Source organism: Nycticebus coucang, chromosome 6 (genome assembly GCF_027406575.1).
Source record: "Nycticebus coucang isolate mNycCou1 chromosome 6, mNycCou1.pri, whole genome shotgun sequence".
NCBI classification, from domain to species: domain Eukaryota; kingdom Metazoa; phylum Chordata; class Mammalia; order Primates; family Lorisidae; genus Nycticebus; species Nycticebus coucang.
Window position 1 is genome coordinate 71,572,237 of NC_069785.1, and position 144,179 is coordinate 71,716,415.

General features: G+C 41.6%; 1 protein-coding gene and 1 long non-coding RNA gene across 4 annotated transcripts; one reads left to right on the plus strand and one right to left on the minus strand.

Annotated features, from left to right (window-relative positions):
• Window positions 1–4,062: 4,062 nt before the first annotated feature.
• ANP32A (acidic nuclear phosphoprotein 32 family member A) lies at window positions 4,063–41,293 on the minus strand. 3 transcript variants are annotated; one of them, XM_053593776.1, is made up of 7 exons: window positions 41,072–41,293; window positions 12,717–12,866; window positions 12,380–12,502; window positions 9,686–9,887; window positions 7,997–8,094; window positions 5,578–5,641; window positions 4,063–5,315 (listed from the first exon to the last, which is right to left on the minus strand). In XM_053593776.1, exons 1-7 carry the CDS (start codon window positions 41,123–41,125, stop codon window positions 5,254–5,256), a joined length of 753 nt encoding a protein of 250 aa, XP_053449751.1. In that variant the 5' UTR covers window positions 41,126–41,293; the 3' UTR covers window positions 4,063–5,253. The 3 variants fall into 3 exon arrangements, with proteins under 3 accessions (XP_053449751.1, XP_053449753.1, XP_053449752.1); XM_053593778.1 differs by lacking the exon at window positions 41,072–41,293 and adding an exon at window positions 39,710–39,816; XM_053593777.1 differs by lacking the exon at window positions 41,072–41,293 and adding an exon at window positions 37,704–37,928.
• On the plus strand, window positions 38,119–61,926 carry LOC128587527 (uncharacterized). Its single transcript, XR_008380609.1, has 3 exons — window positions 38,119–38,627; window positions 55,790–55,889; window positions 61,501–61,926. It is a non-coding gene; the product is annotated as an uncharacterized LOC128587527 (long non-coding RNA).
• Window positions 61,927–144,179: the final 82,253 nt, after the last annotated feature.

A 144,179-nucleotide genomic window follows, 5' to 3' on the forward strand; every position in this document is an offset into this window, starting at 1 on the left:
CATGCCTATAATACTTTCCTCACTAGGCTGTTGTGGTATTGAGTTTAATGTGACATTTCCCAAATCTCCCTTATGATAAGACTCCTTTGGGTATTGTTAAAAACACAGATTCCCAGGGCCTCAGCCCAGAGCTACTAAACCAGCTTTCCCAGGGGTAAGGCCTGGCAGTCTGACAAGGCCCAGGGATCCTTATCAGGGAAATTTGGGAAACACTGGATTGATTTCTTTCTTTTTTTTTTTTTGAGACAGAGTCTCACTTTGTGGGCCTCAGTATAGTGCCATGGCATCATAGCTCACAGCAGCCTCAAACTCTTGGGCTCAAGTGATTCTCTTGCCTTAACCTCTAATTAGTTAGGACTACAGGCACCCACCATACCTCCTCGCTATTTTTACAGATGAGGTCTCACTCTTGTTCAAACTGGTCTTAAACTCCTGAGCTCAAGCAATCCACCTGCCTTGGCCTCCCAGAGTTCTAAGATTATCACAGGTGTGAGCCACCACGCTCAGCTTTATGAGGTTGATTTTTAAGCATTTATGATTGTGTCTGGCACTGTGCATCTGATACTGAGTACCTACATAATCTTTGAAATGACAGTTTAATCTTTGAAATGACAGTAATATGATCACTACATAGAGTTATGATGAAAAACAAGAAAAATAATGTATAGTGTCCAGCAAGTGTGTAAGTCGGGATTCTTTCAGGATGAAATGGCATCACCAGGAAGTGAGCTGGCTCTCCCTGGCTTCACTCTTAGGCTGGTCCTTTCCAAGGCGTGTGCCTCCACAACCTCAGGCCTCATCCTTCTAGCCCAACAGTATCCCAAGGAAGATTCTCATTCTCCAACGTCCAGGGACCAAAGTTCATTGACCAACTTGGGTTCTAGGTCCTTCCTTGTACCCGTCACTGCAGTCAGGGTTTGGAATATGCTGATTGGCCAGGACTAAGTCACTTGTTTACCCTGAGAACCAGAGGGGTAGGGGTCAGCCCATCTGAACTTTAAAGAGTCCCTTAGTGTGGTTGCCAGACCAAGAGAAACTGATGCTTGGCAGGTGGCCACACAGATGTTCTCGGCACCGGCTCCCTTGTGCAGTCAGCGGGCAGTCTCCCGGTGCCCTGCCAGGAGAAGGCATCTCTCCCCTATGGGCAGCCTCAGACCTGGCTGCATCTGTTGAACCTTTCCAGCCCTCTCCTTGGCCTGTTCATCCCTGGGTCCAGCCTGCTACAGGGGCCTGTCCAGGGACTTATAGCTGCTGTTGTCCAAAGCTGCTTATTAGGGACCCACTTTGGGAATCCTTCCAACCACGAACAATGAGTTCTGACCCAGGATAAAAACAGCCTTTGCAAGTCAGCAAATGAGACAAACTGAATTGCTCAACCACCCCCTTCCCTCATCAGCCTGGCACTTTCAACACAGGGGATAAGAACAAGGTCTCTGGTGTCACAGAGACGTAGGTTTGAGGCCTGCCACTTCCTAGCTGGGCTAGTTGCCTCACTTCTCAGAGCCTTGGTTTCCTCTGTGAAATCCATGGGGATGAAAGGAGGCCATGGATATGAAGCATGTGACAGGAGCTCATCATCCAGGCATCCTCCAGCCTGTCCTTTTTCCAGGTCCTGGTCTGCACCAGGTGATCCTTGTCAGTACCTGGGAGCCACTTTTAAGAACCTGTGATACATTCTGAAGCCACATAAAACACCCAGATGGGCCACAACACTCACTATATCCTGTCCACTCAAGGTGTGGCTGTGTTCTTCCTGGAAGTCACCACATCGGGCCACCCCCATCCACACAGTGCAGACGCTGAGGAATCAAAGTCCTGGGTTTCTCAGGCTCGGCTGTTACTCCTTTGCAGTGTGACCTTGGGCATGACTGGCCCTCCCTGGGCTTTGGTTTCCTCTTTTCTTAAGAGAGTTGCACTGGTGATTTTGAAGGGCTTGTCCCTCTCAAGGCCCCGTCCTTATGGCGCTTGCTAGCACATGGAGTGGTGAAACCTCCCTCACCAGAGCTGTGATGGTCAAGGGCGAGGAGCTGTTTCAACACAGCTGACTCATACAGGCAGTCTCGGATCAAGAGAGCAGGCTGCAGGAGGCTGGGGCCACTTAGTCTAAGGGCGAGAGGGCTGGCTCTGGAAACAGACACATCTGGTTAATTCCTGTTGATCTTCTCCCTGGCTGTATGACCTTAGGCAAGTTACCCTCCGAGCCACTTGTATTAACAAGGGTTACCTACACAAGGTGCCTATGGTGATTTTCAGGCAGGTTCAAGAGGTGCAGCCTTTGAAGCACAGGGCCTGGCACACAGCAGGAGCCCAGTAAAGGTCAGCTCTTCCTCTCTGCTGCTGCTTTGATTGAGCTTCCTCTTCCTCCACACCATCTCTAAGTGCAGTGGGATGATAATAGCCCCAGACAGGCCTGGGTTTCCTGCTGGTTCCATCTCTTCTAAGTTACTCAACTTGTTTTTCTCATCTGTAAAAAATGGGCCTATGCTCTTTCTCAAGGGTTGATATGAATGTTTGGCATGAGTGATACAGAAAGGATTCTCTTCTCTGAGGCTCATCATTATTTCCTTTATCTTACATTTTATAGGATTTATTTCCACATCTACATGAGTCCACTAATCCTTAAAGCTCCCTACCATGGAGGGTAGCGGGGCCAGAAAACATGAGGCCAGATCAGACGTCTGTCACTTTCACTCCACTCCATGTTCTTTTTAGCTCAGGCCTGCCTCCTTCATTCCCATAGCACAGTACCAGGCCTGGAGGAGGTCACCTCCCCATGCTACCACCTGGAACCAGAGGCAGCTTGCCCCAAAGAGCAGTAGATACTAGGGAATGGCTCAGAGAGTGGGGTGGGTCACAGGCTCCCCTGAAAGCACTCCACACTGCTGCAGTCACACACTGTAAGATGTCGTAAGGAACTTGGTCTTGCTGTGGGGTTCAAGGCTGTAAAGCTAAGACAGTATACACTATAAACATAGTAAGTTGGTTTAATCCTTTCAGCAAACCTAATGGAACCTCATACAAGATGCTTATAAATAACTATGGGTCTGACTCTACTTCTACGACCTTTTTTTTTGCAGTTTTTGGCCGGGGCTGGGTTTGAACCCGCCACCTTTGGCATATGGGGCCGGTGCCCTACTCCTTTGAGCCACACGTGCCGCCCTACTTCTAAGACCTTTTAAGAGTTTGTATTAAGAAATCCATAATAAGTATGAATAAGTATTCATATAACAATATCCACTACAGTGCTAAATCCATCATCTGGTTAGAATTAAACAAATTGGAAATATAGTTCATGGACTACTATGTAGCCCTTTAAGATACATGCTTTGGAAAACTAGAAGCAGAAATGATTATGTTAAGTTAAAAAGTAACAAAATAAAACACCATATGTAAACCTCTAGGTTTGTGAAATAATCTTTTATACATTCCTGAGTTTTCAAGCATACATTCTTTTGACAATATGATAAACAAAACAATGAAAGATATTCAAAACAAGGTTCCAAGTTTCATCCAACTTTTTGGTGATTGGGTGTTTAGTAACTCTTTTTTCATTTTTAAAAATTATTATTGAGAGTCTTGCTCTGTTACCTGGACTAGAGTGCTATGGCCTCAGCCTAGCTCACAGTAACCTCAAACTCTTGTGGGCTCAAGTGATCCTCCTGTCTCAGCCTCCACGTAGCTGGGACTACAGGTAAGTGCCACCATGCCTGGTTTATTTTTTCTATTTTAGTGGAGATGGGGGTTTGCTCAGGCTGGTCTGGGGAACTCCTGAGCTCAAGTGATCCTTATTCTCAGCTTCCCAGTGCTAAGATTCCAGGCAGGAGCCACAATGCCCAGCCTTCTTATCTTTATCACTTTTTCTCCTTTTTAAATTAAGATACTCTTCTGAGTCTTGCTTTTGAGATCAAAATGGTCCACACTTAGTATCATGTTATATATCCTACAAGAAAAGCTATTTTATCCATTAACACAAATGAAGCTTCCCCCTCACTAGCAGTTTATTGGGAATGCACCTTAGAAAGATCAATAGCCTATTGGACTCAAAGAAGCCATCCCCCAAAAAATTGTATAAAAAGATTTATTGAAATTTATCAATGACAGACAGACATAAAACTCAAAGTTTGGCTCTTCTGAGGGGCAGGAGAAAAACTGGTGCAGATGTTCTTTTATACAGATGAAACATGGGTTAGGAAATAACACATCACTTCTAAAGCAATCCAGAAGAGGGACATGAAAGCAAACCTGTACATTCACTAGGAATTTGCAGTCATTTCAGATTTCCACTAGGTAAGAAAATACAATTTTGCGTTAGTTTTTCCGTGCTTGGGTATATGAAAAGAAAAAAAAAAAAGAAAAGAAAACAAAAAAACAACCCAGCCGACATGCAGCAATGTCTCCAGCGCTTAGGTTTGTAAAAATGTTCTAAGCACAGAAGTACATGTGGAAGAATTCTCTCATCATTTTTGTAAAACAAAGTGTTCTAATATTTTACAGAACAAGATAGGACAGTTTTTTTTTCTTTTAAAGAGGTTGACGTTTGAGGGTTTGTTTCTTCTAATTATAATTACCAAATCCACTCTACTTGTAACTCATCAGCCTGCTGTTTTCAGCTCTCTGGCTCATAAGCTCTCAAAAGTAACATCAGAGTCCTCTTTGTAGAGAGAAGCCCACCACCATCTGTGAAGGGGGAACAGGGATGAGAGATGGGGAATGTCCCCAAACCAGTGCCAAAATACGCCTTTAGGTTGCTATTTACAAACCTGGGCGTTGGATGCCTCTAGCAGGCCCAAGAAAAGCAGAAATCACGTGAACTAGAGCAAGAGTTAAAGATACGGCTGGTCCTCAGCCCCTCCTGGGCTTGAGTGACCACACTGAGGCCTGCCACGGCCTTCCAAGCAACTCAGAGACCTGGGCAATACCCGGAAATGTAGGCAAACTACAAACCATCCTCTGTGAGAGTAAGGAACAAATGCTCACTTGGTGTGTACTCAGCTATCGCATTTACAGGGACAAAAACCAGACACAAATAAAAAGGAGGGGAAAAAATAAAGAGTGGCAGTAAAAATAGTATTTTATTCCTCCCCCTCCCGCCCCCCCGACAACCCCCAGTACACTTTTCCCCTCTCGTTCCCACAGCAACGTTACAATCAGAAAAAAAATAAGTTTCGGGGGGCAGGATTTGGAAGGAGGGAGGGGATGTGGGTAAAAACAGTCAAATCACAATAGGAATTTTTTCAAAATAGGTTATTCCACTTAGTCATCATCTTCTCCCTCATCTTCAGGTTCTCGTTTTCGCTTCTGACCCCTTTCTTCTTCTGGAAGAGCAAGAAAAGAGCATCCAGATTACATACTGATCCCACCTCCAACTCAGCCCACTTGCTGGGAGACCAGGAGGCCACATATCTAGGAAGCTTTGCCATTCCTGGGAACTGAGGCTGGGTCTCTGCAAAGCCAGAGGGGTACTGGGGCCTAGATTGGAATGTTTTGCCCATTGCCGGGGTGCCCAGGGCCTAAGCAACTAATGCCAAACTGAGGGGGCCAAGCTGCTCCCAGCTGAGTATAAAAAGGGTGCCATACCACCAGGATCTTCTTCATCTTCCTCATCATCTACTTCCCCATCATTATAACCTTCTTCATCCTCCTAGGAGATAAAGAAAAGACACCGCAACATCAGAAATGCCCCTGGCTTCGGGGTGTGCCAAGGGAGCTTTTTTCCTTGACTCTGAGCACAGAAAGGTGGAGGCCATCCCCAACCTCTCAAAGCCTCCCTCCCCCCCATTGCAGGGTGAATGGAAAGCAGAGGTTCTTAATATTGGATCAAGGACTCATTTGAGAATCAGCAGAAAGCTTTGAACTCCTTCCCCTTAGAAAATAGCCATATCGCATTCAGTATTTACAAACAACTCAGGGGGCTGACGATTCTATCTCAGGTTAAGAACGAGCTCCTGATCTGAAGCCCCTGCATGGGGGGTGGCCTTCCGGTGTGCATGTTCTCTGAGCACAGTCCCAAGGCAGACTCCCTGCCCTGTGAAGCAGGCCATCCCATCTTGCACCTGTCCTCAATCTGGTTTTGGCTTCAAGGGAAGACCCCCTGTTTCAGCAAATCCAGATTCCGTGAGCTAAGTCCAACTTCACCCTACCCAGCCTCCCTCACCATCTTGTGAACATGGATCACCTGGAGGGGAGGGCAGGGAAGATAAATGCAAGGTCCCTGAAAGACATCATGCCAAACTTCATTGAGGTTCGGCAAGGAGTACAACTTCATTCTTAGCACAGGGCCCTTGCTTTGCACTGCTCCTGCAAGTGCACGCCAGTCGTATCTCTGCACTGAACCCCATTCCTAAGGCGTCAGGCAGCCTACTGTTTAACTTGGTGACAAGCTTCTTTTTTGTCAAGGGAAATAATCTTTTGTAATGTCACCAAGTAGTTCCCTCATCAGTCCCCCTGCTAAGACTCTGCTTTCTGTGTGTTATAAGCTCTCGTTTACTGGAAGCTGGAAACATGCGACAGTCGATGAGATTATAAAACACTCAAAAAACAAAAACTTAAACCCCATATGCCCTGGATCTTATGACAGAAAGGGCAAAATGAAAACCTATTAGTCAACATGACTTACTGCCCCTGACCTGGGTGGACAGGTTTTTCTAAGTCTTAATTTTTAAAATATTTACAATATTCTTTCTTTCTTTTTTTTGAGGTAGAGTCTTATTGTGTCACCCTCGGTAGTGTGCCATAGTGTCAGAGCTCACAGCAACCTCAAACTCTTGGGTTTAAGTGATTCTCTTGCCTTAGCCTCCCAAGTAGCTGGGACTACAGGTATCCGCCACAACACCCAGGTATTTTTTTGGTTGTAGTTGTCATTGTTGTTTTGCAGGCCCAGGCTGAGTTCGAACCAGCCAGGTCCGGAATATGTGGCTGGTGCTCTAGCTGCTGAGCTACAGGCACCGAGCCACTTACAATATTCTTTAGAGGTGAACCTAGCAGCCCAGAGCCAGGGAGAAGAGCAATTCAGCAGCAAAACTAGACAGAAACCCAGCTCATGTTGATGGCTGTTCTATTTGCCTGTGCCTGCTTCTCCCAAGCCTGGGCCCTATACCCTGCCTGCAGGAGGTGCCTGCGATCTCCATTGAGGGAGACAGGAAACCGGGTGGGGTGTGGACATGGGCACCTCATCTGTGCTGTTGTCACTTATTTCAACCTCTCTAGGTCTAACTTTCAGATTTAGAATTCTGAACAAGTCATGGAAAATGACTCCGCTACAGAAAGACTGAGAACAATCAAACACGCAATCCAGCACACAGTGCCAGGAGCTTAGAGAAGGGTATGAATGCCTACAGTAAGTGGTCAGACACTTACCCTGGCCGGATATAGTCCTTACACGCTTTACGTATATTTCACCCTTTCTCATAGATGAGGAAATAGGCTCAGAAAGGACAAGCGAGTTGTCCAGAGACCCGGACATCAAGTGGTGGCTCTGGGATTCACCCACACAGACACTTCACAGACCTTGTTTACAAACACTGGAAACCAGCCCATCTGCTAGGGTAATGGCCACCTCCTCGTGCACTATTTCCAGTGTGCAGAGAGCCCCTCTGTCACTCTCTGATTTGGGACCAGCAGTCTTACTCAGCTATGCATCAGTTCAAGGCACTCTTTGAATTTTTTCCTAGCACAGTGAATATCTTAATTAACATATGAATGCAAAAAGGGCCCAAAATGGGGATGTTGATTCTGTACTTCTTCATAGTCCCTGCCTCCAGAATCCTCTCCCCCATTCCTAAGCCAACCACCCCAGAGCTCCCAGCAAGTCCTACCTTTCCCAAACGAGCCCAGTGAAAAGCCCTGAAACACACTCACTTCCCTGGCCGTGGCGGGGCAACGTCCCCAATCATGGCCCTGGTTGCCAGGCTCATAGAGCAGTTGGTGGGACTGCCTCGGAGGCAGCAGGTGAGGACAGCTCAGGGAGAGGGTTTCTCTGCCAGCCCAGACTCCTCACCTCCTCCTCTCCACTGACATCCTCCTCTTCACCTTCTTCCTCCTCATCCTCGTCCTCCTCATCTTCCACTACCTGAGCATCTTCATCATACTCCTCCTCTGTGTAAGGGAAGCAGAGAACAAGAGCGGAGCTGGTGGTGAGCTGGCTCCTCCCTCACATGGCACAGGCCCTGGGCTGAGGGGCCTGGGTGGGGGGACCTTCAAGCATGGGGACTGTGACCCTGCCATGCCCAAGTTAGCTCAAAGACTAGAGGCTTCAATGCTCGTAGAAAGTGCCAATACAAGTAAACACATCCTAACGTGATTCAAAAGATAGGTCCTCCTTACAAGTTTTATGAAAGTGAAAGATCCCTTGTGGAGACTGAGACTACTTAGAAATTGCCAGATCAGAGGAAAAAAGTCCCCAGGTTCAGGAAAGCTGGAAAGTTGATTCATTTAGAAAGAGCATTTAGGCCAAACTCCTCACTTTGTTTTATTTTATCAGAGACAGGGTCTCGGTTACCCAGGCTGGAGTACAGTGTGGCATGACCATAGCTCACTGCAGCTTCCAACTCCTGGCTCAAGTGATCCTCCCACCTCAACTTCCCAAGTAGCTAGAATTACAGGTGCATACCACCACACCTGGCTAATTTTTTTTTAAAAGATGAGATTTCACTATGTTGCCCAGGTTGGTATAAAACTCTTGGGCTCTAAAGCAATCCTCTTGCATCAGCCTCCCAAAGTGCTAGGATTATAGGTGTGAGCCACCCTGCCTGGTCTAAGTTCCTCACTCTTAAGGCGAGAAACTTGAGGAGCAGAGAGAACTGACTTGTTCAAGGTCACATGTAGAATCAGCAGTAGAGCTGGGCCAAAGAACCTGGTCTCAGGACTACCACTTTTACATCTGTTTTGCTGCATCACAAGATCCTTGCCAAGGCAAACAGGATCTTGCAAAATACTCCTAATCTAACAAGGAAAAACAGAATCTTGTGCCTGAGTTCATCAGGCAAGTGTCTCAATTCTTGAGTTTACCCTGGTCATGAAGACTTGCAGGGAAACTGCGCACTGTGCTGGCAGTAAGGGAAGGTGGGACGGCACCAGGATGAGGTCCTGCTGCTCACTGCATTGCCAGGGAGCCCCAGGTGCAGCCTGCAGCTCTTCACTTCTCTGCCCTTGGGGTTCCTCAGCCCCTGAGCCCACACCCCCATGGCTGGTCTGTGGTCCTGTGGGCTGCAGCCACCAGAGGGCCCCACAGCCTCTCCAGCTCTGGCCTCATCTCCACTACTGGACACCCAGATGGGAAAAGGGGTCCTTAGGCCACACTCCGCCTTCCAATATGCTCTCTCCCACTCCATGGGAGATCATCTATGCCAGGTCACATTATAGAGATACTGCAGAATCTCCTTCCCTGGGGGTCTTTGGAAAAGGGACAAAAATTAAAGTGAGGACTCAGTTAGATGGTTTTAAAGCAGTTACTATGCAGCTGGAGAGTCTCAGGATGTTTCTCTGGGGCTCATGCCTGTTTCCTTAGGGAAGTCAACCCATGAGACAGATAAAGGACGATGGCATATACAACACAGACAGCCCCACTCCCTTCCACAGCTTTGGTAAGAGGCAGCTTCCAGCCAGCCCCCAGCAGCTGGGTGGAGCCTCCCAGCCCCCAGCCTCTGCAAAGGGGCCCTGCAGCCCCAGCCCTCCAGGGGCCACCCACCATCCTCGTCTTCCTCCTCGTCGTCATCCAGGCCCTCCACGTAGCCCTCAGCGTCTGAGTCAGGGGCCTCCTTGTCGTCTCTGTCATAGCCATCGAGATATGTGAGTTGCGGGAGGAGCTTGAACACGTTTTCTCGGTAGTCGTTCAGGTTGGTTACCTCGCAATTGAAAAGGTCTAAGCTCTTGAGGTTTTCTAACTTTTTCTGCAAGCGGAAAAATGAAGTCAATGGTAAGAGATTTGCAGGAGGTAGGGTGGGAAGGGGAACAACCCCAAGAAACACTCAGGGATGACATGAAATGGTGTGGGCAGCCCAAGACTTAGCAGGTAACAAGGAAATTGGGTTAGGCTTTGCTCAGCCACGGTGCCTGCCCGGGCATATCACTCCCAGTTTGTGGGCCTCAGTGTCTACATCTGGAAAATGGAGGGGAGGATCTTTAAAGCTTCACCCAATGTTAACACATTGTTATTGTGGGCTTGAAACGGACCTGGGGCTTTCTTGGTGCAGAAGCCAAGAGGTCTGCTGCCTGCCCCTGAGACGGAGGAGCCAGAGGGTAACAAAAAGGTGATAGGAACCAACAAACTAACTCCTACATCTGGTAGTGTGGTGGTGACAGTAGCTAACATAGCACTTCACTTATTCAGTTGGTTTATCCTCATTTCCTCATCTGCAAAACAAACTAATACCTAAGGTATTAGGTATTACCTATGGCACACCACAGATGGCCCCACTCCTCTTCATGGTTTTGAGAAGAGGCAGCTTCCAGCCAGCCCCCAGCCTCTGTAAAGGGGCCCTAAGGTATTAGTTTGTTTTACAGATGAGGCAATGGAGAACACAGAATTGCATTTAATCAAGCAGCCTAACTTCAGACCTGTGCTCTCACTTTCTGAAACAGCACCTGTCAAACAGGACAAGGGGAGAACCCACGGATCCAGATTCTGTCCACAGCGCTTAACACCATGCGCTCTGTCAAAGCTTTACACCATACGGCTTCCAGTCTATGACTGCTTGATGGGTAAAAAAACTGGAGAGCAGGAAGTGAAGGGTCACAATGCTCATAAGTGACAGAGATGCAACTTAACTCTCCAACTCACCCACCTTCAGGGTGCCAAATGTAAAAACTACCATCCCAGGCTGAGTCTCTGTTCTGCTGGGCCAGCTCTATTTGGGGAGTGAAGCCACTGCCCCTTGGGGTTAGTATCTGGAGCTATGTTGCTCTCTCCAAGACCCTCTGGTTAAGACCCAGGTCATTTTCAGCTGAGGGCCAAAGGCAGGGAGGAAATCTGGGCAAGCTCAGGCACCCCTGACCAAAAGCAGCTTCCCACCCCAGGGAGGTGATTGTTAATGCATCACACTGGTAACCAGGGATGGGGAAGCTACTGAAATAAGTGATCTGGGTAGAGGAAGGCTGGGAGTGTGTGTGCACGTGTATAGCTCTGTGTGTGATCTAATGGTGATGGAATCACAGCATTTTACAGAATTTTTAACACTGTCTCAATCCTCACCCTTGCATACACATATGGAACTACACACATTTTTCCTTTGATAATGAATTATGAAGTCAAGACTTTTAGGCAGATCAAAATAGTTCTGCTTTCTCCTAGGAGACCAGTGAAGACATGAAACAAAGCTCTGTAAAAAGCATGTTGTATTAGTTGGCCCCATGTCACAGATGGAGAGGTAAAGTTTGAGCTTGGAAAAGAAATGCCAGCTTCCTGCTCTGTGCCCCTGGCCCACCAACAAGCCCCTTGAGCCATCTGTGGAGAGCAAGGAGTGCCTTTCCGGACAAGAACCCTGCAGACCCAAACCCAACTTCCGTCCTGTCTACCCCTGATTCTAAGATGCCTGGTTTATTAGATAATTTTCATGTGTGTATTTACAATAGGTATATTTACTTAATGTAACAGTATTCCCCTCTATTTCAAAAGAGCTGTTATTTAATCAATGACACATCTTGTGGTTCATTTCCTCATATCCAAAGTAATATAGTCATTCAGATCCCTGGTAATGTAGAAATTATTATCCTAACCATGACCTGCCCTTTTTCTATCTAGTAAATCTATCAGTGAAGCTTGGGGTGTGTTCAGCAACATGTGGATGAACAGAGGAGCCAGAAATGCTCCCCAGGTCTCCCAAGACCCTGGTCACTGTCACACCAAGGAGTGGTGGCCAGGAAGCAGTCTTCTCCAGGCCATGCTGAGAAAGGCCTGCCTGCCTGAGGCCTTGGCACCACATAGTTCTGTCATCCAGGGCTCTATGTCAGGCTGCATCCATCTCCCACTGCTCAGAGGACAGTGGCTCAAGAAGAAAACAGGAGTCCACCTCCAAGGTCAGCTTAATTCTTGCATCGCTTGCTCCTCCCTCTGAAAGAGGGATGGTCAGCCATTCTCTGAGCCTGAAGACTACAGCTATAGCTCAGGTTTCCAACACTGAGCGGAAACCATGCACAGAAAAGCACAAGACCAGAAACTGAGATCAGGGTCCTACCCTCACCCTCACAGCCACTGCCCATTCTGTCTGTGTGACCTTGGTCAAGCTATTTAAACTTCTCTGGGCCTCAGTTTCTCTATAGACTAAGCAGAAACGGCTCAATTCTATCTCATAGCACATAATGAACGTCAAAGAAATTAAGTGGAGAAAATACAAATCCCTCCCGCTACCCACCCCATGGAGAGGGGAGGATCCAGATGACTTACCAGTGGCTCTATTGTGCTGAGGTCTTTAATTTTGTTGCCACTTAAATTTAGATGCGTGAGGTTCGGACACTTTTCTGCCAATACTTCCAGGCCCCCTGAGATTCTGTTATCGCTTAGTTCAAGCTAAATGAGGAAGAGAAAAAGCAGAAACTACTTTTAAAATGAAGGCCCTCCCCAGACAGGCAAGGAGAGAAAGTAGCCTCAGGGAAGTGCCTGGCATGTTGGTGCAAGCGCCTGGCTATCCCACCTGCCATTACGCTCCCTATATATAAGTAACAACGCCCTCCTCCTCCCCGCCGCCATTCCCAGCACACACAGGTCACCACACTCTATTTACCTTCTTAAGTTTGTTTAACGTTGGTAAGTTTGCGACTGAGGAGAGGCCTACGTTGATTGTACTTAAGAATTCCAGTTCTTCAAATTCATCTGTGAGGCCTTCAATTTTGCCTTCATTTGACCGACAGTTGTCCAGGACAAGTTCTTTCACCTGGAAAGGGAAGGACCTTGTGAATGGAAGAGGGAAAGGGACCTTGTGAATGGAGAAGGGCGTTAGCGAGGCCTCCTTGGAGGACAGGAGACAGACCTCCAAAGCAGTACCCCCATTACGCTAAAACCGTCACTTCTCTCAGCTCTTCTGGATCACTGTATTGCCAACAAAGCATGGATTTGCCCAACCTGGGTTTTCTGCTTTTAGCAATACTGGGGTGAGGGGAATCCTGGGGGACACCTGCAGAAGATAGACCTAGCAAGCCCTGCTCCCCTTAGCGAGGTTGGTGTCTCATTTCAACCCTATTCACCCAAAACCCTCTAATAAAATAAAACAGCACAGTCCCCAGCTACAATGCTGTTAGGGGACCTCTGGGCCTGGCTCCCCTCCACTCCGATGCCTCATCCTGACCCCTTCCAGAGGCCAGAGACCCACTCCCTGTCCTCAGCCCCACCTTCCTCTCACCTCCACCTGCCTGCACCCCTCTTCTTGCTGAGGGACCCCAAGACGCACACATCCGCTGGCTCTCATCCACACCTGTCAACACAGTCAGAGCCTGCCTACCTGCCTGGCACGTGTCACTGCTATATGGCCTGGCCTGCCTCACAGCAGAGGCAGTAGACCTCCAAATACCCTATCTCTAGATCAGAAAGGTCTGACGGAACTTTCTGGGAGGATGGAGATGTTCCAGAGAGGGCCACTAGCCTAGTGTGGCCATGTAACACTCTCAGTGTGGCTGGTTAGGTTGAGGAACTGCACTTTTCATTTTAAAATTGAAGTGTAAAGAGACACAAGTGGCGATCATTTTGGACAGCAGGCCGATAGGCTTTGCTCTTCAGGTTCCTGGGCACAGATCTGAAAGGCAGATGGAGACCCACACACCTAGACTGGGTCCATATAAAGACGGTAAAAAGCCACAAGCTCCTGAGATGTTAGAAGGCAGACTTAGATGAAGGTGATAGGGCAGGCTGCAGTGAAGAAGGCAGGAAGACAGGAGAAGGAAAAGTAATAAAGTCTCAGGCAGGAAATGAGCCAGGAGCCGGGCATCTGGCCCTTTAGGCAGTTGTCTCAGAGTTCTCTCTCCAGCTAAGAGTGGTCACCTGCTTGGGAAACCTGCCCTCAGGGCCTGCCTGCTCACTGCAGCTGCCAGTGGACACACACCGATGCCTGGACACGCTGTCTCCCTTCCTGTGGCTTCTGGTCACTCACTCACAGATCCTCCTTTCTCACCAGTGTGTCACACAGTACAAGCCAGTCCTCTTCCACGTTACCCAAAAGGACACCCCTACCCCTCAGAACCCTTTTTGCTCCTGGATAAGAAGAGGGTACTCAAACCAGTCCTGTCTAGGCCTGCTCCCATAACTCTGAGCAGGCCTGCTCGCCCAGCCTTTCATAGCCCTCCAAGTGCCCATCCCACTCCAGCACTTCTGGGCCAGGTGGAATCTGGAAGGAGATGGGAACAAAGTCTAGACTAGGCCTACTCTGCTCCTTCTCAGTTCGCCCCTGCCAGTGGCCAGAGCAGGGGAGCTCCGAGGTAGAGTCTACATCTCATGGCCCTGCAGGGCCCTGTAGCTGTCTTACCTGGAACAGTCAGCAACATGTGGCAGAGGCTGCACAGGGGGATAGCAGGGAGCAGTAGCCTTCCTCAGGCGCTAACAAGCTCTTGGCCTAGGCCTTGGCTACCAAGGTCCACTGTCCCACTGGACCTGGGAAAGGGGAGTTCAGTCCTTTCCCACCCACCCCCAGTTCCCCAGGAGGCTAGAAGTCCAGGTCAAACCACCTTCTCAAGGTCACACTGGCCAGAGTTTCTGGGAATAAATCCTGTGAGGCCCTCTGCCCTAGGGCAGGGAGGCAGTGTAGCGCCAGGAAGCCAGGCCTTCAGGGACCAGCCCAAATGGGGGAGAGGAACCGTACTGGAGGAGGGGAGCCACCCCCCTGCAGTAAACATGGGAGAAAAAGTCTTCTCTGGTAACTGATTTCCTTGGAAGGGCTTGGGAATTCTTGAAGATCTACCAAAGAAAGACAAATACGAGAAGAGATTCCAGTCTACCCTCAAAGACTACAGACCTGCTTTTTCTAGATGGGTCAAGGGCTTCTCTTCCTACTGCCATTAGTCAAGGAGAGGAGGGCCTCCACAAGGGGGTAGGTGGTGCTGGAGTCAAGGGAATTCCTCTGGAAGTCTGCAGGGTGCAATCCTGCTAGCCCCAGCACCTGCCACCACACTCAGACTGGTTGCCACTCCCCTCAGGGACAATATGCAAGCCACCACTTCCAATTTTATTTTATTAAAAATACATAACCACCAAATCTTTCTTGAACATTCACTAGGCACTCTCCAAGGGTTCTGCACACACTGTCTCATTTAATTCCACAACCACCCCATTGGATATTCTCTCCACTCTATAACCACATCAGAATCACCTACCTAAAATCCCAGGTCTTAAGAGGCTGTCTCCTGAACCAAGGTGGCTGGTGTTGGCCAGAAGACCAGGAGGGACCCCTGATGGCTCCATGACATCCCCACATGTAGGGCATTTCCTGGCTGTGTTGGGGCTCAGAAAAAGAGTACCTCCAAGTACAGCGCTATGGCATGCCAAGTGTTTTGAACCCAAGGAGACTGGAGGGCCTCAGGAGCAGCTAGCTCAGAAAGAAACTCTCTCTGACCTTCTGTTCCCCTGTCCCTTGCCCTCTCTTCAGGGAAGTGCGTCATTAAAGCTAGAATTCCTCCTCCCCAAGGAGGGTCAGAAAAATGAAAACTCCTTGTCTCCCAAAGCAAGACAGAAAGCCTAGAAAGGCCACTCTTCCCAAAGAATGCCGGCTCACACACAGAGAGGCCTTGTGCCCCTGCCCCCCTATTACCATGAGGTCACACCCTTTCGCCCAATCACACTTTTATATAGTACCATACATTTTCCTTCAAACCTAAGCATAAAAAGACAGTTTTTCCTGGGTCTTTGGGTCATTTCTGAAGGGCTCCTGTGTTATGAAAAGCTTTGAATAAATAAATTTGTTATGCTTTTCTTTTGTTAACCTGTCTTTTTGTGTCAGCAGTGACCCTGATGATGGGTGAGGAAAAGGATCCCATCTCCATTCCCCGACCCCATGTTTCTAAGGGGGTGGGGAGGCAACTCTCAAATCCCCACTGTTTCTGCATTTCCTTCCGGGCTGGTTTCAGCACTGGGTAGGGTGAGATCAAAGAGAGGGAGGGCCAGCTGGGGTTAGGATCCTGGGGTTGCTGATATCACCCAAAACCCAAACCAGAGGGGGCTGAGTGAAAGCCATGGTGGGGGTGATGTGTCACAATGAGGATAACAGGTGAGCTGCCGGGGAAATGTCTGAAATGGTCAGGGCAGGGCAAAACAAGAACACCAGCCCAACAGCTGGCCGGTGGAAGCCACTCATTTAGCCCCTGCCTGCCTCCCCAGGGTCACACTGTCTTAGTGCTCCAGTTTCACAGCCTGAGACCAACCCTGAACTCTTGCTTGGATGCCAATCTACTTCCCCTGCACTTGGCTCTAACCCTTCCATGTGAAGAGAACATCCTTTTTGCATCCAGGGTGTGTTCTGCTTGAAAAAGAAAAAAAAAAAATAAGGCCCATTTCCCCTGCCAAGTCCTGGGTGTGAGCGAAGTGCCAAGTTAAAATTAAACTGAAAATTTGTACTTTAGGTTTAGACTCTCTCCCAATTCCACCGGCCATTTAAAAATATCCGAAAATGTGCTTACCCTCTCCAGCCCAACGACTGGAATTGCCCTGCTCACATCAGCAGCCTTTCTGACACCCACAGGCCAACCTACACAGGACTCAGTGCCTCAGTCCTCATAGCTTAGTGCCCCAGAGGGGCCCCTGCGGCAGTAAGAGACGTCAGTGGACAGGAGCTGAAGGCTCCCCACAAGTCAGACTGCCAGGGCTTCTGCATTTCTGGAGACACATGTCCCCAAAGTAAGGATTTGTCAGTCATTTCTCACCGGTGGGAATGAAACATCCATGATAAACGGACAGGTGCAGTATTCCTGTAAGGAATAACTTGTCTGTTTAAAAACTGAAATCTTGTCTTTACAAGTCTCCCAAATTTGACCTTTCCTTTCCATTTCCCAGCGCTGTACCTCTGGTCACTATCACCTCAAGTCACCCTAAATCTGCTTTGTTTAACCCCCAAACTGGGCTTCTGTGACCGTGCCCAAAGTGGTTAGAGGGCAGACAGGACTGCAGGGAAGCAACAGGCCTCCACAGGGAAGCCCAGTGCTCCCAGCTCTATCCCCAGGCCTCAGACGCTTGCCTCTGTAGAAAGGAGATGATGGTTATCTGTTTAACCTGGAAAGTGTAAGCCAGCCCAGAAAACATTCCTGGATTCGTAGTGCCATGCGAAAAATTCAAGTTCCTAAACGTGACCTCCTCCAACGCTATCCATTCCTAGAACTTCTCCTCCCTTCCTCCAGCCCCAGCACCCTCTGCCTTGCTCTCACACTAGAAATCTAGTTCAGGCCCTCTCCCCAGGAAGGCGCCCAGCCCAGCCCAGCCCAGCCCAGCCCTGTGCATCCTGGGGCACCAAGGGCAGCTGCTGCATGAATCATTTAATCGTGTATTAAGCATCCGATCCTCCTAGAGGTCAGGGACTGTCCTTCCCCATAATCAGCCTAGCGGGGAGCAGACACCAGAGCAACTGCTTAACAAATGTTCTGTTTATTGCGCCAGGCACAACTCCAGGTGCTGGATATAAAGAAGTCAGTCGTACTATCGTGAAACTTAGCATTTCACAAATAAATGATGAAAAAACCCTACCTTTTGTAAACAACAACGTTTTTTGGAGGGCACCTTGTGCCCCCCTAGAGGCAGGTCATCTCTGCACACTCTCCCTACCCTGACCCAGTGCTTTGCACAGGGGTCTCCAGCCACCTCCACAGGCACTGTCAGCTGAGGGGATACAGAAGAGATGGTGAGCCAAGGTCAGGGTCCTTGCCAATAAGCAATGTGGTGGCCAGAGGGGAGGAGACAGTAGCCAGTAAACAACTCCAGTCCAGTGTGCCAGGTAGCAGGACGGAGGTTGGGACAGAGTGCATTCTTCAAATGACTCCAGATGGAACAGGCAGACAAGAGGGACCCAGAAAGACCAAGAAAGGGGATGCACTCATCAAAGCCAGGAGTGGCTATCAGACTTACAGGGCCCAGGATACAGAAAAAAATGTGGGCCCCCTTGCTCAAAATTCACTAAGAATTCCAAGACAGTGACAATAGCGTATCAAACCAAGTGCATGCTCCATGAGTCACATGTCTGTGAAGCTGGCCCTGATTAAAAGGGACAGCTTGGGCCTAAAACAGAACCCTCTGAAGGACAAGACCAGAGAGAAGGAAGCTCAGAGTAAGCAGCACTCTTTACTTGTCTAATCTGATACCCTGTGAAAAGATGGACAGAAAGCACGCTCTGGAGTCAGACAGACCAGGCTTAAGTTCAGTTTTTCTTCTTAACAGCCCATCTCACCTCTCTGAGCTTCTGTTTCCTCTAGTGACTCTATAACGCCCATCACTCAGGGTTGGGTTACATAAGAATGTCCTCAGAGTATCCTCACCTTGGAAAAAGCCTCTTGTCTTCCCCTTTATCTGTGGCTATCTTTATTATTGTGCCCAGTCAAGGTACAAGAATGGGAACGAAATGCAGGGTAGCAGATCTGAGTCACCTAAGCTGTCTGCATGGTTCCTGGGGGAAAATGCAGGGCCTCTTAACTTACTGGAGAACCCAGAATGGCATCCTCAAAATGCACCCCTCTGGATGGTACATCTACCCCTTGTTTTGTTTTTTACACCAACCTTGAGCCTTGATCGTCTTTTTCTTCACTGAGCAAGAATTCAGTAAGTATTTGTAGCTTTGGTTTCAATTTTGTCAGTCCCTGACCAATTTAGTTTTCAGGTTCCAGTCTTTGCACAGAAGAGAAGACTCAAATCAAATTGAACCCATGTTTCTTGGTGCTCCTGGGTTTTAAATAGGTCAGCTTTTAAATGGGCCACCCCCTGTCACAAATCCCATTTCAGCTAACAGGCCAAACTGTTTGAGACACCGACGTTTTACACAGGAGTGATAAATGCTTGTGATTTTGTTGTTTTAATCATAAAATCTATAGTTTGCTTAACGGCCAATGTGGCCAAATCTGCAAAAAAAAAAAAAAAAAAAAAAACCAGTCAAGTTTCATAAAGGGAAAAGCCAAAGCTCTAGGAGAAAAGTTGGATATAGGAAGGGCCTTAAGGGTCTTCTAAGCCAGTGGCTTTCGACATTTTACACTTTGGCTCCATGCACCCGCTTTTGTGAGTGTCTAGGCACACACAAATGAAAGAAACCTTACCCTTATAATTATTTTAATCTATTACTTAAAAAAATTGCCAATTTTACATAAGTATTCTATTACTTAAAAATTGCCAGAACAGAAATCATAATCCCCAGTGGAAGATCATGGAATTAACCGACCATCCACTTAGCTTTCAAGTTTCAACTAATAGGAGGCTACTTTGCGTCCTCAATGGTAGCTAAGACTCAGGTCTACATGCCTCTCAAAGGTCTTTTAAATTCTTAATTAGGGGCAGGGTCCCATATTGCTTTAAAAAAAAAATCTCCCCAAGAAAAAAAATCATCTGTGTCTCTGATTTTTTTGTTGTTTCCTACAATAGAGCTCTGAAGGCAAGCACAGAGCACATGGCCCAGGGAAGTCGGTGACGCCATCCTTATTATTTTAGGGAGCCAAGGAACACAAGCTGAGGCAGGCTGCAGTGGTAATTAAGCTGTCCGCGGGGCCCAGCAGCTCATAGGCTAAGCCACCGTGGTGGGGAGGGAGCCCGCATTAACAAACCCTGTGACTTGCTCCCGTTCTGCCTGGAACCAGCTCCCTCTCTTCTCCTGCAGGTGTGAGACTTGGTTTCTGCCTCACCAAGAAGAGCGGGTTCTACGGAGCATGCTTCCCCTCAGAAAGACTCAAGGCAGGACCCTAAGGGCTTGGGTCAGGGTAGGAACCAGATTCAGGTTTATCAAATGGGCCTAATTAGCAGGTGAGTCCTAGCTAGGCCCTTCCCTGATACTGTGCCTTTGCTTTCCTCCCCATAAATGTCACTCCTAACTTCCAGCCAGTGCAGATTCTACTCCAAGGGTCTGTCAGTTCTACCTCCTGCAGGAAGCCCTCCCTGTTTGCCCAGCCCCTAGCCTAGTCCTGATTTAAGAGCATGTGTAGGAAAGTGTTTGCAGGGCAACAGAAAGTTGTCTTGGGGCCTGAAGAAGGAAGATCTTGGATCCAACTTGGCTGGGGGGCGGGGAATGCTGAAAGGAGAGATGAGGGTTTTGGAATTAGCAAGTGACATGATTAAGTGATGATGTCACAAGCTCCATCTTCCCAGTGGTTGTTCCCTTCCTACCTTCAGTAGGTGCTGGAAGACCTGAAGAGGCAGGAATTGAAGTGGACCTCAATGGACATACTCATCCACACAGGTGGTATCTGAATGTTGACCAGGAAAGAGAAGGAAGGGGGGGGGGACAAGACGCACTGCTGCAGGCAAAGGATGCTGTCAGGCACTGATGGCCTGGGCTCTCTCTCATCAACTTGCTGTGTGCCCTGGGGGAAGTCACTACCACTCTCTGGGCTTCTGACAGTCCTCTAATCTCCACATTGAACAGTGGAGCCCGAGTACAGAAATAAGGTCTGAAGGTCTTATCTCCAAAGTTTTGTGAGCCTATGAGTGTCCACTCCACATCCAAACTGGTCACTGTTCCCCAAAGGAGGTGGGCAATTTCATGGGCCCAGGGGCCAGCATTGAGCGATGCAAGGAAAGCTGGGATACAGGGCAATTATCCTGAGAAATGAGTGAAATGGGAAAATCAATCTTCAAGTGTCTTAAAATGTATCAATGCCCCCACAAAGATGTACAACTATATCAATAATAAATAAATGAGTATCTTAAGAAAACCACACACTAAGATCGCAAAAACATTCCCCAGAGGCCCTGGGTGCTGGGTTGCAAATGTGGGAGTCTGACATCATCTCATTTGATGTCTGTCATCTCACAGGTCATCAGGTGGCCTCCAGGCTCCTCTGGAGGGTGGGACAAGGACCAGGGGTGCCATACCCAGCTCATCAGTTCTGTGTTTCATAATAAAAACCACAACCATTCTCGATGAGCTTATTAAAGAGCCACAGCACTGCACCCATGCCACAGAGAAGCTGAGTAAGAAGGCCTAGAGTGCAAAGGGGGTAAATCCTGATCTGTGTCCTTAAAAAGCTGCCTTGACCACATCACGTCATGTCTCATTGCTCCCCTGCCCCAAACCCCTTAATGTCTTTGGGGATTGAGTGCAAATTGAGAGGAAGATCCCTAGACCCCACCCTTCAGTGGTCCCTGGTGAACACCCCACAACTCCTCCAAGGCAGTCTATCCCCACCTGGTTCCTCTACCGGCCTCCCTGATCTGCTGCAAAAACAGACACTACCTGGGGCTGCATGTCACAGTTTCCAAAGCATTTCCCTTCCTAGACAATAAGAATCCTACCCCCTTTACCCTTTCAGGGAACCTGCTTCTGTCCACCAGGGCCCTCTGTCTCCCCAGGCATGCTGCCGAGAGGGGCTGGCTTTCAGTAAATGCTTGCTGAGAGGTCAAACTCAGGCTAGAGGAGGGGTCAGAGTATAGGTAGGCAATAGCTCTGGAGACTAATCTAGATTCTATTCACTTTCTGAGGTAATGCACCCCGCTGAAGCCACTCAGGTAAATCAACTGTCCTAGGTAACTGATACAGTTGATGATGGTTCCTGAAATCAGACTGGGAGATTTAAGCCCAACTGGGCTGAGATCACTCATAGACCGCAGACTCTGTCCACTGATGAAATCCCATCAGAGTTCCTGGGGGCATGGCCCAGAGTCTCTGCCTTGGGGTCTAGTGTGGACCTTGACTGCTGCCTACTCCCTGTAGACCAAGAGTGGAAGAACTGTCTACAAAACAAAAGTTAATTCATTTCCCCAGTATTACTACTTGGATCCATGGGTTGAAAACTGAAAGCATCTGTCTGTTCCAGTTCCCAGTATAACCCATCTAAGGCAACATCAGGCCACCCATGCCCTGGTGTGAGAATTTGTCCATTTCCAGTTGGTTTTTAAAAGATGCTTCAGAGAACTAAAGGATCCCATCAATGCCACCCTTGGGGAAGTATTATATTCACAATCCAACTTCCTGAGCTAGGAGGCTGGGTAGACACCAACCCAGTCACTCATTGAAGGTCGAGAGTTTAGTGTATTGTAGAATCGACGCACAGGATATTCTCAAGACTCCTAATTTAGGACCCAAACCCCAAAGTCGCAGACCTGCCTATGGTGAATACCTTGAAGCAAGTGGAAACAAAGGTAGAAAATAAAAATAGGCCAGGCCTGAACCCAGCCCCTCCTCTCTGCCCAGCCTCCACACACGCCAGTAGACTAGAGGTTCAGAAGAGGCAGGGACAGCTAAATGGCCTCAGAAACAAAACCTTGACCTCGGCCTCCTTCCCTGCCACCTCTACCCAAATGACAGAGCATCAGCAACAACAGCAGCACAGCAAATGCCACCTCGGCACTGAAGACTGGGGTCCAACCACCAATGGGAAACCACTGATTTGGGCAGAACCAGGACCAATCACGCACAAGAACCTAAGGCTGGGCCTGAAGTTTTTTTCTACCCAAGGCCACAAAACAAATTAAGGGTTACACATAAGAAGCAATTTAATCTCAGTTCTTTCTTCCTTAGAAAAGTGTGAAATGTGCAACTTGCCTAAGTCTGTAAATTATGTGTGTATAGTAAAAATATTGGTAATGAAAGTACAAGAAATGGGAGAAGTAAATGTTAGCTCCATATTTCTACTAACTGGAAGGGGGACAAATAAAAGCAAGGGAATGAGGGAGAGCACAGAAACAGTCTGGAACGAAGGGGAGAGACACACATGGAGAGAAACAAAAAAGGGGAAGAAAAGAGAAAGTTACAGGCTTTGCAGGTTTCGCTTAACTGCCAGTGTTCTATCCTCTTCACCTGGGTTATGGTGGTAGAACTTCACCATAACTAGATAGAACTAGTAATAGAACTAGTGATGTTTAGGCTGGAGGGTGAGGGAGCCCACGATTGCTAGCTTTTTCCATCGATTTGAAGGAGTGTTATTTTCATCTATTGGGTATTGCTCCAGTCGTTCAGGAACTAAGATCAGTGTTCACGTTATAAAGAGGCAGTGTGCAGCTCAATGTAAAACGTAAGAGGGTCTTTAGATCCCATGGCTGTCCCATGAAAGAATGGGATGTTCTGAAACTTGGGAGCTCCCTATCCCTATAAGCCTGTGAGTCGGCAGCTGCTAAGTGACCATCTACAAAGAGTTTCCTACATGCACAAGTGCCGGATGACTATGAAACAAATTATTAACATTATATGAGGAAGCCCTGCTAAGACAGCCCTGAGTCTTTCCACCTCTTAAAATGCACCGATTTGATTCTTTCCCCTTAAAGCATTACTTGTCCAGGTTACAGGACTGGTTTACTCACTTACAATCTTCAGGGACTATTATACCACACCAGGCACCGTGCTAGGTGTTAAGAGAGACAGCGGTAAACAAAACTAGGTGCCGGCAGTCATGGGCTTACAATTTAGTTGGGGAGCCAGATAATAAACCGGTAAATGTGTTATAGTGTATATTAACACTACAAAGGAAAAAGGGAGAGAAAAGCAGTAGGGACAAGGGACAGTACTTTAGAAAGTGCTTTTAGTAGAAACCTGAAGCTGAGTGAACTGGCAAGAGCCTTCCAGGCAGGAGGGCCAGGGCGAAAGCCCTGAGTGAGAAGCACAGGTGGAAACGGGCCTGACCTATACCCCTGGGAAACAGCCTAGGGGAGAATGTTTGCAAACATGAGAAATGACCAGAAAATCTAACTCCAGGCTTTATCACTTAGGAGCTGTGTGGCTATGGGCAAAAACTTCACTGAGACTTAGTTTCTCTATCTGTAAAATGGCAAGAATACCTACCAATCCCATGTCTCCATGGGACCAAAGGAGACGATGGGCATGAAAGCCCTTGGTAAGTCACGCTGCCCTAGAGGTCTCTGTGATTAACTTTATGAGCACATTTCTTACCCAAGACTTCGCACCCCAGAGAGCAGACGAGGTGTTATGCAACTCTGATTCCCCCACACTGCCTTGCACTTAGCTCTCAATAAATGTTTGCTGAACTGAAAAGCATTAAAAATAACCTGGGAAAATGTTCTGCCATTTTTTCTTCCTATTAAACTGTAGCAACTTTGCCAGAAGGCTCCAGAACAATTTCTCTTCACTGTAATCCTTCATATTAGGGGAAGAACCAACTGAGTCACATCAGGGCAGTGCGTTCAGGGGATAAATTCCCAGAAATGGAGAAAGGAATAAGGTTCGACTTCTCTGGGGAGGGCTCCTTGCTCTCCGTGCCACCTCGACCCGATCTTTCTCAAACATCTTAAGAGGGCCAGGCCAGGCCACCAACAGAAAGGACGGCAGACTACCCTACCACAAGGTCAGGGCCTCCTGGAAAAGCCCATGAAAGCCAGAGCTATACACAATAAACAACATTCCACTTCAGTTTAAGAAGCCTCAATCTAGTTCAACTGCCTCACTATAGAGATGTGGAGAATGAAGCCCAGATAAGTGGAATAGCTGGTCCAAGATCATTTATTTTTCTTTTCAGTTTTAAGGTGAACACATCCATTTTCATAGTTTCAAAACCAAAAAGCGTACGAAGAAGACACAGTTAATTCTTCCTCCCATCTTATGCTGTTTGCTTAGTTAACTCCCCTGCCTGCTCAGTATCCCTCCAGAGTATTTATACACACACAAATTCAGAATCTTATTTTTCTCTTTTACTAAAAACTAGCATATTATACTAATCTTTGCTTTAACTTTTTTTTCATGGAGTCTGTGTAACAGAGTACATTAAATAAAACCTTCCTTGTTTCTTATTTACAACAACATAGTGTTCCATTGCGTGAATGTGCCATCATTTTTCTTAACAGTCCTTTATTGATGACTATTTGGGCTGCTTCCCATCTTTTGCTATAATAAATAATTTTGCAATATAGATAAGCCTACTCATGTCACTTTGCATTCACCCAGCTTATTGATAAAAAAGTGGCAATCTGATTTTGCTTCTGACCTATATACTGCGGCGGTCAGAGCTATGGAGTCCTACAATCTAATGAGCTATGTGGACATGTTACTTAAAACCTCCTTTCACTCAATAAATGCTACTTAAAATCTACTAAATGCCAGGTACTATACCAGGTGCTGGGGATACAAAGCTAAAGGTATCCTTGCCTTCTGCCCCCAGAGTATCCAGTCTGGGATGAATAAGCAAAAGGGACTACCATAACACACAGGGTCAATACAGGGTGGCTTAAAAGCCACCTGACCTTACCGTGTCAGTATCGCTGTCTGGAAAAACGTGGCCATACCTATAATCTCAGGGGTGTTTTAACGGATCAAAAGATAATGCTTGCCAAGTGAGTAGCAAGCAAATTCCATGCAAGGCTCCTCGCAGGTGCTCAATAAGGGGTAAGGCTTCTCTTGTCCCAGGAGAGTCTTCCTGGTGGCAAGGGCAGAGAGGCATTTCCGGCAAAAGGCCACTGTCGTGCCCACCCCACAATGAGCAACTCTGTTTCATTACAGGAGTGTGAAATACACTGCCACTTATTTTTTGAAGCAGCCCCTAGGCAAGCTCCTAATTATGTCTTAGCCTGCTTTATTAGGGAACCATTTGCCCTTCTCCCACTTCCAGACCCTCCTTCAGTATGTCTGAGGCATCCTGGGTGTTTTCATCCATGTGCACAAGCCCTCGTGTCTGGCATATGTCAGAGGCACACGGGAAAACTCAGATGCAATTTCTTTTTAAATGATAATTTTATTTATTTATTTTTTATCTTTACATAAAGACGCAATTCTTAAAACCGTGGCACAGAGAGGCATGGGCAAGGCACATGGGAAGTTGATTTTTCTGAGTTATCACTGAAAATGTAAAATAATCATTGAAATGGGAAAAGAAATGAGAAAAATCATTGAAACTCACATCTATTTTGTTCTTTGTGCTCTATTTCTTTTTCTTTTTTTTTGGCCGGGGCTGGGTTTGAACCTGCCACCTCCGGCATATGGGACCGGTGCCCTACTCCTTGAGCCACAGGTGCCGCCCTCTTTGTGCTCTATTTCACAATAAAACTTTTTTTTTTTTAGTCAGAAACTTTATCTTTTTTTGGCTTCCCCAGGTAAACAAATAGAGTCAATTTTATGATAGAGAAGAGAAAGAAATGGAAGTCAGGAGTCTTGAGTATTATCTCAAAGTAGCTGGGGAGTGGCGAAGGAGAAGGTCAAAGCTAAGATCCAGGTTGGTTAGATGCACTGGCTTTGCACCCTCCTCAGCACTGAATGACCCAGAATGATGCAACCTGATCCTCAGTTTTCTCATCTGTTTAGAGTGAGAATAAGCCTCATCACCCAGCAGCACTTCTGTACAGATTAAAGAAGAATAAATACAGAGTCTGGCATGTAAGTACTCAACAAACAATTAAAAACAAACAAAACGCATAAAAAAGATGTAGCTTTTCCTCACTGTTTAGTATCTCCCTTCAGATTTACGCAGGACGCTTGCTTCTACATGAAAACTATCAGCCAATTATGGCTCATCCTGGTCCTTGGAAGAGGTGAGTCAGGTGTTGTATTTGTGACCTCTTATGTAACTGGGGGCTTCTGTCTAAAATAAGCCCTGGTGGCCCTCTGAGCCCTACCTCATTATCTGAGGCATCAGTAAGTAGGGTCTTTCCAGCCCTCCCCAAAAGCATGTGAATCCTCAAACTAGGGTAAGAGAGCTGGAGAGGTCCAGATGGAATCTAAAACATAGCAACGAGGTTCCTTCAACAAACACTGCTGTTTCAATGGCACTCCTATTCTGACAGTCAGGGAGAGCCTGTGGTTACCAAAATCAGGCAACATCTCTGTCCCGGCAGGAAAAAGAACAGCTTCAGGCAGTCAGCGCTTGCCTTGCCCAGAGAACTGACCAATAGTTACAGACGTATTTAAAATTTCTACCCCCTCCCACACCAAGCCATAAATGAGAAAATAAATCTATTATTGTTAATAAATGCAATTTATTAAGTCCAAATCTTTCAAAGTATGAGTCTTAAGAATAGCCAGGTGCCGTGGCTCACGCCTGTAATCCCAGCACTCTGGGAAGCGGAGGTGCATGGATTCGAGACTAGCTTCAGCAAGAGCGAGACCCCCGTCTCTAAAAAAAATAGGTGTTGTGGTGGGCACCTGTAGTCCCAGCTACTCAGAAGGCTAAGGCAAGATAATCTCTTGAGCCCAAGAATTTGAGGTTGCTGTGAGCTATGACACCACAGCACTCTACCAAGGGTGACCAAGTGAGACTCTGTCTCCAAAAAAAAAAGAAAGAAAAAGAAAAGAATAAAAGACATTCTGGGATGAGAAGGCAGTAGGCCAGTGCCTGATGTTGACCTGAGCAGAGCAGCACTGGCCAGCTGTTATGCTCTGTCTCTCTTTTGTGTCACTTCATCTTTCCAACTCATTACTTCATGAATTTGCACCTTAACTGTAGTTGGGCCGTAGCCTGCCTGCTTGGGCCTTAGCTTGCTTACCAGGAAGACAACTTGTAAGGTACTTTCTAGATCAGGCAATCTACGGTTCCAGCTTATAGGGTTAGAAGTCCTGTGAGTGTCTGCTCAACTGTCACCTCAAGAGGCCTTTCTAGGTCACCCATCCCCTTTACCACAGCTTATGTGTCTTCGTGGCACTTACCTCATCGGCTGCCATGCCTTTGTGTGATGGCTTACTACTGTCTGTCTCCCCCAGTGGGTCTGGAAGCCCCATGTGGGCAGCAAAGGTGACATGCTTATCTAGTTCACTGCTGTAGCCAGAATGCCTAGAACAGAGCCCAGTGCACAGCAGGCATTCATCTATGTGTGTGGAGTGAATAAAGGAAGGAATGAGCTAGTCAGGCCTAGGTAGGGGTCAACAAGAAAGACAGGGATTCCAATCCTGTACCACCATTTACCATCTGGGCAACTCTGGGTAAGCCATGTATTTCGTATTTGCAGAAACTATCCCCATTTCCCCTAACATCAGACAGTAGCCAGTCAGGTCAAGTACTGCTTACCATCAGGGACATCTGTGAGGCTTTTATAAAAAAAGGCTCCTGGGGCTAACAAGTCATTTGCTTGATACAAGTCCGGTTTCCAGAACAGTGGGCCCCTCTCAGACCAAGATCCACACCTTGCTCTAGTCTATAGCCACTGATCAAACTCTGAGTCACATTCTCACTTCCTCATCTGACCTTGCCCTGCAGTTACTCCTGACAATGACCACACTGGCCACTGGAACTGACAGAAGGCTCCCAAGTGCCTACAGAGGCCAATTGCCTGGCCTGAACCAAGTACCCTTTTGGCTTTAAGAGGACACCCAGCCTTGCATTTCAGCACCTGGCGTCACCACCCCCAACAGCAGCCCTGAAGGGCTCTCCTGTAGGAGAAGCGTCCCCAGATTCATGGACCACACCTCCATGTACGGACACACCAGCACTCTGAACCAAGACACACAGAGGCATGTCTGCAACAGAGCTGCAAACTAGACGGGGGCTAAAAGGAGCAGAACCACTCTTCATAGCTGCAGGCCAACCTTTGCAGACAGGCTTCATCAGGCCCACCAGAGCAGCTGGGGCCCTGTACAGAGTACATGCCTGCCCAGTCTTTCAATTCCACATCCAGGGTACACCTCAATCTCCACAGGGAAGGGGAGACATGAAGAAGCGGAAGGAACGCCCAGGCGCCTGTGATGGCCAGTTCCTGGCCCTCCATATGGAACAGGCCTCTGAGCCAGAACACACAGACCATTCCTACAGGCAGCCGGGGGGAGGCTGCAGGGCCCACTCTGGCTCCACACACCCTCAATGCTGCCCTCTGGCAGGGGACCAACAAAGAGGGGAGTCACAAATGCACACCCAAGACAGTGTGACTGGAATTAGCTGAGGGAGAATGCTGCTACAGGAGGATGCTGCTATGTGACTCGGAAGGAGGACTTTTACCTCTGTATCACCTGGGTGGACACTGAGTAAAGGACTTTCTGGAGAAAGGGACCTCTCAGGAGCTGTCTGAATGAAAGATAACAGAATAGGAGAACCTGACCCAGAGCTCTGCTGCCAGGAAGGGAGCCCAAAGGCAAGAGGGGCAGATGTCACAGAAGGACACAGCCTTGGGGCACAGGATGCCTGCAGCTTGGCTCACACCCCTCCAGCCCCACCTCCACTAAAAACTGGAGAGCAGGGAGTTCTATCCTTCACCTGGGCCCCCTCTGCCCCTTCCCCAGGTCCAAAAATTGCTCCTACCACTCACTATCTCAGACACTGAGCAAGAGCCTCCTGCAAAGGGGCTGGCTCCATTTCCCCTGCCCCCATCCAAATAGCTCCTTCAAGCCTGGGCAGTTGGAATCTAACCTTCAGGGTCTGTCTACAACACACACGCCTGCACAAACCGTATTTCTCTCAGTGCTGACAATCACCCCTGGGAAGCAGGTATTATTGCTATTCACCATTTAATAGATGTGACAACCCAGGCTCAGAGGGAAGCTGCCAACCTCCTCAACTTGCAGTCTTCAGGCACTACACGGGGCACCTGATTGCCTGGGCTGGGGGCATCCTCCACTGGTTTCTCAGTCACCTGGAGATGAAGGATGGGCCAAGTCCAGTCTTGATCAATAAGTCTCACTCCAATAAGATACAGGTAAACAAACAATTACAAGTACGATGAGCAGTCTGTGGGTGTGTGGGAATCCCCACAGTGGAGGGGACATAGGGGGGATAGGTCATGGAGTGGATCCCTGCACCCCAGCAAGGTTAAAGCCTTCTTTCCTATTTCCTGTTTTCTTTGCTTTGTTTTCCTCTAGTTTCCATTAAGTTATTTCTTCCTGCCTGCTATGAAGCTCTGCACCCTACCACAATGGGGCGGTCCCCAACTGTGCTTCAGAGCCCCCGAATAGAACCTTCTAAATACATGGACAGGGCACCACCCTGTGATTCAGTAGCTGGGGTAGAGCCTGGGAATTTCTTCAGAGGTGGTTTTGACCTACAGTTGGGAATGAAATCTGCTTTCCTCATCTCCTTCCCTCCCATGCTATGCTCTACCACCCCAACTTCAACACAGGAACTAGGCAGCACCACTCTCCGTAACCATGCCCTAACTCCTCCCTAGCCTAGGACACAGGGACTGAATTCAGTAAACAAAGTTTGCCACACAAACACTTAAGTGCCATTCATACAACTCCCTTCCTCATTCTGGATTCTGGGCACAAAGGCCATGTCAGGACAGTGGGCTCCCCTCACCCTTCACAGTCACAACACTTGGGCTTGCTGGCAAGGCCATGGCTATGGGGAAAATTGGTTACATATAGTGGAGATGAGCCTGTCTCCTGGATCCATGGTTCCTAATGAAATCTGAAAGCAATCCCTCTAAATTTACAACTAGAGGCCATTGCCTCTAAATGCCACCACCCCCTACACATGCACACATACACTGCTCTCATGACTCCTGCAGGGGCAGCAGAATCCAGAAACCTGTACCTGGGCACTGCTGGCTGCAAAGGCCACCACAACTTTGCTGAACTCTCACTCATGTCTCTGAGGCTTTTCTAAGCTTCAATGTGCTCCCAACCTCTCTGCTGGTTCTTCCAGGCTGAAGATAAGGAGAAAGCCACCTATGCACCCAGCAGCCCTGAGTCTATCGCCAATGGAATCCTCCCCCCATAGACCCTTCTTGATGTTTTCTTGATTTCTCAGGATATTTGTAGCGAGAACCCCAGGATGACTGGAGTGGACTTTGGTAGATCTGTATACACAGCCTAACCAACAGCAACAAGCTGGCACCTGGCAAGGGAGCCTTGATTTGCTGCGGATCCATCTCAGGCAAGCCTGTATATCCAAGAGGGGCTGTGAATGTCCCCCACCCCTACCCATCAACCCCCAGGGCTGGGAAGATCTGAATAAGGAAACAGTGTTTGGCAAAGTATGGGCATTTCTTTTATAGAATGAACTTTCATAACTGAATTCAAAATAAAACAAGCAACTAATTAGAAGACTGCCCAAGACAATCCACTGGGATCTGGAGGCGGGGGACGGGACATTAAGAGTCAGTGGTTCTTGATTTATCCCTTTTAATTTATATGTTTGGCATTACCTTTTACAACATACATATTTATATGCAGTACATGTGAATAATCCACAACAACATGGTAGAAATACTGCGGAGCTCAGGTTCAAATTTTTTACTGACAAGGGATGCAAAAGTCAGAAAAACTGGAAGACCATTGAACTGAGAAAATGTGCATCACCCTCCTAGAGGCAATTCAGAGACTCACACAGACCTGGGGCAGAGAGGTGGGGGGAAGCTGTGTGCTGTGATTCAATGGCATGCTTGGTTAACCAGACAGTAGGTGATGAAAGTGACAAAAAGGTGTATGTACTGCATTCCTTCAATCTACCAATACTTCTAGAATCGTTACCATGTGCCAAGTGTAGTGCTGAGCTGTAGGGATACACATGGTGAGCAAAAGCAGGTCCTTTAAAATATGCAGCGCACCCACTATGCAGAGGGACAGATATCAAATACACGTTCATAATCCAGAATGCATAATTACAAACTGAGGCAGTTGGAAGTAGTTCTTTAAGAGTTTTACAATGAAAGAACCAGACCTAGACCTGAGGAAGGAGGATGAAGGAAATGATGACAGTGGCAGTCACAGCATGGAGCAGGTTTGAGGGAAGGAGAGGCAGTGAGTGGGGCCAAGGGAAAGAGGAGAGGAAGAGGCCAGCAGTGGCCAGACCATGCAGGACCTTGTTGGTCTGATTCTTAATAGTGAATTGCAGTGACACGATTACATCTGTGTTTTGGTAAGATCCTTCTGGCTGAAGCTTGAAGCATGGTATCAAGAGGACCAGACTATGATGCAGGGAGGATGTTTTAAACTGACAAGACTAATCACGGATGGAAACAGGATAACAGTGTGTGTGGGAGGTGGGCAGAGCAGGCTACACACCTCATGGGCTCCCTCTGGACTTGCGAGTAGGGTGGAGACGTCAGGTAGGTCTCATGCTTAGCCAGGGGATAAAAACTAAATCCCAGGTGCACAATGTGCTGCAGCTGTCAGCTAGGGTGAGCTTTCACAGGGAGGGAACACGGAATACGAGCACCCAGGGCCCAGGCTTAACTGAGTCAATGTTTCATGGCTGCACATAGAAGAAAAGGGCAAGAGAAACTGAGGAGTGTCCAGAGCCAGGGGTGATACGCTAGAGCAAGGAAGAGCCAAGGGGGGGACACATTTCACGCAGGTCGAGGATGCTGGACACAGCTGTTCAGGTGACATGAAGGAAAAGAAGTGAAGGCTTTCGGGATTGTCCAGGCTGAGTAAGAGCAGTGAGGGAACACAAGATAGTCATAGACAATTTGGGATGTTTGAGAGTAAAGGACAGAGAGATGGGCAGCAGGACAGTACAGTGCAACACAGAATCCACCAAGGGAGCCTTTCTGTTTGCTTTAAGACAGGAAAAGCACCCAAAATCTAAGAACAAGACCCAAATGACCAGAGCTGGGAAGGGATTTAGGCGAGTTTGGTTTAGGAATTGCTTAGGAAACCAGGAGGTTTCAGTTTCCTCAGTGAGGAGGACGTGCTGGCTGGGCAGGAAGAGGTGGATGGGTGGGCAGCAGTTTGAGGAGTGGAGATCTGAATCAGCAGCTGAAGGCAGTGAGAAAAGGAGGTGCCCGGGAGAGGGGCGAGTCCTGACAGTTATCCTCAGTAGAAAGTACCTAGTGCCGGAGCTGCTCCTTAATGCGGAGATGCTACAGCTATTCCCGTATCTAGAAACACCACACTTACTACTGAATTGCTTATGGGAAAAAAATAACTTCCAACGAGCATGCCTCTCTAGCTTCTAAACCTCTTTTCCCATGGAAAGTAAGTTTTCCTTTTAAGTGAGTGCTAGCTATGGTATTTTACCAGAGCAGGCCTTAACTTTTACAGAGTGCTCTCTGGGTGCAGACTGTCACAACCTCATTTCAGAGACAAAAGGGGGAGGGACATGCATTGCTAGGAGGGGGACAGGACACACCCTCAGGTGGTCTAGGTGGGAGTTGCCTGGCCCCACTCTCCTCTTTCTACAATCTTAGGACTCCATGCAGGAGACTGTGGGTGCCCTAGGCAACCCCCTACCTTCACAGTGTGTCATACACAGAAGGATTGGGGCCATGGGGGAGCACAGTTGGCCAAGAGCCACTAATATAGTTGGGCAGAGAAGGGGCTGAGGAGCACGGTCGGCCAAGAGCCACTGATACAGCCAGGAACTTTGGAAGGCACCTGCTGGGGTAGGAAGCTAGGATAATTCCTCATCCTGAGTGAAGGTTTAGAGTGGGAAGAGCTGACCTGAGACAGTAGCTTAAGCATACGAGCCAGGCTAGTTTAAAATAGGAGATATCACAATTGACCCTCAGTGGAGGCTCCACAAAGCTACAAAAGGCCGCCTTCTCTCGTCCCCCCAAACCACACAGTATCTCGCTAGAAAGGAACCTAATAACCACCTTTTAGTGTCTTCCAAACATTAACAAGTAATGAAATCAATTTTATAGGTCAAAGCCAGCCAGTTTTCTTTTTAATGAATAAAATGTAATTATGTTTTACATTCAAAGGTAGTATGTTGTCAGTTTTTTGCATAACACACAAAATGTATAGGTATACTGAAGTAGTGGTGTAAAACATATTTCTCACAATTGGAATCAAAAAGTTCCAAAGCCCACTGATCCAACTTAACACTCCCATTTTAGAGTGAAGAAAACAGAGGCCCAAAGAGGCCAAACAACTTATCCGACTCAGTTAATAGCAAAGCGGAGGACAGCATCCAAGTCTTTAATAATTCTCTGGTAATTTCCTCACCAAACCGGAATCTCCAAATGTAAATACCTCTGGGAAAAACAGTGCTGACTTTAATCCACTTTAGAGTAAATAATAGTAGAGTAATGAAGCCAATCTTTTAGATCTACTGCCTGGAGCAAGTTTTGGTAAAGGAAATGGTACATGAATGAAGGCAGGGGAGATGTGGCGCTAAAACAAAATATTATTAATAATAAATCTGGGGGAAAACACAGGGGTTGTAGGGTGTGGCCCAGGAAGCCCAAGACAAGAGTTTGATGTGGAAGGACAAAGACATTTTATTTTATCTTATTCACAGACTTTGTATTAACAAATATCATCAGGACAAACAGTCCATACAAGGAGGCTGCTTCCACGTCTAGGAAGGTGGCTCAGAGCTGTGAGTGCTTTGCTCATCCCATGTCAACATATATTAAATGGGAAGTTCTGAATAACAGAATGCCCTCACAAATCTCCATCTCTGCCAGACTCTCATCTCTTTAATGAAAACATCATTGTTAGGAATTCATCATTTGTCATGTAATTATATTTCAATGTGATACAAGATTTGGAGTCAGGTCCATGTTTCTCTACTTGTTTGTGAAAGGAAGGCAATGATGTTGGGGGGACTGGGAAAGAGGAGATTCAGAGATTAGAGAACTAGCTAAAGCAGGGGTAGATAGGCCAAAATGGGGAGCAAGAAGAAGGCAGCAGCAATCTCTAAGGGAGAGCCCCCTCCAGACACCAGAGTAATGAACCTTTTCCTAAAGCAACTCAGAATTCAGGTTGCATAACCAGACAAAGTTCATTTCACCAGGCTATATCACCACTCAGCAACAAGCTCCTTTCCTAAGTGACTGCAACAAGGTAGAGAGGGCAGGCACCACAGCAAAGGGGACATCTTAAGAGGATCATGTACAGTTTCTGTAAAGTATCACAACAGCTCCAAGGTTTTTATTTCAATGTAGTGTAATTAATTCACACTAAAGCTCTGGTATGGCCGGCCCTGCTATTACAAAGAAGGATGGCAGATAGCTTTAAGTCTAGACTAAGTGACTTCGAGAGGCTGATGGTACAGCAGTGGCAGAAGAGAGGTAACTGGGTTTGTGGTTTGCTGTCATAGCACAGGGTTGTTATGAGGACTAGAATTTGCCCCCTTAAATTTATCTCCTCCTCTCGTCCATCTGACCAATCTTATATCCATTCCTTTCATTCATTAGCTCAGGCACAAGAGGCCAAAGGGAAAAATAAGGGCTCTGAAACTCAAAGCCACACTTTGCTGCTGGTTCACCCCCCCCCCCCCAGAAACATGCATGGTGTAGAGAAGCAGGCCAAAACTAGAGATTCCAGGACTACCTGTGGTTTCAATGATCTGTGCCCTGAGTCTGATGTCAGCTATTGGGTACACAGCTGCCCCACCCTACATAGGCCTCAAAGCCTCACCCGTTATAGTTCAAAGCTCCTATCTCTGAGACAAAATCTAAGTGTAAGAGTAACCATATAACTACAGGATACATAAAAACTTTTTGCAATATTCTGAGTATACAACATGAAGAATTTCAGGTGGCTACATAGAACTTCTCTAGAAAGGAGGAGTGGGGACTGGCAACAAAGACAATTTTTCTCTTCCTGTGGAGGCTCTTAGACTGAAGCTGATTACCACTAGGCACCAATTAGTTAAAGAGCACACATAAAAGGACTTGGGAAGACCACACCCTAATATAAGGCTTGCCACTTAAACAAAACACCAGATCCCAGGGGCCCTCCCTCCAATCTACAGAATCAAGGATTAGCAAACTTTTTCTGTGAAAGTAAACATTATCGAGTGGCAAAATTGAGAACACTACACAGGCACTTTTATAATGAGAGAGAAGACATTTTCACAATACTTTTATTGATGAAATTCAAAATATATACTGAGTACAATTTCTTTTTTATTAATACAGGTTTGCTAGGGAGACAAGTACAATTCTTTTGGAGGCAATAACATTTCACTTAACTGGGATTCAAAGTTCGTGTTCTGTATCTTCAAATTGACTGCAATGTTTATAAACACAAATTATTCTTAACTCATGGGCTGTAAAAAACCAGGCAGCTCAGCTGTAGTTTGTCAACCCCAGTGGTAAACCCAGGTCTGGGGTGGAGCCCAGGCATCTACATTTTACATACTCCGCAGGCAATTCTGGTAATGGGCCATGTTTGAGATCCAATGAACCATACGATCCTCAAAGTCCCTGCTGTCCACCACGGGGACCTCTGATTTTACAGCAGAACTCAGCTCTGCCACCACCTGCCAGTTGTTCAACCTCTCGGAACCTCTTTGATAATTCATCCTCACAATGGAGATGATATCGCCCTCTACCTGGTCTACCCTTAAGGAGTTGTTGGGATGACTGAGATGATCCATGAGGTGGTTAGTGGTATGCTATGTCTCAAATACTAAGACATGCCAATTTTGTTCAGTTATTTGGCTATAAATGCAGACTGCATAAGAGTGGCTCCTGCTTGTCTTCTTGTTATCCAAAATGCATCCTCCAGCACCTAAAAGGGCAGATTCATTTCAGCCTAACCAGATGTGATATGCTAAACCAAATTCAGTGTATGGCTTACCTCTTAAAATGGCAATCCCCAGTACCTCTGGTCCTAAACCATCCCCACCCATACCCCATTTCAGTATCTTCAATTAACAGGAAACTCATTCCCTTCATAAGGTGGCACCACTCCAAAGTCAGAAAAGAAAAAACTCTTCCCTACAGTCTTACAAAAAAGGGTGCTTCAAGGGAGGCAGTAGTGGGTAGAAGTTGAGTATACAGACTGGCTGTCCGAGACTGAATCCTGGTTCTGCCACTCACTAGTCATGTGATAACGCTCCATGCCTCAATTGCCTTATGTGTAATATGAGAGTAATAATAGTACCTACCTCATAGCGCTGTTGTGGGGACTCAATTAATTGATATGTAATACACTTAGAAATGTGCCAGACACAGCATGGGTGCTATGTAAGCATTAGCTAATATTGTTATTCTAAAAGACAGAGAAGCTTAAAGGAATGCCTTGCAGCACCCTGATATCTCCCTGAGAATAATACTATTATATACTGAGCACCTACTGAGGGCCAGATCAAACCAGTTTTGTGGTCACTTACTGTTTAAATGGGATTATTGTTCCCATTCTACAAGTGAGGAAAACAAGCTTCAGAAAGGTAGGTTAAAGATCACAAGGGTTGGTTAACAAATCACCCTACCTGCTTGTGGCAGGAGGGATTCAAATCCAGATCCGTGTAGTCCCAGAGTCCACCTTCACCAAAGAGACCCCAGACTCAAAACTACCATCAGCAGCAGCACCCAGTAACAGAACTCAACTGACTGTGACTACATAGAACTCATGCTCAATTTTCTGCCTCTGAATTCCTGGTTGGCTTGCATAAACAGAAGTTAATATCATGCTACTTGAACCCAATTAGGCAGTAAGTCAGCTTGGAAAACATCATGCGATGTATTCCAAAGGTCAAGTAAAAGCTGGCTTCCAAAGCAGCCTTTGCTGGACACTGCCATGAAAGTTAGTCTCTACCCTCTCCACCTACATCAGAGTTTAACCAAGGAGGTGCTCAACCAACACCTACCTATACAGGCTTTTTAAAAGTCCCAGAGAGATGGATGACAGCATCGGTGGACGTGACACCCACGAATTTTCTAGCTCTTTAGCCAATAGCCAGAGAAAGACAGTTTACTTTTTTTCAAAAGCAAACTTTATTCCCCCTCTTCAGGTTTAGGATCACATTTACTGTTGTAGCTGTCTTCCCCCAGGCAAAAATAAAAGGGGAAGGGGCAGGAAAAGAGGGAGGGGGTCTACCCTAGCCCACCTGAGACACGCAGCTCGACCTACCTTCCCGGAGGGCCCAGCCCAAGAGGGCGTTTCCCCCATGTACCGACAGCTCTTCCCTCCCCGGTAAGAAGCTGCTGTCCTTGGCTTCAGTCTCGGGCACTAGATCGCGTGTGCGACTCCCCTCCCCTAGCTTAAAGAAACCTCCTGTTTAATTTTCCCCTCACCCTATCACTTTCGCCGAAGGAGCAAACATCAGAGCGAACGGTTAGTCCTTAAGGCCACCCTGAACTACGTCTAGAAGGCCCGCAGGAAGAACGGCGAAATGCCCGGCAAGGGCGGGGGAGGCAGGGAGCGCGATGGGGGGAGCTCGAGCTAAGAGGATCGTCGTCCTGCCCAGGCTACGGCCGCCGTGGCGCTCGGGCAAAGCCCCAGGCCGCCTGCGCGGGACGAAAACCCCCACCGAGGCCCAGAGCACAACCGGGGGTCCCCAGAGCCAGCTCCCCCTGCCGCCTCCGCGCCGGAGGCCGTCGGGGCGATGGCGCAAGACTCCGCTCCCCCCACCCCCCACAGCGACAACAGCCACGGTGACAAAATGGCAGCCCGGCGCCCGGCAGTCGTGCCACAGGCGCGCAGGGCCTTGGCGGCTGCCCCCGCCCCCCCAAAACGCCACGGCGCCCTTCGGGCTCAGCTCCGGGCGGGCCTAGCAGTTAAAAATCGTAGTAACAAATAAAAGAGCCGGAGCTCGAAATCAGCGAGAAGAGGCGAGAGGCCTGCCCGGCGCCCCCGCCGCCCGCCAGCGCCCCGCGCCGCAGGGAGCCCGGAGCCCACATTCCGAGCCCCACGCTCCGAGCCCGCCGCGCCGTGGGGGAGGGGCGGGGCGGGCCGCGAGAGACCCGGGAAACATGGCTGCTCGTCCTATTTCGGCTTCGCGGCGTGGCCACCAGCCCCCGGATCCGAGTTGGGAGAGGTTCTGAAGGTGGGTGTGTGGGGGGTCCGGGGGGAGCGCGGCGGGGAGGGGCGCAGGGGGGCGCTCTCCCCGGGCTATTTGTCTTAACGTTTTTTTAAAAAAATACAGTTCCTCCTCCCCCACCCCTTTTGTCCCTCTTTCGGTAGCTTTCTTCCCCTCCCCCCAAAATGTGCAGAAAGTGCCCCCTCCCCCGCCACCCGCGCCCCACCCCGCCTTAAGGCAGGGGGCAGGCGTGTGGGCCGGGAGACTCGGAGGCGAGGGGGCGAAGCGTGAGAAATCGCTCCCAGTTCGGCGCGGCGCGCTCCCCTCCCCCAGCACACACACTCGGGAAGTTTAAAGAGCCGGTTCGACCCGCTTTCGATCTCGCTCTCAGTTGGCCAGCAGTGTTGATCGGGTTCGCCGGGCGAACCTCGCCTCCACAGCTGGCAGCCGCGACCCCGGCCGCCTACTTGGCGCCCTTCCCCCTCTGCACAGGGGGCTTCCGGAAAGTACGCGGGAAGACCGCGGCTCCGGCCTCCTCCCCCATCACCACACCCAGCCCCCAAATGCTCTGGCTCCGGGTCCAAACTGGGGCGAAATCGGCCAGAGAAAGACAAACCTCCGGCAGACCGTTCGCGGAAACTCCAGCCTCTCCGGCGGCACCCCCTCCCCTCCCTCGGCCAGCACTCTCCCCGCCCTGCGCGCCATAAGGCACTCGCACGTCTACAGTCCACAGCTGCGTTATGATGGGAAAGGGGGAGACAAAAAGGATCTTGTTTTCAAAAGTCTCACTTAGGTTTGGGGGAGGAACTAGGGAAAAGAGGAAGCAAGGCCTGCCTTTGCCAGGGATTCGGGTTTAACGGGCTAGAGGGGCGACAGGTCAGCGCACAGTGCTGCTCAAACTCCCAACTCTGTGGAACACCGGCCACGGAGGCTATGGGGCTACTTCCTCCCTCCCGTCCGCGCGCCCCTGGTCACCCCCAAGGACCAGGAGGGGAGTTGGCCGGCGTCTCCGCCCCAGACCTTGGGTCTCCACCAGTGAGCCGCCAACTCTCATAAAACACTGATGTTTGAAAGCGAGAGCGAGACAGAAATAAAAACGAGCGTTCGAGTCACCCACCATCTCCTTCTCCCTCCTTGGGGTTGGCCATTCGCCTGAGTCTCCCAGTTCCCACCCGTGTAAGTTTCCTCCTGCCGTACTCCAGCCGCTGCCCAATCAATAACCGCAACGGGAAGGCAAACTCCCATCCTGGAGCTGGAGCTGCGTGTTTGCCATGCCCGCATAAATGTGGACCCAGCCAATACCCACCGCGGGCACCAGCTCTGGGCAGCTCGCGTCCTGACAAAGTTTCCCGTGCCCATTTATTATAACCAGGCGCCGAATGGCTGCCGAGGAGCACACCCCTGAGAACGACGCGCTAGGGGTTCGTGCCGGGGTGTGGGGGTGGGGCAGGACCCGAAGGCTGGCATCTTAGTGAGGCTGGAAGGAGCTGGGGCGAGGGGGTACCGGGACATAGCCTTCGGGCAACTTGCGCTAGCGATCGAAGTGGGGAGGCGCGGGGATTATCCGTGCCTTTGCACGTTCGAAAATCCCTCCCCCTTCTTCTAATTTATCTTTCCTTCGGAAGGAAAGGAAGAAACATCAGCATCTGGCCCGAAGGTGGGGTGGAAAGAGTGAGGGAGAAAGGAGGAGAGGAAGGGAGACAGAGAAAGGGAGGGAGGGAGAGAAAGGGCGCGTTCACGAACACTACAAAGTTACAAATATGGCTCCCCCGTCTCTCGCCTCATCACTGCAAAGAAATGAAGACGCACTTTAAACTCGAGCTATTCCCAACTCCACTGCAGCCCCCTCCCCACGCGCTCTCCCCGGGGGCCTCGGCCCACATTTATCTGAAACTAAACCGGACTCGCAAAGCCGAAAACTTATTGTGTGTGCAAGCGAGCGGGCGAGAGAAAGGGAGGGGGAAGGCGCAGGAGGGGGGCAGAAAGGGGGATACATTTATAAAATATAAAACCCTCTTTTTTGTTGTTAAATCCAGGAGGCAGCCCCTCTCCTCCTCCCCCCTCGTTAATCTTCCCCCCAGACGGAGTCACGGGAGCAACGAGCTCCAAGGGTTATTTTGGCTCATTCTTTCCGACCCGAACGCGTGCGCCCGCTGGCCCCCGATGGGTGCACACTCGCACGCACACTCTCGCACCCACACTCGCACACGCGGGAGCACACGCACAGGTAGTCACACACCAAGGGCAGCGGCGGCGGCAGCCGGAACATGCTTGGATGGCATTGCAATCCCCCAACCTTGCAATTCATTTGCAGTCCGACCTCCAAATCCACACCTCCCGGACGACCCCCCTCAAAAAAAAGTGCCTCCCCCCTCCAACGCGCGCGCATACACATACACACACACACACACACACACACACACATACACACACAAAGTCGGAGAATGGACCGACAGAGATATTTTTGGCAAATGCTCACATCAGAGGGCGTCCTGTTCCGCAGCTCTAAATGAATCCGTTTGTCCATCTCCATCTCTCGCACTCTCTTTCTGCAGAGGCTCCCGCGCCGGCGGAATTCAATCAATAAACCCCGAACCCACGGCCGCGCGTTTTAGGACTTTGAAGGCTCAACCAGCTCCGCTGGGTTCTCGAGCCCCCAGCACCCGCGGCGCACACTAACCTGATCACCGTGGAGGCGGGATCTGCGGCCCTGCGGACGAGCGGCAGCAGCTTGAGCCAATCGCCGCCGAGAGTATACAAGCCACAGCCAATGGTGGCGGCGGCGGGGGGGGGAAGGGACCAATGGACGGGCTGCGCAGCCAGCCAGGGAGGCTCAGCTATTTGGTTGTGGTGCCGGAGACGGACCCCTTTAGATTTCGGGGCGGCTGAGGAGCGCGGCGGCAGCTCGGTGGCTGGGTGAGGGGGGTGGGCGGAATGGCGGGGGAAGGGAAGGGCAGTCCTCGAGGGCCGAGGCGCCGGGCCTCGCCAGCTAGCCACCGCCTCTGCATTCGGCCGGGGGCGGGGCCGCAGGTGCGTTGTACGAGGGGGAGGGCGCGGCCGGAGGGGTTGGCTCGGGGTCCCCGCCCGGCCGAGGGCTTCGCGGGCCGACCGCGGCCTGCCCGCTCTGCCTGAAGGGCTTGCGGTAGGAGGCGAGTGGTGTGAAGTCTGGAGGCCACGGACGGCCTGGCGGGCAGGCCTATGAAAGGCCTGAAAAGAGGGGGAGGGGTCAAGGGTGCAAGGGGGGAGGGGCTCGTCACATTCTGGGTCAGGCCCGAGAAGTGTAGCCCACCACCGCCGCGGCCTCCAGTCCTCGGACTGTGGTCCCTGGTCAGCACGCCCCTTCCCCTCCCTCCTTGTCCAAGTCGGTCCTCTGCCATCCCCGCCCCTCGAATAAACAAGTAAATAAAAGCAAGACGCTTCCACCTTTGGGTGACTTGCTGCGCGGTCTCGACCCTCTCCGAGAAGAGGCATTTCAGTTTGCTGTCATGTAAGGTCAGCTTGGAAGAAGTGATCAAAGAGGCACCAAGGATCTTGTTTAGGCAATAAATGAATAGAGACCACAGATTAAGAAGTGTTGATGGGTATATATGATAGAGTATTAAAAAGTGGAAAAAGAAGGTGCTAATAACTCCTTGTTTTCTGGCCCAAACATAACGTATGGGCTTTATAGACCTAGTGAAAAAGAACGGCGCACAGTTTATTCTAATCGTCCATCTGAGTCATTTGGTTTGATTTGAGTTGCCAAGGAAGCTCTAATTGGAGCACTTTCTGCAGGTTTTTCGTTTTGCTTGCTTTGGGTATTTTTGAGTCACATTAAGTTTTAAGAGACTTTAAAGCCCCGATTCCCACTGGGTTACCAACTTCTTATGGCATTAAATTGACTTCCTGTAGCTGTTAATAAATCACAGGGGTGGTTGTCAACAACAGATACATCCTTACTTCACCTTTCCACACAACTGTATTTCATTGTCTATTTCTTCATGTCTCACTCTTAACCACACACTTCCATGTAGTTTTTTCTTTTCGTATACATTGTGTTTATTTTTCCGGGACGTGGGTTCAAGAGATAGATAAATCAGAATGTATGTTGCCAATTTAAAACATTGTTACATAACACCAATACAGTTTCATTGTTAAAGTTTAGGAGAAAATAAAAAGTGATGGAATGTAAATAAAACACATATAGAATGCTTACACGGGGGAAGAAGCTGTAACTTTAATATTGCAACCTGATAGACTGCAAACAAAGTGTGGCAACTAAGCATTTTAGTCAGTAAATTCTTTCAGATAAAATAATGAATGGACTTTGAAATCTGATATTTACTCCCTGAGTAGCTGGAAAATGAAAAATAAAAATTAAGTCCTTGTTTTACTTCATCTGAGCATAAGTAATATCATTTATTTAACTTGTTGACTTAGCTGACATATGTGTCATGGTCAGATTTTGTTAATTTTATTGAAGTCTATTTCTGTAGTTGGAATTTATTCTTTTTCAATTATATTGGCTCTTTTAAAACATGAACACCATATTACCTGTCTTCCCATTGAGTCAGTTGTTATTTCTGGATATGTTATTTAATGTTGTTTTCAAACAGAGCTCTTCATTACAAACAAGTCAATATGGTGTGTACAATTTATGTAACATAGGACTCCTGAAGTTTATGTTCTCTCTGATGGTAAATGCTCATCTTCAATGTAAAATGTTAACCACACTTAATACCACACTGCTAGCAATGCCATATGAGACAGCGTGTTTCCAGAGGAGTAATGCTTTAAAAGCAAACCAATCAAATGCAGAGATGTGCCCCATCCAACTCTGCTGAACAGAAGTGAATAGCTCACTTAATGTACAAGGACTGAAGATGAAGACTTAGAAGCTCAAACCTCCATTAAAAAGAGTATACAGAGAACGAATTAAAATTAGACTTGAAAAAATCATGCCCTGATCACTAAATCAAATTATTAAATATAACAGTTATTTTTACAAGCATCCTTCCCTTATGTATTTTAATGAGAGCTTTTGTATTAGAAAACTGAAAGAAGGCTTAATTGGATATTACTCATTACAGAAATTGAAACATATAAAAAGCATATATAATCAATGGAATATTTCCCGTTTTCTCAACATACTTTGAAAGAAACAAAAATTCTCTTTTACAAGAGATAAATTTTATTTACTTATTTTTAAGACAGTCTTGCTCTGTCACCCTGGCTAGAATGCAATGGTGTCATCATAATTCACGGCAACCTCAAAATTTCTGGGTCTAGTAAAACTCCTGTCTCAGCCTCCCAAGTAATTGGGACTACAGGTACATGCCACCACACCTAGATAATAGTTTCTATTTTTGGTAGAGACAGGATTTCACTTGCTTTTAGGCTGGTCATGAACTCCTGACCTCAAGTGATCCCCTCACCTGGGCATTCCACAGTGCTGGGATGACAGGTGCAAACCACCATGCCCAGCCTACAAATGGATTTATTTGTAATTTACTTGTAAGGAAATTTTAATGTAATTTTGATTTTTTATTATCAAAAGGAAATAGGAATATAACTCAGCTAAAGCTGATCCATTTGCCCCTCATGGCTTAATCAAATATTGAAAAACAATCTACTCTTATATTCTTTGTTTTACAGCATTGCTCCTTAAGTTACATTTTATTGCACATTATATTAGTAAATAAGTGCTCTGAATGGCTCTGCAGTTCAGAAAATGTAGTAAGAAAAAAGCCCCATTTCAAGGAATCTTGGCTGTATTTTGAAATGGAGTGGGAACAGGTGGAGTTACTAACTACTGAGTGATTCTACAATAGAAATTAGGTTATGAAAGATGTAGAATTTCTAACTTCTGCAATTGGGTTTAATTCACAGAGAAGAATAAATGAGATACAATTCAAAATTTGGTCCCCTAGAGAAAAAGATGGCCAAGGAAGGAAAAGATACTATCCCACCTTCTGGAGTATTTTCCATTAAGAACCATTCCAAACAAATGAACAGCCTATTTTGTTCTCAAAGACATATGAGAAATGAGTGTTCTTAACTTCTTTTCATATGTGTTGGAAATTACTGCTTTGTAAATACACACGTGGGTATAGCTGTCATTTTAGCTCCTTTGCCCCTGTTGGGGCGTTAAAGGTGGAGACCCTTTGGTTAGCATCCTTTCTGAGTCAAACTAATACAGGTGTCCATAAAGCTCATGTGCAACTATTTTAAATTGCACACAATCTTTATGGACACCCTGTATATCCACAGTTCAACAACTTTTTCTTCAGCTTGATTCACATATGCTGGAACCTGGCCATAGTACTCTTACCTATGTCATGGTTCTGCTGCTGGGACCCCAAAGGCAAAATGATATGGAAAAACTCCAGCTTAATTATATTCCCTTTTGTCTGTATATGTAAATAGCTTTTAGAAATGTAGATTATTCTTTTGAAATCCATGGTAACAAATGTGAAGACTACTATATTTTGATTTGAATAACAAAATTATGTGGAGGCCTAGGATCTAAAAAGTTAAATACTCCTAATTTCTTTTGTTTAGTAAAGCATTGAATGATTTTTTTAAAGAAATAATTTCTTAAGTGATTGAATAGTTAAATATTCCTGATTTTCTTTTGCTAATAAACTATTGGATAATATTTTCAAATAATTTTTTAATCCTCACCTATAAAAATGGGTTAAACAAGAACAATAATATTTAAAATATAATTGAATAAGGCTCGGCACCCATACACAATGGTTACTGCGCCAGCCACATACACCGAGGCTGGCGGGTTCGAAACCAGCCCAGGCCTGCAAAACAACAATGACAACTGCAACAAAAAATAGCAGGGCATTGTGGTGAGTGCCTGTAGTCCCAGCTACTTGGGAGGTTGAGGCAAGAGAATCGCTTAAGCTCAAGAGTTTGAGGTTGCTGTGAGCTGTGATGCTACAGCACACCACTGAGGGTGACATGGTGAGACTCTGTTTAAAATATATATATATAATTTTCAAGAGAGTATTTGAATAATTATCAATGGATTGTTCATGGAGAAAAAGCAGTGGATGAGAACAGTGATTATATGTTATTTTAAACATTGAACTACTAAGCCTAGCACCGTGTGGTGTGCCTATAGTCCCAGCTGGGGGGAGGCTGAGGCAGGAGGATTGATTTTAAAAAAAATTAAACTAATAGTAGAAATCTTAAAAATAGCTTAAAGATGGTTTATTTTTGAAAAGGAAAAAACATTCACCTGCACTCTTGTTTGGAATTCACTAGAAAATTTGCAAATCTGTTTCTTAAATAGATTTATTAAAGATAATTTGGGGGTATGAATCAAAGGAAAGTTTACCATTCATCAGGAAGAAAACCAAATACTAATATTTAATACTAGTATTAAGATATGTCTGTAAAGAAAAAACAAGGCCTTAAAAACAAATAATGGAATGAGGAGCTATAGAACAAAGATTGTGACTAAAGGCTATTTAGGTTGAAAAAAATAGAAATGCAATTAATTTAGAGTCTACTAATTCATTTTAATCCTCCTGGGGTTGAAGTTTAACTCTGTGAAGAAAAGGGCACTAAAATCCATTAAGACATAAGAGGTGGAGATTAGACTTTCTAAGAACTTTTAATATCTTTACTGTTTGCAAATAATATTTATAATTTTTAGCATACATAGTAAAATTGTCCTCTCATATTCTCTGCTTTAAAAATATATTCTAGACTCAGCTGCTGTAGCTCAAGTGGTAGGGCGCCAGCCACATACACCAGAGCTGGCGAGTTCGAATCCAGCCTGAGTCTGCCAAACAATGACAACTATAACCAAAAAAAGAAAAGGAAAAAAAAAAATGTATATATATATATATATATATGCCTGGGTGTTGTGGTGGGCGCCTGTAGTCCCAGCTACTTGGGAGGCTAAGGCAAGAGGATCACTTAAGCTCAAGAGTTTGAGGTTGCTGTGAGCTGTGACACCACAGCACTCTACCCAGGGCAACAGCTTGAGACTCTCTCAAAATAAAAATAAAAATATATTCTATAACTCTTCTTGAATTAGAGATTAATGCAGTCTGAGAAATGAGTGTATTTATAATTGTATTTCTAGTTGAACTATTGGATCTTTTCAAGAGAGCATATGTATACTCTAAACTTTCTCTGGAATTTCTGGATCTTACCAACTTTAATATAAAACTTTGAATTCATTTGCACATGACCAAATGAGATAGCCATGTTAGGTGTTTGAGGCTTTTACCCAGCAGAGGAACACATGTTTTATTCTGCTGGATTGGTCTTCTGACCTGATAATTTACCTGACATTATCTTTTGTGCCTTCTTGTATATGAGAATTATCATGTCTGCATATACTTAAGCAAAAGCAACTTGCTTAAGTGTGATAAGCACTTTTCACTAGATTGGGCCAACTCATTATGTCTATGTTTGTGTGGAGAAGTAATGCCACAGATAAGGCAGAAGAGCAGGCAAATTCAGGATACAAGTGTGCGAGGATGTGTAACACACATGTTGATTATGGTATCATAGCACTTTTATAATAGCAGAAGGAAAGAAAAGAGAGGAAGGAAGGGAAAGAAAGGAAGAAAGAGAAGAGTGGGAAAGGGAGAGAAGGGGAGGATTCATCTGCCCAGGAAAAAAGTCTGAGGAGTACCAAAAATGTTTTTGAAAAAAAAAATTTACAATGGTTTTGCATGAGTGATGAAATTACAATACTTTGAGGGGGGCTGGTGGGTGTTTTATTTGTCTTCTTATTTAATAATTTATCCATTTAAATATAGATTTTAAAAATTTTTCAGTTGATCAGTGGCCCAGCTCAGTGGGCTCATGCCTGTAAGCTTGAACTCATAAGTTCAAGACCACCCTGAGCAAGAGTGAGACTGGGTCTCTACTTGGGAAGCTGTGGTATGAGAATTTCTTAAGCTGAAAGAGTTTGAGTTTGCTGTGAATTATGATGACACCATGGCACTCTGTCCAGGGCCACAGAGTGATAATTCCTCTCAAAAAATAAATAAAAAGTTTTAAAAAGTTTTCAGTTGATAAGTAATTTTTGCAATAAGAAAAAGTTATTTTTCTTATTGCCATTCTCATTTATAAGTGAAATATATTTGTAATTTATAATAATATATTCTCTCCAATTTTAATATCAGGTGTATCCAGATCAAGTAGAACGATTTTGAAGTATTTCTTCTTTTTCTATTGTCTATAAGATTTGGCATGATCTGTTTTTTAAAATTATCTTTTACTTTCATTTATAAATATTAGTTGTGTATTTTTTGAGACTTAAAAAAACTAAGAAGAAGTTAACTGATGACTTCTTTTTTTTTTTTTTTTTTTTTGTAGAGACAGAGTCTCACTTTATGGCTCTCAGTAGAGTGCCGTGGCCTCACACAGCTCACAGCAACCTCCAACTCCTGGGCTTAAGCGATTCTCCTGCCTCAGCCTCCCGAGTAGCTGGGACTACAGGCGCCCGCCACAATGCCCGGCTATTTTTTGGTTGCAGTTTGGCAGGGGCCGGGTTTGAACCCACCACCCTCGGTATATGGGGCCGGCGCCTTACCGACTGAGCCACAGGCGCCGCCCCAACTGATGACTTCATACTGAATCTCAGAGTCAAAGCATTCTATAATAGACATACTCTTATTTGACAATGTGAATGTTACTTTCTTTGCATTATTATTATTATTATTGCTTAATATTTCGATGCAGCAATTCTCTGATTTCTTTTCTGAATATATTTATGTTCGTTCATTCTCTACAAGGTTTTTGTTTCTAGTCCTTAAACATTGTTATTATTATTAAATTTTAAGCCTCTTTAATTTTGTGAAGGCAAAAAATGGAAACCTAATAAACACATGTATATGTAAAAAAAAAGGAAAGAAAAGTTATTTTTAGCAGAAAATATAGATGTAGTTGATAATTGGGATGTTTGTGCTAGTCAGAATCTTTGGTTGAAGGCAAGAGAAATTTGCCCTGACCAAAGCAAGCAAAAAGCAGTTTTTGTAAGGTCATCTCACAGCCAAAGAAGAACAATATCCAGGAAAAGAACAGGAAACAGGGGAAGCTGGGCAGCCTGGAGCACAGCCAAGAAGATGCTCTAGGTCTACAGAGCACCCCTTACCTCCAAGTCCTCTCCAGGCTGTGGACTCTGCACCCACCATTGCTGCAAATCATCTTTCAGCACCCTGCACTTTTGTGTCCCACCCCCAAAGTTCAAAGCCCTTGGCAAGAACATTTGCAGATGCCCCAGCTGTCAGGGGAAAAGATTATCTGCCCCCTTTAGCTTCCACAGTGGGATGTGTGACCCTGCCTCCTGTCTATTTTAGGATTCTGCCCAAACAAAGGCTGTTCTGGTGCTAGGTGACCAAAACCAAAAGTTCACTAACATGCTCTAATAATACCGTGAAAGTTTCCTAATGATCCATATTACCCCATCTTAGCTCCTCTCCCACTCACCACTGCTTACCAGGAACAGATTGCATCACCTACTTGGGATCAATCTAAAGCAGATCTAATATCTGAAATCCTAATTTCCTTTCATACGGTTCCCTTTCCAAATCCTAGGTCAAAAGAAACAATATATCATTGTTGATGTCAATAAAAGACTTAACAGGGCGGCGCCTGTGGCTCAGTGAGTAGGGCGCCGGCCCCATATGCCGAGGGTGGCGGGTTCGGACCCAGCCCCGGACAAACTGCAACCAAAAAATAGCCGGGCGTTGTGGCGGGCGCCTGTTGTCCCAGCTGCTTGGGAGGCTGAGGCAAGAGAATCGCGTAAGCCCAAGAGTTAGAGGTTGCTGTGAGCTGTGTGATGCCACAGCACTCTACCCGAGGGCGGTACAGTGAGACTCTGTCTCTACAAAAAAAAAAAAAAAAAAAAAGACTTAACAAAGCAGAGCCGATGATAACCTTAGGACTTTTCAGAGAAAATTTATTTTATTTTATTTTTTAATTTAATTTAATTTTTTATTTTTTAATTAGTAGAGATATTTTATTTTATTTTTTAATTTTATTTATTTATTCATTTTTTTGAGACAGAGTCTCACTTTGTCACCCTTGGTAGAGTGCCCAGGTGTCATAGCTCACAGCAACCTCAAACTCCTGGGCTTAATTTAGTGATTTTCTTGCCTTAGCCTCCCAGGTAGTTGGGACTATAGGCATCCACCACAATGCCCAGCTGTTTTTGTTTAGGGATGAGGTCTCGCTCTGGCTCAGGCTGGTCTCAAACCTGTGAACTCAGGTAATCCACCATCCTCGGCCTCCCAAGTGCTGGTGTTACAGGTGTGAGCCACCACACTCAGTCCTGAGATACTTGATTTTAAATTACAAGGATTTGAGTCCTAAGAGATAATCTAAATACAGCAATAATCTACATGTTGTATTTCATGAATAAATGCAAAGAGCTCTAGATATCAAGTGATATAAAATCTTCAGTAGTGATAGGTTACTGCTAATTAGTTTCTATCTGCTACTCTAAGCACAGGTTCAGGCTCAAGAGCAGAGCTAAGCTGAAGGGAATGACATTTATAGTCAAAATCTATTACAAGTAGACAAGTGGTCACAGACAAAGTAAGGGTTCACTGCAGGATACATCACTTTAAGGCCATTTGTGAAGAAAAATGCTGATGGTGAAAGAAATGCAAATACCACAAACACATCAAAGAGGGATGTGTTCTTATATATTCCTGGGACCAAAGAGGGAGGTTGTCAAGGATGTGCTTGTAGACCACATTAATACTGGAATAATGTCTTCTTTCCCATCATTTCGTGTCAGTTAGTTTAGATTGGTTTTCAGCTAGGAAAAGCAAATAATACTCTTGCAAGGACTCTAAACAATGTTATAAGAATTCAACTTGTTTTTGTTTCTATTAAAGCATGGCATAACTGTTACATGAATAGAGGTTCTTTATAAATGCCAATTACTTCTTTACAGAGAAGCAGTACTGAAGATTCTGTTCACTGGCAAAGTGTTCTTCATGACCAAGTGTTTTTTTTTTTTTTTTAATTAGAATTTAACTTTTTGCAGATGATTTAACGCAAATTAGAACAGATTACTGGCCAAGTGCTGTGACTCACACCTGTAATTCCAGCACTCTGGGAGGCCGAGGCAGGTGAATTGCTTGAGCTCACAAGTTCGAGACCAGCCTGAGCAAGAGTAAGACTCCCCTCCCCCCCACTAAAAATTAAAAACTGAAGCAAGAAGATTGCTCGAGCCCAAGAGTTTGAGGTTGTTGTGAGCTGTGATGCCATCGCACTGTACCAAGGGCAACGAAGTGAGACTCTGCTTCAAAAAGATTAATTAAAATAAAATAGTAAAAATAAATGACAGACTACTAATCGTTCAATAAAATCCATTTCCTCTTCTTTGAACACAAAGCTCAACTCTACTTCCTAGCTGCCCTTGCAGTTAGGTGGGGTCATGTGACTGGGCTCTGGCCAGGTGAGGATGAGTGGAAATGATGCTGCCACTTCAAGGCCTGACAGTGCCAATGCATGCTGAGATGGAGGGACCTTAGGAGCCTCATGAGGCACAACCTCCCTCAGCCTGTGTCTCTTTGGAGAGTCATTCCACCAACCTATTTACCTGCCCATCAAGAGATAAACTGTGCCCAACATAGAAACTTTTGCCCAGCTGTGCAATTATAGGTTTAAGTCTGTTAATGTAGCCCATGCTAACTAATATGCTAATAAAGTTTTATTTATTCAGTTTTAGTTTCTATTCATTTCTGATTTTTCAGACCACTTGTAAAGTTGAATATTCTTGTATTTGCAGTGTATCTTTGAATTACAGGTTCAATAGCACCATAAATAGAGATTTAAAAGCTTATATTAAATACAAGTACTTGATGAAGAAAAAGTCATTGTAAAGGAGTATGTAGAAATAACATGTAAATATATCTCCTTCCCCAAAACTTAGTGTTTGGCTCATAATAGGGAATAAAATGAATGTCTGTTGTCTCATCAGTAAATGAGCCAGCCCCCTTCCCAAGCTACAGACTGACGTTTTAATTGCTTGTTAGGCATTTCCAAACAGCTGTCCCACAGAAACAACAACATATTACTAAAACTAAAGTAATCTTCCCAGCCAGCCTCTGCCTACTCTGCCTCCACAAAACTACTCACTATCCTCCCGACCGCCCTGTTTTTAAATCAGTGGCATCCTTGGAATTGTCTTCTGTTGACTCCCATAGACAAATGGTTACCTTGTTCTCTAATTATTTAACTATCTTTCTTTGGTAGAGCCCCTCTTTCTCACCACTTTATCCAAGAGAGCTCTGGCTGCCAGCTGCATTCTCCCTCGTATTTTAATCTATCCTCGATGGTAGTGGGTCCCAGGCTCTGGTTTTCTCACCAGTAACTTTTCAAAAAAGGGCTTGAGGACAAACACAGAAATCCCAACTTTTAATTTTTACCAGATAAAAATATTATTTAAAAAACTATCATTTATTTTTCTATAGATTGTTTTAAAAATGATAATGTAGGGAAGATTTAGCTTCAGAATATAGGACAATCCTTCAGAATATAGGACAGAATAGAATTAAATTCTGTTCCCATAAAATTTTACTTTTTCACTACATTGTCCGAGATCAGGTAGTTGGAAACTCTTTGTTTAGACCAGACCAGCACTGTCCCTGAGGTCTGATATCATCTTGTGGTCAGATGAATATTTCTGAGCTCCGCTATAGTGACCCTCTGATCAACAGCCTTTCTGGGTCCCTGTGGCTTGCTCTCCCCCATCTGGCATTTAAACTCCCAACAAATCCGGCCCACTAAAAACTGCAAAAAAAAGAAAAGGAAATGTGTGGGTATGGAGAAAAATATAATTTGGTCAACAATGCAGAGCCCTGTAGCTAATCATCATATTTGAAAATGGCTCTTAACATATTGTCCAAACTAATTCACATGCTGATGACTGATAGGGTGGAATGTACTGACCCACCAAGGAAGGAGTGAGCCTATGAATGTCCCACCCAGGAAAATGAATGTGCCTGCTCCTCTGACTCTTTATATCAGTGGTTCTCAACCTGTGGGTCGCGACCCTTTTTGTAACAATGAAAATACATCCTGCATATCAGATACTTACATTGCAATTCGTGACGGAGGCAACATTGCAGTTATGAGGTAGCAATGAGGATAGTTTTATGGTTGGGGGGGTCACCACAACATGAGGAACTGTATTTCGAGGGTCGCGGCATTGGGAAGATCGAGAACCAACGCTTTATATTCTCATCCACCATAACCCACATACGGAATTCCTTCCTGATTTCACCCCACCTGTACCCAGCTGGAATAAAGACCACATTGCCCACGCAGAACTGAGACTCCATTTTCCTTTCATCTCACTTCTTGGGATGATTTCTCATCTTTGGGTTCACCTCTCCTTTGGTGCTGTGAATTGGATGTGGAAAAGGCCCCTTAGGGAGCCAAAATATACCCCCATCGGACCAAACTAAACCGACCCTTGTTGCAACAAGACGAAGGGAAATGAGAAACCTCTCTGACCATGCCTAGAATTCATCCATTTAATGGTGAGGTGAGCATTTGTCTACAACTCCTTTTCTGAACTTTTTTAAACTTCTCTTTTTTTTTTTTTTTTTTGCAGTTTTTTGTTTTTGGCCGGGGCTGGGTTTGAACCTGCCACCTCCGGCATGTGAGGCCGGTGCCCTATTCCTTTGAGCCACAGGCACTTCTCTTCCCATCTTCCCTCTTAATTCTTACTCTTTCCCTCTCCCTCCATTGCTAGGCCTCTCCAGCATTCATATATAGTCTCTGTGCCTTTTTAAACTCCCTTTCCCTCTCCCTGCTGTAGGCTGAAAATTCCGGTGATCCTTGTCTCTTCCGGTCATGGACTGACCTCGGCGAGCCACTCTCGTCCATCCAGTGCCCACGCGGGGGTCTGGATCACTCTTCTCCAGCTGGTGGTCACACGCGGAGGCCAGGTCCTCTCTGACCTCAGCCTCAGCAACGTCTCCCCTTTCTCCTCTCTTCTTCTATTCCTCAAAACTTCTCTTTACATCCTCGCTTTAATCTCATGTATTTTCTACCTCAAGTTTAAATACCCTACATCCAGGCATTTCTCCTACTCTGAAACATTCCTTCTCTGTGTTAGTCTTTTTTTTTTTTTCTTTTTTTTTTGAGACAGAGTCTCACTTTATTGGCCTCGGTGGAGTGCTGTGGCGTCACAGCTCACAGCAACATCCAAATCCTGGGCTTAGGCGATTCTTTTGCCTCACCCTCCCAAGTAGCTGGGACTACAGGCGCCCACCAGAACACCCGGCTATTTTTTTGTTGCAGTTTGGCTGGGGCTGGGTTTGAACCTGCCAACCTTATAAGGGGGCGGCGCCCTACCCACTGAGCTACAGGCACTGCCCTCTGTGTTAGTCTTGTGAACCCTCTCAGATTCTCCTTGCACAAATAACATCAGCTTCCCCCCACCTCCACATCCATATCCTTCCCTTAAACAATACCCGTTCCCAGCTCTCTCCACCACCTCCCACCTGCTTCCCACAGCACTTGGTAGAGGAAGGGTGGACCCAATATCCTGGCCCCAAACTAGGTCCGGCAACACCTTTCCACATTCCATTCTCAGACTACCACAACTGATCTACCCTCTGGCAGGTACAAGAGCAGGAATACATCATCAGGTTCATGTCTCTTATGTCTTGGTCTATACCAGTGGTTCTCAACCTTCCTAATGCCTCAACCCTTTAATGCAGTTCCTCATGTTGTGGTAACCCCCAACCATGGAATTGTTTTCGTTGCTACTTCATAACTGTAATTTTGCTACTGTTACGAATCGTAATGTAAATATCTGATATGCAGGATGTATTTTCATTGTTACAAATTGAACATAATTAAAGCATAGCGATTAATCACAAAAACAGTATATAATTATATATTGTGAAATATTTATTTCTAATTACAAATAGATGAAATTTTGTCTTGAAAAAAAAATAAACTCCCAACAACACAACCCCATACTACCTTCCCAGTATTATTAAGATTTCTAATTTCCAGGCAAATTAGACCCACTGATATTCCCTTTTCTTTTCTATCTTTAACTGTGATTCTTTCACCTTGTATACTCTATCCTTTCTTCTCAACCAGTCAAAATCATACCTAAAATTAAAGACCAGATTTGATGTCAGTCCGTGAAACCTTTGATGATCCATTCTACCTACACAACCAAGAGCTTTCCTCTCCTTGAACTTTTATAACAGTACAAAGTGTAGCAATGGGCCACTTACTTCCATATGCTATTTACCCCTCCCACAAAATTACAAAAATCCCTGAAGATAAGAAAAATGTTTGACTCATTTTATTATCTGTTCATTATTGAACATTAAATATTCAATATATATTTATTGACTAAATAAATGCTTTGAACATCATGGGCCCCGTACTTTAAAAAGTACCATTGAAACATTTAAATTACTTTAATCTTCAGTGTCAGGTAGCAATAGTCAGGAGGAAAATAGGGATTGCTAAGTAACTTCTTTATTCTTTTCAATATGAGGTGTCTATGACCATAACACAGAAACTTTTCTACCATAAAAATTTTATTTTAGGCTCCTACCCAGGAATTGTCTTTTATTGTTGGATCCTTCCCAGGAATTGAATTGTTTTAAGACACAATTTGTGGGAGAAATGGGAATTATAGGTTGCTCTGATTCCAATCTAATTTTGTGTATATTTTTATAGTTTTATAGTTTCAGTGAAGGTACTTGTACACAGCTTTTATTCTTTGAGGTTTTGCATTCATCAAAAAGTAAAAAGGAATAGGATGACAAAGCTCATCTATTTCACTCTTATTTGATGTTTGAAGGAAATCTGAGCACTTGTACTTCCATGTTCTATCTTTGACATAATATTTTTTTCCTGTAGTGCTTTATTAATACGAAAATCAATATGTAAATTTTTAAATTTTACTCTAATTATATGAATAAGAGAAAAATTAGCAAAGATTAAGTTGAATATATTTTCTTAAGCTATTAAGTATTTTATGGAGGGTATGAAAATATAGGAATTTCTTGGCTCTTAGCACAGCCAGGAAAAGAATATATTTTCAAAGTACTCACCTTGGTCATTTGGTGACCATAGTGATATTCAGCAATGAAGTATGTAGCATGTTTTCTAGGATGAGTTTGCAAACTTACATTGTTAGATCTCATACTATGACAACTCTGATGGCCATTTCAGAAAAAAAGAGTTCCAAAAATTGCTTTGAAGGTGGACTAGGCACTGGCCTTGGTGCATAGCTTCCCAACGGGAGTACATCAAAGGTGACCATAGTGACATTCAGCAATGAGGTATGTAGCACTTTTTCTAGGATAAGCTCAAAAACGTAATTGTCTGACCTTGTATATATATGAAACTTTGAATTTCTAATCTGAATTTTAGTGTGAGCACATGTAAGAGGCTCTTATGTTTAGCCTTGCACTACAACTAGACATGAGAAAAACATAATGGTTTCTTAAATTCATTCCTTATGAAAAATAAATCTCTTGACTTCCATTGCTAGTCATGATTGAATAGCTGGCATTGCACTTGTCTGTCTGATGTAAACAATAGAAGCTAGACAAATTATGTAAAACAACAATGAGCAGACACTGGACAGGAACCAAGGCAGGATTATTACCTGCCAGAAAAGGGAAGCACGAGGTCAAATTTACATTCATCCTAGCAAGGAGATACAGACCCCAAGCAGAGAACAGCAGTGTCTCTGGGCAGAGGAAACAGAGATCAGATGACAGACCTTCTAACATAGTTGGTTTGAAGGGCAAGGTCACTTGGAGGAGCGAGCTGCAGAGAAAAAGCCCTCAAAAATTGCATATAAATTTCCTTCATGTATTTGACCCACTGTTAAGATCTGTATGTGCAGGGCAAGACTCTAGGAAGTATAGCAATTTGAATGGTTTCTAGGAGGCTGAAGGCTAACAGACCAAGCAACACTTTTTGTAGCAAATCAACAAGCTTATTCTAAAATTTATATAGAAATTCAAAGACCTAGCAAAAGAAATTGTGAAAAAGAACCAAGTTGGAGGACTTATGCCAGCCGATTGTACTGCTATATTCAAGTGCCATGGAATATTGGTATATTGATAGAGTACAGATCAATGGAACAGTATAGAGTCCAGAAATGAATCTACATTATATGGTAACTGATTTTTGACAAACGATCTAAGGTTATTCATCAGGAAATGAAGATCTTGTTCAAAAAATGATGCTGGAAAACTGGATATCTATATAGAAAAAAAGACCTTGACCTATGTCTCACAGCATACACAAAAATTAATTTGAGATGGATTATATACCTAAATATAAAATTTAAACCTTTAAAACTTTTAAGAAAAGCATGAGAATATATTTCTGAATTTGAGGTAGGCAAATATTTCAGATGGAACATAAAACAACACTAGCCTAAATTTAAAAACTTATAAATTGAACTTCAGAAAAAATAAAATTTTCTGCTCATCAACATAATTAAGAAAAGGCTAGCCATAATGTGGTTGAAAACATTCTCAATACATATATTTTAAAATATATGTATTGAAAATTGTATGCAGAATATATGAAGAACTCCTATGAATCAAAAAGCCAAAAGAACAACTTTATACATGGGCAAAAATCTCAAATAGACAGTTGCAAAAGGTCTAAGGTAGTAAGAACATGCCACGTGGAGATTTGATGAGGTTAGGAGATGATAGAGTCACAGTGATTTAGAACCTGAGCCTGAGCTGGGTGAGGAAAGTGTCCCCATAGTGGGAAGTCCTGGGACGGTGTCAGAACCTGAGTAGTGTGAGGAGGCTTTCCATGTGGGAAGCAGCCTTGCATGGCAGCTCAGAGATCTAACAGAAAGAGGAGGGCAGTCATGTCCAGGGACAATCCAACATGGGTATTAGAGCATGAGCCCCAGGGCAAGATGGATGCTCACATGGGGGCAGCCCAGTGTTAGATGTGAGGACCTAAGCTCCGAGAGCAGATTCCACAGGGGAGGTAGCCAACCTGGGCAGGTAGAGCCTGAGCTGGATGAGAAAGGTGTCATTATGAAGGTGGCCCAGCATGGGGAGTCAGAGCCTAAGTGGAGTAAGGAGAGCATCCATTGGAGGGGAGGCCCAAGGAAGGTTTCAGAACCTGAGCAAGGCAAGCAGGGTGTCCTGGCTGAGGGATGACCTAGAGTAGAGTGTTGGAGAGTGAGCATGGTGCAGAGGGTGATCACGGTGGAGAGGGGATGGCAGTGCACGTGGGAGACTGGATGCATTCAGCATGTTGGATAAGTAAGTATATAAATAAGGATAACACAGGTCAGATAAAGGAGCAACAAATATGGAAAGGGTGAAAACTAAAGTGTATCCTATGGTTTGGGACCGGAATTAGAAATATTGGTGTATGGCCGGGCACAGTGGCTCATGCCTGTAATCCTAACACTCTGGGAGGCCAAGGCAGGTGGATTGCTTGAGCTCAAGAGTTCGAGACCAGCCTGAGCAAAAATGAGACCCCCATCTCTATTAAAAAATAATAATAAATAAATATTGGTGTAGACTCGTAATTTTCAATGCATGTATGAAATAGATGGTTATAGAAATAAAGATAGGTATAAATACATGTGTTTGGGGTGTGGGTGTGGGTGTCCCTCCATATATGCCCTAATTCTGTCTTGAAAGAGGCCCTGGAGGCAGTAGTAGGGCAATAACAATGAGCACACCAAGTGCCTAAATCAATCTTTCTTTCCTTCCTTCTTTGTTTCTTTCTTCCTTTCTTTTCTTTCTTTCTTTTTTTGAGATAGTTTCACTCTGTTGCCCAGGCTAGAGTGCCATGCATCAGATCAGCCTAGATCACAGCAACCTCCAACCCCTGTATTCAGGCCATCCTCCTACATCAGTCTCCTGAGCAGCTAGGACCATAAGCACTCACAGCAACCCCCAGCTAATTTTTCTATTGTTAGTCCAGAGGGAGGGTCTCATTCTTGTTCGGGCTGATCTCAAACCCCTGAGCTCAAGGCATCCTCTGGCCTCTGCCACCCAGAGTGCTAGGATTACAGGCATAAGCCACTGCGATTGGTCCTAAATCTTGGTTTCTAAACACCATTTTCCACTAAAAGAAACTAAGGGTCCTTGGAGAAATGGGTGGTTCCAGGACTGGGCAGGAAAAGTACAAGTAATCAGTATATTCTTATTCTAAAAAGCAAGAGATTTTTTCGAAGAATGATAAGGACATATCAAAAGGATACAGAAGTCAGATTGTAGGGCTAAATCTGGTACAATCTTAGTATCAAAATAAGTGATTATGACCCACTGAAGAATATAGGAAATCATAAGTTCACACATTGATTCACAGATATAAATTAATTCACAGGTAAATTCACAGATATAAATTAATAAATGAACAAATTAAAAGTTCAGGAAACAACAAAGTGGTTACCTAATCTCAGGTTTGCTGTCCATGAAAGTATTAACTACAAAAGTTAAAGAACAATTTCAAAGCGGAGAGGCCTCACAAACACCTCCTTATTCAAATGATCAGTGAACAGCATTGGTAAGGGGACAAATTAAAGTCATGTGTCTTCTATGATAGTCTTGCCAAAGATGCATAACCTGAATGTAATTATGAAAAGTCAGAGACAATGCCAGATTTGGGGCTGTTCTACAATACAATTGACCTGTTGACTTCAAAAGTAGCAAGGTCCTGAAAGTCAAGGACACCTGTCAATAGTTCCAGCTTGATGAAGACTAAAGAAATTTGACAACCGCGGCATATAATGTTTGAACTGCATTCTTTTACTGGAAGGAAAATTATTGGGATAATTGTTAAAGCTTGACTAGGGTCTGAGAATTGATGGTTGTAGGTGTTAATGGTTGTATTGTGGTTAAGTAGAAGAATGTTCTTGTTTGTATGAAATGCACACCAAATAACTAGAGGAACATGGGGCATCAGGTTGGCAATTTATTCTTCAATGGTTTTGGAAAAAGTTCTTTGTATTGTATTTGCAACTTTCTCTAAATTTGTGATTAGACCAAAAAATTAAAGCTATTGAAATTATCATCACACACGCAGGATTATACTAAGTACTAAGTGTTAGCTAAGATGCAGAACAGCTGTCCACACTGTTGGTGGGTAATTAAATGCTACAACCACTTTGGAAAACGTGTGTCAGTTTCTTATAAAGTTCCTCTATGACCCAGTAATTCCTCTCCTAGAAATGTCCACAAAAGTACTTGTACACTCTTAGCAGATTTATTCAACACAACCCCAAACTGGAAAGAACCTAAATGCCCATTAATAAGTGAATGGATCAATACACTGTGGTTTATCCATACAAAGGAATATTATGCAGCAATTAACAAAAATGAACTGTGACTGTAGAGAACAACATGGATGAATCTCGAAAGCATTATGTTGAGTGAAGGAAGTCAGCCACAGATGATTTTATATTTACAATTCCATTTATATGAAGTTTAAGGATAGTCAAAACTAAATTATAACTATTAAAATCGGAACAGTTGTTGCTTTGGGGTGAATGGGGTTGACTGGATAGGAGCAGAAGGAAACTTTCTAGGTGGAGAAATGTTTTATATCTTGATCATGTGTTGGTATACATTTGTCCAAACTCACCAAACAGTACACTTAAAATCTGTGTATTATTGTTGTAAAATATATTTCTGATTTAAAATAATCCACTAAATTATCAGCAATGCTTTTCTCTGGAGGGGTGTTCTTTCACTTTACATATTATGTATTCCTGACTTCTTGAACTCTTTTAAACCGGCATGTCTTAGTCATTAAAAAGAAGTCTTTAAAAAAATAAAAGAGCCACACTGAAGATCTAAAAATATAATTACATTACAGTAGGATGTGTCCAAAGGGTGCTCAAGCAACTAGTTATTTTGAGGAAAAGTTAAATTAGATCTTCTTTTCATATACACCAAAAAAGCTTAAGTGAGTCAAAGAGTTCATACATAAAATCAAATCATAAATTTTACAGTGGAAAATAGAGTTTAACACTTATCTGATATGTGAATGGCAAAGAAACTTTCAAAGACTAAAAGCAAGGTTAGGAACTCTAACGGGATATGAGAACGTTAAAATTATATAATAAAACAGAAACAAATAAATGCAATAGGAAGTTGGGGGAAATTTAAAAAAACATAACAACATTTGGAGGTTTGTAGCCAAAAGATATAAATTTTAGAAAAGGGAAAACGATGGAAGGAAGGTAGGAAAGGAGAGCGAGAAGGAGCGAGAGGAACAAAAAGAAGGAAGGAATGATCATAAACAGGCAAAAAAAAGAACAAAAGAGTTAAGAAGGAAGGAAAGGAACAGAACACAAATGGTTAAGCAACAGGTGAATAAAAAGTAAACCTGAATTTTCAAACCTAAATTGTATCTATTGTACAATTTAGCAACTGATACAATTGCTAATTCTATCAATTTAGCAAGCATTATTGTTAAATGATAGTATTACATTAATATTTGATGGCAGCCATGGAGTGGCCAGAGAATGCTCGCTCAATACATGTAGAAGTATAAACTGTTACACTTCTGAAAAGCAAGCTAGCCATATATGTTGATAATCTTTAATATTTTGTGAATGAGAAATATCACCTTTTGGGGAATCTATATAAAGGAAATAAGTCACTCTTTTCAGGATTATTTATAATAGCCAAAACGATAAAAATAACCTAAATGCCAGCATTATGGGGCTAACTCTTAAATGATAGAAGATCCGTTTAACTCTCTTTACGAAGAGTTTCTAATAACACGATTCTTTTAAAAATGCACACGATAAATTAAGCAATATCGAGGCTCCCGAACAGAAACTTCCCGGTGGTGAAAACACACTGTCTCTAGCCGCGCCACTGTTTTGTTTGTTTTGCTCTCCTTGGTTGTATTTTAAATATGGTCCCCCCACCCCCAACACAGGTGCATTACGCAGGGGCTGGCGTCTGGGCGCTGCGGGCCGGTCAGTACGCGCGGCATCGGGGCTCCCAGGGCTGCCGGCTGCTGCGAAGATGGAAGTGGACGCTGAAGGGGTCAGCTCCGGAGAGCCTGCCGGGAAGCATCTGTCCAGCACCTGGCTGTCACGGCCTGGGAAGAATAACAGATTCCCCTCCCATTCTACCTTCCAAATTCCCCCCAAATTCCTGTCTGGGCAAACGCCAGCCTGGAGGGTGGGCATTCTGGGAAGTGTAGTCCCTGCTGCTCTGCATTGCGGAGGAGGGGTGGGAGCGACGCTGGGGCAGCCTCCGTCTACCCAGCGCTGCCTGCTAGGGGCGTCTGCAGACCGTCCCGAGGCTGACCCGTCTGTCAGGCAAGTGGTCAGGAGGCCGCAGTTGAGCAGGAACGTTCCCTGGGTTATAGATGACAGGGGTTGTATTACATATTTTATTATTAAAATTGTTCATTTTCACGTGCGTGGCATTCCCAGTTTATTTAATTACAAATTTGCAGAGCAAATCAAAAGCTTTATCATTTCAGATGGAGTTATACAACTTTTTAGAAGTTTAGAAAATGACAGTGTACAAAAACCGTTCACTTGAAACCCTCACAGATCCGAGGGAAGGTAAAATGGTGTAGCCGCTGTGAAAAGAGTTTGGCGGGTCCTCAGAAAGTTAGACATGGAGGTACCCTTAAAAACTGGCAATCCCTACAATATCCAGGGAGATCGTAAGCGTATTCCCAGAGAAATGTGTACCCTTATGTTCATAGCAGCATTATTCATAATAGTTGAAACATAGAATCAACCCAACTAGCCACTAAGTAATGAATAAACTAACAAAATGTGATACATTTATACAATGGACTATTATTAGGCCATGAACAGAAATGAAGCACATACATGTGATGACGTGGATGAGCACTGAGAACACCATGCTAAGTGAAAGACACAAGGTCCACTTATTTTATAATTTTGTTCATATGAAATGTCTAGAATGGGCAAATACATGGAAACAGAAAGTAGATTAGTGGTTGCCTAGGGACCGGGGCAGGGAGAAGGGGGAGTGGTTGCTAATGGACATTGGATATATTTGGGAAGGGGATGACAAATTAGATAGGGATGATGGTAATACAACGCTGTGAAAATACTGAAAAGCAATGAAAAAATTTTTGATTCTGGTAAAATATGCATAACCTAAAATTTACAATTTTTAGTGTACAGCTCAGCGTGCCATCCATATCTAGAAATTTTTCATCATTCTGAACTGAAACTCTATGCGGCTTAAACAGTCACTCCCCTTGTCCCTCTTCCTCCAGCCCCTGGCCACCCCACCCCAGGTCTGCTTTCTGTCACTATGACTTTAACTATTCTAGGCACCTTATATAAGTGGAATCCTGCAGTATCTGTCCTTTTGCGATTGGCTTATTTCACTTAGCCTGGTGAGCTCCAGGTTCATTTATGTTGTAGACATATCAGAATTTCCTTCCTTTTCAAGGTTGAATAATATTCCATTGTATGTATATACTACATTTTGTTTACCCATTCACCCATCAGTGGACACTTGGGTTACTTCTGCCATTTGAATATTGTGAACAATGCTGCTATGAACATGGACGTACAATCACGGTATCTATTCAAGTTGTTTTCTTTCCATTCTATTTAGTATACACCCAGAAGTAGAGTGGCTGGATCATATGATATTTGTAGTTTTAAGTTTTAAAGGAATTGGCCACTGTTTTCCATAGCAGCTGTGTCATTTTACATTTCCACAAACAGTGCACAAGGATTCTAACTTTTCTAATCTTTATCAACACGTGTTATTTCTGATGTTATTGTTGTCTTGTTTAAAATAGCATGCTAATAAGTATGAAATGGTATCACCTTGCAGTTTGGATTTGCATTTTAAATTCTACACATTTTAAAGGGTGAATTTTGTATGTGAATTATATCTCGATTTTAAAATGTTCATTCAGGGTCTCTGTTCATTCAGAGACCCTGGTAGCACCAAGCACATCTAGCGTCCAGATGTTTGCTTCTAAATGTCTTTCTTTATTACAGAAGGCCTAATTTGGGGTAGAGGAAGTACAGGATGAACCTGGGACATTTCATTGTGTCAGAAAGCAAGGAAGCACTCAAAGAATGGTGGGGCATGTCTAAAGAACACTGGCTAAATTGGGGACAATTTGAGCATAAAAATGAGTAACAACTAGAATTTATTATAAATTATTGCATAAATAACAACCCCTGAATTCATGGTAATAAAAAAAGAAAAAGGTGATTATCAAAGAATGCTAGCTAATAGATGTAACAGGAATTATGAAATTTAAAAATGACCACTTTGTATCTTTTAATGAAATAACTGGTCCAAACAAGGATTGGAAAAGGAAGTATGCCTAATACAGCCACTAGATGAACAATTATTAGGGCACCAAATAGTCCCTGTATCATCCTGAAGATTATTTATTCATTGCAAATGGAAACTTACCTTTGCAATGAATAAATACAGCAATTACCACCTCAGATAAGTGATCAAACTGAGTGTCACAAATCATAGAGAAACTTGATTTATGTGCTTCTGAATATGATGCAATATTAAGTACACAACATCACCTCTGAAGTATTTTTACTAAAATATGTGTTGCTTGAGTGTAAGTAAGCTTCTGTAGGCCTCATCTCCATTTTCTGGGAATTCAGGGAATAGTGGGACAAGATAAAAGACACATGTATGATATTTAACCTGACAATTGACTCAGACTCTTAAAAAAGTCAATGTCATGAAAAGCAGCAGCAGCAAGGGAACTTGAGCACCCAATTAAACAACTGCAACAACAAAACACACCTGTTCAGTAAGGCCTACTGCTAGCTTCACTTAGATTCTGTCAATTAATGCTAAAACCATGCAGGCACATTAATTTATCATGCTTTAGTGATAATCTAAAATATTTATTATTAAAACTTTTTAATAAATGGAGATTTTTATTACAATTCGCTTTCATATTCCCTTCCCTGTGGGAAAAGAAATCATAACAACATAAATGGCTGTCCTTGGAAGCAGATAATATAACATGTGCTTCAAGATATTTGTATGATTTAATCATTAAATCACAGATTCAGCCTAGGAAGAAAACAGAAATGTATGGGGCGGCGCCTGTGGCTCAGTGAGTAGGGCGCCGGCCCCATATGCCGAGGGTGGCGGGTTCAAACCCAGCCCCGGCAAAACTGCAACAAAAAAACAGCAGGGCGTTGTGGCGGGCGCCTGTAGTCCCAGCTGCTCGGGAGGCTGAGGCAAGAGAATCGCGTAAGCCCAGGAGTTAGAGGTTGCTGTGAGCCGTGTGACGCCACGGCACTCTACCCAGGGCCATAAAGTGAGACTCTGTCTCTACAAAAAAAAAAAAAAAAAGAAAATAGAAATGTATGGAACAATTTTTCATTTCATAGAGCACGCAAAACCGTCACCTGTTAATGTCATTAACTGTGACATGGATGTCTCCATAACATATTTCTAGACAAGATGCAGCTTTGAAAATAGCACAGTCCAACAGAAATATGAGCCCCAAGTGTAAGCTGATAGATAATTTTGCACTCGCTAGCAGTCGTGCTAAAAAAGAAAACAGGTAAAATTAATTTTAATCATATTTTATTTTCCTCAATATATCCAAACACTATAATGTCAATAAGTAATCAGTATAAAGAGATTAGAGAGATATTTTACATTCTTTTATTGTATTAAGTCTTCTTCGAAATCTGTGTATATTTTACACTCTCAGCAGATCTCAATTTGGACTAGCCACATTTCAAGTACTCAGTAGTGGCTCACATGTGGGACAGACGGATCTAAAATAAAAATACGGGACTTAAATAGAATTGGATTTAAGTGCTGCAGATAAGCGCTATTAAATACATTTTCAAAAGTGAAGTTTCCTTATGTGTATTTGCATTTGTTCTGAATTTTTTTGGAGATTAAAAAATAAACTGAAATTCTGTTAACCTACCAAGCAACTAATATTTTTGCATTTAGGATAAGAGAGTGGAGATAACTGTGAAGAAAACAAAATCCTCAATTTTACACATATATGTCAAAATCATTAAACACTGAATTAATGTATGATGTAGTTTGTCACTGGCGTCTGAATGCAAGGAACACAAATGTCCCAAATCTTGTCAATCCTCCCTTCAAACCAGCCTTTGCATTTTCCCTTTTATTCCCACTTCCTAGACCTTTCCTAACCCAAGCTCTTCTCTCCCCTGGGTTGGTAGAAAAAAATTCTCTCTGTAGTCTCTGCTTCTGAAGTTACCCAACTCTATCTCGAAGACTCTGATATAGGTGTAGCCCCAGCCACCCCATTATGTCCCAGCTATCCTGGATGGACAGTTTCTGTTATCCGGCCTAGCATTATCTTTCCACTTTCAATGCCCTCTACCCTCTAGTAGCAGCTCAGGCTCACCCACTGATTTGTGCTTTCTATTGTGCCGTTTCCCTCAGATAAGACATTCTCCCCTCCCTCTGTTTGGCTGTTTAAGTCCTATCTGCCTTTCCCTGCTTGGTGTAAATTTCATTTCCCTCAAGGAGCCTTTTCTGTCTGGGTCACTTATCATTCACTGCCATTCATGGCTCTTGATTGTTCCCGGGTGTATCTTATCTTGTTCGGGAGCCCGCAGGACTAGCTCACTGATTCCTACAGATTCATGCCTCTGGACTCTCCTCAGCATCACAAGCGGTTCGGAGCTCACACTAGGCACTCAATAGACACAGACCTTTCCAAGGCTTCCCCACAGTTTAGAAAGTCAAAAGACAGACCTAATACTTGCACTTGAAAAAAGTGTGTATGAGACACCTGGCTACTTTTGTCCAGAGGAAAGATCAGGATTGTGGAAGACATTGGCCTTTTATGGTAGACTCTTTGCTAAAATTTTCCCAATCCTTCACCTTGTCCTATATCCATATTTACTGCAATGTGACTTAGCAGCACCTACTGGGAGGTAGAGTCCATTTCTTAGACTTGAGTGTGGGCTGGCCACGTGGCTTGCTTTGGCTGTTAGAAAGAGGCGGAAGGGGTAAAGGGCCAGTTATGAACCTAAGCCTCCAAGTGTGTGGACACAATGAGAGGAGAGGGGAGTCAGGAGTCTGGGCCCCAAATAGCAGTCTTGCTCTGACAGTAACCAGTGATACCTAGAGCAAGGTGCTTCACCTCCTGGGCCTGATTTCCTCATCTATGAGATGAAGAGACACAACCAGGATAATGCTAAAGAATAAAGAATAGTTTCTTATTGTTTCATGTTCACGAAAACTAGCAATATATGGAAGTTATATATTAACATATGAAAGTTATATGTAGCCATTCTCACCCAACTAGACTACTGATTGAAATTTATTGCCAGACATTTTGGAAAAGGTAGAGTATTCTACGCATGGAACCGATAATCCAGACATTGTATTTACATAGTTTTAGCGATCACTGATCAAATCTTTAACCATCCTTGAAAACGGTCACTAAAAATACAAATACTATTTGCCTGGTGCTTTCATGTACTATATTGTGTCGTTTAATTCTCACAACACCTCTGTAAGATGGACATTCGTTTCTCTTTGGGAAACAAACCCATACAGATTAAACAACTGCCCAACGTCACATAGTTAGCAAGTGGTGTAAAGAGCTGGGGTTTAGACCCTTGTTCTACCCAGTGTGCTTACCCTCTCCCCTACACTACTCTGTTGTGCAGCAATTGGGATGCTCATAATGAGACATAAAAGCAAACATAATTACCTATCTACATGTATTCTGGTGTAAAGACAATATGGCAAAACACTGTTAAAGCTAGTAATTTTTTTACACCTGAATTCTTTTCCTTCTAATTTTATAGCTAGGGGCAAGTCTGCAGTAAAGGGTTTTCTTATAATCTTTGTTTCTTTGGAACAGTTCTAGTTAGGGCCCACCATGGCCAGGGACTCACGTTACATAGAATAACATTCACATTTGGAATGGGAATGTTGTATCTAAATGAGATTATATCTCCCTCCATAAGATATTTGATAAGCAGAGGAAAATCATATTCTTCTAACTTTAAACTTGTGATCCTTTAATGGACTCCAGTGTTGATAGTGTACTGTGAATTAATATTCTCATATTATCTGGTAAATAATACAATGTAAAGATTGTATCTGTTTTATATTTTAAAGAAGGTCACATTAGTTGCATATAAACATTTAAAATATGCTCCAATTTCTATAACCTTGCCTTGAAATTTCTATATTTTATAATACAGGCTCGATAAGAAGAAGAAATGAACTATTTACTAAGAAACAGTTTCTGCTCACATCTGAGTCATTCAAGATACAGAAAACCCTATATGGGTGGCTAGTTTCATGTTAGCACTTTTTAAAATTTATTTATTTATTTATTTATTTATTTAGAGACAGGGTCTTACTCTATCTTCCAGGCTGGAGTACATTGGTAGAATCATAGGTCACTGTAAACTTAACCTACTGGGTTCAAGTGATCCTCCTGCTTCAGTCGAGTAGCTGGGACCATAGGCATATACCACTATGCCTAGCTAATTTTTTTATTTTTATTTTTTGAATAAATGGAGTCTTGCAATATTGGCCAGGCTAGTCTCAAATTCCTGGCTTCAAGTGATCCTCCCACCTCAGCCTCCCAAAGTGCTAGGATTACAGCCCTAAGCCACCTTGTTCAGTCCTTCATGTTAGCTTTTTAAAAGAGAGAAAAAGAATATATCTAATTTCTTCTGGCACCAAAATAGGCAATTACTTTAGAAAGATGATTAACTATACACACTCTAATGTTACCTACCTCCATCCCTGAAATCAATGAACTTATTGACATACTAACTCAAAGGAACACTTACATCATACTAAGCATTCCAAAATTGTGTATGAAATCAGCACTTTGTACCCCTTAAATTCATTTATGTATACCTGATCTACCTCTTTATGATTTAATTAAAAAAAAACTTGAAGGAACATTTCATAAAAAATAAAACTCAACTGTAGATTTTTTTATTCTAGTTATGACAGAATAGTTGGTGTCATATGTATTCTCCGACTGAAAACCACTGTGAAAAACAGATTTTGAAAAGCCATTTTAGAAATGCTATTTGAGGGTGGTGCCTGTAGCTCAAGGACGCCAGCCCTATATACCAGAGGTGGTGGGTTCAAACCCAGCCCCAGCCAAAAACTGCAAAAGAAAAAAAAGAAAGAAAGAAAGAAAGAAAGAAAGAAAGAAAGAAAGAAAGAAAGAAAGAAAGAAAGAAAGAAAGAAAGAAAGAAAGAAAGAAAGAAAGAAAGAAAGAAAGAAAGAAAGAAAGAAAGAAAGAAAGAAAGAAAGAAAGAAAGAAAGAAAGAAAGAAAGAAAGAAAGAAAGAAAGAAAGAAAGAAAGAAAGAAAGAAAGAAAGAAAGAAAGAAAGAAAGAAAGAAAGAAAGAAAGAAAGAAAGAAAGAAAAAGAAAGAAAGAAAGGAAGGCTGTTTGAAAGCATTGGAGAATGACCAAGACAGCTAGGACTTGAAGAACCAATATTGTGAAGCAAAGAGAAGTGTATTGAGTTGTGTTCATTCAAGATACAGTTTTTCCCTGTCAGGGCATTTACAGATTTACAGTTCTGGCCATAAAGACTGAATATATAGAAGCAGCCTAGAACTTTTGGAAGGTTTACTGGGCTAGGGAAATAAAACTTCCAGTTCAGGGCTACCGAGGCATTCAGGATTTAAAGGGTCAAGACCCCATAAAAAAGGGAAAAAAATGAAAAAATGAGAGCCTGAAATTCTATTTATAATCTCCTCTTAAGACATTTGACTGACACTGAAGTTGGGTTCATACGATTCTTAGAAAATGAACAGAAAGTCGCTAAGGGGCTAAAAAGCTAAGCAGAGAGATTTCGGTAATCTCATGTTTATAAGGAGACAAATATTTGAGTTCAGAATTCACCATGGATAAAGGTAAATTATCTGGTAAAACTATCTGGTAAATTATTCTGGTAAAACTCAGCCCCTTCACTTGAGACCCAGAGTAGGCTTTGCTCTAGTCAAACTAGATATAGACCAACTTCAACTGGGCGAGATAATCTGCTTTAATCTCTCTTCTTTGTATGATAGGGTCAGGAGGGCACTGGTGTGGGAGGGGGGCCTAGAGAACAGGGTCAGAATCAGAACAACACAAGGAGGGTGTCATATAGGAAAGCCATTCAGCACAGTTGAGAAGGTGTCTATGTGGAAAGGGGAAGGGCAGGCTGGCATAGGAGGTGAGGTCCAGAGACAGGTAAGAAGTACATTCACAAAGTGGGCGGCCTGTCCTGGGGATTCAGAGCTCAAGCTGGGTGAGGAGGAAATCCTTGTATGAAGGAGCAAGTATTGTCGTGGGCATCAGAGCCTGAGCAGGATGAGGAAGGCATTCAAGTGGGCATTGGGGGAGGCCATGGTTGGAGTTTCAGAGCCTCAACAGAGGTAAGGAGGGTATTCATGTCAAAGGCTAGCCTGGCATTGGGTGTTGGGAGCTCAAGCAGAGTGAGGAGTGAGCTTCTTCATTCAAGAAGCTAGTGCAAAGTCAAAAGTTGAAAGCTGAATATGAGTTTTACATGAGGAAGGGGTGGGTGGCAGCAATGAAAGATTAGTCACAGACTAAAGAACTAAACATATTAAGAATGATTGGGAGGGGGTGGGGAAGAAGAATGATTGGAGCCAGTTTCCTCACTGTTAGGGAAAGGAGTTCCAAATGTGGAAAAGGATAAAACTAGAATGAATCCCATGATATTGGACTGGGATTCAAGGTGTTAGGGTGAGCTCATAGTTTTCAACTTATATAAACAGAGATAGAAATAAATATAGTTGGAAATACATATGTGTGTGTATGCATATACAAGGAAGGTCTTCAAAATGTTCATGGAAAATGCATATATATATATATTTTTTTTTTTTCTTTTTTTGCAGTTTTTGGCCTGGGATTGGTTTGAACCTGCCACCTCCGGCATATGGGGCTGGTGCCCTATTCCTTTGAGCCACAGAGACAGAGACAGAGTCTCATTTTGTCGCCCTGGGTAGAGTGCCCTGGTGTCACAGCTCACAGCAACCTCCAGCTCCTGGGCGTAGGCGATTCTCTTGCCTCAGCCTCCTGAGTAATTGGGACTACAGGCACCTGCCACAACACCTGGCTGGGTTTGTTGTTGTTGTTGTTGCAGTTTGGCTGGGGCTGGGTTTGAATCTGCCACCCTTGGTATATGGGGCCAGAACCCTACTCACTGAGCCACAGGCACCACCCAGAAAATGCATATTATGAGAAAACTATGCTTGGATTTCAATTTTTTTGTGTGTGCCAAAATAAACTCGTGATAACTTGTTATAACATGTCTCAACAGGATCTAGTTTGAGGCACTAAGAAGGATAAAACATTGCTTGAAAACTCCTATCAGAACAACATATATTCTGTTAAAATTGAAGCAAGAACAAACATCACATTTATGGAGAAGCTTGGGTAGAAGACTGGTGAAATTATGAATGCTTTATGAAAAGTTTATGAGAACAATGCTCCAAAGAAATCATCAGCTTACAAACGGATAACTTGTTTCAAAAAGGGACAAGATGATGTTGAAGATGAAGCCTGCAGGGGCAGATTATCCACATCAATTGGGAGGAAAAGATTTATCTTGTTTTGTGCCCTGATTGAAGAGGATTGACAATTAGCAGCAGAAACCATAGCCATCACCATAAACAACTTAATTAAGCTTACACAATTCTGACTGAAAAATTGAAGTTGAGCAAACTTTCCATTTGCAAGGTACCAAAACTTGTGCCATGATCATCTGCAGACAGCCCTCAGAAGAAGAAAGAAAGAATAGAAACAGGAGTTGAGACACAGGCCACATGCATTGGGGCTGGTGGGTTTGAACCTGGCCTAAGCCTGCTAAACAAACAAAAAAAAAATAGATGAGCATTATGGCAGGCACCTGTAATCCCAGCTACAAAAGAGGCTGAGGCAAGAGAATTGCTTGACCCCAAAAGTTTGAGGTTGCTGTAAGCTGTGATGCCACGGCACTATACCAAGGGCAACATAGTAAGACTCTGTCTACAAAAAGAAGAAGAAGAAGAAGAAGAAGAGGAGGAGGAGGAGGAGAAGGAGGAGGAAGAGGATGAGGAGGAGGAGGAAGAAAAGAGCCTTAGAGAAGGATAGGGAGAGATATTGAGGTAGAAAGTGTATTCAAAGAAATAATAATGGAGAACTTTACAAACCTAGGGAAACACATCAATATCCAGGTACAAGATGGTCTTAGGACACCAAGCTGATTTAACCCAAATAAGAATACTTCAAGGAATTTTAATAATCAAACTCCCATGCACTCCAGGATGGGGACAAGGTGGTTCACACCTTAGCACTCCAAGAAGTTTGAAGCAAAAGGATTGAAACCAGCCTGAGCAAGACCAAGACTTTGTCTACTAAAAAACATAGCCAGTCACGATGGCATGTTTCAAGTCCCAGCTGTTTGAAAGGCTGAGGCAGGAGGCTAGCTTGAGCCTAGGAGTTCAAGGTTGCAGTATGCTATGATGATGCCACCACACTCTAGGTGGGATGAGAGAGCAAGACTCTGTCTCAAAAACAAAAACAAAAAAAGGTGTACTCCAGACTGAATGACAGAGAAAGATCCTGTTGAAGGAGGAGGAGAAGGAGGGGAAGGAACTGCCAAAGCTTATGGATAGAGAAAGGATCCTAAAAGGAGCAAGAGACAAGAAACAAATAATACATTAAAAATCTCCAAAATGTCTGGCAATAGATTTCTCAGTGGCCGGGAAAGACTGGCATAACACATTCAAAGTGATTAAGGTGGCTTGGTGTCCATAGCACAATGGTTATAGCACCAGCCACATACACTGAGGCTGGTGGGTTTGAGCCTGGCCTGGGCCAGCTAAACAACAATGACAACTGCAATAACAACAACAGAAAAATAGCCAGGTGTTGTGGTGGGTGCCTGTAGTCCCAGCTACTTGGGAGGCTGAGGCAAGAGAATCACTTAAGCCCAAGAGTTTGAGGTTGCTGTAAGCTGTGATGCCACAGCACTCTACTGAGGGTGACATAGTGAGACTGTGTCTCAAAAAATAAAATAAATAAATAAACAAAGCAATTAAGGAAAAAATAATCCTAGAATATTACATCCTGCAAAAATATCTTTCAAATATGAAGGAGAAATAAAGACTTTTCTAGGCAAACAAAAGTTGAGGGATTTTGTTAAGACCAGATTTATACTACAAGAAATGCTAAAGGGAGTTCTTCAGTCTGAAAGAAAAGGACCTTAGCAACCAATAAGAAGTGACCTAAAGGTATAAAACTCATAGGTACCAGTAAGTACATACAGAAATCCAGAACATTCTATCACTATAATTTCAGTGTGTAAAACACTCATATCTAGAATAGGAAGGAAGAATAAAATGCAAACATATCAAAAATAATACCTACCACAAATTTTAAAGAGATTGTATAAGAAGTTATAAATAGAGAAAACAAAAAGTCAAAAAGTGAGGGAGATGGAGCTTAAAGCAGAGAGCTTTTCAAGCTTTGTCTTAGTTACTTTGTTTGTTTTTATAATCAGATTTAAGCAGTCATCAGTTTAAAATAATTGGCTATCAGGTGTTTTCTGCAAGCCTCTTAGTAACCTCAAATCAAAAATCCTACAACAGATACATAAAAATTAAAAAGCAAGGAATTAAAACATACTACCTAAAAATATCACTTTTATACAAAGACAGGAATGAAGAAAGATTGTACCATAAAATAATCAGAAAGAAAGAAAGAAAATAATTGAAAGAAATGAAATAACAATATATTAGTAGTAAATTCTTTTTTTTTTTTTTTGCAGTTTTTTTGGCTGGGGTTGGGTTTGAACTTGCCACCTCTAGTATATGAGGCAGGCACCCTTGAGCCTCCTTGAGCCACAGGTACCACCTTGAGCCACAGGTACCACCCCCTTAGTAGTAAATTCTTACCTATCAATAATAACGATGAATGTAGATTGACTAAATGGATAAAAAATCAAATTATAAGCTTCCTGCAAGAAACTCACTTCATCCATAATGACACACATCGACTAAAAATTAAGGATATGAAAAGAATTCCCAAATTGCTTCGAAGGGTCACTCAGGTGCTGGCATTGCTGCATATCTTCCTAAGGGGAATACTTCAAAGGTGACCATAGAGATACTCAGAAATGAGGTATTTTTTCTACGATGAGTTAACAAATTTAATTGTCAGACCTTCATACACCTGATGAGAGTAGATGTAAAAATCCTTAACAAAATACTAGCAAACCAAATTCAACAATTCATTAAAAAGAATGTCCAGAGGAATTCTGGGAAGATGGCTGTCTGGTAGCAACCATTAGCAGAGGCTCCTGAGCAGAGACGAAAAACTGGATGGAATCGGACTCTATGTAGCCAAAGGTGGGGAGCTGAGCCAAGAAAGAAGTTCAGTATGCTGTAACTCCAATGAAGTGCATTCAAGAAAACAAATGACAGGTACAAAGCCTATCCACTAGAGGATGTGAGACCCTCCCCCAAGCAGGAGGCTTGCTGCAGGCTATCTATGAATGAGCAGGGAACAAAAGACTTCTCATTTTTACCTCACTAAACAGAGCTGCTAAACTCCAGGTTTCTTTCTCCAGGGAGGTCCCACTTATGAACCTAGTCACCACCCCATCAGGCATAAAATTGAACAGATATTTCCCCCTGCAAGTCCAAACTCCCAGTCCATGCTCCTTGTATGGTGGTCTGAAGTTCTGCCCCCTGCAGAGCACAGAGTGTTTGGTCTTGTCCTGAGAGATCTGAGCATAGTGTGGACTGCCAACCATCAGGATGGAATCTGTGACTAATAGGGAAGAAAGAGGGTGTGGGAAGAAAGGGACACTTGGTGGGAGGAGGACCAGTCCCCTGGTTATGACTATGTACAGCCAGTGGTGGTGTTGACCCTCAATTCAGGCTGTGTCTTGCAGGAGGGGGTGCAGAACCCCAGCTCTGATGGTGCCCACAGCGGGAGAGTGGTTGCCCTGTGTGGACTGAGTTTGGCAGATAGGGCTGTTCCCCAGCCCCTGCTGGGCCTGCGAGCAGAGGAGCAGAGGCTTGCTAGGTGTGACTGAGACCTGAGAGCAAGGGCATGGTCCCCTGATTCCAAAGAACCCTCGAGCAGTGGCTTGCTGGGTGTGAACCAAGACCTGAGGGCTAGTGGGCCTGGTAAGCAGAGGCTTACCAGGTGAGGACTAAGACCTGTGGGCAAGGTGCAGTGCCCTGACTCTAACAGAGCTGTGAAGAGAGGCTTGCCAGGCAGTGGACTGAGACTGGCAGGCGGGGGTGTGGTCCCCTGACTCCACCTGGTCTGGCAAGCAGAAGCTAGCTGGGTGTGGGCTGAGACTGGTGGGTGGGGGCGTGGCCCCTGGTTCCAACTGGGCCTGTGAGCAGAGAAGCGGACAACAGTGTGGACTGAATATGGCAGGCAGGAGTGTAGATCCCTGGCTCCAATTGTGCTATTGGACACCCTATAATCCCTCTCTGTTGAGCAGGGTTTTCACTGCCTGAGACAATTTAATTGGAACTAGGGCTGTCCACTTGGGGACATTCTGAGATTGACCTTCCAAGTTCTTCAAAGTTCTGTAGTGGAAAAGAACTGAAGGATGAGGGCTGGGTGCCACAGCTGTTTGTATCTCTTCACAGTCAAGATACAAAGGGGCCTTTTTTAGGTTGTAGGAGATGAGCCACAATGACAAAGCCTAGCACTTTGGTAAGGGGCTATCTCTACTACCCAATTCAATCTCACTCCACCAGTTCTAATAACTAAATCGTGGAAAATAAACATGGTGTGGACCCAACAGAGGAACTCTGGCAACATGAATAACCAGAGTAGATTAACTCCCCCAAGAAATGACAAAGGAGATACAACTGAAGATGCCATGCATAGACAAATGGCAGCAATGTCAGAAATTGAATTCAGAATATGGATGGCAAATAAGATAAATAGAATGAAAGAAAAATTAGAAATTAAATTCCAAAGAGTAGTTCTAAAGTTGTCTCAAGAAATTAATGAATTCAAAGCCCAGGTTACCAAAGATATGGACACAAAAAGAAAAGAGATAGCAGAGCTCAAAGAAATGAAAGTTAGTTGAGGAGCTCCAAAATACAGTAGAATCCCTCAGTAATAGAGTTGACCAGGCAGAAGAAAGGATCTCTGAAACTGAAGACAAAGCTTTTGAACATTCCCAAACACTCAAAGAGGCAGACATATGGAGTGAAAAAAATGATCACTCCCTGAGAGAGTTGTGGGATCACTCCAAAAGATCAAACATCTGTCTTATTGGAATTCCCAAAGGAGAAGAGGATGGTCCTAAAGGTACATATGCTCTACTCCAAGAGAATTTGGAGGAGAATTTCCCAAGCATTTCAAGAGATACAGAACTTCAGATAGCAGTTTCAGAACCCCAGCAAGACTCAATCCAAATAAAGCATCTCCTAGACACATTGTGATTAACTTTGCCAAAATTAAGATAAAGGAGAAAATCCTGAAAGCAGCCAGACATAAGAAAAGCATCACCTACAAAGGGGGAAGTATTAGAATGATTGCAGATCTCTCAGCCAAAACGTTTCAAGCCCGAAGACGACGGTCACTGACCTTCAATCTCCTAAAACAAAACAACTTCTAGACCAGGATCCTGTATCCAGCTAAACTGAGTTTCATTTGTAATGGAGAAATCAAATACTTTAATGACATAGACATGTTGAAGAAATTTGTCATAACTAAACCAGCTCTCCAGAATATTCTCAGATCCATCCTTCACAATGGCCAGCGCAATTCTCTCCCTCCAAAGTAAACTCACCCAGAATTTTTTGAACAAAACCCAACTTGCACAGAAGTGAAAGGATTAAAAATGTCCACTGGACATCTGAAAATCATGACACCCAAAACACAACCAGGCTTATCAATTCTCTCAATAAATGTGAATGGTTTAAATTGTCCTCTAAAGAGGCACAGGCTGGCTGACTGGATACATAAACTCAGACCGGATATCTGCTGTATACAAGAATCTCACCTTACCTTAAAGGATAAAAATAGACCCAGAGTGAAGGGATGGACTTGTATATTATAGGCAAATGGAAACCAAAAAAAGTAGGGGTTGCAATTTTAGTGGTAGATGCAATTGGCTTTAAACCAACAAAGATAAAGAAAGATAAGGAAGGTCACTACATATTTGTCAAGGGAAACATCCAACATGAAGAGATTTTGATAATTAATTAATTAATGCCAAAGTTAAGATGAAGGAGAAAATTCTGCAAGCAGCCAGATGTAAGAAAAGCATCACCTACAAAAGGAGAAGTATTTAGTTAATTAATTCATAAAGCAGAGCAACTCGATATCTTCCTGCACTATAATATTTGGAGATTATAACACCCCTTTGACAGTTTTGGATAGATCCTCTAAGAAACTAAACAAAGAAATTGTAGACTTAAACCTGACCCTAGAACAAATGGATTTTATAGACATCTACAGAATATTTCATGCTAATAAAATCAAATATACGTTCTTCTCATCAGCCCCCGGGTCATCCTCCAAAATAGATCATATCCTAGGACACGAGTCTAAACTTGGCAAATTTAAAAGTACAGAAATTATTCCTTGTATCTTCTCTGACCACCATGGAATAAAAGTTGAACTCAACTGCAACAGGAATCTTAGTATGCAAACAAAGTCATGGAAACAAAATAATCTTAGGCTGAATGATAGCTGGTCAAAGACGAGATTAAGAAGGAAATCACCAAATTTTTGGAACAAAATGATAATGAACACACAAATGATAATGAATACACAAATTATCAAAACCTGTGGGATACTGCAAAGGCAGTCCTAAGAGGGAAATTTATAGCATGGCAACCCTTCATCAAGAAAACAACTTAATAGATCATCTCAAACCAACAACTTAATGGATCATCTCAAGCAACTGGAAAAGAAAGCCAACAACTTAATGGATCATCTCAAGCAACTGGAAAAGAAAGCCAACAACTTAATGGATCATCTCAAGCAACTGGAAAAGGAAGAACATTCCAACCCCAAACCCAGCAGAAGAAAAGAAATAACCAAAATTAGGGCAGAATTAAATGAAATTGAAAACAAAAGAATCATTCAGAAGATCAATGAAACAAAAAGTTGGTTTCATGAAAAGATTAATAAAATTGATAAACCTTTGGCCAACCTAACCAGAAATAGAAAAGTAAAATCTTGAATATCATCTATCAGAAACAATAAAGGAGAAATAACAGCAAACATTTCAGATACTAAAAAAATCCTCAATGATTACTGCAAAAAATCTCTATTCCCAGAAATATGAAAACCTGAAGGAAAGCGACCAATACCAGGAAGCACACCACCTTCCTAGACTCAACCAGAAAGAATTAGAAATCTTGAATAGACCTATATCAACCACTGAAATACCATCAACAATATGAAATCTCCCTAAAAAGTAAAGTTTAGGACCAGATGGCTTCACATCTGAATTCTATCAAACCTTTTAAGAGGAACTAGTACCTATATTATACAACATATTCCAAAGCATAGAAAAGAAGGAATACTTCCCAACACATTCTATGAAGCAAATGTCACCCTGATACCCAATCCAGGAAAGGATCCAACAAAGAAAGAAAATTATAGACCAATATCATTAATGAATATTGATGCAAAAATATTCAATAAGATCTTAGCAAACAGAATTCAACAACACATCAAAAAAATTATACACCATGATCAAGTTGGTTTTATTCCAGGGTTACAAGGTTGGTTCAACATATGCAAATCTATAAATCCATAACATCAATAAAATAAGAAACGAAGACCATACGATTCTCTCAATTGATGCAGAAAAAGCCTTTGATAATATCCAGCAACCTTTCATGATCAGAACACTTAAGAAAATAGGTATAGAAGGGACATTTCTCAAACTGGTAGAGGCCATCTACAGCAAACCCACAGCCAATATCATATTGAATGGGGTAAAATTGAAAACATTTCCACTCAGATCAAGAATGAGGCAAGGATGCCCACTGTCTCCACTGCTATTCAACAGTAGTGGAAGTCTTGGCCATATCAATCAAGCAAGAGAAGGTGATCAAGGGTATCTAAATAGGGTCAGAGGAGATCAAACTCTCACTCTTTGCTGATGATATGATCCTATACCTGGAAAATCCCAGGGAATCAACTTCAAAACTCTTAGAAGTGATCAAGGAATACAGCAGTGTCTCAGGATACAAAATCAATACTTACAATCAGTAGCTCTTATATATGCCAACAATAGTCAAGCTGAAAATATAGTCAAGGACTCTATTACTTTTACAATAGTGCCAAAGAAGATGAGATGTCTGGGAATTTACCTAACAAAGGACGTGAAAGATCTCTATAAAGAGAACTATGAGATTCTGAGAAAAGAAATCGTTGACGATATTAACAAATGGAAAAACATACCATGCTCATGGCTGGGAAGAATCAACATTGTTAAAATGTCCATACTACCCAAAGCAATCTACAGATTCAACACAATCCTTATTAAAGCAGCATTGTCATACTTTAAGAACTTGAAAAAATAGTACTTCATTTTATGTGGAATCAGAAAAAAATCTTCAAATAGCAAATACATTTCTCAGAAATAACTACAAATCAGGAGGTATCAAATTACCAGACTTCAAGCTATACTATAAATCTATAGTGATCAAAACAGCATGGTAATGGCAGAAACACAGAATGGTAGATTTAGGAAACAGAATAGAGAACCAAGAGACGAACCCAGCTACTTATCATTATTTGATCTTCAACAAGCCTATCAAAAATATTCAGCGAGGGAAAGACTCCCTATTTAACAAATGGTGCTGGGTGAACATGCTGGCAACCTGTAGAAGACTGAAACTGGACCCCTACCTTTCACCATTAACAAAAATTGATTCTCACTGGATAAAAGATTTAAACTTAAGACATGAAACTATAAAAATACTAGAAGAGGAGGCAGAGCAAGATGGCAGCCAAGTAACAGCTTCCTTGCATCTGGGCACCGTGAGTCTAGGGAGATAGGACTCCAGGCACCTCTGGCTGGTGGGATCTGCCTATCATCACCCCTTCAGAGCTGAAGGAAATGAAACAGTCAATCAGGGAACTTAAAGATGCAATGGAAAGTATCAGCAACAGGTTAGACCATGCAGAAGAAAGAATTTCAGAGGTACAAGACAAAGTTTTTGAGATAACACAGATAGTAAAAGAGGCAGAAAATAAGAGAGAAAGCAGAACGTTCACTGTCAGAATTATGGGACTTTATGAAGCGTTCCAACATACGAGTTATAGGAATTCCAGAAGGGGAAGAAGAATGCCGCAGAGGAATGGAAGCCATACTAGAGAATATTATAAAAGAAAATTTCCCAAATATCACCAAAGATTCTGACACACTGCTTTCAGAAGGATATCGGACCCCAGGTCGCCTCAACTCTAACCGAGCTTCTCCAAGACACATTGTGATGAACCTGTCCAAAGTCAGGACAAAAGAAAAGATTCTGCAAGCTGTCAGGAGTAAGCGCCAGTTGACCTACAGGGGCAAATCCATCAGAGTGACCGCAGACTTCTCTAATGAAACTTTCCAAGCAAGAAGACAATGGTCATCTACCTTTAATCTACTTAAACAGAACAATTTTCAGCCCAGAATTCTGTACCCTGCTAAGCTAAGCTTCAAAATTGACGGAGAAATCAAATCATTTATGGATATACAAACACTGAGGAAATTCACCACAACAAGACCAGCTCTACAGGAAATACTTCAACCTGTTCTGCACACTGACCACCACAATGGATCAGCAGCAAAGTAAGAACTCAGAAATTAAAGGACAGAACCTAACCTCCACACTGATGCAAAAGATAAAACTAAGCAACGGATTCTCACAAAATAAAATGAATAGAATACTACCACACATATCAATTATCTCAATAAATGTTAATGGCTTGAATTCCCCACTGAAGAGACATAGATTGGCTGACTGGATTAAAAAACACAAGCCATCCATTTGCTGTCTCCAAGAAACACACCTGGCTTCAAAAGACAAATTAAAGCTCTGAATCAAGGGTTGGAAGACAATTTTTCAGGCAAATGGAATTCAGAAGAAAAGAGGAGTTGCAATCTTATTTTCAGATACATGTGGATTTAAAGCAACTAAAGTCAAAAAAGACAAAGATGGTCACTTTATATTGGTCAAGGGAAAACTACAACAAGAAGACATTTCAATTCTAAATGTCTATGCACCCAATATAAATGCTCCCAGATTCTTGAAACAGACCTTACTCATTCTGAGCAATATGATATCTGATAATACCATAATAACAGGGGACCTTAACACTCCTCTTACAGAACTGGACAGATCCTCTAAACAGAAATTAAACAAAGATATCAGAGATTTAAATGAGACCCTAGAACAACTGTGCTTGATAGACGCATATAGAACACTCCATCCCAAAGATAAAGAATATACATTCTTCCCATCACCTCATGGAACATTCTCCAAAATTGATCATATCCTGGGACACAAAACAAATATCAACAGAATCAAAAGAATTGAAATTTTACCTTCTATCTTCTCAGACCATAAGGCACTAAAGGTGGAACTCAACTCTAACAAAAATGCTTGACCCCACCCAAAGGCATGGAAACTAAACAATCTTCTGTTGAATAACAGAGGAGTGCAGGAAGAAATAAAACAGGAAATCATTAACTTCCTTGAGCATAACAACAATGAAGACACAAGCTACCAAAACCTGTGGGATACTGCAAAAGCAGTTTTGAGAGGAAAATTCATCGCTTTAGATGCCTACATTCGAAAAACAGAAAGAGAGCACATCAACAATCTCACAAGAGATCTTATGGAATTGGAAAAAGAAGAACAATCTAAGCCTAAACTCAGTAGAAGAAAAGAAATATCCAAAATCAAATCAGAGATCAATGAAATTGAAAACAAAAGAATCATTCAGAAAATAAATGAAACAGGAGTTGGTTTTTTGAAAAAATAAATGAAATAGATAAACCATTGGCCAGACTAACGAGGAATAGAAAAGTAAAATCTCTAGTAACCTCAATCAGAAATGATAAAGGGGAAATAACAACCGATCCGACAGAGATACAAGAGATCATCTCTGAATACTACCAGAAACTCTATGCCCAGAAATTTGACAATGCGAAGGAAATGGATCAATATTCGGAATCACACCCTCTCCCTAGACTCAGCCAGGAAGAAATAGAGGTCCTGAACAGACCAATTTCAAGCACTGAGATCAAAGAAACAATAAAAAAGCTTCCAACCAAAAAACGCCCTGGTGCAGATGGCTTCACTCCAGAATTCTATCAAACCTTCAAGGAAGAGCTTATTCCTGAACTGCAGAAATGATTCCAAAAAATTGAGGAAGTAGGAATCTTCCCCAACACATTCTATGAAGCAAACATCACCCTGATACCAAAACCAGGAAAAGACCCAAACAGAAAGGAGAATTTCAGACCAATCTCACTCATGAATATAGATGCAAAAATTCTCAACAAAATCCTAGCCAATAGATTACAGCTTATCATCAAAAAAGTCATTCATCATGATCAAGTAGGCTTCATCCCAGGGATGCAAGGCTGGTTTAACATACGCAAGTCTATAAACGTTATCCACCATATTAACAGAGGCAAAAATAAAGATCACATGATCCTCTCAATAGATGCAGAAAAAGCATTTGATAAAATCCAGCATCCTTTTCTAATTAGAACACTGAAGAGTATAGGCATAGGTGGCACATTTCTAAAACTGATTGAAGCTATCTATGACAAACCCACAGCCAATATTTTACTGAATGGAGTAAAACTCAAAGCTTTTCCTCTTAGAACTGGAACCAGACGAGGTTGTCCTCTGTCACCTTCACTATTCAACATAGTGCTGGAAGTTCTAGCCAATACAATTGGGCAAGACAAGGAAATAAAGGGAATCCAAATGGGAGCAGAGGAGGTCAAACTCTCCCTCTTTGCTGATGACATGATCTTATACTTAGAGAACCCCAACGACTTAACCAGAAGACTCCTAGAAGTCATCAAATAATACAGTAATGTTTCAGGATATAAAATCAATGTCCACAAGTCAGTAGCCTTTGTGTACACCAATAACAGTCAAGATGAGAAGCTAATTAAGGACACAACTCCCTTCACCATAGTTTCAAAGAAAATGAAATACCTAGGAGTATACCTAACGAAGGAGGTGAAGGACCTCTATAAAGAAAACTATGAAATCCTCAGAAAGGAAATAGCAGAGGATATTAACAAATGGAAGAACATACCATGCTCATGGATGGGAAGAATCAACATTGTTAAAATGTCTATACTTCCCAAAGCTATCTACATATTCAATGCCATTCCTATCAAAATACCAACATCATACTTTCAAGATTTGGAAAAAATGATTCTGCGTTTTGTATGGTACTGGAAAAAAACCCGTATAACTAAGGCAGTTCTCTGTAACAAAAATAAAGCTGGGGGCATCAGCATACCAGATTTTAGTCTGTACTACAAAGCCATAGTGCTCAAGACAGCATGGTATTGGCACAAAAACAGAGACATAGACACTTGGCATCGAATTGAAAAACAAGAAATGAAACTAACATTTTACAACCACCTAATCTTCGATAAACCATACAAGAACATACCTTCGGGAAAGACTACCTATTCAATAAATGGTGTTGGGAGAACTGGATGTCTACATGTAAAAGACTGAAACTGGACCCACACCTTTCCCCACTCACAAAAATTGATTCAAGATGGATAAAGGACTTAAACTTAAGGCATGAAACAATAAAAATCCTCCAAGAAAGCATAGGAAAAACACTGGAAGATATTGCCCTGGGGAAAGACTTCATGAAGAAGATTGCCACGGCAATTGCAACAACGACAAAAATAAACAAATGGGACTTCATTAAACTGAAAAGCTTCTGTACAGCTAAGGAGACAATAACCAAAGCAAAGAGACAACCTACACAATGGGAAAGGATATTTGCATATTTTCAATCAGACAAAAGCTTGATAACTAGGATCTATAGAGAACTCAAATTAATCCACATGAAAAAAGCCAACAATCCCATATATCAATGGGCAAGAGACATGTATAGAACTTTCTCTAAAGGTGACAGACAAATGGCTAACAAACACATGAAAAAATGTTCATCATCTCTATATATTAGAGAAATGCAAATCAAAACAACCCTGAGATATCATCTAACCCCAATGAGAATGGCCCACATCACAAAATCTCAAAACTGCAGATGCTGGCGTGGATGTGGAGAGAAGGGAACACTTTTACACTGCTGGTGGGACTGCAAACTAGTACAACCTTTCTGGAAGGAAGTATGGAGAAACCTCAAAGCATTCAAGCTAGACCTCCCATTTGATCCTGCAATCCCATTACTGGGCATCTACCCAGAAGGAAAGAAATCCTTTTATCATAAGGACACTTGTACTACACTGTTTATTGCAGCTCAATTTACAATCACCAAAATGTGGAAACAGCCTAAATGCCCACCAACCCAGGAATGGATTAACAAGCTGTGGTATATGTATACTATGGAATACTATTCAGCCATTAAAAAAAATGGAGACTTTACATCCTTTGTATTAACCTGGATGGAAGTGGAAGACATTATTCTTAGTAAAGCATCACAAGAATGGAGAAGCATGAATCCTATGTACTCAATTTTGATATGAGGACAATTAATGACAATTATGGTCATGGGGGGGGAACAGAAAGAGGGAAGGAGGGAGAGGGGTGGGGCCTTGGTGTGTGTCACACTTTATGGGGGCAAGACATGATTGCAAGAGGGACTTTACCTAACAATTGCAATCAGTGTAACCTGGCTTATTGTACCCTCAATGAATCCCCAACAATAAAAAAAAAAAATACTAGAAGAGAGTGCAGGGAAAGGACTTGAAAAAATTGGCCTGGGAGAATATTTTATGAGGAGGACCCCCCAGGGCAATTGAAGCAACACCAAGAATACATTACTGGGATCTGACCAAACTAAAAAGCTTTTACACAGCCAAGAGCACAGTAAGTAAAGCAAACAGACAACCTCCGGAATGGGAGAAGATTTTTGCAGGTTATGCTTCCTACAAAGGTCTAATAATTAGAATCTACAGAGAACTCAAACTAATCAATAAGAAAAGAATAAATAACCCCATTTCTATGTGGGCAAGAGACTTGAACAGAAACTTCTCTGATGAAGACAGGTGCATGGCCTACAAACACATGAAAAAATGTTCATCATCCTTAGTCATCAGAGAAATGCAAATAAAAACCATTTTGAGATATCATCTAACTCCAGTAAGATTAGCCCACCTCACAAAATCCCAAAACTACAGATGTTGGCATGGATGCGGAGAGAAGGGAACGCTTTCACACTGCTGGTGGGAATGCAAGCTAATATGACCTTTTTGGAAAGAAGTTTGGAGAATACTCAATGAACTAAAAGTAGTCCTACCATTTGATCCTGCAATTCCTCTACTAGGTATATACCCAGATGATTAAAAATTATTTTACAACAAAGACATTTGCACCAGAATGTTTATCGCAGCCCAATTCATAATAGCCAAGACATGGAAACAGCCTAAGTGCCCATAGATTCATGAATGGATTAACAAACTGTGGTATAAGTACACCATGGAATACTATGCAGCCATAAAAAGATGGGGACTTTACCTCTTTTTGTTTACGTGATGGAGCTGGAACACATTCTTCTTAGTAAAGTATCTCAAGAATGGGAAAAAAAGTATCCAATGTACTGAATACTACTATGAAATCAATATATAATCACCTACACACTTACATGAATTGCAAAACATAACTATAGTCCAGAATGTAGAAGAGAAGGGGGCGGATATGGAAGGAGGGAGGACATTTGGGGGGACCTCACCTAATGTGCATGATGCAATGGTACATTTCAAAACTATTAAGAAATGAGTATAATTGTGATGGATGTGTTACTTAGTTCAATGTAAGCATTTCACATTGTATATCGAAGCAGTACCCTGAACCCCATAAATGCATCAATGTACAAAGTTATGATTTAATAAAAAATAATAATAAAAAAGGAAAAAAAACAATGTTCATCATCATCAAGAAGGGTTTATCCCAGTGATGCAAGGATGGTTCAATATATGAAAATTAATCAGTGTGAAACACCGTATCCACAGAATAAAGGACAAAAACCAGATGATCATTTCAACTGATGCTTAAAAATCATTTAAAAAATTCAATTTCTTGATAAAAACTCTCAAGAAATTGAGTATAGAAGGGAAAAACCTCAACAAAATACAAGCCATATAAGACAGACCCACAATTATTATCATACTGAATGGGGAAAAACTAAAAGGCTTTCCTCTAAAATCTGGAACAAGTCAAGCATGCCCACTTTCACCACTGTTATTCAACATAGTACTGGAAGATCTAGCTAGAGCAATCAGATACTAGAAATAAATAAAAGGCATTCAAATCGGAAAGGAGGAAGTCAAGTTATCCTTGTTTGCAGACAATTGAGTTTATATTTAGAGAAACCCAAAGCATCCACTGAAAAGCTATTAGAAATGATAAACAAATTCAGTAAAGCTGCAGGATACAAAATCAATCTACAAAAAAATCAGTAGCATTTCCTTCTTTTTTTCTTTTTGAGACAGAGTCTCGCTATAATTATTTTCATATTTATTAACTGTCAGTGTGCTCTTTTTATGTAAAAAGGGCTTTCCTCATCAACATATTTAGTGTCATTTATGAGACTCTTAAGATTCCATGCATTGAATCTTTGATTTTACTTAAAAAATAATATTATGTCATGAGCACTTTCTATATATTTATTATCTCTCTCTATCTGTTAAAACTATTGTTTTGATAGCTATACAAGATGTATTAAGGTGATGAATGACTAGATTAATATAAATCTAACAAGAATGTACTGAATCTGTATGCTGAGTATTATGAAACAATTTATCATGTTTCATTGATTTTCATGTCTCTTATACTTAAAAAAATTACATGGCATGTATTTGGTAGGATGTCAGTCAATTTCAATTTGTATGATGACTCCTTGTGGTGAAATTCAGTTTATTCATCTATAATTTCTAAAAATACAGAATTTATATTTGTTTTTTAAAAATATTTTCCTATTTCTCTATTGACATTTTCTATCTGTTCACCCATTTTGTTCATTTTTTTTTCAAATTTAAGGTATTTATAATTGCTTTCAGGCCTTTTTTTTGGCTAATTCTAACATCTGAGTCATTCTCAGGTCTGCTTCTATAGGCCTGTTGGTTATAAGGTGTGGGCTTTTGTTTTGATTCAAAATACTTAAGAATTAAATACAAAGATTAAGAAGTAAATAAGCCCTACTAATATTTATGTATTAATGAACTAATCTTTGTCTGTTTATTTATAATGTTTGATAAAACTTAGTACACTAGAGTTGAGATTCTAAGTTATAATATGTGAAAGAATAAATTGGTTTAAAGCTGTTAATGTTTAAATTTTACTTATTTTATAAACAGTAGAGAAACAATTAAAGGCATTTAAGACTCATTTATTTAGAACTTAATACACTTAGAAATATTACTTAAATACTCTAGAAGTGTCTCTTTGTTAATGAGATAATTGAAATACTTTAAAAAATCGACTGTGTTAAATTTAAAAATTCAATCTGAAATAATTAAAGCATTTAATTAAATTTGTAAATGAGACCAAAATTAATCCAAGCTCCTTATAAGTGATTATTAAAATTCTCTAGATTTACAAGGAGAATAAGAGAATGATTAGTATTTTAAATTGAAGTGAGGCTTTGCATTTGTAACTTTAATTAATTGAACAATTAATTTTAAGCCAACATTCTAAATGAGTATTTATTGACATACATTAAGTGCATGAGGTTGGAGTCTGCAGGATTTGGTCAAAATTGCTCCAGATCACAATTCACTTAATATCTGTCATCTTCAATTTTTAATCTGTAAAATGGGAATAATAATACGTCCCAAACAACTCTAATGATGATGATAATGATGATTAACCATGGCATATTTTTAAGGAGAGTTAGAGAACATCGTGCACAGTATGATTACATTTTTTGGCTGAGAAAGATAGATAGGTGTAAAAACATCTCCAGGAGGCTACATGGGTAACTTTAATTTTTCCATCTAATTATCTATCATTTCTAATTTTTCTTCAGTGTACATTCATTATATCTATTCATGTATGTGTATATTTGCAACAAAAATGTTAGTTGCCATTCATTATTTTGTAGGTTGGGATTTTAAATAATTTTTACTACTTGTTTCTTAATATTATTAATTTTTTTGTTGAATAGATGTAACATATAATTAGAACAAACATACTCCTGAGCATTTTAATATCATGCAAGAGATATTTTCCCTTAGTTTTAACCACTAGGGTTCAGGGAGAAAGAAAGAGGTCCTGCTCCGTATCATCCACTAGCACAACCATCAAATTATTCAAAAATCCTTTCTTAGTGGTTCTCAGTAGAAGCACCTTCACTTAATGAAGAACATCCTAGAATTTATTTGTCTTGAGGTTGGGTGCTGACTGTTCCCCCATACATGCTTTTATTACTGCCAGTGAATATGGTCTTGCTTCATGCTATAAAAGAGGCATGTATCTGGAGAGAAGTTTTAGGTAGGAGAAGTCTTTGAATCCTTTCCTTATCTTCTTTGGCCACCCCTTTTCACTTTCCACTCTCTCTTACAAAGACTCGAACTACTCTTGAGGCCTCCTAAATCTCCCTGAGAGTACATCTCCAAATCTCTCTCTCTTTTTTTTTTTTGTAGAGACAGTCTCACTTTACTGCCCGCCACAACGCCCGGCTATTTTTTTGGTTGCAGTTTGGCCGGGGCTGGGTTCGAACCCACCACCCTCGGCATATGGGGCCGGCGCCCTACTCACTGAGCCACAGGTGCCGCCCCCAAATCTCTCTCTTAAACTCCTTCCTCTTCCCAGGACCCAGGCTGGACTATCCAAATGTCTACCAGATGTTCCCATCTCAAATCCAGCAAATAAAATACCGAGCTTCATGGCCTACGAACTAGCTTTTCTCCTTTTTTCTTTTCTTTCTTTTCTCTAATCTTTCTCTCCTTTTCTTGTGAGCTCTTTCTTCCCTCTCTCTCTCTCCCTCCCTCCCTCCCTCCCTTCTTTCCTTCCTTCTTTCCTTCCCTTCCCTTCTCTTCTCCTCTCTTTTTCTTTTTTGTCCTTATAATGGTTAACAGGACCTCCTTAGCTTCACCTCAGATTTCATTTCTCCCTGAGGCTTTTTCTACTTTTTTCCCCCCAGTGAATAAACCCTCCCTCACCTGGGCCATTGACTCTCCATTGCATCTTGGACACACACCTCTAGAGCACCTGTTTCTTCGCACTTTGCTTACATAGTTTTGTCGCTGACAAGATTGTATGTTCTTCAAAACCAGGTATGCTCAGTATTGACCACAATACCTATTAAGACGGTCTCGTTTCTTCATTGTCTTAAAGCAAAAGCAATGCTCTATGAGCCTTAACATTTTTCTCCTCCTACTTGGCAGAGGCAAATATTCTTAACAGATGAATACCAAGTAATATAGGTAGATACTCCAAGTATGGGCTGAACTTAGTGATTCACTTCCAAAGAGTAGAGTATAGAAATGGAAAAATAATAACTTTATTGCATAGAAAACTGGCAAACACTCCCTTCATCAAATGATGAAGGTTAACATCATTGGTAATGTCATGTACTCATACGATGTTATAAGAAGACCATTTCATCTTTGTGGTATTCTTCCTCAAACCTATAACCGTGAAAAAGCATTGGACAAATCCAAATTGAGGGACATTTTCTAAATACCTGACAAGTACTTCTCAAAATTGTCAAGGTTTTTAAGGAAAAGAAGGGAGAAAGATTGAGAGATTGTCACAGACCAAAGGACACTGAGCAGGTATAATAACTAACTAGCAGGTAATGTGAGCTCTTGGGATTTGAGCCTGAAACAGAAAAGAACAGTAATGGAAAAACTTGTGAAATCTGAATTAAATTCACAGTTTGGTTAATAATAATGTTCCAATGTTGGCTTTTTAGTTTTGACAAATACACCATGGCAATTTGATAATAACATTTGGAAAAAGTGAAACTGGGTAAAGCCTCTCTCTGTGCTGTATTTTCAAGTTTGCTGTAATGCCTAAAATTATTCCAAAATAAAAAGTTTATTTTAAAAAAGAAAACCTGGTCCTCCATATACGACACCCTGTCTTTGACCAAAAGGCCAAACATCTCTATCTGCATACAAATAGAATTCAGTTAGTTAGACACTATACAAAATTTAGCAATTAAAGCAACAATTTATTTTTATTCCATACTGATTATATGGTCAGTGCAAGAGAATGCCAATTGCCTGCCTCTCTGCCTTCTTCACTAACAGAACCCACATTGGCACCCAGCTAAATGGCTACATTTACCTGTCTCCCTTGTAGCCTGGGGTGACTCTGTGACTGACCATGTCCCTTCCCCTTTTCTGCTGGCTGGAGATTTAGAAAAGGAAGGCTGTGAGGTCAGCTCACTGAGAGTGACAGAGCAAGTAAGGAGTGTGAGCCCGGGCATGGTTAGGATCTCCACTGACACAGATTGAACACACCCAGATTTTTAGGTATATATGAAAGAAAATAAAAATGATCTGTAATTTTGCCATCTAGGAAATAGCTTGTTTTGACATATCTAGTATCATTTATGAGATAAATGGATACACATGAGATTTTTAAAGAAAATCCTAAATCCTCCTAGAATCCTATATGTAAGTTTTATATCTTACTTATAAAACTTTATATTATATCACTGGCACTTTCTGTATTTTTAAAAGATAGCTTTTGCATGTTTGTGTAATGTGCATTATAGTGATAACTAAGATGAGTTTGGTGTCACACGACCTTTGCTCACATCTTATTTAGCCCACTGACAAGCTATGTGATCTCAGACAAGTTTTGCCACCTTTCTGTAAGATGGAGATGTGTGAAGGGCTTACCTTTGAAAGTTATTGGGAGGATTACATATGTTAATGCACGTAACGTCTCCAGCATGGTGACTGGATCATAGTACATTCCTATTTTTTTTTTTTATTGATACAAAGTCTCACTTTTTTGTCACAATTGGTAGAGTGGTATGACATCACAGCTCACAGCAACCTCAAACTCTTGGGCTCAAGTGATCCTCTTGCCTCAGTCTCCCAGGTAGCTGGGACTACAGGTGCCTTCCATGATGCCTGGCTAGTTTTTCTATTTTTGGTAGAGACGGGGTCTCACTCTTGCTCAGGCTGGTCTCCACCTCCTGAGCTCAAGCAATCCACCGATCTCGGCCTCTCAGAGAACTGGGCTTACAAGTGTGAGCCACCGCGTCCAGCCATCATAGTACATTCTTAATAAACAGAAACTATTTTGATTATTATTATCATCTTTTCACCATTATCCATTCTTGGAGAATTCATCTGTCAGGGTTTCACTACGAAGAGGGTGTCCTTAGGCTCTGATTACAACCATTTTTCCCTCTCTCCTTCCATCTAATGGTAGTAGTAGTGTTTTCTCACTCTTGCTAATGTTTGGATTATTTAATTTCTCCTATTTTGTTTTTTAGCTTTCCTATCACCTTTGTAATAAGTTAAATTTCCCTGTATTAAATTTCTTCCATTCTTTGTACTCACCTAAATCTGAATAGTTCTGTTGCAAACAGACCCAGGACTGGCACAGTCCCTTTTACTATTCAACATTTATTCTTCATCTATATGTAGAAACTTCAAACATGGGGTCCTTCTCTGCTACAAATGAAGGTGCTTTCTCCTTCTTTCCCCTAACAAGAGAAAGGGTAAATCGCGTCAGCTATTATATCCATCTCAATTTCAAGATCTCCAGGTGAATTCTAGTCCTTCCTGTCTAGTCTGAATGTTGCTTCTCATGGTCTACTGAACTCGTTGTAAAATTAAGCACCATCGACACTCCCTATATAAAATATACATAGATCCTTCGGGTCTCATTTCTATAACTGGTCACAAGGCCATAATTGATAGTTTATCATTTTTATTCCACCAACTCATTCTATGCTGCCCTGGCCTTCAGCCTGCACCTTGGCTAGTTGGGGTTATTTACTTGGTGAAAAATACCTTCACATCTGAGTGACCTGAATCTTTGGTATCCCTGGGCTTTGTTGAGTAACCATAGTCTTTAACTGGTCTCTAATACTTGACATGTAATTACTTATGTTTAAACATTTCCTGATCCTAAGTTGCATCACAGTGACTCCTTAGAGTGACTCCAGATGCAGTGGATACAATTATAAGAGAGACTCTGCCTAACAAATGCAAACATTGTAACCTAATTCTCTGTACCTTCAAATTAAACTGAAACAATAATAAACAAAAGAAAAAAAGAAATGAAAAAAAACCCCCCAAATATGAAAGATGTTAAGGTATTCCCTGACTCTGAGATTTAAGCTGCTCCTAAGGATGCAATTTAAGTATCAGATACCTTTTGCGGGATGGAGTTTGCATCCTAAAAAATGCAACAGAATGATTTTCTAATCATTTGTAAAAGGAGAATTTAAAAAAATCAGATAATTCCTGATTACTGTTCAAAACAATGACAATATTATTTTCACTATTGTTACCTTCTGCTCTTAGCCTGTCATTGAACAGAGATAAACTATACACTTATAAATTACGTGTTAAATTGGGCATGCTAAGTATATTATTGGACATACAACATTGACAGCAAGTTTCGAAAGTTGAGTACAGCAGTTCTTTTGTCTTTTATTGCTGAATCATATGCAAGATATTCAGAACCTCCTAGGATTAATTCCCATTCTCTATTTCTAATTTTTTTTAAAACTAGGGTGTTTCCTTGGAAATAAAATAGAGAAATGTTCATCTGCTTGAGAGAACAATCTGTATACAACATCTTGTATGAACTTAGGTCAAATACAATCAAGACGGAATCATTTATATTGTATTTTCCTATTGACAGCAAAGACTGTTTTGGACTTTCTTTACAAAATAAGAATTCTTCTGATGCCTCCTTTCTAAACTAACACACACACACACACACACACACACACAGAGCTATTTAAATGCTTTGCTTTATATTCTCATAGCTAATGTCTTAAGGCTTAGTGTATACGTGAGGTAATGTTGATGGTTAACAATAGTGGGTGTAAACAATACACAGTGATGCACAGAAAAACAATATTTCAGTCAATGATGGACTAAATATATGATGGTGGCCCCATAGGATGCCCTATAGAGTTGTTTAATTTTTATCTTTTATACCTCATTTTTGCTGTACCTTGTTCTCCTATGTTTAGATGCATTTAGATACACAGATACTTAGCACCATGTTACAATTGCCTACAGCTACGTGCAGTAGCATTCTGTCCAGGTTTGTAACCTAGGAGCAATAGGCTATACCATGTAGCCAAAGTTTTTTGTAGGCTGTACCATCTAGGCTTGTGCAAGTCACTCTATGATGTTTGTTTCAGGATGAAATCATCTAACGATGCATTTCCCAGAACTTCTTCCAATCCTTAAGCATGCACGACTGTATCTCCAATATCCTTCTTGACAATTTCAAGTCTTTCTGGGTGACTTCTTGACAGATCTGATTATTTGATGGTTGCTGTTTTTAACCTTATAAATTGACAGGAGATGTGTTGGGTTTACCATTTTCTTGTCTTCACTCATGCTTGCTTCAGTGATCTTTGATCTGAGATGCCCTTGGAGGTCCAATTTTATAAAATTTGTCTGGCTTGAGAAGGTTATGTAAATCAAAAGGACATGATTTAATCTGCAATTCATGTGACCTGGTGCCATAAATTTCAGCGCATTGCCTTAAGCTGGAAGAGAAAAATCTCCAGGGTGCCATTTTCAGCTGCTCTGAGTTGTAGAGCCACCTCTGATCCCTGGGCTTCCTGAGCTTCTGTGGGTAACATGTGGCTGTTGCACGCTGGGGTGAGAGTGCTAATGTCAATTGGGTTACTGCAAAATTGTGCAGGGGTAAAAATACATTCCAACGCCCAGATAGACTAATAGATTTTAATGTAAGAGTGTAGTAAAATTTTTTGGTATGGCTTCAGAGTCTACCTTGCAACTAACCTTAAAAACCCACCACAGTGATCTGAAAAGACTATTGAAATATTTCCTCCCTTTCCCATTCCTTATCGGTGTGAGGCTAAATTATCTTTATATACTTCTGCCAAACAATGTATCCTAACAAATTAAATACAGAAGCAGATATCAGAATCTGTCTGTCTTTTATCTGGTCAGACATTTGTATAGTATCAGTTTCGTTTTCTCATGAAAATTTTTTTGTGTATTGGAAAATATAGTTATTTCTAGTAAAATATATGTTTTGTATTAACATGCAATGGGCTTATTGGATTTTTTATTTTATTTTATTTTTATATTTATGTTACTTAATTTTTTAAAATTTCAGAATGTTATGGAAGTATACATGTTTTGGCTTTTGTATGGTTTGAATCAAAGTTATAAGTGTGCCCATCACCCACATAGTGTGCATTGTACCTGTAAGGTGTGAATTTATCTGTCTCCCACCTGTTCGATTTCCATTGAGCTTTACTTCCATATATGCACGTGAGTCTTGATGGATAGTTCCAATTTAATTGTGAGAACGTGTGTTTTTCCATTATGGTGATACTTGATGTAAGAAAATAGCCTCCAGTTCCATCCAGCTTGTTAACAAAAGGTATTAATTCACCTTTTTTATGGCCAAGTAGTACTCCATGGTGTACATATACAACATTTTATTAATCTGCTCGTGTACTGATGGGCACTTGAGTTGATCCCACATCTTTGCAATTGTGAATTGTGCAAAAGAAACATTTGATTGCAAGTGTCTTTTGATAAAATGGCTTTTTCTTCTGTGGGGAAATATCCAGTAGTGGGATTGCCAGATCAAATGATAGGTCTACTCTTAGTTCTTTGAGGGATCTTCACACTGCCTTCCACAGAGGTTATGCTAGTTTGCAATCCCACCAACCGTGTGTAAGTGAACTTTTCTCTCCACATACATGCCAGCATCTATTGGTTTGGGACTTTTTGATAAAAGCTGTTTTCCCTAGAGTTGGATGATATCTCATTGTGGTTTTTTTTTTATTATTAAATCATAGCTGTGTACATTAATGCGATCATGGGGCACCATACACTGGTTTTATAGACCATTTGATGCATTTTCATCACACTGGTTAACATAGCCTTCCTGGCATTTTCTTAGTTATTGTGTTAAGACATTTACATTCTACATTTACTAAGTTTCACATATACCCTTGTAAGATGCACCACAGGTGTAATCCTACCAATCACCCTCCCTCTGCCCACCTCCCTCATTGTGGTTTTGATTTGCATTTTCCTGATGATTAGAGACATTGATCATTTTTTCATATGTATATTAGCTGATGGTCTATCTTCTTTTAAAAAACTTCTGTTCATGTCTTTTCCCCACCTTTTAAAGGGTTGTTTGATGTTTTTTCTTACAATTTGCTTGAGTTCTTTGTAGATTCTGGCTCTTTATTGGATGTAAAGCATGCAAATATTTTCTTCCATTCTGTAGGTTACTCTAATGATTGTTTCCTTGGCTGTGCAGAAGCCTTTTAATTTAATCAAGTCCCATTTAATAATTTTTGTTGTTGTTGTGATTGCCTGTTAGGGTCTTCTTCATACATTTTTTTGCCTAGACCAATATCTAGAATAGTTTTCTCAACATTTTCTTCTAGAATTCTTATAGTTTCATGCCTTAGGTTTAAGTCTGTTCATCTTGATTAATTGTGAGTGGTGAAAGGTGTGGATCCCATTTCAATCTGCTACATGTGGGTATCCAATTTTCCTGGCACCATTTATTGAACAGAAATTCTTTTCCCCAGTGTATATTGTTGCCTACCTTGTCAAAGATCAGATGGCAATATGAGGATGGTTTAATCTAATGTCTCTGTTTTTTGTGCCAGTAGACACTATAGCCTTATAATATAGCTTGAAGCTAATAAAGTGATGCCTCCTGATTTATTGTTTTAGCTAAAGGTTACTTTGGCTACTTGAGTTCATTTCTGGATCCATATGAAACACAGAATTATTTTTTCTAGATCTGTGAAAAATGACATTGGAATTTTAATAGGAATTGCATTACATCTGTAAATAACTTTGGGTAGTATAAACATTTTAGAAATTTTGATTCTGCTGTTCTCATGAGCATGACTTGTCTTCCCGTTTGTTACCATCCTCTGCGATTTCCTTCCTCAGTGATTTGTTGTTCTCTTGATAGAGATCTTGCACCTCCTTTTAAAATATATCCCTAGGTATTTTATTCTTCATTACTATTTTAAAGGATATTGAGTCTTTGATTTGATTCCCAGTTTGACTATTGCTAGTGTATTTGAAATGCTACTGACTCGTGTACATTCATTTTTAACCTGAGAGTTCTCGGGATTTATTCACAAATTCCAGTAGTCTCTTGGCAGAATCTTTGGGGTTTTCTAGATATAAGATCATATCATCAGCAGAGAGTGATCGTTTGACCTCTTCTTTCCCTGTTGGGATGCCCTTGATTTCTTTCTTGTGCCTGATTACTCTAGCTAGGACTTCCAGCACTATGTTGATTACATATAGAAGTGGTGACAGTGGGCAACTTTATATAGTTTTATCTCTTAGCAGGAGTACTTTTAATTTTTCCCTGCTTAGTATAATGTTGTCTGTGGGTTTTTAGTGTATGAGTTGCATAATTTTAAGGTATGTTCCATCTATGCCTATTTTATTAAGAGTTCTCATTGTAAAATGGTGCTAAATTTTGTCTAATGTCTTTTGAGATCTTCATATAGTCTTTTATATATATATATTTTTGCTTCTGTTTATTTGGTGAGTCACATTTATGGATTTACATACGTTAAGCCATCTTTGCATCCCTAGGATGGAGCCTACTTGGCCATGATGTGTTATTATTATTTTTTTATGTGCTGTTGAATTTGATTTGCTAAAGTTTTATTGAGACATTTTGCATCTATATTCATAAGGGATATTAGTCCATAATTCTTTTTTTCCTTCTATCCTTTCCTGGCTTTGGTATCAAGGTGATACTGGCTTTACAGAATGAGCTGGGGAGGATTCCTTTCTTTTGCAGTATGGGTGCCAATTCTTTGTAGGTCTGGAAAAATTCAGCTGTAAAACCATCTGATCTAGTATTTTTTCATTGTTGTAAAATTTTTTATTGCTGCTTCAATGTCATTACTTAATGTTGGTCTCTTCAGGAGTTCTATTTCTTCCTTGTTGAACCTAGGGAAGTTGTTTGCTTCCAAGAATTTGTTCATTTTCTTAATGTTTTCAAGTTTACACACAAAGAAATTTTTATACTATTCAGAAATGATATTTTGTATTTGTGTGGTATCAGTTATAATATCTCTTTTTCATTTCTTAATGATGTTATAGATTCCTTTCTTTCTTTTCTGTTTCTGGTTTATCTAGTGAGAGATCTACCAGTTTTGATTATCTTATCAAAGAACCAATTTTTTGTTTCGTTAATCTTCTATATAATTCTTTTGTTACTGATTTCACTTGGTTCTGCTCTGATTTTAGTTATTTTCTTCTGAGTTTGGGATTTATTTGTTCTTCCTTTTCTAATTCCTTGAGATGATTCATTAGATTGTTAATTTATAATCTTTTTGTCTTTTTGATGTAGGCATTTGAGGCTATAAATTTTCCTCTTAGGACTGCTTTGGCTGAATCCCACAGATTTTTGATAACTTGTGTCTCTGATATAGTTTCTTTGAGGAATCTTTTGATTTCCATTTTAATTTTCTCCTTGACTAAATAATTGTTTAGTGGTAGGTTGTTTAATTTCCATGATTTTGTGTAGTTGAATGTTTCTGTTGGAATTGATTTGTAATGTTATTTCACTGAGTCTGAGAAGATGCATGGTATAATTTCTTTTTTTCTAAATTTATTGAGACATGTTTTGTGGCCTAAGATGTGATCAATCTTAGAGAATGTTTCATGTGCTGACAAGAACATATATTCACTAGCTTGGAGGTAGACTGTTCTGTAAATCTACCCATTTGTTTGGCCCATTTATTCTACAGTTCCCATTTAAGACCAGTGTTTCTTTGTCTATTTTCTGCTTGTATCTTCTATCCAGCTGTCAGTGGGGTGTTGAATTCCCCAGCTATTAGGATGCTGTTATTTATCACTTTCTGTAGATCCAGTAAGGTTTACTTTATTAATCTGGGCACACCTGAGTTAGGATCATAAACATTTAGGGTTGTATGTTTTCTTCTTGAATTGTTTCATTTGGCATTATATATTGACCATCTTTGTCTTTCTTTACTATTGGTGATTTGAAGTATGTGTTATCTGAAATGAGAATGGGTACAATAGCTTTCTTGTGGTTTCTATTTGCATATAATATTGTTTTCCATTTCTTCACCTTAGGTCTGAATGAGTCCTGTGCATTGGGTATATTTCATCGAGAAAATAGATACTTGGGTAAAAATAGATACTTGGCTTCTATTTTTCTTTCTTTCTTTCTTTTTTTTTTATTGTTAGAGATTCATTGAGGGTACAATAAGCCAGGTTACACTGATTGCAATTGTTAGGTAAAGTCCCTCTTGAAATCATGTCTTGCCCCCATAAAGTGTGACACACACCAAGGCCCCACTCCCCTCCCCCGTCCCTCTTTTTGCTTTTCCTCTCCCCACCATAACCTTAATTGTCATTAATTGTCCTCATATCAAAATTGAGTACATAGGATTCATGCTTCTCCATTCTTGTGATGCTTTACTAAGAATAATGTCTTCCACTTCCATCCAGGTTAATACAAAGGATGTAAAGTCTCCATTTTTTTTAATAGCTGAATAGTATTCCATGGTATACATATACCACAGCTTGTTAATCCATTCCTGGGTTGGTGGGCATTTAGGCTGTTTCCACATTTTGGTGATTGTAAATTGAGCTGTAATAAACAGTCTAGTAAAAGTGTTCTTATGATAAAAGGATTTCTTTTCCTTCTGGGTAGATGCCCAGTAATGCAGGATCAAATGGGAAGTCTAGCTTGAGTGCTTTGAGGTTTCTCCATACTTCCTTCCAGAAAGATTGTACTAGTTTGCAGTATCACCAGAAGTGTAAAAGTGTTCCCTTCTCTCCATATCCATGCCAGCATCTGCAGTTTTGAGATTCTGTGATGTGGGCCATTCTCACTGGGGTTAGATGATATCTCAGGGTCGTTTTGATTTGCATTTCTCTAATATATAGAGATGATGAACATTTTTTCATGTGCTTGTTAGCCATTCGTCTGTCATTTTTAGAGAAGGTTCTATTCATGTCTCTTGCCCACTGATATATGGGATTGTTGGCTTTTTTCATGTGGATTAATTTGAGTACTCTATAGATCGTAGTTATCAAGCTTCTGTCTGATTGAAAATATGCAAATATCCTTTTCCATTGTGTAGGTTGTCTCTGTGCTTTGGTCATTGTCTCCTTAGCCGTACAGAAGCTTTTCAGTTTAATGAAGTCCCATTTGCTTATTTTTGTTGTTGTTGCAATTGCCATGGCAGTCTTCTTCATGAAGTCTTTCCCCAGGCCGATATCTTCCAGTGTTTTTGCTATGCTTTCTTGGAGGATTTTTATTGTTTCGTGCCTTAAATTTAAGTCCTTTATCCATCTTGAATCAATTTTTGTGAGTGGGGACATGTGTGGGTCCAGTTTCGGTCTTTTACATGTAGACATCCAGTTCTCCCAACACCATTTATTGAATAGGTAGTCTTTCCCCCAAGGTATGTTTTGTTTGGTTTATCAAAGATTAGGTGGTTGTAAGATGTTAGTTTCATTTCTTGGTTTTCAATTCGATTCCAAGTGTCTATGTCTCTGTTTTTGTGCCAGTACCATGCTGTCTTGAGCATTATGGCTTTGTAGTACAGACTAAAATCTGGTATGCTGATGCCCCCAGCTTTATTTGTATTACTAAGAACTGCCTTAGCTATATGGGTTTTTTTCCGGTTCCATACAAAACGCAGAATCGTTTTCTCCAAATCTTGAAAGTACGATGTTGGTATTTTGATAGGAATGGCATTGAATAGGTAGATTGCTTTGGGAAGTATAGACATTTTAACAATGTTGATTCTTCCCATCCATGAGCATGGCATGTTCTCCCATTTGTTAATATCCTCTGCTATTTCCTTTCTGAGGATTTCATAGTTTTCCTTATAGAGGTCCTTCACCTCCTTCGTTAGGTATATTCCTAGGTATTTCATTTTCTTTGAAACTATGGTGAAGGGAGTTGTGTCCTTAATTAGCTTCTCATCTTGACTGTTATTGGTGTACACAAAGGCTACTGACTTGTGGACATTGATTTTATATCCTGAAACATTACTGTATTTTTTGATGACTTCTAGGAGTCTTGGGGTTGAGTCTTTGGGGTTCTCTAAGTATAAGATCATGTCGTCAGCAAAGAGGGAGAGTTTGACCTCCTCTGCTCCCATTTGGATTCCCTTTATTTTCTTGTCTTGCCTAATTGTATTGGCTAGAACTTCCAGCACTATGTTGAATAGTAAAGGTGACAGAGGACAACCTTGTCTGGTTCCAGTTCTAAGAGGAAAAGCTTTCAGTTTTACTGCATTCAGTAAAATATTGGCTGTGGGTTTGTCATAGATAGCTTCAGTCAGTTTTAGAAATGTGCCACCTATGCCTATACTCTTCAGTGTTCTAATTAGAAAAGGATGCTGGATTTTATCAAGTGCTTTTTCTGCATCTATTGAGAGGATCCTGTGATCTTTATTTTTGCCTCTGTTAATATGGTGGATAACGTTTATGGCCTTGCATATGTTAAACCAGCCTTGCATCCCTGGGATGAAGCCTACTTGATCATGATGAATGACTTTTTTGATGATAAGCTGTAATCTATTGGCTAGGATTTTGTTGAGAATTTTTGCATCTATATTCATGAGTGAGATTGGTCTGAAATTCTCCTTTTTGTTTGGGTCTTTTCCTGGTTTTGGTATCAGGGTGATGTTTGCTTCATAGAATGTGTTGGGGAAGATTCCTTCTTCTTCAATTTTTTGGAATAATTTCTGCAGCGCAAGAATAAGCTCTTCCTTGAAGCCTTGATAGAATTCTGGTGTGAAGCCATCTGAACCAGGGCATTTTTTAGTTGGAAGATTTTTTATTGTTTCTTTGATCGCAGTGCTTTAAATTGGTCTGTTCAGGAGCTCTGTTTCTTCCTGGCTAAGTCTAGGGAGAGGGTGTGATTCCAAATATTGATTCATTTCCTTCACATTGTCAAATTTCTGGGCATAGAGTTTCTGGTAGTATTTAGAGATGATCTCTTGTATCTCTGTGGGATCAGTTGTTATTTCCCCTTTATCATTTCTGATTGAGGTTACTAGAGATTTTACTTTTCTATTCCTCGTTAGTCTGGCCAATGGTTTATCTATTTTATTTATTTTTTCAAAAAACCAACTCCTTGTTTCATTAATTTTCTGAATGATTCTTTTGTTTTCAATTTCATTGATCTCTGATTTCATTTTGGATATTTCGTTTGTTCTACTGAGTTTAGGCTTAGATTGTTCTTCTTTTTCCAATTCTATAAGATCTCTTGTGAGATTGTTGATGTGCTCTCTTTCTGTTTTTCGAATGTAGGCATCTAAAGTGATGAATTTTCCTCTCAAAACTGCTTTTGCAGTATCCCACAGGTTTTGGTAGCTTGTGTCTTCATCGTTGTTGTGCTCAAAGAAGTTAATGATTTCCTGTTTTATTTCTTCCTGCACCCATCTGTTATTCAACAGAAGACTGTTTAATTTCCATGCCTTTGTGTGGGGTCGAAAGTTTTTGTTCGAGTTGAGTTCCACCTTTAGTGCCTTATGGTCTGAGAAGATAGAAGGTAAAATTTCAATTCTTTTTATTCTGTTGATAATTGTTTTGTGTCCCAGGATATGATCAATTTTGGAGAATGTTCCATGGGGTGATGAGAAGAATGTATATTCTTTATCTTTGGGATGGAGTGTTCTATGTGCATCTATCAAGCACAGTTGTTCTAGGGTCTCATTTAAATCTCTTATATCTTTGTTTAATTTCTATTTAGAGGATCTGTCCAGCTCTGTAAGAGGAGTGTTAAAGTCCCCTGTTATTATGGTATTATCAGATATCATATTGCTCAGAATGAGTAAGGTCTGTTTCAAGAATCTGGGAGCATTTAAATTGGGTGCATAGATATTTAGAATTGAAATGTCTTCTTGTTGTATTTTTCCCTTGACCAATATAAAGTGACCATCTTTGTCTTTTTTGACTTTAGTTGCTTTAAATCCACATGTATCTGAAAATAAGATTGCAATTCCTTTTTTCTTCCGGGTTCCATTTGCCTGAAAAATTGTCTTCCAACCCTTGACTCAGAGCTTTAATTTGTCTTTGAAGCCAGGTGTATTTTTTGCAGACAGCAAATAGATGGCTTGTGTTTTTTAATCCAGTCAGCCAATCTATGTCTCTTCAGTGGGGAATTCAAGCCATTAACATTTATTGAAATAATTGATAAGTGTGGTAGTATTCTATTCGTCTTATTTTGTGAGAGTCCACTGCTTAGTTTTATCTTTTGCATCAGTGTGGAGGTTAGGTTCTGTCCTTTAATTTCTGAGTTCTTACTTTGATGCTGATACATTGTGGTGGTCAGTGTGCAGAACAGGTTGAAGTATTTCCTGTAGAGCTGGTCTTGTTGTGGCAAATTTCCTCAATGTTTGTATATCCGTAAATGATTTGATTTCTCTGTCAATTTTGAAGCTTAGCTTAGCAGGGTACAGAATTCTGGGCTGGAAATTGCTCTGTGTAAGTAGATTAAAGTTACATGACCATTGTCTTCTTGCTTGGAAAGTTTCATTAGAGAAGTCTGTGGTCACTCTGATGGATTTGCCCCTGTAGGTCAACTGGCGCTTACTCCTGGTAGCTTGCAGAATCCTTTCTTTTGTCTTGACTTTGGACAGGTTCATCAGAATGTGTCTTGGAGAAGCTCGGTTAGAGTTGAGGTGACCTGGGTTCCAATATCCCTCTGAAAGCAGTGTGTCAGAATCTTTGGTGATGTTTGGGAAATTTTCTTTTATAATATCCTCTAGTATGGCTTCCATTCCTCTGGGGCATTCTTCTTCCCCTTCTGGAATTCCTATAACTCGTATGTTGGAACACTTCATAAAGTCACATCATTCTGACAGGGAACGTTCTGCTTTCTCTCTCTTCTTTTCTGCCTCTTTTACTATCAGAGTTATCTCAAGAACGTTGTCTTGTACCTCTGAAATTCTTTCTTCTGCATGGTCTAACCTGTTGCTGATACTTTCCATTGCATCTTTAAGTTCCCTGATTGACTGTTTCAGTTTCTTCAGCTCTGCTATATCCTTTTTATATTCTTCATATCGTTCATCTCTTATTTGATTCTGTTTTTGGATTTCCTTTTGGTTATTTTCCACTTTATTAGCAGTTTCCTTCATTGTTTCCATCATTTCTTCCATTGTTTTCAACATGTGTATTCTAAATTCCCTTTCTGTCATTCCTAACATGTCTTTATAGGTTGAATCCTCTGCAGTAGCTACCTCATGGTCCCTTGGCGGGGTTGTTCTGGACTGGTTCTTCATGTTGCCTGGAGTTTTCTGCTGATTCTTCCTCATGAGTGATTTCTTTTATCTGCTTCCTTGCCCTAATTTTCCTTTCACTTCCTCTTGCTCTTTAAGTTCTCATGCTTGTGAACTTAGGGTTTAATGAGTCCTGTTGGTACAGGACCAGAAGGGTGAGAAAGTTGAAGAGCAAGAAATGGCTGAAAGAAAGGAGGACCGAGTGCAAAGAAAAAAAAATAGAGAAAGGAGAGGGGGTGGGTGAAAGTAATATTGACAAAAAGAAGGGAGGCACAGAAAGTGGGAGACAGAGCAATATAGGTGTACAGTAGGGTACTTTGACACAACCTTAAAAAAACCCCACCTTCTGGGGGTGCCCAGTTGGGTGGTTCCCTTGAAGTTAGCAGCTCTTTGCTAACCTGTTCAGACACAGTACCCCACCTCCACCAAGTAGAGAGGAAGGACAAAAATGCTACAAATCAAACCAAAACAAGCAAACGGAAAACTTTACGGGATAAAATTGGGTGAAAAACCAAATAGTAGTGGTAGAAACACTAGCAAAAATGAAGTTCTAGTTATTGAAAAAGGCAGCAATGGGAAATTATAATTAAACTAGAAAAATTGAGAAAGAAAAAAGATCTGTATGGAAAAGGTTGAAATTAAAAAAGAAAACAACATCAGCAACATCAAAAGCAACAACAACAAAAAACACAAAAGAACCCCAAAAAACCAAAAACAAAGCAGTATGTATATATTGTTGAATATTGTCTAGGCAACACATGGTCTTCTGGGATATGAGATGTTAATCACAGTTCTTATACGATTGGAGGCTGCTGATTTCTCAAACCCCAGCAGGTAGACACCCTAAATCTCTCTTCAGCCCACTTAAAAGGCACTTTGAACTTGTAAACTTGCTGAGCAGAAGTTTTCCCAGGAAAGTGCTCGTCATTGGAATCACTGCTAAATTGGCTATCCACTTACCCTGTGTGCCAAAACCGGTCTCACTCTGCCCCTGAGGGTTAGGGCTGTGAGGCCGCTCAGATCCCACCCTGATTCAGTCACTAGGTTACCAGTTCCCACCTGATTCTAGCTCTGCGACCCTGATGGCGGAGCTTGCCAGGGCAGATCACTCACCACGGCTCCCTGTTGCCCACAGCCAAACACTATTAGCTCCGTCCGGCTCAGCTGCTCATACTGGGGCCCTAGACAGCGGCCAAATTTCTCCACACTCCTGCTCAGGCTCTCCCCAAGGCAGTTCAGCTGAGTGCCAAGTCCAAAGACACCAGAACAGTTCACAGGTAAGGCCTTTCCAGTTTGCAGTCTTGCTGCTACTGACCTTACAGTTGTGGGCGGGTTTAGACCGATTGAACACATGTGACCACTTGCCGGTTTTCCACTGTTTTAGTCCTCCTCTTGGGGTCCAGAAGTCTCTCGCTGACTCCCTGTATCCTCACAGGGGTGATGATAGGCACATCCCACCAGCCAGAGATGCCTGGAGTCCTATCAACCCAGACTCACAGTGCCCTGATGCAAGGAAGCTATTACTCGGCCGCCATCTTGCTCTCCTCCCCCTATTTTTCTTTTTAAAATCCATTCAGCCAGCCTATGTCTCTGGAGAAGGGAAGTTAAGCCATTCACATTTATTGAAAGAATTGATAAGTGATAAGGTTCTGTTCATCCTATTGCATAGAACCTTATTGCTTTGTTTTACCTCTTGAGCCATCATGATATATGGGCTTTAAGCTTTAGCTTTTAGGTGATTTCACACTAGTAGATATCTACCATTCTGGTTGATGTACGATACAGATCTGAGTACTTTTTGCAGGGCAAGTCTAGTCATAACAAATTCCCTCAATGTTTGCTTATCTAAAAAAGACTTAATTACTCCATCACATGTAAAACTTGGTTTTGCTGGATACAAAATTCTAGGCTGGTAGTTGTTCTGTTTAAGATGATTGAAGATGGGGGCCCACTTCCTTCTGGCTTGCAAGGTTTCTGCTGAAAAGTCTGCTGTTATCCTGATGGGTTTCCCCTTGCAGATCTGGGTGCTTATAGAATTTTTCCTTTCATTTTGACTTTGGCCAGATTGATTACTTTGTGTCTTAGATATGACCTATTTTCCAGGACTCTTTCTGGTGTTTGATGAACATCTTATATCTGGATATCTGAATCCCTGGCTATATTAGGGAAGTTTTTCTCAATAATTTTCTCAAATAGATTTTCTTTTTTTATAGTGCTTTCTTCTGCTCGCTTGGGGATACATATAATTTGTATGTTTGTTCACTTTGCATAGTCCCATAACCCTCTAAATGAGTGCTCTTACTTTCTTGTTCTCTTACCTACCTCTTTAAAGGATTGAACTATTTCAAGAGCCTTGTCTTCCAGCTCTGAGAATCTTTCTTCTCCTGAGTTTATTCTGTTGCTGAAACTTTCTGCTATGTTTTGAAATTCCTGAAAGACTCTTTTATTTTTTAAAGTTCTTTGGTATCCTTCCAAGTATATCTAGTTGTTTAGTGATTTTTTTCTTTCTCCTCTTCTTCTTCTTCTCCTCCTCCTCCTCCTCCTCCTCCTTCTTCTTCGAGACAGAGTCTCAATCTGTCATTCTGGGTAGAGTGCTGCGGCATCACAGCTCACAGCAACCTTCAACTCTTGGGGTTAAGCTGTCCTCTTGCCTCAGTTTTTTTTTTTCTTTCTACTTTTTAAATAGAGATGTGGTCTTGTTTTTGCTCAGGCTGGTTTCAAACTTGTGAGCTCAAGCTATCTACTCACCTTGGCCTCCCAGAGTGATAGGATTATAGGCATGAATCACCGCTCCCAGCCTGACTTTTTTTTATTAATTCCCTAAAATATTTTTTTGGCTTCTACTTAGAGTTAGTTTTCAATTTTCCTTTCAATTCCATTCATCTTATTTGGCACCCATATTCTTTTTTTTTTGGAGACAGAGTCTCACTTTGTCACCCTTGGTAGAGTGCAGTTATGTCATAGCTAACAGCAACCTCAAACTCTTGGGCTCAAGTGATTCTCTTGCCTCAGCTTCCCAAGTAGCTGGAACTGCAGGCACCAGCCACAGTACCTGGCTATTTATTAGAGACAGGATCTCACTCTTGCTCAGGTTGGTCTTGAAATCCTGAGCTCAGCTAATCCACCCTCCTCAGCCTTCTAGAGTGCTAGGATTATAGGTGTGAGCCACCATCCTGGCCTTTGCCATCCATATTCTGAATTCCTTTGCTATCATTTTGACAATTTCCTTATAGTTGGAGTTTGCTGCCATAACTCTATTGTGATCTGTTTTGATTTATCAAGTTGTCAGAGTTCTTTTGCAAGTTTCTTCTCATCTGATAACTCTTTTCTTAACTCAGGGCTGAGTTGCAGGGCTCCTATTCCTTGCTGAGAACTCTTCTGCTTGTTAGAGTAAGAGGAAGTCTCTAGATGGTGCTTCTCTCCAACCCTGACTCTTGATTGCTGATGGAGCCAAGGAGGAGTGTGTGTACTAAAAGTCTGTGATGTAGCTGTTCTGATTTGTTCTGTTCACCTGTGATTGCCTCTACTTAAGCCTGTGATGAATGCTGTTTGGATTGGGTGTTGGGTTATTCCCCAGATAATTATAGAATATTCAAGTTGGGAGCTGAGTGAGACCCTCTTCACTCAGGATCTGGTGTTGTGGGGATGGCTTTACCCATGGTCTCCTCACAGAGGTACAGCAGCAGCTGGGTGAGGTTGTCATGGGTTCCTGGACTATGGGCATTTACTCAAACCAGGATTGCAGTGTATTGGCAGCTTGAGTCTGGGTGGGGTGTTGGACTTTGGGGCAGTTCTTCCAGTCCTTCTGTGGTGGTGGAGGATTTAGGGTGGAGTCTTAGGGTCCAGGAGAAGTACTGGGGATTTGGGACTGGTGTCTCAGGCCTGGTCAGAGTTCTGGAGGTACAGAAGAGGAATCCTGGGCTGCAGCATGAGAGTCTCAGAGCCATGACTGCGGAGGAGCTGGAAGCAGAGCTTCTGAGCAGGACCTTTAATCCAGAAGCAGGGCGCTGCTGACAACAGGGCTAATCTGACCTAGAGGGTGGCATAAGGGCCAAACAGGCAGAAGGCAGCTGTGACATGGAGAGTAAAGTCCAGCCAAGCAATGGCAAGCTGGTCCACAGACGTAAGGGTTCTGCAGATGCCAGATCAGGTGGCATCTTTTCAGGTGGACAGAAGTCAGTTCCAGTGGCCCAGGGAACATGGAGCTCTCCATGTCCCACTTAGAACCTGCCGAAGGGGTCACCTAAGACCTCCCAGGTCAAAGACTTCTGCACCTGAGTCCATTTCTGTGTTCAGATTCTATGCCATGGGGGAGAAGGGCCTGGCTTCAAGTCCCAGGGTCTGACTCAGGGAAGCCAAGTCAGTTCACTCCCTTCCCAGCCTGGTGCAGACATGGCACAGTGCACCTGAGCACTCAGGATGTCTTTAGCTGCTGACTGATCCCCACCATGCCTGTTGTCTGGCATGAGACTCTGCACAGACTCTAGGCAGGTCCCCAGTCTAACTCGGGAGAGGTCTGTGGGGGTGGTGGGCTCTGTCTTACAGTTCAGTTTGCACTGTGCCAGCGGGGTGAGGAGGGTGCCCCAGTGCTCTATTGTCTTATTGCTCCCCGGGTGTTCTCTGATCTTGGTCACTTTTTTTCCCACACTGAGTGTCCTGTGTTGCTTCTCTGTGATTTCACAATGCTGTCTCAGAGAAGATGGATTTGTATGTAGGCAGCTAGCTGCCCGCACTTTTCACTTCTTTCCTTGGGAGCAGCATGCTGGCAAACTGCTTCTAGTCCTCCACTTTTTCCTATTCCTCCTTTATTGTTGTTGTTTGATTTTAAGAGGCAGGGTCTTGCTCTGTTGCTCAGGCTACAGTGGTGCAATATCTTAGCTTACTTCAGCCTCAAACTCCTGGGCTCAAGCAAAATGATTCTCCTGCCTCAGTCTCTTGAGTAGCTAGGACTCAGGTGAATATCATATGCCCCACTATTTTTTTTTTAATTTTTAATTTTTTATAGACACAGAGTCTTGCTGTGTTGCTCAGGCTGGTCTCAAACTCCTGGCCTGAAGTGATCCTCCTGCCTCGACTTCCCAAAGTGCTGGGATTATGGGTGTGAACCACTGTGCCCAGTTCTTATTGTTATTTTAAATAAAATAAACAAATGAATATCTTTTTAACTCCCAGATTGAATTTCTACTATTTTTAAGTTATTGTTAAAAGTAAACCTCATAAACGGGCGGCGCCTGTGGCTCAGTGAGTAGGGTGCCGGCCCCATATGCCGAGGGTGGCGGGTTCAAACCCAGCCCCGGCCAAACTGCAACAAAAAAATAGCTGGGCGTTGTGGCGGGCACGTGTAGTCCCAGCTACTCGGGAGGCTGAGGCAAGAGAATCACGTAAGCCCAAGAGTTAGAGGTTGCTGTGAGCCATGTGATGCCACGGCACTGTACCAGAGGGCAGTACAGTGAGACTCGGTCTCTACAAAAAAAAAAAAAAAACTAAATAAACTTCATAAACAAGAGCTTTAGGATCCTCAGTAATTGTGAAGATACAATAAATCAGAGAAAACAAATGTACAACAGTGATCTCAACAATATGAGTACATTTAATTAATATAAAAAAGATTAAAAGAAATTTTGGAAGGCTACTATAATTTTTTTTAAAGACTTTTGAGAAAATCAGTCTGATGTTCACAACAATATTGCAAGGAAGTTATCGAAATTTCCCAAATATTCCCTGCCCGTACATATCTACAGCCTCCCTTATCAACACCTTCCACCAGAGTGATAAATTTTTTACAATTGATTAACAATTATCTTCACACAAAGTCCAGAGTTTACCTCAGTGTTCACGCTTGGTATTATACATTTTATGGGTTTGGACAAATGTGTAAGGACAGTTATTCAACATTATAGCATCATACAGATTAGTTTCACTTCTCCAAAAATCCTCTGTGCTGTATTTATTCTTTAGTCTGTCCCACCTCCCCAACCTTTGGCCAGCACTGGTATTTTTACTTTCTCGATAGTGTTACCTTTTCCAGAATTTCTTGTAGCTGCAATCATGTAGTCTGTAGCCTTTTCCGACTGGCTCCTTCCACTTAGTAATATGCATTTAGGTTTCTTCCATGTCTTTCCATGGCTTGATAGCTCCTTCTTTTTAGAGCTGAATAGTATTTTATTGTCTGGATGTACCAGTTTATTTATCCAGTCACTTACTGAAGCACATCTTGATTGCTTCCAAGCTTTGGCAGTTATTAACAAAACTGCTAGAAACATCCAAGTGCAGGTAATTGTGTGGACCAAGGAGCACAATTGCTGGATTGTATGGTAAGCGTATGCTTACTTGTGTAAGAAATTGTCACGCTGTCTTCTAACGTGGCTGTGTTTCCACTAACAGTGTATGAGCGTTCCCACTGCACTACATCCATGCCACTATTTGGTGCTATCAGTGTTCCGGATTTTGGCCATCCCAACGCATGTGTAATGCATCTCAGTGTTGTTTTAATTTGAATTTCCTTGATGACATATTTTGTGGAGCATCTTTTCATATGCTTCTTTGTCATCTGTATATCTTCTTTGCTGAGGTGTCTGCCAAGGTGTTTGACCCACTTGAAGTTTATTTTAGTTGAGAAAAATTATATGTATTTATAATGTACGACATGATGTTTTGAAGATATATACATTGTGAAATGGTTAAATGGAGCCAATTAACATAGGGATTAGCTCCTGTACTTGGCCTCATGTATGGTCAATTTTTGTTAAAATTCCACGTGTGGAGAGGCGGAGCAAGATGGCAGCCGAATAACAGCTTCCTTGCATCTGGACACCGTGAGTCTAGGAGGATAGGACTCCAGGCATCTCTGGCTGGTGGGATCTGCCTATCATCACCCCTGAGAAGATACAGGGAGTCAGTGACAGACTTCTGGACCCCAAGAGGAGGACTAAAACAGCGTAAAACCATCCACAGGCACGAGAACTTAAAGAGCAAGAGGAAGTGAAAGGAAAATTAGGGCAAGGAAACAGATGAAAGAAATCACTCAAGAAGAAGAATCAGCAGAAAACTCCAGGCAACATGAAGAACCAGTCCAGAACAACCCCGCCAAGGGACCATGAGGTAGCTACTGCAGAGGATTCAACCTATAAAGACATGTTAGGAATGACAGAAAGGGAATTTAGAATACACATGTTGAAAACAACGGAAGAAATGATGGAAACAATGAAGGAAACTGCTAATAAAGTGGAAAATAACCAAAAGGAAATCCAAAAACAGAATCAAATAAGAGATGAACGATATGAAGAATATAAAAAGGATATAGCAGAGCTGAAGGAACTGAAACAGTCAATCAGGGAACTTAAAGATGCAATGGAAAGTATCAGCAACAGGTTAGACCATGCAGAAGAAAGAATTTCAGAGGTACAAGACAACGTTCTTGAGATAACTCTGATAGTAAAAGAGGCAGAAAAGAAGAGAGAGAAAGCAGAACGTTCCCTGTCAGAATGATGTGACTTTATGAAGTGTTCCAACATACGAGTTATAGGAATCCCAGAAGGGGAAGAAAAATGCCCCAGAGGAATGGAAGCCATACTAGAGAATATTATAAAAGAAAATTTCCCAAATATCACCAAAGATTCTGACACACTGCTTTCAGAGGGCTATCGGACCCCAGGTCGCCTCAACTCTAACCGAGCTTCTCCAAGACACATTGTGATGAACCTGTCCAAAGTCAAGACAAAAGAAAGGATTCTGCAAGCTGCCAGGAGTAAGCGCCAGTTGACCTACAGGGGCAAATCCATCAGAGTGACCGCAGATTTCTCTAATGAAACTTTCCAAGCAAGAAGACAATGGTCATCTACCTTTAATCTACTTAAACAGAACAATTTCCAGCCCAGAACTCTGTACCCTGCTAAGCTAAGCTTAAAAATTGACGGAGAAATCAAATCATTTACGGATATACAAACATTGAGGAAATTCGCCACAACAAGACCAGCTCTACAGGAAATACTTCAACCTGTTCTGCACACTGACCACCACAATGGATCAGCAGCAAAGTAAGAACTCAGAAATTAAAGGACAGAACCAAACCTCCACACTGATGCAAAAGATAAAACTAAGCAATGGACTCTCACAAAATAAGATGAATAGAATACTACCACACTTATCAATTATCTGAATAAATGTTAATGGCTTGAATTCCCCACTGAAGAGACATAGATTGGTTGACTGGATTAAAAAACACAAGCCATCCATTTGCTGTCTGCAAGAAACACACCTGGCTTCAAAAAAGACAAATTAAAGCTCCGAGTCAAGCATTGGAAGACAATTTTTCAGGCAAATGGAATTCAGAAGAAAAGAAGAGTTGCAATCTTATTTTCAGATACATGTGGATTTAAAGCAACTAAAGTCAAAAAAGACAAAGATGGTCACTTTATATTGGTCAAGGGAAAAATACAACAAGAAGACATTTCAATTCTAAATATCTATGCACCCAATTTGAATGCTCCCAGATTCTTGAAATAGACCTTACTCAGTCTGAGCAATATGATATCTGATAATACCATAATAACAGGGGACCTTAACACTCCTCTTACAGTGCTGGACAGATCCTCTAAACAGAAATTAAACAGGGATATAAGAGATTTAAACGAGACCCTAGAACAACTGTGCTTGATAGACGCATATAGAACACTCCATCCTAAAGATAAAGAATATACATTCTTCTCATCACCCCATGGAACATTCTCCAAAATTGATCATATCCTGGGACACAAAACAATTATCAACAGAATAAAAAGAATTGAAATTTTACTTTGTATCTTCTCAGACCATAAGGCACTAAAGGTGGAACTCAACTCGAACAAAAATGCTCAACCCCACCCAAAGGCATGGAAATTAAACAGTCTTCTGTTGAATAACAGATGGGTGCAGGAAGAAATAAAACAGGAAATCATTAACTTCCTTGAGCATAACAACAATGAAGACACAAGCTACCAAAACCTGTGGGATACTGCAAAAGCAGTTTTGAGAGGAAAATTCATCGCTTTAGATGCCTACATTCGAAAAACAGAAAGAGAGCACATCAACAATCTCACAAGAGATCTTATGGAATTGGAAAAAGAAGAACAATCTAAGCCTAAACTCAGTAGAAGAAAAGAAATATCCAAAATGAAATCAGAGATCAATGAAATTGAAAACAAAAGAATCATTCAGAAAATTAATGAAACAAGGAGTTGGTTTTTTGAAAAAATAAATAAAATAGATAAACCATTGGCCAGACTAACTAGAAATAGAAAAGTAAAATCTCTAGTAACCTCAATCAGAAATGATAAAGGGGAAATAACAACTGATCCCACAGAGATACAAGAGATCATCTCTGAATACTACCAGAAACTCTATGCCCAGAAATTTGACAATGTGAAAGAAATGGATGAGTATTTGGAATCACACCCTCTCCCTAGGCTCAGCCAGGAAGAAATAGAGGTCCTGAACAGACCAATTTCAAGCACTGAGATCAAAGAAAATAAAAAATCTTCCAACCAAAAAATGCCCTGGTCCAGATGGCTTCACTCCAGAATTCTATCAAACCTTCAAGGAAGAGCTTATTCCTGTACTGCAGAAATTATTCCAAAAAATTGAGGAAGAAGGAATCTTCCCAAACACAGTCTATGAAGCAAACATCACCCTGATACCAAAACCAGGAAAAGAACCAAACAAAAAGGAGAATTTCAGACCAATCTCACTCATGAATATAGATGCAAAAATTCTCAACAAAATCCTAGCCAATAGATTACAGCTTATCATCAAAAAAGTCATTCATCATGATCAAGTAAGCTTCATCCCAGGGATGCAAGGCTGGTTTAACATACGCAAGTCCATAAACGTTATACACCATATTAACAGAGGCAAAAATAAAGATCACATGATCCTCTCAATAGATGCAGAAAAAGCATTTGACAAAATCCAGCATCCTTTTCTAATTAGAACACTGAAGAGTATAGGCATAGGTGGCACATTTCTAAAACTGATTGAAGCTATCTATGACAAACCCACAGCCAATATTTTACTGAATGGAGTAAAACTCAAAGCTTTTCCTCTTAGAACTGGAACCAGACAAGGTTGTCCTCTGTCACCTTTACTATTCAACGTAGTGCTGGAAGTTCTAGCCAATACAATTAGGCGAGACAAGGAAATAAAGGGAATCCAAATGGGAGCAGAGGAGGTCAAACTCTCCCTCTTTGCTGATGACATGATCTTATACTTAGAGAACCCCAAAGACTCAACCACAAGACTCCTAGAAGTCATCAAAAAATACAGTAATGTTTCAGGATATAAAATCAATGTCCACAAGTCAGTAGCCTTTGTGTACACCAATAACAGTCAAGATGAGAAGCTAATTAAGGACACAACTCCTTTCACCATAGTTTCAAAGAAAATGAAATACCTAGGAATATACCTAACGAAGGAGGTGAAGGACCTCTATAAAGAAAATCATGAAATCCTCAGAAAGGAAATAGCAGAGGATATTAACAAACGGAAGAACATACCATGCTCATGGATGGGAAGAATCAACATTGTTAAAATGTCTATACTTCCCAAAGCAATCTACCTATTCAATGCCATTCCTATCAAAATACCAACATCGTACTTTCAAGATTTTGAAAAAATGATTCTGCGTTTTGTATGGAATCGGAAAAAACGCCGTATAGCTAAGGCAGTTCTCTGTAACAAAAATAAAGCTGAGGGCATCAGCATACCAGATTTTAGTCTGTACTACAAAGCCATAATGCTCAAGACAGCATGGTACTGGCACAAAAACAGAGACATAGACACTTGGAATCGAATTGAAAACCAAGAAATGAAACTAACATCTTACAACGACCTAATCTTTGATAAACCAAACAAAACATACCTTGGGGGAAAGACTACCTATTCAATAAATGGTGTTGGGAGAACTGGATGTCTACATGTAAAAGACCGAAACTGGACCCACACATGTCCCCACTCACAAAAATTGATTCAAGATGGATAAAGGACTTAAATTTAAGGCACGAAACAATAAAAATCCTCAAGGAAAGCATAGCAAAAACACTGGAAGATATTGGCCTGGGGAAAGACTTCATGAAGAAGACTGCCATGGCAATTGCAACAACAACAAAAATAAGCAAATGGGACTTCATTAAACTGAAAAGCTTCTGTACGGCTAAGGAGACAATGACCAAAGCACAGAGACAACCTACACAATGGAAAAGGATATTTGCATATTTTCAATCAGTCAAAAGCTTGATAACTAGGATCTATAGAGAACTCAAATTACTCCACATGAAAAAAGCCAACAATCCCATATATCAATGGGCAAGAGACATGAATAGAACTTTCTCTAAAGATGACAGACGAATGGCTAACAAACACATGAAAAAATGTTCATCATCTCTATATATTAGAGAAATGCAAATCAAAACAACCCTGAGATATCATCTAACCCCAGTGAGAATGGCCCACATCACAAAATCTCAAAGCTGCAGATGCTGGCACGGATGTGGAGAGAAGGGAACACTTTTACACTGCTGGTGGGACTGCAAACTAGTACAACCTTTCTGGAAGGAAGTATGGAGAAACCTCAAAGCACTCAAGCTTGACCTCCCATTTGATCCTGCAATCCCATTACTGGGCATCTACCCAGAAGGAAAAAAATCCTTTTATCATAAGGACACTTGTACTAGACTGTTTATTGCAGCTCAATTTACAATCGCTAAATGTGGAAACAGCCTAAATGCCCACCAACCCAGGAATGGATTAACAAGCTGTGGTATATGTATACCATGGAATACTATTCAGCCATTAAAAAATATGGAGACTTTACTTCCTTCGTATTAACCTGGATGGAAGTGGAAGACATTATTCTTAGTAAAGCATCACAAGAATGGAGAAGCATGAATCCTATGTACTCAATTTTGATATGAGGACAATTAATGAGAATTATGGTTATGAGGGGGGAAAAGAAAGAGGGAAGGAGGGAAGTGGGTGGGGCCTTGGTGTGTGTCACACTTTATGGGGGCAAGACATGATTGCAAGAGGGACTTTACCTAACAATTGCAATCAGTGTAACCTGGCTTATTGTACCCTCAATGAATCCCCAACAATAAAAAAAAATAATAAATTTGAAAAAAAAAAGAGAATGGAGAAGCAGAGGAGGGCGGAGCAAGATGGCGGCCGGGTAACAGCTTCCTTGCATCTGGGCACCATGAGTCTGGGGAGATAGGACTCCAGGCATCTCTGGCTGGTGGGATCTGCCTATCATCACTCCTATGAGGATACAGGGAGTCAGCGAGAGACTTCTGGACCCCAAGAGGAGGACTAAAACAGTGGAAAACCGGCAAGTGATCGCGTGTGTTCAATCCGTCTAAACCCGCCCACAACTGTAAGTTCCCTAGCAGCGAGACTGCAAACCAGAAAGGCCTTACCTGTGAACTGTTTTGGTGTCTTTGGACTTGGCACTGAGTTGAACTGCCTTGGGGAGGGCCTGAGCGGGGATGCGGAGAACTTTGGCCATTGTCTAGGGCCCCAGTCCCAGCCGCTGAGCCAGACGGAGCTAATACTGTTTGGCCGTGGGTCACACGGAACCATTGTCAGTGATCTGTCCCGGCAAGCTCCGCCCTCAGGGTCACAGAGCTAGAAACGGGTGGGAGCTGGTAACGCAGCAACCAAGTCGCCTAAGGGTGGGGTCTGAGCTGCCTTGCAGCCCTAACCCTCAGGGGCAGAGTGAGACCTGTTTTGGCACACTGGGTAAGTGGATAGCCACTTCAGCAGTGATTCCAGTGAGAAAGATGGGAAAGCTTCTGCTCAGCAAGTTTACAAGGTCAAAGTGCCTTTTAAGTGGGCTGAAGAGAGATTTAGGGTGTCTACCTGCTGGGGTTTGAGAAATCAGCAGCCTCCAGTCGTACTAGAACTGTGATTAACATCTCATACCCCAGAAGACCACGTGTTGCCCAGACAACATTTAATAACATATACAAACTGCTTTGTTTTTGGTTGTGTATTTTTTTTTTCTTTTTTTTTTGTTTGGTTCGTTTTTTTTGTTTACTTTGACGTTGTTGATTTTCTTTTGTTTTTTAATTTCAATCTTTTCCATACAGATCCCTTTTTCTTTCTCAATTTTTCTAGTTTAATTATAATTTCCCATTGCTGCCTTTTTTAATAACTAGAACTTCAGTTTTGCTAGTGTTTCTACTGCTATCTTTTGGTTTTTCACCCAATTTTATCCCCGTGAAGTTTTCTGTTTGCTTGTTTTGGTTTGATTTATAGCATTTTTGTCTTTCCTCTCTACTTGGTGGAGGTGGGGTACTGTGTCTGATCAGGTTAGCAAAGAGCTGCTGACCTCAAGGGAACCACCCAACTGGGCACCCCCAGAAGGTGGAGTTTTTTAAGGTTGTGTCAAAGTACCCTACTGTACACCTATATTGCCCCCTCTCCCTCTTGCTGTGCGTCTCTTCTTTTTGTCAATATTCCTTATACCCACCCCGTCTCCTTTCTCTATCTTTCTTTTTTTTCTTATCACTCGGTCCTCCTTTCTTTCATCCCTTTTTTGCTCTTCAACCTTCTCACCCTTCTGGTCCTGTAACCCTTAGACCACAGGAAAAAGAACTTAAAGAGCAAGAGGAACTAAAAGGAAAATTAGAGCAAGGAAACAGATAAAAGAAATCACTCATGAGGAAGAATCAGCAGAAAACTCCAGGCAACATGAAGAACCAGTCTAGAACAACCCCACCAAGGGACCATGAGGTAGCTACTGCAGAGGATTCAACCTGTAAAGAAATGTTAGGAATGACAGAAAGGGAATTTAGAATACACATATTGAAAACAATGAAAGAAATGATGGAAACAATGAAGGAAATTGCTAATAAAGTGGAAAATAACCAAAAGGAAATCCAAAAACAGAATCAAATAAGAAATGAACGATATGAAAAATATAAAAAGGATATAGTATACCTGAAGGAACTGAAACAGTCAATCAGGGAACTTAAAGATGCAATGGAAAGTATCAGCAACAGGTTAGACCATGCAGAAGAAAGAATTTCAGAGGTAGAAGACAAAGTTCTTGAGATAACTCAGACAGTAAAAGAGGCAGAAAAGAAGAGAGAAAGCAGAACGTTCACTGTCAGAATTATGGGACTTTATGAAGCGTTCCAACATACGAGTTATAGGAATTCCAGAAGGGAAAGAAGAATGCCCCAGAGGAATGGAAGCCATACTAGAGAATATTATAAAAGAAAATTTCCCAAACATCACCAAAGATTCTGACACACTGCTTTCAGAGGGCTATCGGACCCCAGGTCGCCTCAACTCTAACCGAGCTTCTCCAAGACACATTGTGATGAACCTGTCCAAAGTCAAGACAAAAGAAAAGATTCTGCAAGCTGCCAGGAGTAAGCGCCAGTTGACCTACAGGGGCAAATCCATCAGATTGACCGCAGACTTCTCTAATGAAACTTTCCAAGCAAGAAGACAATGGTCATCTACCTTTAATCTACTTAAACAGAACAATTTTCAGCCCAGAATTCTGTACCCTGCTAAGCTAAGCTTCAAAATTGACGGAGAAATCAAATCATTTACGGATATACAAACATTGAGGAAATTTGCCACAACAAGACCAGCTCTACAGGAAATACTTCAACCTGTTCTGCACACTGACCACCGCAATGGATCAGCAGCAAAGTAAGAACTCAGAAATTAAAGGACAGAACCTAACCTCCACACTGATGCAAAAGATAAAACTAAGCAATGGACTCTCACCAAATAAGACGAATAGAATACTACCACACTTATCAATTATCTCAATAAATGCTAATGGCTTGAATTCCCCACTGAAGAGACATAGATTGGCTGACTGGATTAAAAAACAGAAGCCATCCATTTGCTGTCTGCAAGAAACACACCTGGCTTCAAAAGACAAATTAAAGCTCCGAGTCAAGGGTTGGAAGACAATTTTTCAGGCAAATGGCATTCAGAAGAAAAGAGGAGTTGCAATCTTATTTTCAGATACATGTGGATTTAAAGCAACTAAAGTCAAAAAAGACAAAGATGGTCACTTTATATTGGTCAAGGGAAAAATACAACAAGAAGACATTTCAATTCTAAATATTTATGCACCCAATTTAAATGCTCCCAGGTTCTTGAAGCAGACCTTACTCAGTCTGAGCAATATGATATCTGAGAATACCATCATAACAGGGACCTTAACACTCCTCTTACAGAGCTGGACAGATCCTCTAAACAGAAATTAAACAAAGATATAAGAGATTTAAATGAGACCCTAGAACAACTATGCTTGATAGACGCATATAGAACACTCCACCCCAGAGATAAAGAATATACATTCTTCTCATCACGCCGTGGAACATTCTCCAAAATTGATCATATCCTGGGACACAAAACAAATATCAACAGAATCAAAAGAATTGAAATTTTACTTTGTATCTTTTCAGACCATAAGGCACTAAAGGTGGAACTCAACTCTAACAAAAATGCTCAACCCCACACACAGGCATGGAAATTAAACAATCTTCTATTGAATAACAGATGGGTGCAGGAAGAAATAAAACAGGAAACCATTAACTTCCTTGAGCATAACAACAATGAAGACACAAGCTACCAAAACCTGTGGGATACTGCAAAAGCAGTTTTGAGAGGAAAATTCATCACTTTAGATGCCTACATTCGAAAAACAGAAAGAGAGCACATCAACAATCTCACAAGAGATCTTATGGAATTGGAAAAAGAAGAATAATCTAAGCCTAAACTCAGTAGAAGAAAAGAAATATCCAAAATGAAATCAGAGATCAATGAAATTGAAAACAAAAGAATCATTCAGAAAATTAATGAAACAAGGAGTTGGTTTTTTGAAAAAATAAATAAAATAGATAAACCATTGGCCAGACTAACTAGAAATAGAAAAGTAATATCTGTAGTAACCTCAATCAGAAATGATAAAGGGGAAATAACAACCGATCCCACAGAGATACAAGAGATCATCTCTGAATACTACCAGAAACTCTATGCCCAGAAATTTGACAATGTGAAAGAAACGGATGAATATTTGGAATCACACCCTCTCCCTAGACTTAGCCAGGAAGAAATAGACATCCTGAACAGACGAATTTCAAGCACTGAGATCAAAGAAACAATAAAAAAGCTTCCAACTAAAAAATGCCCTGGTCCAGATGGCTTCACTCCAGAATTCTATCAAACCTTCAAGGAAGAGCTTATTCCTGTACTGCAGAAATTATTCCAAAAAACTGAGGAAGAAGGAATCTTCCCCAACAGTCTATGAAGCAAACATCACCCTGATACCAAAACCAGGAAAAGACCCAAACAAAAAGGAGAATTTCAGACCAATCTCACTCATGAATATAGATGTAAAAATTCTCAACAAAATCCTAGCCAATAGATTACAGCTTATCATCAAAAAAGTCATTCATCATGATCAAGTAGGCTTCATCCCAGGGATGCAAGGCTGGTTTAACATACCCAAGTCCATAAACGTTATCCACTATATTAACAGAGGCAAAAATAAAGATCACATGATCCTCTCAATAGATGTAGAAAAAGCATTTGATAAAATCCAGCATCCTTTTCTAATTAGACACTGAAGAGTATAGGCATAGGTGGCACATTTCTAAAACTGATTGAAGCTATCTATGACAAACCCACAGCCAATATTTTACTGAATGGAGTAAAACTCAAAGCTTTTCCTCTTAGAACTGGAACCAGACAAGGTTGTCCTCTGTCACCTTTACTATTCAACATAGTGCTGGAATTTCTAGCCAATACAATTGGGCAAGACAAGGAAATAAAGGGAATCCAAATGGGAGCAGAGGAGGTCAAACTCTCCCTCTTTGCTGACAACATGATCTTATACTTAGAGAACCCCAAAGACTCAACCACAAGACTCCTAGAAGTCATTAAAAAATACAGTAATGTTTCAGGATATAAAATCAATGTCCACAAGTCAGTAGCCTTTGTGTACACCAATAACAGTCAAGATGAGAAGCTAATTAAGGACACAACTCCCTTCACCATAGTTTCAAAGAAAATGAAATACCTAGGAATATACCTAACGAAGGAGGTGAAGGACCTCTATAAAGAAAACCATGAAATCCTCAGAAAGGAAATAGCAGAGGATATTAACAAATGGAAGAACATACCATGCTCATGGATGGGACGAATCAACATTGTTAAAAATGTCTATACTTCCCAAAGCAACCTACCTATTCAATGCCATTCCTATCAAAGTACCTACATCATACTTTCAAGATTTGGAAAAAATGATTCCGCGTTTTGTATGGAACCGGAATAAACCCCGTATAGCTAAGGCAGTTCTTAGTAACAAAAATAAAGCTGGGGGCATCAGCATACCAGATTTTATTCTGTACTACAAAGCCATAGTGCTCAAGACAGCATGGTACTGGCACAGAAACAGAGACATAGACACTTGGAATCGAATTGAACACTAAGAAATGAAACTAACATCTTACAACCACCTAATCTTCGATAAACCAAACAAGAACTTACCTTGGGGGAAAGACTCCCTATTCAATAAATGGTGTTGGGAGAACTGGATGTCTACATGTAAAAGACTGAAACTGGACCCACACCTTTCCCCACTCACAAAAATTGATTCAAGATGGATAAAGGACTTAAATTTAAGGCATGAAACAATAAAAATCCTCAAAGAAAGCATAGGAAAAACACTGGAAGATATTGGCCTGGGGGAAGACTTCATGAAGAAGACTGCCATGGCAATTGCAACAACAACAAAAATAAACAAATGGGACTTCATTAAACTGAAAAGCTTCTGTACAGCTAAGGAGACAATAACCAAAGCACAGAGACAACCTACACAATGGGAAAGGATATTTGCATATTTTCAATCAGACAAAAGCTTGATAACTAGGATCTGTAGAGAACTCAAATTAATCCACATGTAAAAAGCCAACAATCCCATATATCAATGGGCAAGAGACATGAATAGAACTTTCTCTAAAGATGACAGATGAATGGCTAACAAACACATGAAAAAATGTTCATCATCTCTATATATTAGAGAAATGCAAATCAAAACAACCCTGAGATATCATCTAACCCCAGTGAGAATGGCCCACATCACAAAATCTCAAAGCTGCAGATGCTGGCACGGATGTGGAGAGAAGGGAACACTTTTACACTGCTGGTGGGACTGCAAACTAGTACAACCTTTCTGGAAGGAAGTATGGAGAAACCTCAAAGCACTCAAGCTTGACCTCCCATTTGATCCTGCAATCCCATTACTGGGCATCTACCCAGAAGGAAAAAAATCCTTTTATCATAAGGACACTTGTACTAGACTGTTTATTGCAGCTCAATTTACAATTGCCAAAATGTGGAAACAGCCTAAATGCCCACCAACCCAGGAATGGATTAACAAGCTGTGGTATATGTATACCATGGAATACTATTCAGCCATTAAAAAATATGGAGACTTTACTTCCTTCTTATTAACCTGGATGGACGTGGAAGACATTATTCTTAGTAAAGCATCACAAGAATGGAGAAGCATGAATCCTATGTACTCAATTTTGATATGAGGACAATTAATGACAAGGTTATTGTGGGGGGGAAGCAGAAAGAGGGATCGAGGGAGGGGGGTGGGGCCTGAGTGTGTGTCACACTTTATGGGGGCAAGACATGATTGCAAGAGGGACTTTACCTAACAATTGCAATCAGTGTAACCTGGCTTATTGTACCCTCAATGAATCCCCAACAATAAAAAAAAAAAAAAAAGAATAAAGGAAATAAAAACTAAAAAAAAAAAAAAAAAAAGAATGGAGAAGCATGAATCCTATGTACTCAATTTTGATATGAGGACAATTAATGACAATTATGGTTATGGGGGGGAAAACAGAAAGAAGGAAGGAAGGAGGGGGGTGGGGCCTTTGTGTGTGTCACACTTTATGGGGGCAAGACGTGATTGCAAGAGGGACTTTACCTAATAATTGCAATCAGTGTAACCTGGCTTATTGTACTCTGAATGAATCCCCAACAATAAAAAAAAAAAAAATTCCACGTGTGATGTGTGGGATATATATTTTGCAGATGGTTGGTGCAGGTGTATAACCTGTCCTGTGTGTTATTTGTGCTATTCAAAGCTGTATTCCTTACTGATGTTTTTGTCTATTTGTCTTATTGATTATTGAGATGAGTGTATGAGAATATCCCATTGTAATTATGGATCTATTTTATCTTTGTAGTTCTGTTCAGTTCTGCTTTAGACATGCTAAGACCGAGTTATTAACCTGGCTTTCCATCCTAGGAAGCCCCTACATTTGCCCGTTGATGTGGCAGGTGTCATGGAGCTTTCCCTTGGTCTCCCTTTATAATCTCTCTTCTCTCGCTCACTTTATGGTAGTATGAAGTGAAAGGGATGGTGCCTCATCCATTTCACTTCCTACTAGATCTCCGCCACTGGAACATCAAAAAGGACACTCCGAAACATTCATTATTAATGTGAATCAAGACACCATAATCTGGAAGCATAGCTTTGTGGTTTCCATTGTCTAGACATAACTATGTTAAGGGTGCAGCAGAGAACAGGATCATTATGGGATTTTTGGGATATCACTCAGAAGAAGATTTAAAGACCTGAATCACATTACATAACAGAATTCCTTCCACTTCCACTCAATGATATATTTAAACATGTTTCCTGAGTGTGAACATATGTAGAAATAAAAACAGAAACAGGATTTATGCTGAACTGTTTCATTCTAATAATCAGTAATATTTACCACGTATATGAATTAACTGAAAAACAAAAGTCCATTTCATTAGAGAAATATATATATAATTTAATACAATTCAAACATCATATAGTTAATGTAATTCAAAATGTTATGTTTAAGACATAAAAACAATTAAAATTATTGTATTTTAGTTAATTTTACATGACTAATTACAATAATAACTCAAAGTTTTTTAACATTTAGAATTATGTGAAATAAAGAAATTAAAATCAGTTTTCCCATATTTTAGTTGCTAATAAGAATGATAGAATAATCAATAAAAAAAAATGCCGAGGCTGGGCATTACAGGCTTACACCTATAATCCCAGAACATTGAGAGGCCAAGGCTGGAGGATCACTTGAGCTTGGAGTTTGAGACCAGCCTGGACAACATAGTGAGACCCTGTCTTTACAAAAAGTAAAACACTTAGCTGGGCATGGTGGCAAGTACCTGTAGTCCTAACTACTCTAGAGGCTGAGGTGGGTGTCTTACTTGAGGCCAGGATTTGGAGTTGCAGGAAGCTCTGATGTACCACTGCACTCTAGGCTGGGCCACAGAGAACTTTGAAACATAAAGATACACTTTTAAGTAAAATTCTGAGCTGAAGGAGAAAAAAACAATGGAAAATTTTTGTTAAAGATGAGCTAGTTTGTTATGTTTTAGGTAGATAATGGGAATCAAATTGCATAGCAATTATTTTCCATTGTGTATATTTAAAAGAGCACTATGAAAGTTTTTTTAAAGAAATATACATTTTTGTGATGAGCAACAAACAACTTACAATAAAAAATTTTAGAGGGCAGCTTTTAAAAAGTGTGCAATTATTTGAGGGTATATTGGAGAAGGACAGTGTGAAGACCCCTGACCTAGTGTGATGCTGGTTCACCTCCTGCCAGTGGGCATTCACATCCAGCTGGACAGTGATGGACTATGAATTTCCTGAGAAATTTCACCCCTTGATAAAAGTGTTTCAGTGTCTTAGGACATTGACCATCTGGGAATTCTTCCTGGTACTCATCTTTATACCTAGTGAAAGGTGTTTATAAGCAAGGGCTTTGTTGCCCAACCAGGAAAAGAGTGGGGCCACATAGCAGAGAATGCCCATAGCTGCAAGTATTTAGAAGACAGAATGATGGAGCTCACCCCCTTTCAGAGCTAGCAACTGATAACCCACTTTGCTCCACATGGAAAGAGTAAGGGAAGGAGATGGACAGACAGACAGAGACATAGGTAGACATAAGTATTTATGAAGTGCTTTCTGTGTTCAGGTATTTTACTGGCTGCTTTCATGTATGATTTTTTGATTTCCATAACAATCCTTTCTACAGATAAAGAAATGGAACCTCAGGAAGATTACATGGCTTGTTCAAGTTTCCACAGCCTGTCAGTGGAGCAGCTGGCTGGGTGGAGGGAGGTTAGAAGATGAACTCTCTAACCTCCGAGAGTATTTGTACTCTCGGGCAAATAACTTAATGTCTCTGGCCTCCAGCTTCTTCACCTGTAAAACTGGGAAGCTATTTTGTAAGGAGGTAGTTACATTCTAGTGAGTTAATATGTGTGTGTGTACTCAGGTCCTAGTGCACAGAAGATCTTAAAGGTAGAAGAGTTGATTCTTTTTTTTTTTTTTTTGAGACAGAGTCTCACTATGTCACCCTTAATAGAGTACTATGGCATCACAGCTCACAGCAACCTCAAACTCTTGGGCTTAAGCGATTCTCTTGCCTCAGCCTCCCAAGTAGCTGGGACTATAGGCACCTGCCACAATGCCCAGCTATTTTTTTGTTGCAGTTATTTAGCTGTCCTGGGCTGGGTTGGAACCCACCACCCTTGGTGTATATGGCTGGCACTGTAACCGCTGTGCTACGGGCCGGGTCAGAAGAGTTGACTCTTAAGGCATAGAGTTGGGCACCATACTTCTGCCAACAAAATGATCACTGATGCTAGGAGTAGAGCTGTCACTTAAAAATCACAAACTGAGTGGTGGTTTGCCTAAAACTAGAAGACCAAGTAGCTAAGACTGAAGGCTAGACATAGATTTGAGACTAGCCAAAGAAAAGATAGTAGTTGTCTCCTGTCTCTGTCCTAAGAGATCTGAGGCTAAGTGCCTGTCCCCTGCATCACTTAATCCCCTTCTAGCCCTAATTTTCTTACTATCCACCTATTACAACTAAACAACGCAGCCCACAGAGTCCATGCAGTATCATGCAATTGAGGATTAAAAACTCAGGCTGCTCTCTGGTGGGGCAGCACCCACAAAGCACCCTGGCTCTGCAGTTCACGTTCACTTTTACAAACCAGTTTCAGCCCAAGACCCATCCTTAGCCTAGCTGCAGATCATAAGCTTTAACAGAAAATGTTAAGCAGTAAAGCTCTTTCTAGTTATCCCGGCTGAAAGGAATATCACTTGGAGGATAAAGGCCGTTTCTTACTATCTCTGAATCACTGTTCATATAGCCATCAAGATCTCTGATGCATTTGCTATTTTAAAGCACTAATTTCTGTGTGTGTGTGTGTGTGCGTGCACGCGCGCGCATGTGTGTCCTTCAAACGCAAAACATGAAAAATAGACCCTGATCTATAATTGTCACTGAAGGGATGAATTTAAAAGGAAAGTCCTCGGGCAGCTGCAAATACCTTCCTGGAGCCGTTGGTGTTGTTTGGGCGCCTCCTGGTGGCCAATGACCTTCCCTGTCAGGGAGGTTAACATCAGATCAGTTTCTTAATCCCCAGCTGCATGTGAAGAATTGCTTCAAGATTCTGATCCAAAAGGCCTGGTCTGGATAGACACTAGCATTGTTTAAAAAGAATCGAAAAGAAAGAAACTTCACAGATGAATCTAATGTGCAGTCAGCGCTGGGAACCCAAGTGCTAGGGGGATTTCATTTATAATTACCAGCTGAAGGGTTTTTAAAATTCATTTTACTGACATTTATTGAGTTCCCTCTCGAAATGTTAAGAGTGGTGATGGAAGATGATGAGCATTAGAAAGATCAGTTTTATGTCCTCATGTAGATTAAAAATATTAATAAAATAAGCCTGCAATTTTTAAATAGTTATTAGAGCTAAGAACAGGGCAACCTGAACTCAGCTGAATTTGAAGTGAGATCTGAAGAGTAAGTGGGCATTAGCATGACTGAGCCCAGCTAATTGCCCCAGGTGTCTTTACCCTTGTTGGTCAAGGGGCCCATGAAGTTGCTTTACTTGATATAGATCTGGTCTCCTGCCCAAGCATGCAAGTATATCCCTGGATGACTGAACACAATTACTTGTCAATTTCATTGGGGTACCATGAGAAAACATTGAAAATAGGAAAGTGTTGTCATTAAAGACAGCAAAAGGTGTGTGGGTGAGGAAGGAGGAAAGGTCAGGGAGGGAGACAAGATAGAGCTCTGAAAATCAAAGAAATGCAAATTCAAACAAGAAGGCACCATATCTTCCCAAGCCTATAGGCAAAGGTATATAAAACCCAGTGTTTATGAGAATGGAAATTCTTCTTTCTGACCCAGCAAATTTACTGTTAGGGACTTGCCCAGGAGAATTATCGTCACGGATTTGTGGCAAGTTTAGCAGAGAAAGGTAGTATGGTTGGGCTGAAATAATAGGATCATAGCCCTCTTGGGAGGAAAGGTTCCTTTCTGAGAGAGGAAGAGTAAGTATTATGTGGGAGGATGTTTCAGTGGCTGAATTACCATTGATCGCTCCATGTGGAATTATATAAAGGCAGATTCATGTGTAGAAAAATTTCTCTCTAACAGCTTCTCCCATCCTTTGAATTTCAACTGAATTCAACACACCTATCGAGTACCTGCTGATGTGAGGCTTCGGCTGGGCTGAAGAACTGCATCATCATGAAGCTGGGTAACACACTTGGCTCCCTGACCTCCAGGAATGTGGACTGGAGGGGGAGGCTCACGAGTGACAAATTCCAATACAGTCATTGTAATAAAATAGATACTGTATTATAGGTATAAGACGTGTGTTAAAAGTGGTGTGAGAAGACAGGAAAAGCACAACAAATTTTAACAGAAGAAATGTGTCCGGGGAAGATTCCCAGAGGAAATAACACTCGAACAAAATCTTGAAGAATTAGTTGGATTTCAATAGATATGTCAGAAGGGTATCAGTGGGAGGAAGCCCTTTTGCTTTAAGGAAAGAATTTTTAAAACTTAATTTTTATTTTTTATTGATATATAATAGATGTACATGGAATATTTATTTGAAAGAGCAATGTGTTTAGGGCAATGAAACATCTGTGCCTGATTCTGTATTGGTGGGTACATGTCAGACATTTGTCCAAACCCATAGAAAATGTACAATACCAGGAGTGAACCCTAGTGTATACGAGGACCTCTAGGTGATAATAATGTATCAATGTGGATCATCATTTGCAACAAATGTATCACTCAGAAGCTGAATATTAATAGTTGGGGTGGCTATGCATGGTTGGGGGCAACAAGCAGAGTTATATGCTGCATAACAACTTTTAGGTCAGTGACAGGCCAGTCCCATAAGATTATAATACCATATTTTTACTGTACCTTTTCTAGATATGTTTAGATACACAACTACTTAGTTAGTATTGTGGACCAATTGCCTACACTATTCAGTACAGTAAAATGCTGTGCAGGTCTGTAGCCCAAGAGCAGTAGGCTATGCCATCTGGCCTAGGGGCATAGTGGGCTATTCCATCTGGGTTTCTGTGTGTACACACTGTGATGTACACACACCCACGAAATCTCCTAATGCCTAAGTTTGGGCATTTCTCTAAATTTACCCCCATCATTAAGTGACACATGGCTATTTATGGGAACACTTTGTACCTTCTGCTTTATTTTTCTGTGAACCTCAAACTGATCTAAAATTAAAGGCTATTAAAAAAGAGAGAGAGAGAATTAAAAAACAAAGGGAAAAAATGGCAGGGTAACATATATTCATTTTCATTTTTCTTTGTCCAAAAATTGTTAATAAGTTGTATTTGGAGATTATCCATTGTGCAGACCTCCTTTTAGGCATTAGCAAGGTTCTTCTGTAAAGGTTTTGATTGTAAGTATTGGGTGTCAAGAGGCAAAATCAAGAATATTATAGTGTTAATATCAAGGAATGTTTATTGCAGCCCAATTCATAATTGCTAAGTCATGGAAGAAGCCCAAGTGCCCATCGACCCACGAATGGATCAATAAATTGTGGTGTATGTACACCATGGAATATTATGCAGCCTTAAAGAAAGATGGAGACTTTACCTCTTTCATGTTTACATGGATGGAGCTGGAACATATTCTTCTTAGCAAAGTCTCTCTAAAATGGAAGAAAAAGTATCCAATGTACTCAGTCTTACTATGAAACCAATGTATGGCTTTCTTATGAAAGCTATAACCCACTTATAGCCCAAGAAGAAGGGAAAAGGGGAGAGAGAGGGGAAGGGGGGGAGGATGGGTGGACGGAGGGTAATCGGTGGGACCACACCTACGGTGCATCTTACAAGGGTACATGTGAAATTTACTAAATGTAGAACATAAATGTCTTAACACAATAACTAAGAAAATTCCAGGAAGGCTATGTTAACCAGTTTGATGAAAACATTTCAAATTGTATATAAAACCAGCACGTTGTACCCCATGGTTGCATTAATGTACACAGCTATGATTTAATAACAAAAATCAAGGATATGTCATTTCTATAGCATTTATTGACAAATTAATTATATAATAATTGAATATAATTTTTGTAGTACAGTTCTTACAAGAAAAATGGAATTCTTTAACTTCTGGAATATTTCACTTAATTGGGGCTCCAAGTTGATATGCCCCATTATGGATGTACATATGGGTACTTGAGGGAAGAATCGTATCTTGATGTACTTATATTGTTAGTGATAATGATTTAATAAGCTTAAAACTGATATTCAATTGTTTATTGTAAGTAAGTTAAGAATTGAATAAAGAAGATGATTGTAGATGATGGACAAAAGGGAACAGAGACAGGAGAGAAGTGGATCAGAGAAACCCAAAGCCTGATACAAAATGCACTGTTGAAGGCCTAGCCTCTTTAAGACTTTCAAGGCTATCTTGCTGAAATTTCACCCCTACCCCAGCGTGACTCTGCCTTGAGGTCTCTGAGCAGGCAAGGCTCCCCACAGCAGGGTTGCCCTCTCAGGGACAGTGAGCACATTTTGGGAATTAGGGAATACAGAATGTTTAAACCTGTTAAAGAGAGCAAGAGTTACTCTGGACTAGATAAGGAGAAAAATATCTCCTTTCTTCTGTCATCTTGGTATATAGAGAAGCATTCCTTGGTCTAAACACAAGCCTTCTTAAATATTAATTGCCACTCCTGTGATTTGTGTACATGGCCTAATGGGGGGTCTTCTTTGACATCCTGCTCCTAGACTGTGTCCCCTGTCCCATATTCTGTTTGTGTTAAGATCATAAATAACTTAGAACAATAACAATAAAAGATAATCAGTCAAATTAACATAGTTAATTAAAAAATAGTTTAATTAAGAATACAAACACAACACAATATGATGTTAACTTTCCTTCATTAAATTGATGATTAAAAGTAAAACAAAAACACAGCTAACCTAAAACTAGGGGCTGTCTGCTGGTCCTTACAGTGAAGGCAAATAGACTCCTGACCCAACTTAAAGAAACTTTCTCTCATGTCTTATCTTTTGATTTTTTCTGTCATCTTCTCATCTCCCCCAGCCACTGAGAGGAAAATCATGACATAGTTTGGGGCTAGTCCCCAACATCCCATCATCTAAATTGGTTGCAGAATTTCTCCTGTAATGATCATAGCTAGCTTTGGGCCATACAAAAACAAGTGGTGATCTAGATCTGGCCCACAGGCCATAAGCAGTTTGTCAACTTTTGCTCTATCAGTTAAATAGATCAAATAGGGCCATTTAGAAAGGGTGCAAACACAGATGATAAGTTACATCTGTATGAGTGTTAATATTAACATACTGTGTTTTTCTATATCAAAATTCCTCTTTGCCCCTTCTTTAATGGGAGTGACTGATGGGTGTCAGTATGTTATTTGAAAACCCATGTTTTTTTTTTAATTTAAGATTAATATAAGGATATGGATGATTAGGTTACATTGTTTGTGTTTGATTGGTAGAGTCCAAGTTGTAGTTCTGCCTTAAGGAAAGAATTGCATGAGGCTTTATTTATTTAGTAAATGTTTACTGAGCACATTGCTAGATGCTGTTTGGGATACATAAGTATGAGAACTTTCATGGAAAGGAGACAAGACACACCTCAAGGGGAGTGGTGTGTAAACACAGAATATTAGATTATGTGGTATAATTATGGTAGGTGTCAATATTGTCAGCAAGATCCAGAAATGAGGCCATTGGCCAAAATATTTACAGCATAGTAGACAGAAGTCTAGTGAGGACAAAGGGAAATATAAGAGATATGTTCTTGCCATCATTTTTTTCACAGATTTCTGGATTAAAAAGTATTGTTTCTTAGTGTGACATGAACCACACCTGAAAACACATAGGCAAAAATTCAAGCATAAAGGGTAAGAACAAATCAAAACTTCCTCTTACTACCCCTAATTTCCCTCCAATCCCACATCTCTCCTTCAATATAATTATGGCCAATTTGATGTGGATACTCCTCGAACATTGTGTGTGCATTTACATATAGATATGTATGTATGTGAATACAGTCTATCAATTAAGTTAGAGAATTCATCCTAAAAAAAGTGCTACATAGCTCATTGCTGAATATGACTGCAGGTACCTTCAAAGTACTCTCTTTGAGAAGCTATACACTAATGCTAGTACCTAGTCCACCCTTCAAAGTGATTTTGGAACTATTTTTCTGGAAGGGCTATCAAAGCTGTTGTCATATTACACTTGCTATCCTGAATGTCATGAAAATGTCTTCCTTTCAATATTTCCTTTATCTTTAAGTAAAGGAAGAAGTTATTTGGGGCCAAATCAGGTGAGTAGTAGGGTATTGCTATACAATTATTTGTTTACTGGCTAAAAACTCCCTCACAGGCAGTGCCATGTGAGCTGGTGCATGGTTGTGATGCAAGAACCATGAGTTGCTGGCAAAAAGTTCCGGTTGTTAAGATTTTCCTACTGTTTCTCTATCAATGTTTACTTTGTCTGTTATGCTTCACACAGTCATCTTAGAACAATAACAATAATTACTGGCCACCTTGATGTCACTTTATCAGTGACACTTTCTCTCCCCTCAGAAAAACATTTAATCCTTTTGTACACTACTGTTTTCTTTGTGGAATTATCCCTATAAACTTGGACTAACATGTCCCTGATTTCACTTCAGCTCTTGCCAAGTTTAACAAGAAATTTATGAATATTTGTTGCACTAATTCAAGCTTCAACAGTTTTGCAGTGGCTCACAAAAACACAAGACAACAATAATGAACACCACTCAGCAAGAAACTGCCACACATCAACATAAACACAGCTTTGGGACACTTCTATAACAAGGTTATGAAGCTTTACTGAGTTGTTTGTACAGTTCTGCTAACTTAAGTGCATGAACTTAAGTGTCAGACCTCACAGTTTTTAGTCATTGTGTATTTTATATAAGTGATAAAATTCCACATCTTTCCTTCAACTTTTTCCCACTTCAATACATAACTTTACATGCTATCTATTTAGATACACTTTGTTACTTTAACGAGTATCCCATGGTATGGTGCATCTTAGTTAATTACTCCCATTTGGTCAACTATAACATGGGTGACCCATTAAGGTTCTAGTTGATTTATACATCAACAACAATACTAAATCTGGGTTGGGTTTAGAAAACAAGTACTGTCTTGAGATGCCGTTCTGAAGAGTCATGGTCCCATTACCAACTGCAAGATCTGAGTCAATTCGCAGATCCTGATGATGGGAAAGTGGGAGACCTTCAAAGAAGAGCCCACCATGGTACTACAAGGGTAGCTGAGAATTTGACTTCAGGCCTGACTAATGGTCATTGATTAAGTAACTGAATTGATTAAGCTGAAAAAAAGAAATACCAAGAGCCTGAAATCTACTATGGCCCATTTGTGAGGTTGGGGGCTCCTACTGGACAGGAGAATGAATGGAGCTTTGATTTGACTCTATTCACAGTAGGCTTGTTGTGCCAGGGATTCTAAAGACATTCAAAGACATTGTGATAGAGAAAGGAGTCTAACCATAGTGCTTTGCATTACTAAAGTCAAAGACATGAAGATTAAAACAAGATACCTGTTTTACTAAGATGATTGGTAAGGCAATACATTATTTATGGGATGAAAATCCACACATATCCTTTGACCCACCAATCCCACTTTCAGTCATTATCTCAAAGAATTACCTTCACAGATCCACAGAGAATGGAGCAGAGAATGAGAGAAGCTAGGAAACTTCTATTTTACTTAAATCATGGGATTAAAGATATTTGAACTTATCTGGTTCTCCCCCAGGCTCCTGAATGTACAGTTGAGATTGACATATGTAGGCACTGGCAGAATCTCCACACAGCATCACTTTAGTGACAGCTATTATCATTGGAAGAATCCAGGCAGCCCCTTTCTTACCAAATCAAGGAGTAATGCTGGACTCTTGGGATAAACACAGCCACCATCCACAACCTGAGAGATGCAGGAATCATGATTTCCATCACATCTGCAATTTACCTGCTGGTATGGCTGATGTGGAGTTTAGACTAACTCAGAGAATGAAATGACAGTGACTTAAATTGCAACTGCTTTTACAGATGCCGTCTCTTTCACAGCCTATGTTATGTGGCAAGTCTTTTCCCTTCCTCCCGGTGAAGATTGACACTACAGGCAGTTCGCTTTCCCATGGGAGGGACTGTGGAATGTCCTCAACATTTTGCTTTGTGCTTATACCAGCTGCATGGTCTGTGCTTAGATACCTTGCTCATGCCAGCAACCCACAGGACACAGCTCTGGACCTCTACACAGATGGCATCATACGAAGAGGATCTGATGAGTAGGTGGGAGCAGGTATGCTGGCCAACTTTGTAAGGCGCCTGCATGCTGAGAATGGTGAAAACACAGCAGTTTCTCGGATCCTTTTGCTTTTGCTGTCTGTGGTCTTAGCTAAACATGGTAGAGTAGATATTTTGAGAGAGAGAGAGAACACATTTACATAACTTTTATTATAGCATACTGTTATACTTGTTCCACTTCCTTATTAGTTATTGTTAATATCTTATCATATGTAATTTATGAAATAAAATTTATCGTATGTATGTATAGGAAAGAACATAGTACACATGGGGTTTGGGACTGTCCATGGTTTCAGGCATCCACTGGGGGACTTGGAACATATCCCCCCATGGATATTGGTGGGGAGAATATTGCACTCAGGTTAATTGTATTGAGGTGAGAAGAAATTTTATTTAAGTTAACTGCAAGCATATTATCAGGATATTTTAATTACATCCATACCGAAGTTTAAGACTTCTTGTAAAAGCTATCAGTGAAGAGGCTCACAGGATCCCGTGCTCCTCCAACTTTTGGTGTCTCTGGGGGAAGGACAGGCCAAAGAAGGCATTAGGAGTGGACTCTAAATACTGAGGTCACTACCACAGAATTTCTAAATATGTTCTGTTTCAGACAACCTAAGATTCCTAACTGTGTTTTAGTCACCTTGTACCATAAAATGATTTGACCCTCTCCAAATTCCATCCAACATGCACCAACCAGCCACAGGGTGAGCTTTTTTGACAGCATCATAATTCAACAGGGAGACTGGAAGCTGTGTAGCATGGTAGCCCTAAAAGTAGAGTCTAACATCATACTGCTTTGGATGGTAAATATAGTCTACATCTTCAGGTATGGTATGGGACAGTTCCCCTTTCCCAGGAGAGGAGTCCATTAAAACACTATCAAATCTTGTGTAGATGTGTCCCATTTGGCTCTTTTAGGCAGAGGCAGTTTATTTCCTGTAGTACAGAGACTGGGGAGGGTGACCTAGGAGCTCAAACTCCCAGTACAGACAGCAAATGAAGACAAACCAAAAGTAAGAACAGAATCCTTTCATAGGCTGAGTGGTAGGTAGAATTTGGTATTGTAAAATTCCTAAGATGATAACCAGATCAAAAGCTAATGCATTATAGTTCCCTTTTTAGAAGCATCCCAGTTCCACCTGTTTTGATAGCACATTTTTCTACACTTGGTCTTAGCCAAAAGGCCGAGAAGCAATAGGCACATTTTTCTATGTGGCATAGAAAACTGAAAAAAGGTTTCTCTGGATGGTATTCTAATTGTATCAAAGTTGAGTCAACCCCTTCGTAAGTTGAAGTACTCAAAAAGTATATATAGCCAACTACATGCTCACCGTTCAAATATTCTTTAAGAGGTGGGAGTGGAATAGATGATGATAAATTATTTAATGGCTACAATGTACATTATTCAGGTGACAATTACTCTGAAACCCCTGACTTTACTGCTATGCAATCTATGTATGTAACACAATTACACTTGTACCCCATAAATTTATACAAATAAAAAGAATAAAAATAAAAGGCAATGTAAGCACATTTTCTTTAAAAATATGTGTATTTTTTTACATGTATTAGGAAAACATCTCCCTTGTAATTTAAAAATAGAGCTTATTGGTAAATAGAGCTTATTTGCCACATGGTATTGTCAGAATACCATATGTTTGCAGTTTCTTTCTAAGGCAATTTTTAATCTGATTTTGATTATATTATATATGTCAAAATGAAATAGAGTTGTATCATGGATACAAAGGCTGAGTGGCTACTCTATGCTACTTTGTATTACTAAGGATGGAACACTCAGATCTGTTGTACCTCCTGATGTGATGCAGAATGAGGTACATTTTTGCAGTATCCTTGCCTAAAAGAGAGAAAAAAAATGAACTTGAATCTAACCAACCAGTTGATCCAATAACATGTTAAACAACATTACAAGAATAACATCCATGGGGAGGGAGGGGGTGGGGAGCACAATTCTACAGGGGACTTTACCTAACAAATATAATCAGTGTAACCTAATTCTTTGTACCCTCAATGAAGCCCAAACAATTAAAAAAAAAAAAAAAAAAGAATACCATTAGCCTAAAGATATCTTTAACTCAAAAGTTATCACCACTTTTCAGGTTACTGGAATACATTGCTGAACTGATTCCAGAATGTTCAAAATGTATGTACTCCACGGTGATCAAACATCCATCTTATGGCACCTTGACCAGAATTACTTATTATAATCAATTTTAAGTAATGTGCACTACTTGAATTTCATAAAATAGCATTTCTTATTGCATTAATTTATAGACAATTAAGCTTAAATGTGTGTTTTGCCTGCTGATTATTTTCATTTTTTAAAGAATTGTTTTACCAGATTTCAGATTGTACTACAAGTCTATAGTGATCAAAGCAGCATGGTATTGGCAGAAAAATAGAGACATAGATCTATGGAACAGAATAAAAAACCTACAAGTGAAACCAGCCTATATAATCACCTAAGTTTTGATAAACCAAACAAAAGCATACACTGGGGAAAAGAATTCCTAGTTAGTAAATGGTACTGGGAGAACAGGTTAGTCATATGTAAAAGACTGAAACTGGACCAGCACCTCACACCATTTACAAAAATTGACATTGACACATATGGATAAAAAAACTTAAATTTAAGACACAGCAGGATAAAAATTTTAGAAGAAATTGTGGGGGAAAAAACCCTTGATGATACTGGCCTGGGGAAAGATTTTTTGAAGAAGACCCTACTGGCAATTGTAGCAATAGCAGAAATATATAAATGATGCCTGAGAAAGCTGAAAAGCTTCTGCACAGCTAAGAACACAACAACTAAAGCAAACAGATAATCTTCAGAATGGGAGAAGATATTTGCATGTTATGAATCAGACAAAGGCCTAATAACCAGAATCTACAGAGAACTCAAATAAGTCAACAAGAAAAGAGCAAACAATCCCATTTATCACTGGGCAAGAGACATGAACAGAACCTTCTCCAAAGAAGACAAATGGCTGTAAAACACCTGAAAAAAATCCTCATCACCCCTAATCATTAGAGAAAGGCAAATCAAAATCACCTTAAGATAACACTTAACCCCAGCCCACATCAAGCCATGTGTGGTGGCTCAAGCCTGTAATCCTAGCACTCTGGGAGATCAATGCAGTTTGATCACCTGAGCTTCGAGACCAGCCTGAGCAAGAGGAGACCCCATCTCTACTAAAAATAGAAAAAACAAGCATTGTGGTGGGTGCCTATAGTCCCAGCTACTTGAGAGGCTGAGGCAAGAGGATTGCTGTAGCCCAAGAGTTTGAGATTTCCATGAGCTATGACATGACAGCAGAGTCCTAAAGCTGCAGATGGTAGTATGGGTGCAGTGAGAACGGAACACTTATACTGTTGGTGGGAATGCAAACTAATACAGTCTTTTTGGAAAGAAGTATGGAGAATCCTCCAAGAGCTAAAACTAGACCTTCCATGTGACCCCATAATCCCATTATTAGGTATCTACCCAAAATAAAAAAATCATTTTACCATAAGAACATTTGCACTAGAATGTTTATCACAGCTCAGGTCACAATCACCAAGATGTGGAAACAACCCAAATGCCCATCAACTCATGAATGGATAAATAAACTATGGTATATGTATACCCCATGGAATACTATTTAGCCATAAAGAGAGATGGAGACTTTACAACTTTTGTATTTACCTGGAAGGATTTGGAGAACATCTTCCTAAGTAAAGTATCACAAGAATGGAAAAAGCATCCAATATACATAATACTAATATGAAACTAGTAGGTGAACAACCACATACCCACATGAGAGAAAAACACAATTAAATTGAAGAAGCAGAGAGAAAGGAGGGGGCTTAGTAAGCTTTCACCTAATGGGCACAACATAGATGCGCACCTCTTGGGTGAAGGGCTCAACTATAACTTGAACTTTAGCTAAAAAAAGCAAACAATGTAACCTAATTGTATGCACCCTTACATTAATCTGAAATGAAAAGACAGAATTGTCTTTTCATGTTTTTTTGTCCATTGATTTGTTTAGACCTTAATGGTTTTTTGTTTGGACACAGAGGTATTTAGTAAAGATATTTACCTTTGTCATAGTTGTTGCAAAGTGTTTCCACTACATTTTGTCTTTTAATTTTGTTTATAGTGTTACATACATTTTAAACCTTTCAGTATGGTTAAATCTACTGCTACTTTCCTTTGAGTTTCTATCACTGTTAAACTTAGGAAATTATTTCATAGAGAGATTCTGTTTGGTGAACAGAACCTAAGAGATAAGCAATTTTGTTTTGTTCTGTTTATGCCTTGACATTCACACATTTAACAATTTGATCTACTTTGGCATTTTTGATAGAAGGTATAAAAAGAGGATGTAACTCATTTTTTTTCCCCAAATTAAAAATAAAACCCTTGTTTTGAATACTATGTTGAATAATTCCTATTTTCATGTGACCATTGGTAAGTGAAGTCATAATGTCTTCCAGACCCCGTGTGCCTTCATTAGTCCTGATCTTGAAAGACTAATTCTGCTAAAGCCTGAGTTACTTTTTTTTTTTTTGAGATAGAGTCGCACTTTGTCACCCTCTATACAGTGGGTGTGGCAGTGTCATAGTTCACAGCAACCTCATACACTTGGGCTCAAGTGATTCTCTTGCCTCACTCAGCTTCCCTAGTAGCTGTGACTACAGGCGCCCACCACAATGCCTGGCTATTTTTTTTTTCTTTCTTTCTTTTTTTTTTTGTTTAGCAGGACTGGGCTAGGTTTGAACCCACCAGCCCCTGAGCATGTGGCCAGCACCCTAACCACTGAGTTACGGGTGCTCCGTGAGTTACTTTGGACTTGATATATTTTGCTTAATTTTGTTGTTTTCTTTGAGGTAAAAACGCAAGCCAGCTTTTTCCTCCCTAATGTTACTGAATAACAAATAAGGGATCATTATCATTTGCATTTTATATTAGTGAATATTTTGCCTATGTGTGTTTTGTAAACTAATATAATTTGATTTTCATTAATAGTAATACATTAGGATTTCTGTTTGCATGCACTCTTCTAAAGATGGGAATTTTCTTCAGTTACAACTTATGTGAAATCCTGACTGATTCTAGATTTAAATGTGTTCCTAAAGAAAATTTCAAATTTAAGAAAAAAATCAGTTCATCACCAGAGAAAATAATAACAGCCAACGTGTCTATTGGACTAATGGGCCATGAAGAAAAGAAATAAAGAGAAGGTGAATTTTGTTATGGGAAGAGGGGAAAAAGACTTCCCCACCCCCATAGTCCAAGGACAGTGCCAGAAAGGGTTGGCCAGACATGCCAGAGAATTCCTGAATCTAGTAGGAACTCAGCCAGGCTAGATTCTGGTCTGCTGCTGGAATAGGTCTTTTAATAGATTTAAAAGCCAGTGGGGAAAACATTGTCTGCCTCTAGATACACCATAGGGCTTAAATATATTACATAATGCCAAAGAGAGAATATATGCCAAGTTTTTATGAGCCTTACAGAGTCACTTCTTGCTGCCAGAGTCGAGCAAGTAACCAGAAGCCCACAGGTGCCAGGATTGAATAGGAAAATAATCTGGAGTGAAGATAGAAGAGATGTGTTATCAACTGAATTATTAATACATTATTAACATTCTACCTTTCACACAACTGACACTATGAGATCACTCTTCTTCAAATTAGCAAACAAAGAAGCCGAATTATTTAAGCTAAGTTGTATAATCTTTTCAAAGGGAATAGTAGAAAATGTTCTACAAACTATTTCTTGAGAACCCACTACTAAGTAGACCAGAATGTTAAATTAAACCTAAACATAAACCCTAGTTTGCTATGCTTTAGTAATAAATATAAGGTATCTGTGCTGACTTTTTTTTTCCCCCTCCCTATTGAGGAGAAAAATCAAACATAAAAAGTCTGGCCTGAGGCTGGGCATGTTGGTTCATGCCTTTAATTCTAGGACCAGAGGAGGCTGAGGGGGGAGGATGGCTTGAGCTCGGGAGTTCAAGACCAGCCTGAACAAGAGTGAGACCCTGTTTCTACTAAAAATAGAAAAATCAGTCTGGTGTTGTAGTGGGCACCTGTAGTCCCAGCTATTCAGGAGGCTGAGGCAGGAGGATAGCTTGAACTTAGGAGTTTGAGGTTGCTGTGAGTTAGGCTGATGCCAAGGCATTCTGGCCTGGGCAGCAGAATGAGACTCTGTCCTCCTACCCCCCAAAAAAGTCTACCCTTGAAAGCAGAGAATAGTACCATGTGCTTCATGATATCAGTATGCTTTATCACTAAAGAGTAAAGCTGGGCTATGAAGAAAATAGAAAGGTTTAGAATAAGCCGTGCCTGCACTGGACACATGAGACATATCCAGCTGTTATTGTCATTAGCAGTGTAAGGGACAGCTCTGTGACAATGCCTAGGGTCTTGGTAAATATTGGACTGGGATGGGGTTGGCTTTACGGATGTGCAATATCAGTACAAAATGTTTGTGTGTCTGCTGTGGATCTCTCCCAACCACAATAGTTAACTCTTGGGCTTACTCCCTATCTGGAGCTCCCCTCAACCAGGAGCCTGGAGGGATGGGGAACTAACCTCTGCATATTCCTGCTTCCCAGCTGGCTCTTCTGAGTCCTCACCGAATATCTTTCCAGAGAGGCCTCACAGTTTACAGAGGAGCTGTCTGGACGGTCTCACAGGAGGACGGTCTTCCTCCTTGCACTTAGGAGGAAGAAAAAGACATTCAAGAAAACCCTGGCTACTTCTTTGTAAAATAAATGTTTGCATTTGAAAGATATTTTACCTTTTAAACAACATATTCTTTTCTCCCAAGTTGCAGCTAAACTTCTAGACCCAAATCTTTCAGACTTTGAATTATTCTTGAAAAATGGGCAAGAACAGGTGGTGAAAAATTGTGTGGTTGTAGGAAGGACTGACATCAGAGTCCGAAGAACAGAGTTTAACTTTCAACTCAGTTTCCAACTATGTGATCTTGGGCAAGTCACTTGACTTAAAAGACATAAACAAAATAGAAATACAAGTGAATGTTAAGGCAGATACAACTGTGAGGTTTTCCTATTATCACATCCTCTACCAGATCTGGGTTTAGAGCAATATTTTCCAAAGAGTTTCTTTAAAATCGGAAAATCGGAAAATGCAGATAGCATTCTTTACTTAGTAGCCTTCCCCAGTTCATGACACAAACAGCCTAGGAGACTCAGCCCACAGTACCCTGGTTGTGGCAAGAAGAGTCCTCAGGATGGTTCTCTGAAGTGACTGAGGGCCCTGAAGATGCATTTCCTTCTCTTTCTGTGGCTTAGCAAGAATCTGGTTCTATAGATCTGAATGTGCTCTAGGGAAGAACAGGCTGTTTCCAGACATTGTGCCCTGGAGGGGCCCCCTTCTAATGTGGCCTCTTCCTCAACCTAGCAACTTGTGTGGTTGCAAAGGAATGTAGTGTCACCTGTTGCTTTGACCTCTAAATATACAGAGGGCTATTAGGGTGAAATCCCTTACTACTAGGATGCCAGCCAAAGAGTGTCCAAACCCATCTTTGCATACAAGAGCTCAGGTGACCAGATGCCTTTCTCTGATACATCTCTACCTGCATGGAATTTAAAAAAAAAAACTCTATTTTATATTTGTATTGCATCATGCTAATGTGTGAGTCCTTCTCCCAAATTGTATCCTGAAGATTCTCGTTTGCAGTAAATTTGTCTGTGTAGACTAGTGTAAGGAGAGTCAGGAGTTTGGGCCCCCACATGGGAGTCTTGGCTCTTGCAGTAACCAATGAGGTGAACTTTGTCAAGGCACTTCACCCCCTGGGCTCAGTTTCTTCATCCATCTGAGAAAGATGTTCAACTAAGATACTTTTAAAGACTTTCTAATTCTTTAACCAGGCTTTTAACTTTGTTTTCTAGTTTGACTACACTTAATATGGTTTATGCAGAAATTCTCACCTAACCAGAACATTACATCATTCCCAGGTAGTGGCGATACCGGAATTTCAGGTTCTTGGTCTCAAGGATAGGAAGAATGAATCCACGGACCACAGGATCAGTGCTAAGTTGGGATTTATTTACAGAAACAAAAATTACAACAACTATAAAACCCAAACCTCCTGGCAGAGAGAACCCAAGAGGATAACAAGCTCTCCTGCTCCCTCTTCCAGTCTGTCTTTGGGCTCTCTGCTTAGGGGTTTAAATAGGCAGGGGGGTTTTCTGCTACAGGTGTGAGCCTTGTCAGTTACAGCCAGCTGTTCAATGAACTCTCAGGCCTTGGAAACTGACAGGAAATCTACCAGTCAGAAGCGCAGGTGGAGGAGACAGCAAGGCGCCATCCATGAAACTGACTAGTCAGAAGTCCACTGGAGGAGACAGCCAAGGCCAGCATCTCCCTGCAGGTGTCCGGCCCTTCCAGCGAAGGAGCATCAACACCTGCAGGGCTAAGGCAGCAGGTCATGGTGCTGCTTGTCTGCATCAGTCATCAGTGGGAGATAGGGCAGGTTGCTAAACATGGAAAAGTTACTGCAGGCAACATATGCATTGGTTTAAGAGACTTTTTTATTATCAAAAAATGTAAACATATAGGGCATCACCTATGGCTCAGTGAGTAGGGTGCCGGCCCCAAGGGTGGTGGGTTTGAACCTGGTCCCCGCCAAACTGCAACAAAAAATAGCCGAGCCTTGTGGCGGGCGCCTGTAGTCTCAGCTACTCGGGAGGCTGAGGCAAGAGAATCACCTAAGTCCAAGAGCTGGTGGTTGCTGTGAGCTGTGACGCCACAGCTCTCTACCAAGGGCGACAAAGTGAGACTCTTTCTCTTAAAAAAAAAAAAAAAGTAAATATATAAAACATAGAAAGGATGCAACGCAACTCATAGTGCGGTTTGTAGATCATCATCCATCCATGAGGAGATGCGTACAGAAATTAAAAGTGGGGGTGAGTGGGGGTGGGGGCTCTCGGTTGTTCTTCCAGACTAAATTTTAGGTTGCTCCCCTGGGTCTGGAGGAGGGAGTGTTTTCTCCACGTTCCTACCCCTCCTTCCCAGGGCAACCAACCTCAGCTCTGTATTTGTGGCTGGTCTTGGGCGGGAGCGAGTTGCCTGCCCCTCTCCCAGTGGTAGCTGACCTCCGTGGGCATAGAGAGGTAGGGTCAGGGACCCAAGGCATTTCCTGCCCCCTCCCAAGGATAGAAGATCCCTCTCCAAATCCCTCCCTTCCCCAGTTAACAGTGGCCCCGAGTCCATGCCCTGGGGACAAAGGTTTGCTGCCTTTTGTCCAGCAATTTAAGGCGCTTGCTTGCTGGGCGAGGACTCCGGAGGCAGAAGCGGCTGTCGGCTTCTGCAGACTTGCGTCACCAGGGGGCGCTCTCCCGCCTCGGGCCCCGCCTGCCCATCCCTGATCTCGCCTGGGTCTTTCTCTGGAGCGCGCAGTGGAAGCCTGAGGATAAAAAGACTTTAAGGAGGATTGCAAATGCTCGTCCGTCCTCTCTATTCTGTACATAGTCTGTAATCTTTTAAAATTATGGCTGATTTCTTCTTGCCCGCTTGTACGGCAGCCACCTCTTCCTCCTGTGTTCATGCAGGGGAGACTTCGTGCCTTGGTCCCTCCTGGATGGGGCTCGTTCCTCTCCGGAATTCAGGTTACTTGGTTGCCTTGCAACTTCGGCTCTCTGGTGGGCTTGAGGAAAGTTATGGTTTTTTGAGTTTATCTAGCATTTTTACAATTTAGGGTAGGAGAGAGGCATTTCCAGCTTTCTATATTCTAAGTAGAGGAAGGAAAAAAAAAGCCTGATTTATTTTGTATAAAATTAAAAAAAAAGAGTATACTGGATAAATTTGCTTTTAAAATGTTTTTTTCCATCTCTCCAATATATCTCTAAGACATTGGATTCTTAAAGTGAGCGCTGTTAAAATAAAACATAGAAACAGCTTAGACATGCTACATTGTCGGCTGTGTGTCATCATTAATTCAATCTGGCTGGGACAAGGTTATACACAAGAACAAGCTCATTTTTCACATTAAAATTTTAGATATTGACATACATACATTGAAGGTGTCCTTACGGATGGTAAACACGAAGAATTCCTGCCTCATCCATATATTTAGTGTAGTTAGCATGGTGAAATGACAAAGTCATGAGTGTAATAATGATTGTATCATTATGTGAATGCATACATCCATGCACATAATTTTAAGAAACAACGTGTATAAATTTTACATTTGATTTTTTCCACATGTTGCTTGTTCCAATTATATTTGCTAAAAATAACTTTTTTTGAGTCTAATAAAAATCAGAAATTGTGTTTTTGCATGCCTTTGTTTCTTTTATTGTTAAAATTAACTTTTTATGTTATAACAGTTTTAGATTTATGGAAAAGTTGGGACACAGTATAGAGGTTTCCTATATATCCCACTTCCAATTTCCCCTATTATTAACATTTTAAGTAATTATGGTATATCTGTCACAATTAATGAACCACTACTGACATTATTATTAGCTAAAGTCCAAAATTTATTCATATTATATTAGTGTTTACCTAATGTCCTTTTTCTGTTTTCCAGGATCCCATTCAAGATGCCGTATTACGTTTGGTTTTCATCCCTTCTTAGGCTCCTTCGGGCTGTGTCAGCTTCTCCGACATTCTTTATTTTTGATAACCTTGCCAGTTTTGAGGTGACCTGGTCAGCTATTTTGTGAAATGTCCTTCAGCTGAAATTTATCTGATATTTTTCTCATGATTGGACTGGGATTATGTGATTTTAGGAGGAAAACCGCAGAGGGAAAGTACAATTTTCATCACATCATATTAAGATACATACTATCAACATGGCACTGTTTTTTTGTTTTGTTTTGTTTTTGCTTATCATTGTTGATATTGGCCTTTATCACCTGGCTGAGGTACCGTTTGTCCAGTGCTTTCACTAGAAAGTTATTCTTTTTCTCCCCCCTTTCTATGCTGTACTCTTTGGAGGGAAGTTATTACACACAGCCCACGTTTGAGGAGTGAGGATTTACGTTTCACCTCCTTGAGAACAGAGTATCTACATAAGTTACTTAGAATTCTTCTGCTTGTGAGATTTGTCTCTTTCATTTATTTGTTCAATGTTTATTTATGTCAGAATGTACTCATGAATATTCATGAAT

Excerpts from the sequence above, each read along its gene's own strand:
- ANP32A (XM_053593776.1), bottom strand. The coding sequence starts at position 41,125 with ATGGAGATGGACAAACGGATTCATTTAGAGCTGCGGAACAGGACGCCC. Across the intron at positions 12,503-12,716 it reads CGTTAAACAAACTTAAGAAG|CTTGAACTAAGCGATAACAG; the intron begins GTAAATAGAGTG and ends TTCCTCATTTAG. Across the intron at positions 8,095-9,685 it reads CGAGGAGGAAGACGAGGATG|AGGAGGAGTATGATGAAGAT; the intron begins GTGGGTGGCCCC and ends TCCCTTACACAG.